Source organism: Brassica napus, chromosome C1, assembly GCF_020379485.1.
Source record: "Brassica napus cultivar Da-Ae chromosome C1, Da-Ae, whole genome shotgun sequence".
NCBI classification, from domain to species: Eukaryota; Viridiplantae; Streptophyta; class Magnoliopsida; order Brassicales; family Brassicaceae; genus Brassica; species Brassica napus.
In genome coordinates, this window is record NC_063444.1 from 10,387,685 (window position 1) to 10,529,319 (window position 141,635).

The 141,635-nt window shown below is 36.2% G+C and overlaps 13 protein-coding genes, 3 long non-coding RNA genes, 2 other non-coding genes and 2 pseudogenes across 32 annotated transcripts; 9 read left to right on the forward strand and 11 right to left on the reverse strand.

Annotated features, from left to right (window-relative positions):
* Positions 1-2,680: 2,680 nt before the first annotated feature.
* LOC106437626 lies at positions 2,681-4,914 on the forward strand. The gene is made up of 6 exons (XR_007318417.1): positions 2,681-3,274; positions 3,363-3,431; positions 3,518-3,586; positions 4,005-4,165; positions 4,377-4,429; positions 4,553-4,914. It is a non-coding gene; the product is annotated as an uncharacterized LOC106437626 (transcript).
* A 4,226-nt stretch (positions 4,915-9,140) lies between these two features.
* Positions 9,141-12,492, reverse strand: LOC106437625 (U4/U6.U5 tri-snRNP-associated protein 2-like). The gene is made up of 10 exons (XM_013878543.3): positions 12,288-12,492; positions 11,858-12,163; positions 11,532-11,776; positions 11,192-11,276; positions 10,936-11,121; positions 10,673-10,840; positions 10,441-10,578; positions 9,867-10,038; positions 9,615-9,789; positions 9,141-9,429 (listed from the first exon to the last, which is right to left on the reverse strand). The coding sequence occupies exons 2-10, from the start codon at positions 12,125-12,127 to the stop codon at positions 9,333-9,335; spliced, it is 1,536 nt and encodes a 511-aa protein (XP_013733997.1). The 5' UTR covers positions 12,128-12,163; positions 12,288-12,492; the 3' UTR covers positions 9,141-9,332.
* A 292-nt stretch (positions 12,493-12,784) lies between these two features.
* Positions 12,785-14,983, forward strand: LOC106437623. Of its 2 annotated transcripts, XM_013878540.3 has the most exons (6): positions 12,789-13,394; positions 13,584-13,683; positions 13,793-13,964; positions 14,051-14,238; positions 14,383-14,546; positions 14,663-14,983. In XM_013878540.3, exons 1-5 carry the CDS (start codon positions 12,916-12,918, stop codon positions 14,503-14,505), a joined length of 1,062 nt encoding a protein of 353 aa, XP_013733994.2. In that variant the 5' UTR covers positions 12,789-12,915; the 3' UTR covers positions 14,506-14,546; positions 14,663-14,983. The 2 variants fall into 2 exon arrangements, 1 of the variants encoding a protein (XP_013733994.2); XR_001287298.3 differs by lacking the exon at positions 14,663-14,983 and having other exon boundaries at positions 12,785-13,394; positions 13,793-13,987; positions 14,383-14,547.
* A 21-nt stretch (positions 14,984-15,004) lies between these two features.
* On the reverse strand, positions 15,005-16,458 carry BNAC01G13860D. Its single transcript, XM_013878541.3, has 5 exons — positions 15,983-16,458; positions 15,788-15,899; positions 15,519-15,600; positions 15,387-15,438; positions 15,005-15,301 (listed from the first exon to the last, which is right to left on the reverse strand). The coding sequence occupies exons 1-5, from the start codon at positions 16,418-16,420 to the stop codon at positions 15,149-15,151; spliced, it is 837 nt and encodes a 278-aa protein (XP_013733995.1). The 5' UTR covers positions 16,421-16,458; the 3' UTR covers positions 15,005-15,148.
* Positions 16,459-16,672: 214 nt separating this feature from the next.
* LOC106437622 (NHP2-like protein 1) lies at positions 16,673-17,504 on the reverse strand. Its single transcript, XM_013878539.3, has 2 exons — positions 17,205-17,504; positions 16,673-16,978 (listed from the first exon to the last, which is right to left on the reverse strand). Exons 1-2 carry the CDS (start codon positions 17,430-17,432, stop codon positions 16,820-16,822), a joined length of 387 nt encoding a protein of 128 aa, XP_013733993.1. The 5' UTR covers positions 17,433-17,504; the 3' UTR covers positions 16,673-16,819.
* Positions 17,505-21,079: 3,575 nt separating this feature from the next.
* LOC106437620 (ER membrane protein complex subunit 3) lies at positions 21,080-23,037 on the forward strand. 2 transcript variants are annotated; one of them, XM_022694671.2, is made up of 8 exons: positions 21,080-21,326; positions 21,409-21,502; positions 21,868-21,987; positions 22,072-22,120; positions 22,224-22,323; positions 22,411-22,472; positions 22,588-22,663; positions 22,782-23,037. In XM_022694671.2, the coding sequence occupies exons 1-7, from the start codon at positions 21,175-21,177 to the stop codon at positions 22,626-22,628; spliced, it is 618 nt and encodes a 205-aa protein (XP_022550392.1). In that variant the 5' UTR covers positions 21,080-21,174; the 3' UTR covers positions 22,629-22,663; positions 22,782-23,037. The 2 variants fall into 2 exon arrangements, with proteins under 2 accessions (XP_022550392.1, XP_013733992.1); XM_013878538.3 differs by having other exon boundaries at positions 21,081-21,326; positions 22,605-22,663.
* On the reverse strand, positions 22,832-24,903 carry LOC106441722 (annotated as a pseudogene).
* A 14,815-nt stretch (positions 24,904-39,718) lies between these two features.
* Positions 39,719-41,595, reverse strand: LOC106443420 (annotated as a pseudogene).
* Positions 41,596-47,101: 5,506 nt separating this feature from the next.
* On the reverse strand, positions 47,102-47,815 carry LOC106443419 (pEARLI1-like lipid transfer protein 1). The gene has a single exon (XM_013884986.3). The coding sequence runs from the start codon at positions 47,740-47,742 to the stop codon at positions 47,332-47,334; it is 411 nt and encodes a 136-aa protein (XP_013740440.1). The 5' UTR covers positions 47,743-47,815; the 3' UTR covers positions 47,102-47,331.
* Positions 47,816-51,347: 3,532 nt separating this feature from the next.
* Positions 51,348-52,102, forward strand: LOC125579788 (glycine-rich protein 23-like). Its single transcript, XM_048743635.1, has 2 exons — positions 51,348-51,687; positions 51,750-52,102. Exons 1-2 carry the CDS (start codon positions 51,348-51,350, stop codon positions 52,100-52,102), a joined length of 693 nt encoding a protein of 230 aa, XP_048599592.1.
* Positions 52,103-71,107: 19,005 nt separating this feature from the next.
* On the forward strand, positions 71,108-73,073 carry LOC106437619 (protein pleiotropic regulatory locus 1). Of its 7 annotated transcripts, none has more exons than XR_007318419.1 (6): positions 71,138-71,697; positions 71,823-71,847; positions 72,173-72,263; positions 72,401-72,486; positions 72,554-72,626; positions 72,732-73,073. XR_007318419.1 is itself a non-coding variant. In XM_013878537.3 (5 exons), the coding sequence occupies exons 1-4, from the start codon at positions 71,695-71,697 to the stop codon at positions 72,590-72,592; spliced, it is 369 nt and encodes a 122-aa protein (XP_013733991.1). In that variant the 5' UTR covers positions 71,108-71,694; the 3' UTR covers positions 72,593-72,626; positions 72,732-73,073. The 7 variants fall into 7 exon arrangements, 3 of the variants coding, with proteins under 3 accessions (XP_013733991.1, XP_013733990.1, XP_013733989.1); XR_007318418.1 differs by having other exon boundaries at positions 71,142-71,461; positions 71,577-71,697; positions 72,401-72,626; XM_013878537.3 differs by having other exon boundaries at positions 71,108-71,847.
* Positions 73,074-77,091: 4,018 nt separating this feature from the next.
* LOC106437618 lies at positions 77,092-78,702 on the forward strand. The gene is made up of 3 exons (XR_001287295.3): positions 77,092-77,953; positions 78,157-78,364; positions 78,553-78,702. It is a non-coding gene; the product is annotated as an uncharacterized LOC106437618 (long non-coding RNA).
* A 1,238-nt stretch (positions 78,703-79,940) lies between these two features.
* On the forward strand, positions 79,941-81,318 carry LOC106443418. The gene is made up of 2 exons (XR_001288017.3): positions 79,941-80,719; positions 80,799-81,318. It is a non-coding gene; the product is annotated as an uncharacterized LOC106443418 (long non-coding RNA).
* A 448-nt stretch (positions 81,319-81,766) lies between these two features.
* Positions 81,767-84,961, forward strand: LOC111201675. Its single transcript, XM_048743636.1, has 3 exons — positions 81,767-81,949; positions 82,077-82,214; positions 82,304-84,961. The coding sequence occupies exons 1-3, from the start codon at positions 81,767-81,769 to the stop codon at positions 84,959-84,961; spliced, it is 2,979 nt and encodes a 992-aa protein (XP_048599593.1).
* Positions 84,962-85,473: 512 nt separating this feature from the next.
* On the reverse strand, positions 85,474-89,172 carry LOC125579789 (proline-rich extensin-like protein EPR1). Its single transcript, XM_048743637.1, has 3 exons — positions 89,130-89,172; positions 87,170-87,498; positions 85,474-87,054 (listed from the first exon to the last, which is right to left on the reverse strand). The coding sequence occupies exons 1-3, from the start codon at positions 89,170-89,172 to the stop codon at positions 85,474-85,476; spliced, it is 1,953 nt and encodes a 650-aa protein (XP_048599594.1).
* Positions 89,173-93,271: 4,099 nt separating this feature from the next.
* Positions 93,272-93,378, reverse strand: LOC125581065. The gene has a single exon (XR_007318776.1). It is a non-coding gene; the product is annotated as a small nucleolar RNA R71 (small nucleolar RNA).
* Positions 93,379-114,907: 21,529 nt separating this feature from the next.
* LOC106443417 lies at positions 114,908-116,359 on the reverse strand. Its single transcript, XR_001288016.3, has 5 exons — positions 116,181-116,359; positions 115,939-115,982; positions 115,444-115,521; positions 115,245-115,332; positions 114,908-115,151 (listed from the first exon to the last, which is right to left on the reverse strand). It is a non-coding gene; the product is annotated as an uncharacterized LOC106443417 (long non-coding RNA).
* A 274-nt stretch (positions 116,360-116,633) lies between these two features.
* LOC106443416 (putative lipid-binding protein AIR1) lies at positions 116,634-117,837 on the forward strand. Its single transcript, XM_013884985.3, has one exon. It carries the CDS (start codon positions 117,306-117,308, stop codon positions 117,648-117,650), a length of 345 nt encoding a protein of 114 aa, XP_013740439.1. The 5' UTR covers positions 116,634-117,305; the 3' UTR covers positions 117,651-117,837.
* Positions 117,838-118,355: 518 nt separating this feature from the next.
* Positions 118,356-119,427, reverse strand: LOC106437617 (putative methyltransferase DDB_G0268948). The gene is made up of 2 exons (XM_013878534.3): positions 119,184-119,427; positions 118,356-119,114 (listed from the first exon to the last, which is right to left on the reverse strand). The coding sequence occupies exons 1-2, from the start codon at positions 119,328-119,330 to the stop codon at positions 118,476-118,478; spliced, it is 786 nt and encodes a 261-aa protein (XP_013733988.1). The 5' UTR covers positions 119,331-119,427; the 3' UTR covers positions 118,356-118,475.
* A 125-nt stretch (positions 119,428-119,552) lies between these two features.
* LOC106437616 (oxysterol-binding protein-related protein 2A) lies at positions 119,553-124,753 on the reverse strand. 7 transcript variants are annotated; one of them, XM_013878527.3, is made up of 12 exons: positions 124,625-124,753; positions 124,015-124,518; positions 122,243-122,608; positions 122,030-122,093; positions 121,591-121,949; positions 121,366-121,521; positions 121,113-121,280; positions 120,884-121,024; positions 120,583-120,813; positions 120,347-120,460; positions 120,066-120,266; positions 119,553-119,928 (listed from the first exon to the last, which is right to left on the reverse strand). In XM_013878527.3, the coding sequence occupies exons 2-11, from the start codon at positions 124,426-124,428 to the stop codon at positions 120,093-120,095; spliced, it is 2,187 nt and encodes a 728-aa protein (XP_013733981.2). In that variant the 5' UTR covers positions 124,429-124,518; positions 124,625-124,753; the 3' UTR covers positions 119,553-119,928; positions 120,066-120,092. The 7 variants fall into 7 exon arrangements, with proteins under 7 accessions (XP_013733981.2, XP_048601582.1, XP_013733982.2 ...); XM_048745625.1 differs by having other exon boundaries at positions 122,243-122,605; positions 124,625-124,752; XM_013878528.3 differs by having other exon boundaries at positions 122,243-122,605; positions 124,015-124,698.
* Between the last annotated feature and the right edge of the window lie 16,882 nt (positions 124,754-141,635).

Consider the following 141,635-nt stretch of genomic DNA (forward strand, 5'->3'; position numbering starts at 1 on the left):
GTATTGAACAAAACGACACCTCCTATAGATCATTTGCGTGTGTTTGGGTGTGTGTGATATGTGTTGATACCAGGTCAACAAAGGAACAAGCTTGAACCTAAGAGTATTAAGGCCATGTTCATTGGATACTCACACACGCAGAAGGGATACAAGTGTTATCTACCAGATTCAAGAAGGGTGATGGTGTCAAGGGATGTAAAGTTTGTGGAATCAAAGGGGTACTATGATGAGAAGAATTGGCAAAACCTTAGAGATCTATCACATGGTCCATCAGATAGGGCTAACAACCTGAGAACCATTATGGAGAGCTTAGGAATCACTCAGCCTATGAGTAGTGAGGTCCTTAGAACCTCTCCATCCCCACCAGAAGATGTTCACAATGAAGCAGCAGCACCAAATTCTGAGCAAGTCCAGCTTGATCCTGAGGGGGCAGAGAAAATGACTCAGGGACATCCCATGATCAAGATAGACCAAACAAAAAGGATACAAATCAGGCGTGTGAGGAACAACATCAAGAAGATCAGGCTAGTGAGGAACAACCCCAAGAAGAGCATGGGGAGCCAGTGGTACAAGACCCAATGGCAGAAGACCAACAAATACAACCATTAAGAAGAAGCACAAGGGTGAGAACTCCATCTCATTGGATCGACACGAAGGTGTACTTTAACAGCAATGCGGTCGTACATCCCATATAAGCAACCTGCTCAATGGCAACCTTTCCTCCACAACACCAAGTCTTCTTAACCAATCTCGACCAAAACTTCATCCCAAAGACCTATGAAGAAGCAATGGAAGATGATGAATGGAGAGAATCAGTGGGAGATGAGATGGGTGCTATGGAAAGGAATGATACATGGTTTGAATCTGAGCTACCTAAAGGCAAGAAAGCTGTGACCAGCATGCTACTCTTCACCATCAAATACATTGCTAATGGAAAACCAGAAAGGAAGAAGACAAGGTTGGTTGCAAGAGGGTACACTCAGGTCTATGGAGAAGACTACCTAGACACCTTTGCACAAGTGGACAAACTGCATACTATAAGAATCCTACTCTCTCTGGCCGTGAACTTGGAATGGGACTTATGGCAGATGGATGTCAAGAATGCTTTTCTACAAGGAGAGCTGGAGGATGAGGTGTACATGAAACCACCTCCTGGTATGGAAGACATGGTCAAGCCAGGAAATGTTCTAAGGTTGAAGAAGGCAATCTATGGATTAAAACAGTCACCAAGAGCCTGGTATCACAAGCTGAGTACAACTCTCAATGGAAGAGGATTTGTAAAGTCAGAAGCTGATCATACTCTATTCACTCTCACAAGCAAGCAAGGAATTGTGATGATATTGATCTATGTGGATGATATCATCATCACAGGAAGCAACAAAGAAGGTATCATCTTTACGAAAGCTTTCCTCAAATCTAGCTTTGATATTAAGGATTTAGGTGAGCTAAAGTACTTTCTAGGGATAGAAATATGCCGCTCTAAAGAGGGGCTTTTCTTATCTCAAAGAAAGTACACACTTGATCTTTTAAATGAGGCAGGAAAGCTTGGAGGAAGAGTAGCTAAGACACCACTTGAAGAAGGGTACAAAGTCTTGCGTAAGGGGGAGTTTGAGGATACTCCATTTGGCGACTTCAAGCTCTATAGAAGGATGGTTGGGAAGCTAATCTATCTCACCATTACAAGACCAGACATCTGTTTTGCTGTGAATCAAGCCAGTCAACATATGCAAGCACCAAAGGTTCATCATTGGAATATGGTGGAAAGGATCATGAGATATCTAAGAGAGGCTCCTGGTCAAGGTGTTTGGATGGGTTGCAATAAGAGTACAAAGATAGTGGGATATTGTGATGCTGATTGGGATGGTGATAGAGTAGACAGGAGGTCAACATTAGGCTATTGTACTTTCATTGGAGACAACCTAGTCACATGGAAGAGCAAGAAGCAAAAGGTGGTATCATGTTCAAGTGCAGAGGCAGAGTATAGGGCAATGAGGAAGCTAACTAGTGAACTCATTTGGATCAGGAAACTGCTAAGAGACTTGGGCATAGAAGCAACAACACCAATCACAATGCATTGTGATAACCAGACAGCTATCCACATAGCATCAAACTCAGTATTCCATGAAAGGGCTAAACACATTGAAGTTGACGGTCACAAGGTGAGACAAGCTGTGGAGCAGAAGATTATTTTACCCTGCTATACTAGAAGTGAAGATCAGTTATTCAGTTAGCTGATATATTCACCAAGGCAGCAAGCACTAAAGTTTGTGAGTTCATTCATTTAAAATTGGGACTCATAGACCTCTCATGTCACTGATATCTCCTTCATGAAGTGTTCTACTCTTTTTTCTTGACTTGGGTTTTCTCCCAAAGGGTTTTACCTAGTTGAAGTTTTAATGAGGGAATACTTCATGGCTTCCAAGCTTGACTTGTTCCATATGGTCAAGCTTGAGGGGGAGTGTTGACATAAAACAGAAGTAAGCTACCAGACTTGAGAATTAAGCTAGAGACTTATAAGGTTTTATAAGGTTTTATAAGCTCGAATATTTTATTGAAGAGAAGAAGAAGAGAGAAGAAGACCGTTGAAGATATTTTAAAACAATGAATATTTTATTATATTGTGTACTGAGGCAACTTGCTTTTAAATACTTGTACATAGATACACAATTAAATCAATGAAATTATTTTCCTCATTATCTCTCTCTCTTCTCTCTCTCTCTCTCTCTCTCTCTCTCTCACAGATTCAAACATTAATCTCTCTTGTTCATCCTGTTCTTCATTTTCTTTCAGAAAGAACGCATAATTTACTGCTACTATTACTCCTTTTCAGAGGCAAAAATCCTTGATTTTCGTAGTTATCTCAGCATCTCTTTTTTTTTTTGGAGAAAATCTCAGTAGTTCCACCATTTCCTCGCTGGATTTTTCTCCTTTTTAGCAAGAACAATTGTTTATGTCGTTCTAATTAAAATAGCAACTTCTATAGATTTCATTGCGTAGCTGCAAGTCTAATTTAAGTTTTTCTCCTTGAGATCTCTCCTTTTTTTTTGAGAAAATCTCAGTCCATCTCCTTTATTCATATTTTAAAACCAAACCTCTAATTTAAGTTTTTTGTGTATTCAATTTTATAGTAGTTCAGAGAGATTTCTACAAACATCGAAAGTGAGGAGAAAAGAAGATATGGGATCAATGGAGAATGTTCACTCCTCTGCTAGCGATTCTTTAATATGGGGGTTTCAGCATAATAAGTATCGTCATGACCAAACTAATCTTCCACGTAATATAAATCTCAGCATTCAACAGATGACATTTTGTATGTTTAATTCTTTCTTTTGGTACGAGGAATTTGTTACTGTACTTTTTAGGTTTATATGGTGGAGATTATTGACCAAGAGGAAGCTAGAATTTTGATTCAATGGCATGTATTGTATAAGGTACGAAAGTTTCAGATCTATCTGATATTTTCACTCTCTGGACTCTGTGGCATTACTCATTGCATATATAAAATATGTGGAATCAGGCATATGTGGAAGAGGAGGCCAAATTAAAAGTTGGTGCAGCTGCGAACCAACAAGAAAAACAAACAAAGGTACGTATACAAATTTCGCTATAATAAATGACTATCTATCTTCTATCTTCCCTTTGTTGTAGTCACTTGGAGTCAGAGAATCTAATGAACCCAGCTTAGTGTTTCAGTGTATACAATGGGATCTTAATATATGTTTCAGTATATTTCAGTCTGATTAATATATAAGTTTGGGGTTGGTTAATATATAAGAGGAAGAAGTTGGTTTGGAAGTTTCTGTTACACCTAAGTGGCTCGACAATGTATGTGGCTTCCATTATATCTGTGGACCTGGCCACATCAACTAACATGAGGCACGTTTGATAAGTTCTTTAAAAACATAAAAGAAATGCACATGAGTTGTGGGTTAGTTTATTATATGTTGGTAGTTTGATCTTATGTTGAATATGAAGAATGGTAAGCTTGATTGGTTATTTTTCAGGTTCCTTATTAGGTTCCTTACTTTAGTCCTAGAGACTAAGAAAATGGCGCCCGCCGCGAGCAGTTTGTCTACTAAGGAGAGGAGAGAGCAAGAAGCTGCAGCTAGAGGTACGACATCGTCTAATTCCGGGTCATCGAAAAAATCTCAGCTTGGTTCTATGGGTGAGTTTACAACTCTTTCTGGCAAAAATTCTCTTCGTGTTTCTACTAATCTGTTGCTTACTGATATCAAAGTTTCAAACTTTCTATTTTATTCAGCTTTATGTTGTAATCATGTGAACTACATCAGTAGACTAGAGAAATATTGGTAGAAGGGTTTTTGTTTGTACAGTGAGTTAAGAATTTTTGAGTTTTTGTTTTGATTTGGTTGCAGGGAAAATTGGGCAAATCTTTACGCCGTATATAGTTAATATAGCTCCTGGTGAGGTATGTCGTATTAGCTTGATTGTGTTTACAACTAACATTACATTTTTGTTCTCTCACTTTCGATTATATTATTCCCCGATTATGATATAATCCTTCTTTTGTTTTTTTTAATTCCTTGGTTAGGTTATGATCCTAACCAAGACCGATTACTTTCATGATCTGGCTCAGCCGAATATTTTTTCCTTCCCCTTCTTCAAACTCCGATTATTTGCAAGAAGGTTTAAATTGAAGGAATTTTCCGATGCTGAATCTTGCCAAATAGATTTAGTGTTAGAATGAGAGAATTATTGAGAGTTTATTTCTGGGGAATGAAGAACATGAAGAACATGAGAGAAAGAGAAAGTATGAGAGAGATGTAGATTTCAAAATGTAAGAGAGAGAAGGAGAGAATAGTTTCCTTAATTTAATTGTAGATCTGGATACAAGTATTTAAAGGCAAGTTGCCTCAGTACACAATACAATAAAATATTCATTGTTTTAAAATATCTTCAACGGTCTTCTTCTCTCTTCTTCTTCTCTTCAATAAAATATCAGTATAGTAATCCTTATAAAGCCTTATAAATCCTTATAAAACCTTATAAGTCTCTAGCTTAATTCTCAAGTCTGACAGCTTACTTCTCAAGTCTGGCAGCTTTCTTCTCAAGTAGAATCAAAGGTTGTATCTGCTCAGGTTCTGCTTCATTTCCTTCACTTGGCACCTCTACTTGAGTCTCAACATCTGATTCTACTTGAGTCTCAACATCTGATCTGATGGCATCTCATCTTGATCATGAGCTACTGAGTTCTCTTCAGGTTGAGCTTGTGCAGACTGCACAACATTTCTACTGCCCCCCTCATGATCAGGATGAGTGCTCTCAACACTATCAGCTGCAGTAGATGATACATTTTCAGGGACATGTTTCACCCTTGGTAAAGAAGACATACTGATTCCCAGGCTCTCCATTACTCTCCTAAGGTTGTTTGCTCTATCTGAGGCTGATTGAGAAAGATCTTTGAGCTCATCCCAACTCTTTCCATCATAATAGCCTCTAGATTCTACAAACTTCACATCCCTTGAGACAAGAACCCTTCTTGACTCTGCATCATAACACTTATACTCCTTCTGAGTTGGAGAGTAACCAATGAACATAGCTTTTGAGCTTTTAGCATCAAGCTTGTTCCTCAGCTCCCCAGGTATCATCACAAAACTGAGGCATCCAAACACACGCAAGTGGTCCAAAGATGGTTTGGTCTTGTTTAGGACCTCAAAAGGAGACATGTCGTTGAGGACTTTAGTTGGAGTTCTATTGATCAGATAAGTAGCAGACATCACATCATTACTCCAGAATCTTTTTGGAACATTCATGTGGAACATCATTGATCTTGCTACCTTCATCAAATGTATGTTCTTCCTCTCAGCAACTCCATTATGTTGAGGAGTGTAAGGACAACTTGTCTGGTGAGTAATTCCATTTTGAGCAAGATATTGCTTGAATGCATGACTTGTATACTCTCCACCATCATCTGACCTTAGGATTTTCAGCTTGGCATTGAAATGGTTGCAGATATGGGTCTGGAAATTCTTGAAAGCATCCAACACCTTGTCCTTAGACGGAATCAGTGTCACCCAAATGTATTTGGATTTCTCATCAATGAAGGTGACAAAGTATTTGTGATTCTCTCTGGACACACATGGAGCAGTCCATACATCAGAGTGAACTAGGTGAAAACATCTTTTATAGATGGTGCTAGACTGTGGGAAGACTGTTCTACAATGCTTCCCCAATATGCAAGCTTCACAATCATCATTCTTGAAGACCACACCTGGAAGCATCAAGTTTAGGGCTCTTGTATGAGGATGTCCCAACCTAGCATGTCATAGTGTGCTATCAACCCCGCTGGATGTACTAGCCAAACACTGAGAAGTAGATGGTCTAGACATCTCTGTCTTCTGAAGATGATAGAGTTTATTGTGAACGTGCCCCTTTCCAATCACTTGGCATGTCTTTAAGTCTTGAAATTCAACCTCATCTGGTCTGAAGACAACCTGACAACTCAGATCAACAGTAGCCTTTTTCACAGATAGCAAGTTTGATGTAAACTGAGGCATATACAAGGCAGTAGATTCCCTATCAAACAACCTAAGGTTCCCTATCCCTTCTATCGTAATCTTATCACCATTTGCTATTTGAACATTCCCTGAGGCAGGCTGGACATCACTAATCAAGTTCCTATCACTAATCATGTGATGGCTTGCTCCTGAATCTATAATGATAGGTTTAGGGTCAAGAGAGTGTGTACCAGCCTTCTTGGATGAGATAAAGGCTTGGATAAGAAAATGTAGGTCACTCATGGTTGCTGGACCATCAGTGTTGGCTGCACTATCAGTACTTCTCCATGTTCCTTCTTCATTTGAACCACCAATGACAGATGAATACATGGTTTGACCTTGAATCGATGGATGCTCAAACTCCTTGATTACATTCTTGGCTTGATTCAAGTCACTTCTTCTTGGCATATTGCGCTTCTTATGTTGTTCCTTAGCCTTCTTGTACTCTGGAAACAACACCATGTTGGAGTTTTCCCTCATGGAGAGATATGGACCAGTGGACAATAGATTGTTCCTACTGATCTTGAGATAAATTGGACTTTGATGAAGCTTTTCCTGATATGGCTGAAGCTTTCTTGAGTTCCAGAGAATAGGGTACTCCTCTATCTTAAGTTCTGGTGAGGTTCTTCTCGTTTGAAAGACCTTTGGACCAGTGGATAAAAGGATGTATCCAACAGATTTTGAAGATAATCTGAGAAAGAAAGAAATTTGCGGAAGCTTTTGTGAGGTTCAGAAGCTTAATGCTCTGATACCATGTTAGAATGAGAGAATTATTGAGAGTTTATTTCTGGGGAATGAAGAACATGAAGAACATGAGAGAAAAAGAAAGTATGAGAAAGATGTAGATTTCAAAATGTAAGAGAGAGAAGGAGATAATAGTTTCCTTAATTTAATTGTAGATCTGGATACAAGTATTTAAAGGCAAGTTGCCTCAGTACACAATACAATAAAATATTCATTGTTTTAAAATATCTTCAACGGTCTTCTTCTCTCTTCTTCTTCTCTTCAATAAAATACTTCAGTATAGTAATCTTTTTAAAGTCTTATAAATCCTTATAAAACCTTATAAGTCTCTAGCTTAATTCTCAAGTCTGACAGCTTTCTTCTCAATTCTTGCAGCTTACTTCTGCTTCATGTCAACATTTAGTTCTTTAGCTTTTCTATCAACATGTATATTTTTTCGTCCAGCTTATGTTATATATGTTACTGTAAAGAAAAGAAGAACCTTGGGGGGTGCATTCTTGACTTTATTTGTAATACAACATGCGAACAAATATTTGTAAGTTTCTGATCCTAGCTCAGTCTGTGTGATTGATGCTTTGTGTCTACATGATTTCCTTGAAGATAATGTTTACAATACCAAGACTTGAGAATGTTGAAAAAATCCGTTTGCAAACGCAGTCGTAAGTGAATGTTGAATTTTTCTATCATGTGTTTTTGTTGTTTGAAACATGGTTGTGTTTTTATTTATCCTGCAAACTAAGGCTCACTGGGAAAGAGTTTCTAATTTGATTTTCTACTATTCCTATGACATGATTCTTTCAGATCAAAATGTTGTTATCTCATTACATTAAGTCACGATCACATCGAAACATTAGAAAAATAGTATCACTATGGTGTCCTGAATACCACAATTTTCAAAGCTTATTTGGACTCTTTTTCATGATTATTGTTAACTAAAAATACAAATCTTGCCAGATCAAAAACCACAACATAACACAGCATCACCTACAGATTTTTTGTATAGAGCAACAATAACATCAAAGGCCCGCGCAAGCCCCTAGTATGTATAATAATTATATTCTTTTTCTTTGTCTAGTGTTCAACAGTAATTTCCTTTTTTTGTAATAATACATTGGGCAAATCTCCAAAATAGCATTTTTCTAAGTTTATATCACAAAAATAGCACTCAAAAACTAAAATGACCAAAATAGCACCTTTCTAAGTTTATCCTTTGAAAATTTTAATTTTTTTATTTTTCAAAATTTGAAATCTTATCCCCAAAACCTCATTTCTCAACTCTAAACCCTAAACACTAAACTCTAAACTCTAAACCTTAAACCATAAACCCTAAACCCTAAACTCTAAACTCTAAACCCTAAACCCTAAAATCTAAACCCTAAACCCTAAACCCTAAATCCTAAACCCCACCCTTTAACTCTAAACCCTAAGTTTGTGACTTTTGATAAAACATTAAGTGCTATTTTTGTGATTTTTGACCTTGAGTGCTAGTTTGGGAACAAAAACTTGATTTAGTGCTATTTTTGTCTTTTTCTCGGGTACATTTTAGTGAAAACTATTTTCCATATTCAACATCAGATTTTTAAAGAGAATTTATCACAAAATTACAAACAAGACGTATATTATCATATTATTAGCGTTAGGCCGACTAATAAGTACTGGAATCATGATCAATTTGGCTAATATTGAAATAACATCCTTTTAACCAATCTGTGTTAGCGCCTCCTCTATTGGATTGAACTTCTTAATCATTATTTGACTTTTTACCTATCAATCATTCACTGATCCCATTTACGTTTAACCATCTGAAAAGGTTAAACGTAAAATCATCAATAGATTTATGTATATTTTAGAGATATTCTTTCAAAATGATGCATAAGATGTTCCCAAAACTCAAGTTTTCGTTTTCCTTTGGGTCTTTCCATATGAGTAAGCCTTCAAGAGGTTCAATATTATCTATATCCAAAAAGGGTTGTGGAAGAACACGTCTTTAATCTCTATCCTCAATACAAGAAATAAAAGCTGGAAACTAACTCTTTAAAGCGATGATGAGTAAGCTTTGTTTACTGCGCTCTATTCCTCCTGCAGCTCATATATCTGCATGTATGCTTCCGATAGTTCCACCATCTGTGGAAGCGTCTCTGCAACATGCAAATCCTGCATCTCGTACCTGAAATATAGATAGACACATTAATATCCTCAAATTTTGTAGGTTTTATGCAAATATCTACATCGCAGTCATATACCCAACACTATCTGTTTGAGTCACTTCTAAGAACATTAACACACGAAACAATTGACATCCCAATTTCAAGTTTTAAAGTCACACATTCCTATAGAAGAAAGAAACGTTACCAGAGTTCTTGCGACTTCCGCTGCACAAACACTCTGAAATACCCATCCTCTGGTTTACCATCATGTACGATGTTGGCGATTAAGTTATACTTTGTACACGTCTTCTCCCCTTCTGCGGCAGTAGGCAATGATGGTATGTAATCCCTCAGCTCCATGTCTTTCACTGGGAAGTTAACTGTCACATCAACAACGAATATTTGAGTCAAAGGAATTAGGGATCTTTGTAAAACAATGTTGTCTAAATAAACTCACCCAAGGTAGGGTTCTTCTCCTTGAAGAAGTTGTTCTTCTTGAACCGAACCATATGGAACATCAAGTACGGAGGAGATCTGGTTACTCGATATCTCATTCTGGCTAGCCTTGGGCGAACCACCTCTGTCACAGTTTCTCCATCAAACTTCTTCAACAGATCGAATAGAGCAACCTGACCCAAACACATCAAAGAAGTTAGCCTCTACTTACCTCGCTTTGCTAACTAAAAACTCAAAGACGCAATTGGCTACTCCAGGTCCAAACCAAAAAAGGAGTAAGAGAACTCTTCCCTTCCTAACTCATAAAATGGATTCCAAAAATACAGTATGCTCAAGTCTCTAGGACAGCTACAAATCACGAAATCACTAAGTAGGTATCCGTGTTATTGTGTCTCGACCAAATGTGACATTTTCATAAAGTGAAAAACTTATAATTTTCAAACATAGCTCCTCACATATCTTAATTCATAAAATGTCTCTCTTTCTGGAATGCATTATTTATAAGTAAGAGAGCAGAATCAATCGCAGGGTTTGAAGTAGGCATAACTTAACAGTCTAAATTAAGATGTGTGTACCTGCGGAATAATGTTTTTCTCCATGACATCTTTGAAAAGAGGAGGTGGTGGCAAATCTAGCCCCAGCATCAGAAAAGGCATCCTGGAGATTTCTTTGTTTTCATTGCCTTGATACTCTCTCACAACTTCTAACTCACCCTGTAATGGTTATCAGATAACATTAACATTCAGCTTTTTGCAACCAATTATATCAAACTACATTATGCTAACGTGTCAAAGGACAGACACATACCTGGAAGCACTGGTGGATGATACTGCTGGCGTCCTTTGAAGTTCGAAGATCCATGTGCAGAGTGTTAAGGAGCCACGACATAAACTCTACTGGATCTGATTGCTGGCCTATTCTAAATCGCTTCTTACTGGCTTTCATGACAGCCTGCAAGAACTCATGTGGACTCACCTGTTGACGCAAAGGTAAGTTGAATTAGCAAGGTCCTCATTAAGTGAGGGCATTAAACAAAACTAAAAACGTGAATGGCATCATTTGAGTCAGACCTGTCCTTTGAAATTCCGAGCATGCCAAATCTTTCGAGTGAGTTCCCCAAAGCGGTGAACAAGAGTAGACTTGCAATGCTGATAGTTCTCGGGGATAAGGAAAAAATTCCTTAGAGGAGTAACTCTCATCAACGATTGTATCGTAACGTTTACAAACTCTGTCTTTTGTATGTTGTTCAATCCCACCTGTTGTATACAAGGTAATTAGAAGATAAACTTTGTCAAAGATAAACTGTGTCAACAGAGAGAAGATTACCATTCCGGGAAGATAGTCAGAGCCATCAAGAGCCCTAGACCACTGCTTATTCCTATCAAGCTCTTCTACTTGTGCCCTACTGAACCTGCAAACGAATAGCACCAACGCCTTGATAAGAAGGAACTGAAAATAAAATTGGTATAAAGAAAGAAACTTTGAGAAACCATGAAAGACAAAGGCATAAAAACATATTAATGGTGGCTGGTATACAGAGAACAAGCAAGAATAAACTGATTGAGGCAATAGTCAAAGACAATTCATTTGTTAATCACTTCCAAAGCCTTAGACGTTAACAAGCAATGCAAGCAGAAATAGTCTGAACACAAGGCAGTCAACATACCTTGGGTTTAAGACATGACGAATGTCATCCAAAGAAGGGTCATTGATCTCGTAACTATCAGGAAGACAATACACCTTCTCCGTGAGAAGATTGATGTAAACGTGGTGCCCTGCTTCCAAGCTATGTGTATAAGCATGAGACTTCTGGCTTCTTCCTTGGAAGTACTTCCCGCATACGAGACACGCATACACATTCAAATTCGACAATGAGACTGAGCAAAACCTCTCGAAATCAAAATCCAAGACCTGAATGAAACTCAACATCAAGAAACTTGTTAAAGATGCTAATCCCCAAAACAATAACATATGATTAGATAGATACATTACCTGACGATTAACAGTATCAAGATAGGGGCAATCACGACGAACTTCAACACGGCGTGAATGTTTGCCCCGAAGCTTAGAGGCATCGGCATCATCGTCTTCTTCATCATCGAGCTCCACCTTCTTCTCCACTTTCGCAACTCCGTTATCCTTCTTCTGCTCGTTCTCCGCTTCGTCGACATCGTGATCATTAGATCGCTCTACTACTCTCTTCCGCTTCACCGCTCTCTCTTCCTCAACACCACCGTTCGTAACTTCTCTCTCAGTCTTCATCCTCGAGATTAACTTTACGCAAGTTGATTCAAAACCCTAGAACACAGAAGATCAGCGATTAGCGAGATCCTCTACAGAAAAACGGCAATGATTATTCAATAGAAAGACGTTAGACTTCAATCAGAGAGCTAGATTGTCGTGTATCTGCTCGAGGATATACCTTGCTGACAAAATTTTCCCGAGAAAATTCGAAATTTCGCGAGAAGGCAAACTTCAATAGACGACGCAAGAACCTTTACTCGCTTCGGAGGACGGACGGTTTGGGATCTTATAACAAACAATCATAAATCAGGCTTGGTATTTTATCGTTGGCCCAGGCCCAATAGCAAGATTAAGATTTTTTTCACCAATATTTTCTGCTGTCATAAATCAAGGATTATCCGATGCTGATCGAAATACCATTTATATCCTCAAGCTTTTCGAAACCAACAACAGTAAAGGCGTCAAAATCTCCGGTGACATGTACGACATTCAAAGTTACAGCCAGCTGGCCAGGAAGTAAAAGCAACGATGTTAACCAAAAGACTGATACACCCTTTATATAAAAAGCCTATACGATGACGACACAAGGGTAATTACCGACACAGTTGATCAAAATCGACCGTAAAGGGCATATTCGTCATTCCATAAGTTATAAAGAGAGAGATAGAGAGAGAGGTAACAGAGACAACGAAGAAGAGAGAGAGAGAGAGAGAGAGAGAGAGAGATTTTGTTTTTTCCGTGTGGGGTAATTTGTTTTTTTGTTTCTCTCTGGTAATAAAAGCTTTGAGTTCTGTCGTCCTTTGTCAATGGTGTCGGACCAGGATCTAGCGAAAGGAGTCGAGACTCTGCTCCGGCAATCCGACCCCACCTCTCTCACTTCGTTAACCAGTGTTGTTCACCAGCTCGAGGCTAAGCTAGGTCTAGACCTCACGGAGAAGACGAGTTTCATCAGAGACCAGATCAGTCACCTCCTCCGTGCAGCTCACCCACCAGCCTCCTCTGCTTCCGCATCAACCCTACAACCTCCGCCGTCGCAGCATTTCGGCGGCAATGCTCCGGCGAAAGGGAATTTCACACATAACCATCCGTCTCAATTCTCTGCTTCCCATTCTCAGCATTTCGCTCTTCAGCCTCCTTACTACTCTTATGACCTCAATTTCCAGCAGCCGTATCCGGCTTACACGCCGCAGCTGCACCAGCAACAGTCTCCGCGACAAGGATTCTCTTTGCTGGTTTCACAAGGCGCCAGCGCTTCTCTATCTGTTAATCAAGCCCCCAAAGAAAGGTCTGTATTTGAAGGTTTCCTTTTTGGGAAAGTCTAGATCTTTTAGGTCAAGTTTGTTCCTTTGCTTGTTTCTAGGTTTACATGTTCAAGTTTAGAATGATCATCCACTGATATAATTTAGCAAATTGAATTGAAATTTCCCCATAATAGTTTTGTGACTTGGGATTTGTCAATGTTTCTCTATGGCAGAACTAAAAGAAAAGGTGGTCCTGGAGGGTTAACCAAAGTCTGTAGGGTTTCTCCAGAGCTTCAAGTCGTTGTTGGTGAACCTGCTCTTCCCAGAACTGAGGTTTAATGTCACCGTCTTACATTCATCATTATGACAAATGTGTGTATAAGCAGTTGTTTTGTTATTAAAAGTGTTGATTTTTTTTTTTTTTTTGGCTTTTGGGTTTCAGATTGTGAGGCAATTGTGGGCTTACATAAGGAAGAACAACCTCCAAGACCCGAGTAACAAGCGGAAGATCATATGTGATGATGCGTTGCGTGTGGTTTTCGAGACTGATTGCACTGACATGTTCAAGATGAATAAGTTGCTTGCTAAGCATATTCTCCCGCTTGATCCATCCAGTAATGGTTTCATTAACAAACTGGTATTAGTTCTACTTGGAATGTTCTTTGTTTACTGAGTTTTTGAAATCACCTTTTTTTGGCAGAGGACTCTGGTCAAGCAAAACGGGCAAAAGCTGAGGTGGAGACTCAGACCACAGACCCTGTTAGTTCAACTTCAACTGTTGCGTTATCCGAGCCACTTGCTAAGTTCTTTGGCACTGATGAGACGGAGATGAAGGACGAAGAGGTTATTAGCCGTGTTTGGGAATACATAAAACTCAACAATTTAGAGGTAGGGTGTTGAAACACTCTGGTTGTTCCTTTTATTGCTTCCCAATGACAAAACCTTGTTTTTTGTGGGAAGATACTGCTATTTTTAATGTTCATAAATAAAAGAAACTAAGCACTGTTAGTTCTGCTTTTAATATGTTATCAGGACCCGGTAAATACAATGGCTATTCAGTGCGATGAAAAGCTCAGAGATCTTCTTGGATGTGAAAGCATTTCAGCTATAGGGGTTAATGAGATGCTTAGAGGCCATATGCACAAACCGTCTTGATATCTCCTGCTTCTGACTTAAATTAACTAGGAACTACTAGTGTAAGTGAAGTTTGATTTCACACACTATGATATTTATATATATATATATATATATATATATCAGCAATGTTCGAGAAACAAAGCGAACTTACTTCTGTTTTTTATTTTCCTTGCAGGACTGCATCTAGTGAACCTACTTATGACTCGCTGGTGTAGAAATCTTAATAGGAGGAAAATAACATTATGACTTAACTTCCTTTAGTGCTATCTTCATTTTCCTTAGCTCTCTCTTTGTTTCTTAGTTGGCTGTGTATCAAAATGGTTTAGGCTGATATCGTATTTAAGTATTGAAAACTCTATGGCGTCGATGTTTTGTATTTAACGCCATATTTACCCATGAATGTTTTAGGAAGAAAAAAAAAGGGTAAAAGACCCATGTGTTTAATTATGTTTTACCGTGTAAAAGTATTTGCATCTTAATAAATGTGTTTAAACTATGACTCTGATTGGTAATATTGTGCATCCGCAAAATGTCTGGTTTGATGCCTTAAAAATGATGTGAACTGATACACTGAAGCATCATTTGATAGAAAAAAAAACTCAATACTCTTATGGTTTTCTCTCTCCGGTATCTTCCATGGTATTTGCTGTCTGTTTTAGCCTTATAGTCTTGGTTGGGTGAAGTAGAAAACGACTGCAGCAAGCAACAGAAGAGCAAGAAGGAAAAGTGTCATTGCTTGTCTCCTTATGTTTTCTACTGGTCTTAGGAAAATGAACATCTTCTCAGCCAAGCTCACTGCAAACGCCATAGTTCTCTGCAACAACACATGTAAGTATTTCACATTAATCTTATGAACATGTACAAGATGTGCTAATAACACTAATCTTGATCAGGCTCACTAGTCTAAGAGGCTCAATGTGAAAGATTGGCTCCATGAACATCTCCACATTCCTGCGTTGTTTTTGGTCATGAATCAGAGGCTATATAATCGAAACGATAACCGGCTATAGACCGGACTAATGATGACTAACTTTATCAACAGTTTTCCCTGGTAGATATGGAACATGTGGAAACTGACTCCCTTCCCCAATTGGATGTTTGACTTCTCCCATTCTGTGCATTGCACGTAAACCATCGTCAGAGCAATCATTTCAATCGGATTGGTTAGTTTCGGTATAGAAGATATGAAGACTTGTGGCAGTTTGGTATGAGCTTTTGAAAGGGTTGAAGATTCCATAACCGAGCCAAATAGGATCAGCTTGGATATAAAGGTTAACTGGATTGTGGAGGAGAGACTAACCGAGTTGCCATTGAACACCAACGGTCATGCCATCTTTGGAGGTTGGTCTAACAATAATCTTGATATCTTTCCCCAGGTTCATCATCAACCAGTAGAAGAAAGCCACCACTTGCTGCAATTAACAAGACCATTTACAAAATGAGAAAGCTTTATAAAAGATAATTGCTGCAAAATTTAATATGTTTTTTTTTGTACCTTCTTGCCTTGCAAGAGGCGGTAAGAAGATAAGAAGTTGCAAAAGCATTGGCATTCATCTCCAATAACTTCTGATACTCCATTGATGTTTCGGTCTTTGATGTCGGTGTATAGTTTTAGAACTGCCTCCTCTGCTCGACAGTCGTCTTTGTCCTCCTCTTCCACTGGATAGACTTCTTTGTCATCCTCCTCTGCTGCATAGTACTCATTGTCCTCGTCCTCTTCTTTCTCATCTTCCTCTTCTAGTTTTCTTGCTCTTGTGAGATGTTTCAAACTCTTTTGATTCGAGTGTAATCGAAAAATTGGATTGACATAACCCTTGCAACTCAGCGTTACCAGATGAGATCTGTTGTAATTTGAGCATGAGCTAAAACTATTTATCCCTGCATACAGTTTAGAAGAAACCGTGTGTTTAATAGACATAAGCGAGGATGCCATTGGCTTATAAATTGGATTGGTTTTGCTAATTACAATAACATTACAAATACTTTATAATAGTTAGGGAAAGTAGAAAGATTTGATTTATGTTATACAAGTCAAGTGTATGCAAGAAACGAATGTTTTATGTTTGTTGGACAGACAAAGCAAAAGCGATTAAACATCATGCAAGTATGCAACCAATGTCGGAAGGTAAGAATCTTTTCTGACAGTCTTAACGGGCCTTATACAGATCGTTAAAATACCTAAATGGACCATAGAAAAGCTCTTTGACATTAATGTTTCAACACAAACCAAGCACCAAGATCCAAAACTTGAAGAAAAACGTTCAACATAGAGACGAAATTACAACAAAGAGATTACACAAATGGAACTCTTCATACCAAGACACCCCATCACTTAGATTAGGAGCTTCTCAATTGCATCCTTGAGCTGTTGAATCTGTGACTTCAACTGGCTTGCCTCGTTTGATGTAACTGAACAAGCGATCACAGGTCTTGTCACTCCGCATGCTCTTCCCAACGCTTGTTTCGATGGTACAAACACATAAGGCACATTCTGCAGAGAGAAATATAAGAGTTTAGTCACAAATCAGACCACATAACAATCCGAGATAACTAGTTCATAAGAGTAAATGAAAACATACAGCTAAGCTAATGATGCCATGTGTTATAAAAAAAAGCAAGACATAAACTTTCATGTCTTTCCTAAAGACATGATTTAAAGCCACATACTTGATATATAAGATGCATAGAGACGTGAGAGAGAGAGAAGAGATAGTAACCTTGTCTTCGGCAAGAAGAGGAAGGTGGAGAAGAATCTCAAGCGGCTCGGCATCGGCAGCCATAACGACGAACTCAGAGATCCCACGGTTCAACGTCTTGGTAGCTTCATTAGCTCCCTTCTTGAGCTGCTTGTAGTTCGTAGCCTGTTGAACGAGATCCAGGATCGTTATCGCTAACTGAGAATCAGCTAACGGATACGCCTTAGGGTTCACTGCTTCCACCGTCATCTTCGTCCTTAGAGCTCAGAGAGAGAAAAGCGACGACGAGGAGAAAGAGGGATTAGGGTTTTAACAGTTTTTGTTAGGAATCTCTATATATACCAATGATTCGGGTCGGTCCGAACGTAAACCGAGTTGAAAAAATCGAATTCGAAATCGAAATGACACGCCGGTTCGTTTTTATTAATTCGGTTTAATAAATATCCGGTTCAATATGGTTAAAGCAGTTCCTCATCGATCTCATTAGGCCTGGGCATATTATCCATAATCCGGAACCGAACCCGAACCCGAACCGAAAAACCCGAACCCAACCGGTTATGGATCCATGAAAATACCCGATCGGTTTTGATATGCTGGTACTTTGGTTATCGGGTACGGTTCGGTTTAATCCGAAATCCGAACATAAACCCGAAATAACCGAAATAAATGTATATGTATACCAATGTGTATGTAATGTACTCAAGACACAAAGACACAAGTTGTAACACGCGTTGTTATTTCCAAAGTTTCTTTCTTCATATCTTGTTCACTTCTCGAAAAACCTTTCACGGTGAGGCGATCCCTCTTCTTCCACTTCTCGAAAACCCTATTAAATTGAAAGAGTCTCTCATGATTGAATACCAAAACCTACAATTCTCTCTATCTCCACCATCTGCGATTTCCCGAAATCGATCTCAAGTACGAGTTGATATCATCTTTCAATTGTCTTCATCTCAATACTCTGTTTAGGCTCTGTTACAGGTTCTGTGTATATGAATGGATATTAGGATTTGGTTTATTTAGAATCGTTTTAGGCTATCATTTATTAGCTTTGTTCAATTGATAAACGATTTTCTGGTTTTCTTTTGTCTCAGATGGATTCATCATCAACTCCTCACCGAGTTCAACTTGACCACGAAGAAGAAGAAGAAGAATTTGCTACTCCTGATAGTGGAGGAAAACGTAAAAAATCCTCTGGAGCTAGTGGAGCAGCGGAAGATCGAAATAAAGTTGCGAGAGTTCTTCCTCTGAGGTCTAAAATCTGGAGCCATTACACAAGGACAAAGGAAAATCGGGACAGATGCCTTTGCCATTACTGCAAAAAGATGTTCTTTTGCAAATCAAAGTCAGGAACATCAAACTTATTGAAGCATCTCACTGTATGTAAGCAATACTTTGCGCATTCAGATGGCCAAAGCTCTACTCAACAAGTCATTGATGAAGAAGGCAATCTGGCGGATGCGAAGGTCAGTGAAGAAACTTTCAGAGAAGCAACCAATGAGATGATGGTGATAGGGGAGTTACCATTAGCTTGGATAGAAGGTGTGGCTTGGAAACACTTTTGTAAGAAGGTATGAGAGTCTACTGTTATAAAAATATCCACCTTATACATAGAGAAGTTAACTAGTATCTAACATTATATGTCATTTATGTAGATGAAATTGTGGAAGCCTGTGTCAAGGTGCAAGCTACATGGTGGTGACTGCTCATTACATTGATTCTTCTTGGCGCCTGAAGAAGCTCATCATTGGGTTCAAACATGTCATCGATCACAAAGGTCAGACAATCTCTAGAGTTCTTTTAGAGGTCTTAGCTGATTGGGGAATCAATAAATTGTTCTGCGCAACTGTTGACAACGCTACTGCGAATTCATCTGCATTGAGAAGGTTTCAGGCTGAATTCTCTTCACAGTCTCCAGATGCTTTAGTTTTAGATGGAGAGTTCATGCATTTGAGATGTAGTGCACACATCATTAACTTGATTGTGAAGGATGGGATGGCTGATGCAGATGAGAATGTGACCGCGGTTCGTAATGCTATAGTCTATGTTAGAGCTTCAGGGAATAGGATAACATCGTTTGAGCAGAAAGTTGATTCGGGTAGACTGACTAGAGGAAGCTTGCCTTTAGATGTTACTACTAGGTGGAACTCTACTTATCTGATGTTGAATACGGCATTGAAGTTCAGAGTTGCGTTTGATAAGATGGAGGCAGAAGATAAGCTCTACAACGATCATTTTTTGGAGCTGACCGACAAAGGAAAAAAGAGAGAAGGACCTCCACGTTACCATGACTGGAGATCAATAGAAAGATTATGCAGGTTTCTAGTGATCTTCTACAACTCGACCTTAGTTGTCTCTGCGTCTACATCTCTCAATGCTTACCGGTGTTATGAAGAGATTGTGACCATAGCAACTAACCTGATGGCGCTGAGCGAAAGCATGGATCATGAACTGAAGGATAAGGCAGTGGAGATGTTCAAGAAGTTTGACAAGTATTGGGATGGATTGAAGAACATCAACAAGATGTTAATTGTGGCAACAATTTTTGATCCAACAAAGAAGATGGTGCTTGCGACGATGTGTTTTGATGAGCTTTATGGGGAGGACAGCTTGGAAGGGAAAGAGATGTACGAGTCTGTGATGAGTGTGTTGCGGAGTTTGTTTAAGGAGTACAGTGAAAGACATATGAGGTCATCAAGTGGGCAGACCGATCAAGCAACTACCAGCAACACTCAAGCATCTCAGAGTTCTCGAGAACTCTCCATGATAACACCTGATTTAGTTGATGATGGTATAGGTTATAAGAGGATTGACAGAAGGTACAAGTCCATGCTAAAGGAGATTGGAGTGAAAGAGAAGCGGGATGAACTGGATGTGTACTTGAAAAAAGGAGTTGAGAATCCAGAGTTGATTGTTGGTGTAGAGTACGATGTTCTTTCTTTCTGGAGGAGAAACTGTACCAAGTTTCCAATACTGTCACAGATTGCAAAGGATGTCCTTGCAATGCAGGTTTCTTCTGTCGCATCCGAGAGTGCGTTCAGTACTGGTGGAAGGATCATAGACCCATTTAGGAGCTGCCTTACTCACTTCATGGTTGAAGTATTGATGTGTACCGAGCAATGGTTGAAGCAAGACATTCATTGTGAGTCAAGGGTGCTTACAAATGAAGAAATTCTTGAGGACATTGAAGAGTAAGAAAAAATTGAAAGAGGTATGTGATCTAACATTATAACTTGTAATATATTTGCTTAAATTTGGTTTGTATATTGATCTGCCTATCTTTGTCTTTGGATCAGAGGAATTGATGGCTTATCAGGAGTAAGCTCTTCCCAAATATGACCAAGTTCTTTCGCCACAAGCTGGCTGCAGTTTATGTTGCAGTCTATGTTGCTGTTTTCTGTTTTCTGTTTTCCTCTGTTTCTTTTCGGTTTGAGACTTTGTTGCAGTTTTCATTTTAAAAATTTGTGTTGCTATTTTTGGTTTGAGACTTATGTTGCAGTCTATTGGTGTGTTGTTGCAAACATTTTTACTAAATTTGAGTGGCATGTTTCTTAGTTCTTAACTTGATCAATTTACTTTATGTTGCTAATATTTGCTATAATGTCCAAACGTGATCACTTTTCATGTTTCACTTGTCAATGTGATCAATTTGCAAACATTTGTACTAACTACTAAGCTTAAGTTACAAAAAATTTTTGTTTAGTTTGTCTTCTTTTGAATTTTACTTCAGTTAAATCCGAAACCGATACAGAACAACCCGAACCCAGTTGATATATGGTTACTTCAGTATAATCCGAACCCAAACCGAAACTGAAGTGTTATATCCGATCCCGATCCGAATTTAAAAATTTCTTAAAATGGGCCCTAGTAGGTGTTATAAAAAAGAACCGATATCCGATTTACCCGATCCGAACCCGAACGGGTACCCGAACGCCCAGGCCTACATCTCATCTTCTTCTTCATTCACCCGATCGAGAGAAGAGAATCATCAATGGCGGAAGATCTGGTTCTCGACACGGCGATCAGAGACTGGGTTTTGATCCCTCTCTCAGTCGTGATGGTTCTCATTGGTGTTCTCCGCTACTTCGTCTCCAAGCTCATGCGTTCGTCTCCGACTCCCGATGCGAAGATGGTCAAAGAAGGGTTAGTCATCCTCTCCTGATCTCTCACCTAATATGTAAATTGGATTAGCTGATTGAATCATCGATATGTGTTGGATTTGCAGACAAGTTGTGATTAGGGCTCGGAATCTCAAGGCCGGTGCCAATTTCATCCCGCCTAAGTCGTTCCGAGCTCGGAGATTCTACTTCAGCAACGAGGTATGCTTTCGTGACTCCTACTAAGTTTCATTGTAACTTGAATGCTTCTCTGGCTTTAGGAGCAACTAGTTTAGTGTATTCACTGTGTGATCTGATTTGTAATGACGATTGAGAACATGTCAAATGCACTAAAGTTTCTAGCTTCTTGGATTTGGTAGATTATCCTTGAGGAACGGTTACTCGCGAGAGTGATGACTGTGTAGAATCTGCTCTCTTCCGTTTCCTGACATTATGTTCCTTATTACTTGCTTTTTTCTGTTTCCTTGTTTTGTATGAGACAAGCAATATCGTTTCTCCCGCTAGTGTATAGTTTCTGTGCCATTTGAATAAGGAAGAGTTAGAAAATAAGTGTTGCTTTGATGTAGGAAAATGGATTGTTGCATGTTCCAAAGGACCAAGCTCAGAACCCACAAGCTCAGATGTTTTCTGATCCTAACATGGCCATGGATATGATGAAGAAAAATTTGTCAATGATTATACCGCAGGTCAAGTAGATTTGGATTCATCTCTCTTGGTGTTGTCAGTAAATTTGAAAAAAAATAATACTGATGAATTTTGTTTTCTTCCAGACGCTCACTTTTGCATGGGTCAACTTCTTCTTCTCTGGATTTGTTGCAGGTTTGTTTCACAGACGCATTATTGTTTTGTGTTTATCACCTCCTTTACTCTTAACACTCTACAATGCCAGTAGTATCTGACACTTCCTGATATTATCTTACAGCCAAAATACCATTTCCCCTGACTCAAAGATTCAGGTCAATGTTACAGAACGGTATTGACTTGAGCACTGTCGATGTTAGCTATGTGAGCAGCCGTTCATGGTATGTATCTAGTTACATAAAGAATGTCACATGTCTGTTTTTATGCGTTTTTGTTTACATTCATGAGCTTATTCGTCCATGTCTCAGGTACTTCTTGAACTTGTTTGGATTAAGAGGTTTATTCAGCCTCATTCTTGGAGATGAAAATGGTTAGTGTTCACGCCCTACTACTTCACAGTTCACAACTTCACATCAGTTTCCTCTGAAAATCTCACATTTTGAGCTTACTCAATGTTGTGGTGGATACTCTTTTGTCATTGCAAGTATTCTTTCTTATGCAGCAATTGATGATACACAAAGAATGATGCAAATGGGTGGATTTGGTTTTGATGCATCAAAGGTATCTATAGTAAAAACCTTCTAGACTTTCTTGAATCATCCATCTTAACATTGTTTGTTCTGATCTTGGTCCAAACCTGATTAATTATACCCTTCCATTTGCAAATTGGTGGCCACAGAGCTTGAGCGCAGAAAAGGATGGTCTCGACATTATTCAACATGAATGGGCCTTACCACGATTCGAGCACCGTGCAGAATCCGTTTTGAGAAAAATCGTGCAGTAGAAACATCCTCTTGCTCTTTATCCCCTGGTTCTCTACTGGTAGCTAGATTGTGTGTTTAATGTCCTCCATTGCTGTCATAAACATCGATATATCTAGCATATTTTCTTCAGTGACACCATTTGGTTTAAATCTCAAATATTATTCACAGATATCTGGTGGTTCCAAATTACTTCGGTCCAGAGCTGATCTGGTCATATCTGGTGCTTATAAGACTTGCTTTAAGTTTAAAATGGATCATTACGAGATTGTGGAAGTTATAGATTGAACATATGGGATTTTGATCAATTATCAACAGTCTATAAATTGACATTTTCTACAATCAATCGTCCATGTGCTTGATGCCATTGCTAAAACGTGTAACTCAATCAAACAATAATTTGGAGGAGATAGAGATCGAGAAAGTAATTAATAAAGAAAAATACGATAAAGTTCAAAATCCAAACAGCCTTGAATAACAGAAAGAGTTGAAATCCAAAGTAATAATAATAATAATATATGAAAGAGCATTTGGACAGTGCTACATAAGCCACTTCACATCCTCCACATAGTCTAGACAGGTCTGAATCGATGTAAAACGATGCTGAAATCCCTGAATATTGACTTTTCGAAAAGTTCCACTTTCCAAATTGTAGAAGGTAAGGTAGAGTGAATGTGGTGGTCCGTTGTATGACGACGACCACACAAATTCACCTGTACCAGTCATTCCAACAAACATGGTATATCTGATCATGTCTTTCTCCAAAGCAGACAGTTCGTAGATATGCTTGGACCATTCATGAGTTTCAGCATCTTCTAGAACCCAAAACATAAGCCCATCTTGAGAACTATCCTCCTGTAGAGCTAATTTACCTTTGTAGTTGAACAAAGTCAAATTACCCGGAATAAAATAACTATCCTCATGGTCTTCGTTTGTGTAGATAAATCTGAACTTCTCAGAGCCCACGTCGAAGCAAACTATCGTAGAATATTGTTCGAACCAAGCTCCGAAATATAAAACACCATTTATGCATATATCTCCAATTATATTCCTTTTTTTCACTAAACTGAATTTGGGTTCGACCGGTCTCCAAAAACGCTTTCCAGGCCCCAGTGTCAAAACCCGATGAGTATTGTCTCTAACTCCATAACGAAGTGAGGCGGTCATACACAACACTTTGAACTCTTTTCCCTTCGGATCATAGCCTAAATACATTCCCACAATCTTCTCTTTCGGTATTGTGTCCCGGTAATTACTCTTAGCAAGTAAATTCTTTTCTTTTAGAAACACTCTGGGCAAGGTTCTGAACTCTCCCGTGGCAGGGTTACAAATCACCTGTTTTCTCCATCCATGAAGCAAGACCACTCCACAAACAGGTGTACTTGCGTAAGACGCAACTTGTTTGGGAAAAGACTTACAAGAGGTGGCTACAAGGGAAGAGTTATCGTCTGGATTATGAGGCTGAAGTGTAGAGTAGAGACACAACTTACCATCAACTTTGAAGGTGAACAGGAGAAGTGGACGAGTGCTAGACTTTGTCAGAAACAGCTAAGTGAAATCTTGACGGCGAAATATGATTGCCCAGGATTTAGATACGCAACGAAACCTAGCTATGGATTTTGTCGGGACCAGAGAGAGAATATCCATGAGCAGATCAACTGGGATCGGGTTCGATGATTGTGCTTCATGTCGGAAGAACTGCAGTTTCAACATTTTTTTACGGGGGATGGATTTTGCAACCCTAGAAAATATTGTACGTAGGGTTTGTGAACTTTATAAGTTAATAGATTTTGAGGATTCTGCCCAGCTTTTTGGAGTTACTTACACTCCAATGCGACTACCCTTTTATTTTAATTTAAAGTTATAAACTACCAATCAAATATTAAATATTGATATTTACCTTAAATGAATATATGGTCACTTAGGGGTGGTATTCGATCTAGGAATTTAATAGAATTTGATTGAATTAATAAGGGCTTTTTGCAAAAGTAACTCAAAACTTGAAGTCAAACAGAAAACTAACCTTTTCTTTTGACTCCTTTTTTTTGAGATTTTAACCCCACACCTGCATTTTATCTACGAAAATGCCATTAACATTTTGTTTTTTTTTTCTTTTCGAAAATGGCTTTTTTACTGTCTCAACCTCATCTTCTTCAAGTATTTACAATATTGTCACTGCAATGAATAGTGGCAACAACCTTGTACGAACTGTTTGGAGCTTTTAATGCCCTTTAATGCACGTAAATCTCTTTACACTCTCCCTGTTTCAATTGTTATGAACTAAAAACAACATTTCTTTCACTTTCTCTCTATATTCATCCAAAAAACTCAAGCTTTTGATTCAAAATATGGGCTATGGTTGACAGAGCCATATTTCTTTCGTTTTTACTTACGGTTGCTTTCGTTTGAGGTTCTGGGTGGTTGGAGAAGACCCTGTGTGCAAACGAAGTCATCTCACCTAGTTTAAGGTACGAATTTGAATTTTTTTTCAAGATCTGTTCGCGTAGAAGACTTACTAGTAAGTCATCTGTATGTAGAAGACTTACTGATGAGTCTGCTGGTCAAACGGACGACTTAAATTAAGTCGTCCAGCTTTGTTTGTTAAAAAAAACACTCCAGACGACTTATATATACGTCGTCTACGAGAAACGGGCTAGTTTTGCATTTGACCGAATCGTGTCAGATCTTTGACTATTTCTGGACGACTTATAATTCAGTCGTCTCTGGGAAAGTTAAAATTTTAATATTTTATGAAAACTTGACGACTTACGTGTAAGTCGTCCTAGGTTAGTTTTGTAATTGAAAAATAAAACTTCATAATTTAACTTTAACCAGACGACTTAATATAAAGTCGTCCCTCCAGAAGACTTAATTTAAAGTCGTCCGGGGAAAGCAAAGTCGTCCAGAATTTTTCCCAATTTTCTGGTCAAACCTTGCTTATCCCGGACGACCTTAAATTAAGTCGTTTAGCTGGACGACTTTCATCTAAGTCGTCTGGAGAAAGTTAAATTTCAAGTTTTATTTTTCAATTACAAAACTAACCTTAGGACGACTTACACGTAAGTCGTCAAGTTTTCATAAAATATTGAAATTTTAACTTTCCCAGAGACGACTGAATTATAAGTCGTCCAGAAATAGTCAAAGATCTGACACGATTCGGTCAAATGCAAAACTAGCCCGTTTCTCGTAGACGACTTATATATAAGTCGTCTGAAGTTTTTTTTTTAACAAACAAAGCCGGACGACTTAGAATTAAGTCGTCCCTTTTAATTTTCAATTGCAAAAGTGACCTCTTTAGACGACTTACCTTTAAGTCTTCTGGACGACTTAATGCTAAGTCGTCTGCGGCAATGTTTATTGAACTTCTTCATTTTCTCTATGTTTACTAATGTGTTTTATTTTGAATATTTGCAGATGATTTTTCAGTTACATGCAGTGTATGGAGAATGGTTGTTGAGAGATTTCCGTTGGGATTTTGTGGTTGATGATCTCAAAGGAGCAAGATTGTTTTTATTGAATGAAGATTCAACACATGCTGAACTTGTTGCAATGGCTCAAGAAGATTATAACCTGGACATGAGAACAGTGAGTGTGGAGATTAGCTACTCATTACCAGCAGAAATGATGATGGCTCCAGGCAGTCTTCCCATTCATGTTACAAGTGATAGACAAGTTCGAAACTTGCTGGAGATACTCAAAACCCATAGAGTATGTCTTTGTGTATCAAGCCGCAGCAAGGTCGAAACGGTTTCAGAGAAAAGGGATATTGATGAAGCTGGTGAATGGGAAAAAGATGTTGGTGATAATGATGAAGCTGGTGAATGGGAAGAAGATGTTGGTGGTGATGATGAAGATGTTGGTGATAATGAGTTTGTTGAAGATGAAAATCAAGATGGGGAGGAGGAAAATGGGGAGGAGGATGCTGATAATTCTATTGTTGGTGAAACGGATCAGAATGGTGGGGATTACAGTCTTTATGGAAAGGTTCCAGATGAGGACGAGGAAGATGATGATAATATTTGTTTTGAAGAAATCCAAAAGGCATATGCTAAGACAAATGCTATTGAAGGAGGAAAATCGAATGGTACCATCTATGTCAACCAGAGTTTTGTTAGCAAGGGTGCACTGCTTTCAGAGCTGCGGTTGGCAGCAGTGAGGGGTAAGTTTTCTTTCAGATTATACAAATCAACGAAAACTCTCGTTGTGGCAACATGTCCGGTTAGCTATTGTGGATGGAAGGTCAGAGCGAGTGTCAAACATGGGACAAACACGTTTTGGGTAACAAAGTATGTGGAAAAACATTTATGCTCAGCGGGAGACCGAATCGCTCAGCGGAGACACTGTACTCCGAAGTATGTAGGTAGTCTTTTCATTGATCGTGTTGGAATCATTGATGGGATAACTCCGCAGCATATCACTGATGCAATGAGGAACATGTTTGGCATGGCGCTTGATTACACCACTTCATACAGAGCACTGTTATATGCACAAAGATTGGTGAGAGGATCAGCAGAAGAAGGGTATTCGCGTCTGGCATCATATCTCGAGCAAATCTCCATTGCAAATCCTGATTCTATCACGGCGATAGAACTTGATTCTATGAAAAGATTTAAGTATCTATTTCTCTCTTTTGGAGCTTCTATCAAAGGTTTTAAGTATCAGAGAAGGGTCATTGTGGTGGATGGAACTCACCTAAGTGGAAAGTATGGAGGAACTATGTTAGTTGCAGCCGCACAAGATGGCAATTTTCAGATATTCCCATTGGCTTTTGGGATCGTGGATGAGGAAGATATACCTTCTTGGGAATGGTTTTTCACAAAATTGGCTAGTTGTATATCTCATGACAAGCCTCTGGTGATAGTCTCCGACCGGCACAAGGCCATTAAAAGTGCGTGTGATAAGGTGTTTCCTTGGGCAACCCGAGGAATATGTTATTATCACCTTCAAGATAACATTGTCAAAAAGTTTAAAGGGAAACATCTCATGTACTTGGTGAAAGGGGCTGCTTATGCTCACACGGTTTACGATTTTGACCGGTACATGGCTGAGATACGGAGTGCAAACCCGGAACTTGCAACGTATTTGGAGAAAGCCGACGTCAGGCTATGGTCAAGGGTTTATTGTAAGGGGAACAGGTTCAACATAAAAACAAGCAACATTGCTGAATCTATTAATTCCGCACTGAAGCGAGCAAGAGGATTTCCGATTACGTTCCTGCTGGAGTTCATAAGGCAGAAGTTAGGAAAATGGTATTGGAAAAGGAGACAAGATGCTTTGAGTCTCACAACTGAACATAGCCGGGCTGTTGAATACTTGCTTGCTGTTCGAGAAGAGATAGCGGGTATGATGACGGTCGAACCAATTGATGGATGGCATTTCTTTGTCAAAGGTGGCAAAATGGACTGTGTGGTTGATTTGGAACATGCAAAGTGTGATTGTGGTGTCTATGGAGTGGAGAAAATACCTTGCTCTCATGCTATAGCTGCTGGAATACATGCTGGTTTGCATATCTCCACACTTGTATGTCCACTGTACTCAAAGAATTATCTGTATGCAGGATACTCAGAGAATATATATCCTATCGTGTCACAACATATTGAGGAACGAGAATGCTTTCCTCCAGAACTAAAGCGTGGTCGGGGGAGACCGAAGAAATCAAGATGGCAATCTTGGTTGGAGCTATCTAGGATGAGAGGACACAAACCCAGGAAGAAACACAGGGCACGGAGATGCTCAAACTGCAAGGAAACTGGCCATACAAAACCACAATGTACACAACCAGTTGACTAGTTGTCCAGACGACCTAAATTTAAGTCGTCCCGTCTTGATTACCCGTCTAGACGACTAAATATTTAGTCGTCCAGTGTATTTTATTTTTAGACGACCTTCTACTATCCCTTCAAGTGTATTTTATTTTTAGACTACCTTCTACTATCCCTTCAAGTCGTCCAAACCTTCTAGACGACTTATTTGTAAGTCGTCCAGTTGGAAAACCTTCCAGACGACTTATAATAAGTCGTCCAAACCTTCTAGACGACTTATTTGTAAGTCGTCCAGTTGGAAAACCTTCCAGACGACTTATTTGTAAGTCATCCAGTTGGAAAACCTTCCAGACGACTTATAATAAGTCGTCCAAACCTTCTAGACGACTTATTTGTAAGTCGTCCAGTTGGAAAACCTTCCAGACGACTTATTTGTAAGTCGTCCAGTTGGAAAACCTTCCAGACGACTTATTTCTTCCAGACAACTTATATCATGTTCAAATACAAAAATCATGTTAAAAAATCATGTTCAAATACAAAAATCATGTTCAAAAATCATGTTCAAATACAAAAATCATGTTAAAAAATCATGTTCAAATACAAAAATCATGTTAAAAAATCATGTTCAAATACAAATCTAATCATACATGCCCACGAACTTATCACCATCCACATTTTCTTTCAGATGCTGATCAACAAGCTCCTTCCATATATCCACCGCCATATTATCCCTCATTTTCTTCGCGTTGCACCTAGCAAAGTCTTTAGGGTCAAAGGAGCCCCCGAGCGCATGACATTCAATGTACTTTACAGTGTACACGCCACAATCACCATTGTTGGCCGTGGGTACACCTTTCAGCGGTCTCTCATATGTGTATGGCTCCAACCCGTATTTGACCCGCATTTCGTCGGTGGCTGCGCACTCAACAAGCAGATAAGGGACCATCTGGAGAAAAGGCTCCATTATCGCATCCCATGCGTCTGGTACACTAGATGAAGGTATGCTGTCCCAGACGACTATGTGCCTCTTAGGGATCGATATCCAAATAGCAACCCAATGCTTGTCGTCCAAGTTCACTGGCGCATAGATATCATCAATGTCCTCCCCCCACTTCTTGTTTGATTGGCAAAATGAAGGTATTGATCCGTCATAAAAATACGACGCCCCACCAGGTAGAACTCTTCCTAAACCTTTGTGATCAGGTTCCGATGTTTTGAAGAGCTGATACTGCTCTCTCCAAGACTGAGAAAAGTTGTGATCCAGGAAGCACATTCGCTCGCTCCTGAAAGCTTGTGGGTTCTCCTGATACCTCTGCCTTAGCACATTAATCCAAGCATCTATATGCTGCATATTAAATATAACAAGTTAGAAGTTACCAGACGAAGACGACTTAATTATAAGTCGTCTACGTGGTCGTCCAAGTAGACGACTTTCCAGACGATTTATCTTTAAGTCGTCTGGAAAGTAGTCTACTTGGACGACTTTGTAGACGACTTAAATCGTGTGCAGAAGACTTACGCAGTCTTCCAGCCATCCTCTGGCTGTCCGGAGGAAGTGGTACCACCTTGTTGGTGATGTACGTGGTTTGTCCTCGATCTTAGTTAAATAATGACTGCAAACAAAAAAGCAATCAGTTTTGGACGACTAAATCAAGCTATTATGGGTAAAGCAATCACTTACGGATCAGTTTTCAACCAATCAGCGAGTTCCTTCAACTTTTCTTTGTTTACTGGCGGAAATGGATTATAGGCTGCCACTTTATCTTTTTTTTTCTCTGCCATATAAGGAGATCTCACAGTAGGAGCAGGTTTCTTCGCTCGTTTACTCTTTGCACGCTTGTCCAATACAACCAGGCTCGGTTGTGAAACTGGATCGCTTGGCTCGGTGGAAGCGAGGCTCGGTTGTTGATCTGTGGAAGCGAGGCTCGGTTGGTGATCGGTGGAAGTGACAGCAACAATCTCTTTGGAGGTGACACCATCTGCTTTATTTACCGAGTTCGCCTCGGTTGCTGTATCCTCCGGCAACCATCTCTGCAATAAAAGTTGCACACAAGTTAACCCTGGACGACTTAAATAAAAGTTGTCTGGACGACTAGTTGACCCTGGACGACTTAAATAAAAGTTGTCTGGACGACTAGTTGACCCTGGACGACTTAAAATTAAGTCTTCCGTGGTCAACTAGTCGTCCAGACAACTTACGTTTAAGTCGTCCAGGGTCAACTAGTCGTCCAGACAACTTTTACAGTCGTCTGGACAACTAGTTAACCCTGGATTTGATACTAACATATTTGATTTGAGGAGGCTGTTTCTTTTGAGGAGGAGGCTGTTTCTTTTGAAGAGGAGGAGGCTGCTGCTGTTTCTTTTGAGGAGGAGGAGGCTGCTGTTTGGTTTGATGAGGAGGAGGCTGGTTACTAACCACGGTTTCATTGGCATGAGGGGTAGCCTGTTTGTTTCTACCCCCGGTTTCTTTGGCAAGAGGGGTAGGCTGTTTATCTTGAGGGGTAGCCTGATTGGTTAGAGGTGGAGGGGTAGCCTGATTGGTGACACCAACCTTCTTCTCCACAGCTTCCAATCTATCAGACAACTTCCTAAACTCCCTCATGCACTTATTAAACCCTTTTTTCATAGCCTCAGCTACGCCCTTGAACATAATTTCCAACTCCTCTCTGGTCACCCCTCTAGCCTCTTCTCTAGCCTCTTCTCTAGCCTCTTCAGGAGCCTCTTTACGAGCTTTCTTCCGAGGTCTTGGATTGTCTTCCTCCTCCTCCTCCTCCTCCAACACAACCATCTCTTTGGCCTTCTTCGATGGAGTCACAACCTTAGGTTTTGTATTGACCTTAGTACCAGTGACTTCCCAGCAATCCATGGTCCACTTCCACGGTCTCCGCTCATACATGACTTTAATGATGTTCTCCGCGGGCAGGTCCTCAACCTCAGAGTCCCATTTTGGCCACATTTCACTAATGTCCTTCTCAACAAAGTTGATCACGCGGGTCTGCAGTAAATAGAAGAATCGAGTTAGATATTTGAAAAAAAATACTAAATAGACGACTTAATTATAAGTCGTCTACTAAGTCGTCCAGCTGGAAGACCTTCCAGACGACTTATAATAAGTCGTCTAATAAGTCGTCCAGATGGAAGACTTTCCAGACGACTTAATTAAGTCGTCCGATAAGTCGTCCAGCTGGGAAGACTTTCCAGACGCCTTATTATAAGTCGTCTAATAAGTCGTCCAGATGGAAGACCTTCCAGACGACTTATAATAAGTCGTCTAATAAGTCGTCCAGATGGAAGACTTTCCAGACGACTTATAATAAGTCGTCTAATAAGTCGTCCAGCTGGGAAGACTTTCCAGACGACTTATTATAAGTCGTCCGATAAGTCGTCAAGCTGGACGACCTTCCAGACGACTTATAATAAGTCGTCTGCGCAGTCTTTTGGATTGAAGTAAATACCTGACTCAAGATAGCAGCTTTCATTGATCTGCGGCCTCTGCTGCCCTCGTAAGCCAGTATCGGTGGAGACGGACTGTCTGCTCTGGGACCACCAATACTAGCACCCAATTCCGGCATAGCTGTGTACGTCCAGACTTGAAGAACTTGTATAAACCCATCCACGGTGTAACAGCCAGCAATTTCTTTGTTCCACAAAGAGTCCATCAGCACCTTAAACGCGACTCTCCCCCATGGATAATTCTCAAACCGTTCTAAATCCATCACTAGCCTTGCCAGAGTAGATCGTGTAGCGGTTGAAAACTTTCTCCCTTCAATGAATCCAGTGAAGATGGAGAGGTACGCGAGCCGCTTGCGATCTTCCCTGGACCAATCCCCGCATCTCTTCAGTGCTGCTATTATCTGATCAGTAGTTGGCCCAGCTTCCAGATGAACTCCCAGCATCCCCCAGAAAGAAACCATCTCTGGGGTAACGTCACATTTTGGTGTCTCAAGGTCCTCGATGTACTCGCAGTTTAGACCAGTGAGGTTTTCAAACTCTAACAGTGAAAACCTCAAAGGTTCTGGACCAACGAGAGACCACATCTCATACTTCTTCTTAATGTCCAGCTTGAAACTGAGCATGTAGTGAACCAGCCTTGAAGCCCAACCAAATCCCTGCTCCTTGAACTTGATGAAAACTCCCAAACTCGACTCCTTGAGCTCTTCAAATTCGTCATCAGTAAGAGCTTTCCTAAGAGCAGTATGCAACTTGCTGTTATCCGTATGATACGAAATGCTATTGTGGGCTTCTGGCTCTTCCCCTGATGTGTATAACCTACGGGGGAGTTCTGGAATATCCATCCTTTTTGTCTGCAAAATAATCAAAGACAACAATATAAGTCCAGACGACTTAGTAGACGACTTAATTTAAGTCGTCTGGAAAGTCTTCCAACTGGACGACTTAGTAGACGACTTAAATTTAAGTCATCTACTAAGTCGTCCAGGTGGAAGACTTTCCAGACGACTTAAATTACTTACAAGTCTTCCAGTCGCAGAAGGAGTTGGAGTACTCGTCATTGCGGTTATTGATCTGAAAAAATAAACGTGAAACGGTGAGAATGAGTAAATTGATAGAGACAACGTTTTATGTTCATCTTTTCCTCGAGATTGATGACTTAGCGGCGTTAGGGTTTACAGAGAAACGGCGCTAAGGTTTACAGAGAAGAAGCGGCGGCGCTAGGGTTTAGAAGAAGCGGCGGCGCTAGTGTTTAGAGGAAGCGGCGGTGAGAACGTTGGTGACCACGGTGGCGAGGGCGACGGTTTGTTCAGAAATAGTGGAAGCGGCGGCGCTAGGGTTTAGAGGAATCGGCGGCGCTAGGGTTTAGAGGAATCGGCGGCGCTAGGGTTAGAAGAAGCTGCGGCGACAACGGTGAGAATGAAGTGAGATAGATAGCTGACGTTGAGAACGATGGTTTGTTCGGAAATCGTGGGAATTCGAAATCGCCTTTGAGAGAGAACTGTTAGGGTTTCTGAATTTCGTGAAAAATGAAACAAAAAAATAAAAATCACCTTATATATTGGGTAAATAATCCGGTTAGCTTTAAAAGTACATTGGTAAACTTTAAGGTTTGGTCCGGTTTAGACGACTTATTCTGGCTGATAATGTACAACAGACGACTTAATATTTAGTCGTCTGTTTTCAGACGACAAAATATTAAGTCGTCCTAGACCCTAAAATGAACCCCTAAACTAAAATGACTAGATTAACTAACTAACCACGTTATAAAATCAAATTATACTTAAATAGTGTTTACTATACATAGAAATGAACACGCATAAGTAATTTTAAAAATTTTCAAAAACGGTTTTAATGCTTTCCAAAATCTAACCCTAAGAACACATACAATACTACAACATATGTTGATGAAACATAAACTAAAGAATATCATGACTCACTACTTTCACTCATCTATGCTGAAAACAATTGAAATTTGTTATATCTTAATTTATACCTCCTAAGACATATGTTAATTACATAATTCCCATTTTTCACTTATCAAAATATTTTTTACAAAATTTTTAAATTATGTTTAAGACTAACTGTCCAGACGACTTTCAGTTAAGTCGTCTGGACGACTTATTTTCAAGTCGTCTAAACAGACGACTTGCGAGGGGTAGAAACGTAAAAAAAATTCCGTTTTTTTGTTTGGTCGCAAGGGGATAGTTGTAATTTCAATAGCCTTTTAAGTTACTTTTGCCTTTGACCCAAGTTGGGGTATTGTTTTGGTTTGACTCCAAGTTTTGAGTCACACTTGGCAATTCTCCCAATTAATAAATAAGAATTTTTGCAGTAGTTTAAAAGATTTGATGAGACTTTAATGCATTTATAATTTTCTTTTGTTTTCTTTTCTTATGGATTTTAATGGAATGTACATAAATTTAATAGAATATCACTTTCTCTAAAATATGTGAAACTTTTGAATCTTTGTATATTGAAAAGATAAAGAACATTATTTTAATCATAAAACTGAAAGGAAAATAACAATTACGATTACTATATATAGGTGAAGCAATCTAAAAACTTTATAAAAAAAAATACGAACTATTTTATATGGATTTGAGATTTTTTAATATAGGGTTGACTATAATATATAGAAGATGATCTAACAAAAACTCATTCAGAAAAACGATAGGTACTACTTTGTTAAGATTTTATGATATATTATTTATTAAAATATATTATCAACAACAATTTGAAATTTTGTAATTAGAATTTTTGATAATTACTATTTTGTAGAGATTTCAAAATACGGGTATATTATTTGTAGACGTTGCATAAAACTTTACATATTAAAATACTAGCACTTTGACGATGGGAAACATTTTTGTTATTTCAATTTTTTTCACTTTGTTCTCATTACGTAAGAAAAAAAAAGAAGCATTAACGAATGTGAATATTTTGTTACTTTGATCGTCAACTACTTCATATCCAACAATATTTTGTGTTTTCTTACAATGATGACAAATCTCATCATAAAAGTAGGGAATTGGTTCTTCACATTTTTACTATATATTTTCCATTAAATTCCTTTGAAATGCCATTACTACAAAATCTACTGAATATTGAATAACACTAGAATTTAAAGTAATTAGAAAGGTGGTTACAAATTTTTAATCCAATAACACAAAAATTTGAAAGAATTAATGAAATCCGTAATTGAATAACAATATAATTTAATGGAAACTATAATTCATTCAAATTCCATCGAACTTCTGAATCCAATACCCCCACCTTAATGAAAAAGAAAAAAAAACGCTCCTACGGCGATGATGAAGGCGACGCTGACAAAGACCTAAGAATGCTCAAAATTGTGGTTTTTGGGTGATTTACTTTACAAACTATGGGATTAGGGTTCTTCGTGCGGTCATGCATGGAAAGAGTGATTTTTTTGGTGGTTCACTTATGCGGGGTCGTTGGGGAGATTCGAGGTTCCAGATGTACGATCTATTGCGGTTCGGAGATATGTTCTTATAGAGGAGGATCTCATTGATGAAAGAGGTTGGTGGATTATGAAGGTGAAGAGGAGGTTAGACGAAGATTGCTTAGATCCACTTCGGCTCTGCATTTTTGATGGTCAAAATTTTGATAGTTGGAAAAGGAATGATGCGGGATACAAGGCTCAAAGATATTCCTGGAGGAGTGCAGTGGTTACAAGGGATTTTGGAGAGATTCAATCGAATCCGTTCAGTGCAAAGCTTATTCTTGGAGGAGTGCAGTGGTTACAAGAGATTTCTGGAAACTGTGATTATTCTCCATTAATAAAGTCCATGAGACTTGAGTCCTGTCCTCGATCATCAGTTATGATGAACTTTGTTTTTTCAGTTCGTGGTTTACGGTTGGTTACCTTTGCTGTTCTTCATTTACTAGGTTCAGATCGTTTTCAAATTTTATTTATATTGTAGTACTGGCGGTGATAGTAACAGAGCTAATGAAATTATGTTACGAAAACATTCGGCTAACAAGTAGTAGTTACACCTTATACTGTATATATCCTCTTGGCTTATATACCGGAAATAGGGATTTGGCCCAAAGATTTATATTGTGTTATGGTAAAGGCAAGCTGAGGTTATATAATAAAGGAAAGAGCAGTGACTCTGTGGTGTTTTGGTATCACTTGGCATCATATAGTTTGATGTATCTCTAAACTTACGAGAGTTTGTATAATCATGGACATGGCTATACGTTTGACCTGTACATGTTCGTCTCCCTTGGTATATACTATTATTTAGCAGAACAGAGGTGCAAAGGTGGGTATCTGCTACGTAATGCTATTTGTACGAGTGTTTTTTGGTTAGCGGTGGATTTTCTTCTTTATATGGGAGATATGGCCTCTGTTTTTGTATACAGTATATTTATATTAGGTCAAGGGGAAGGTCCAAGATGGATAAAAGAAATGGAGCATAGTCTTTACGGTCCCACGTATATGTTTGGTTTCGAAGACCAAGCACAATGTGTTTCCTCCTCATACACTCGATATAGAGAAAAAATAAAGAAAGGAACGAATGATTACAGGTTATGTCGAATTGTTTTTTTTTTTTTTTTTTTTTTTTTTTGGATTAACCTGGAGGGATTTCCACCCCCAGGGGCCAACCCCTCGGCGCGAGGCGGACCATTTGGTACTATGGGGAATTAGATACCCCAATTGCCTGGCCAGCACATCGAACCCGCGTGTTCCGTATTGGGGTTTTTTATTTCCCCTCAAGACCATCTGGGCCAGCTACGCTGGTTATTATGTCCAATTGTTACAAGGCAAGGACGACTTACAGATCTTTGACTGCAGTAAGACTGTAAGAGTGTGGATAAATTGCATGTTATAAGCTCAGCCAATATTTGGGCACTTTTTATATTTGAGATCTCATTAAATTTCATAAAACCTACTACCTTGGGAAGACATCCCTTCCTCTCATAGATCTGTAAGCTCTCTCGCCCTTATACTAATTTTATTTAAGAGCAGTTTTATAACAACAAAGTTACAAAAATGTGGTTTTAGAATAAACATATTCGTCATGAGGTTAACAAAATTAATTTTAATAAAAGTATTATTTTGTACAATTTAACATAGTTTTCTTTAAAACTGCATATTATTCCAAAGTAACCAACATCTAAATAAAGTTATGAAAATAATGACTTATCCATTGTATATTAATCGAGAAACATTACAACATTGTTTTGTAGCCACGTGTCACCATGAGAATGAAATTCAGATTTTTTTAGAGAAATAGTTTGGTCCATCTTAACTTATATTATACATTTTATTAAACTAACTATTAAATTGATAAATAGTGTGAAAAATAATATTCTCGCACTTTTCTTAAATAAAAGCTACGGAATTGCCTAATATGGTTAACGGAATTGCCTAATATGGTTAACATATATATGACAATTAATGATTATAAATGATAAATATTTGATAATAATTTTTTTATCTTAGCTATTTTTTGTTTAATTTTATATTATTAAAAGATATTAAACAACCGCATTAACCATATAGTAAAAAATAATTTTTTTTCTTATATGTTATATTTTGAATTTTTAAAACGACTATAAATTATTTAAAACGTTAATGTCTCACACTAAAATTTTGTGAACAATGGTTTAATTTTTTTAGTAATAACAAAATAGAAATAATCATAAATCGTATGAATATGAAGTCTCATTTACTAGACATTCAAATTATATATTAATATAGTCTAAAATTAAACTATATAACATAAAAAATACTTAAATATGAGCTACAAAATTGTCTAATATGATTAACGTATATATGACAATTAATGATTATGAATGATAAATATTTGATAATAATTTTTTATCTTAGATATTTTTTGTTTAATTTTATATTATTAAAAGATACTAAACAACCACATTAACCATATAATAAAAAAATAAATTTTTTCTTATATGTTATATTTTAAATTTTTAAAACGACTATAAATTATTAAAAACGTAGATGTCTCACACTAAATTTTGTGAACAATAGTTTAATTTTTTTGGTAATAACAAGATACAAATAATCATAAATAGTATGAATATGAAGTCTCATTTACTGGACATTCATATTATATATATATTAATATAGTTTAAAATTAAACAATATAACATAGAAAAATACTTAAATATGATAATTTCTAAATTTGTATTGAAAAAGTATTGAAACCTTAATATTTTAATTTTAAAATTTGCATTAAAATAGCACATTAGAAATTGTGTGTTTATCATATGACTATGAATTCTCAATAATAAATATTTATATTAAAATATACTATATATCTATGTCCATGTAATTGAAATTTAGTTATATACCATATAAAATAAATAAAATGATTGTTTTGATTTATTTACCAAAAAATATCGTAAATAAAAAAGATGTATTATTTTGATTTATGTATTTACTCTAATTTAATTATATACATAATACGTAAATGAATATAAATAGATAATAATAGATTAAAATTAGTTATATATATAACATTCATTCCGCGCAATTGCGCGGGTCTTAAGCTAGTTAATAAGATTAGATAGGTCTAAGTAGTAATAACTTACTAAGAAAAAACATTATACTAATAACTTACAACGTAATTAAAATGTTTAAATAAATAATTTTAATATAAAACATAATTCTCCTACCATATAAATATATAAAATTGGACTAACATACGCCATATATTACATTCTTAGCCATAGATTCCACCGAAATATAATACAACTCAATTATTTTTAACCAAAAAAACATTTCACCCTTTAATGTTACTTTCTTTTTAATCCCCGACTTGATGAAATTATATACTATTTCAAAATTCAAAATTATTACTTTTATATCTCAATAATGATCATCCTAAACATATAAAACAATTACTATAGATATACAAAAAGCACATTATATAATTTTTTTACATTTTTAAAATATAATATTTCAAAAAGAGATAATCTCGTGTTTTCAAAGCGCGGGTCAAAATCTAGTATTAACACTCTACAACACCAATAATATCCGAAACTTCCTAATCTTATCTTACAGCCAAAATACCATTTCCACTGACTTAGAGATTCAGGTCAATGTTACAGAACGGTACTGACTTGAGCACTGTCGATGTTAGTTAGCTATGTGAGTATCTGTTCATGGTATGTGTCTAGTAACATAAAGAATGACACATGTTTGTTTTCTATGCGGGGTTTGCTTACACTCGTGAGCTTATTCGTTCATGTCTCAGGTACTTCTTGAACTTGTTTGGACTAAGAGGTTTATTCAGCCTCATTCTTGGAGATGAAAATGGTTAGTGTTCACGCACTGCTACTTCACACCAGTTTCTTGGAAAATCTCTCGTTTTGAGAATACTCAACGCCGAGGTGAAAACTCTTTAGTCATTGCAAGTTTTCTTTTTCTTATGCAGCAATTGATGACACACAACGAATGATGCAAATGGGTGGATTTGGTTTTGACGCATCGAAGGTATCTGTAATACGAACCTTTCTTTCTTGAATCATCATCCTACATAGTTCGTTCTGATCTTGGTCCAAACCTGATTATTGTGCCGTTGCATTTGCAAATTGGCTATACAGAGCTTGAGCGCTGAGAAGGATGGTCTCGACATTATTCAACATGAATGGAACATATGGAATTTTGATCAATTATCAACGTAATCTAATTGACATTTTCTACGACAACTACCATTAATTCGTCCATGTGTTTGATGCCATTTGCTAAAACGTGCAATCCAGTCAAACAATTATGAGATTTTGAGGAGGTAGAGATAGATATAATAAGTGATAAATGAAAGTTGAAGCTCTGAAGAAGATGAAAATGTATTTTCTTATAAATTTCACTCTTACATGACCATGTGGCATCATCATCCTGCATCCTCTAGTGAATCAAGGGCTGCAAACCGGTTGTACAATGCAGGAACACCACGCGTTTCCATACTTGACGCTATTCTCCTCTTTCCTCTGCTCTTCTCCTCACATGCTCTGTTTTTGTCGTTGACTGATAGAACCGTTGGAGAAGGTTTCTGAATAGAATTGGGCTTTCTGACAAGATGGGCTTGAGTAGACTTGGGCTTCTTGGATTTGCTTCCTGAAGCTGCGTCGTTTTGAGGTGCTCTGGGCAATGACTTGTCTGAACTGATAATACGGAAGACAGAAACTATAAAAGTTGAAACCCCAAACAACCTTAAATAACATACAGAGTTGAAATTTCAAAGTCACAAATAAGAAGAATAAAATGAAAGCATTGAACACTTACATTCTCCACTTCACATTCTCCACATAGTCTAGATAGGTCGATATAAAACGATGATGCTGCTTAAACTCGTCAAATCCCTGAATTTTGACTTTTCTAAAAGTTTCACTTTCCAAACTGTAGAAACTAAGGTAGAAAGAGTTTGGTGAATCGTTGTATGACGACGACCACACAAATTCACCTGTACGAGCCATTCCAACAAACCTGCTATATCTGATCAAGTTCCCCTCCAAAGGACACAGTTCGTAGATATGCTTGGACCATTTATGGTTTTCAGCATCTTCTAGAACCCAAAACACAATCCTACGAATTTGATACGAATCCTCCTTATGATATATACCTAATCTACCTTTGTAGTTGAACAAAGTCAAAGAATACACACGATAATTAATAATGCCCTTGTTCCACGTCTTTGTTTGTGTTGATAAAGCTGAACTTCTCAGACCCAATGTCAAAGCATACTATCATAGAAGATTGTCCCAACGCAGCTCCGAAATACAAAACACCGTTTATGCATATATCACAACTTATTCTATGGTTTACCTCAAAATGGAATTTGCATTCGATTGTTCTCCATACACGTTTTTTTCCAGACTCCAGTGTCAAAACCTGATGAGTATTGTCTCTAACTTCGTAAGGTGAAGAGGTCGTAGTCATACACAACACTTTGAACTGTTTGCCCATGGGATCATAGCCTAAATACATTCTCGCAATCTTCTCTTTCCTTTTTTGTGCTGTGATCAGTTTGGTCTTTTCTTTCAGAAGCACTTTGGGCAAGGTTAGGAACTCTCCCGTGGCAGGGTTACAGACCACCCGCACCTTTCTTTCCCATCCCTGAAGCAGGACCAATCCACAGACCGGTGAATAAATATCACATGGATGGAAAATATTCGGGAAAAGACGTATGATAAGGGGTGGCTACAAGGGAAGAGTCATTATCATCATCATCATCTGGATTATGAGGCTGATGTGTAGAGTAGAGGAACAACTTGTTGCCATCATATCTTATGGGGAAAAGAGCCGTGGACGAGTCAAAGACATAGTCAGAAACAAGTCAGTGAAATCACGACGATGGAGTATGGATGATGCCCAGAATTTAGATACGCAACGAAACCTAGCTATAGACTTTGCCGGAACACGAGTAAGTATATCGATGAGTAGATCAACTGGGATTAGGTTCGAAGATTGTGATGTTTCATGTCTGGAAAACTCATGTTTCAACCTTTTCACGGCGGATGGATTTTACAACCCTAACGGGGCTCTTGTTGGAAATTGTGCATAAAAGCTCAATACTACTAAATGGGCTCTTTGTTACAAGTCTTAATTTAAAATTATGAAACCTCGTATTGATCTTTGTGATTTGTTCTCGTAAATAGCCCAACTGATGAACCGAGTATATTTTCAACAAATGTAAAAAGAAACCAAGTCGTTGCAGAAACCCTGGGCTGCAAGTGAGATTCAATATGGCCAGAACAAAGAGAAGCTTTACAATGAAGAGTGCGACGAATTCATGGTCTATGTTTTCATCATTCACTTTCACTATTTTTTTTTTCATTTTTACTATTGTGGCGTTTGATTTTGGGGTAAATTTTGTTGGTTTAAACAGATGTGACTGAGCAAAAAACTTGGGTGTGGGAACTGGGATGACCTAAAGGCAGCGTTCACAACGTCACCTTTGTTCATGTTTAACTGGTTAGTGAAATCCCGCACGAGTCAGGAACTGGCTAGAAGATGCAACACTTTGATTCGGCTGATTAAAAAGGAGATTCAAGAGTTAGATGAGAGAGAGAGAGAGAGAGGTAACCTCATAACATATAGTTAGGTGTCTATTTGTTAGATTTTCCTTTGGATGCTTATAGCTTCTGTTTTTTTTTTTAATATTTGGTTGATGAACACAGATGTGTGTAAAAAGATGTCGGCTTTTATCACACTGGAATGAGCATTACTATTCTGGGTTTTGGTCCATTGCCATAGATGGACTCAGCTACAATCAGCTGAACTATGTGTATTTGTAATGATATTGATTCTAATTCATGGATAAGCCCGTCAAAGTCTCTTGATGAAATCAAATAATCTGAATGCATGGTGAGCTAGCTCGATGACGATGAACATGATTTATAATCTCGAACTGAAAACCAATTTTGTTTGAACTCTTATATACAGTTTTGGAGTGGGTTCCAAAGCTAGACAGGAGCTCCTCAAGGATTGTCAAGCATGCTCTGTTTGAGCAAGCTTGCAAGAACATGTGCAGTTCCAGATACAACAGCCTACTGCTTGAAAGCTTCTCGCAGATTGTTTCATATGGGAAGTCCTTCCAACGAAAAGGATCCACAAGAAGTCTTGCATGCAACAGATAAGTAGCCTAAAAAAGATTAAAGTAACTGTAACTTGTAACTCAGTTGTTAGTAACAGATATATAGGTGAGTTTCAGGACCCCGCTGTTCTTCAGTGGGGAGGTCTCACAACAACCCACGATGGATCACTCTGATACGTCCATAGTATCAGCGAGCTAAAGAAAGAGAAGAGTGATAGAGGAAGTAAATACTTTTTGACTAATGCTGTCATGGCAAGGGAAGGCAGATACTGGATTGGGGACATAGGCTTTGCTGTTAATCTCATCTTCTTTAAGTACGATAGTTATATTGTTCTACGGTTTTATACATTTTCTGTTGTCGAACCTTGGGATTGTTGAGCTGGGATCTTCAATGGCGTTTCCTGATATCAAGTTGTCGTGATTGATTGCTTGATTCTCAGTGTAACCGGACCTCTGGTGCTTTTCGTTTACAATCTCTATCAAAGTATCTCAGTTTGGTGTTTATATCATAACACACTCACACTTTTTGATTGCAATTTGTTTGCAATTTTTTTTTAAAGGCTTCAAAATGTCAATTCATCCAAGGTTTCAATATTCTTGGTCATGTTGCTGCAGTTTCCTTGCTAATTATTTGGCTCCTGCAGAGGGAACATGAGTTTAGGATGCAAACTGTTCTTACTTCAAGCTTCATGAAAGCTTCGTCGAAGAAAGACAAAAGTATAATAATTCCATTATTCTTTTGCTATCAAATTATTCTACGACTAATGTGGAAACCGCTGGAATACAGTTCTCAACGAGAGTCGAAGTGATCTGATTATCTATGTGGTGATGATAAAAGTTGAGCTTGATTTGGTTTTGCTGTCATCGACTTGATTTGAATTTGTGTTATATTTATAAAAGTAAATATGTTATAGGTTTAAAGCTGAGCTTTAAAACGGTGGGCCTAATTTGCCAAAGCAGCACAACTTTTGTTTCTCTAGCATTTCCTATTTTTTTCTTTATGCTCTTTGAATATGGACCAACAAAATTTACAGCTATAAAACGTGAGTTTATCTTCAAGAGTCTATAAAAACTGAAGATTGTAAAATACTAAATAAATGTAACAATATTGTTTTTAAACATATATAGTATTAGCTATAACATATCACATAAATATTTGTCGGATAAAAAAACTGACACGAAAAGTGTATACAAAAAAATTCAAAATGATACGAAACTAAAACTCAAAATAATAAAATCCAAACCAAATCCAATTCATAAATAACTGAACTATTATTATTTTTTGAATCAAAATCAAAACCCACAACCGAACCAGTGCCAAACTAAAAAAATACAATTTGGACGTGAATCAAAATTTATAAAATATAAAAACATAATTATAAATATAAATAATTCTGCGCAGTTGCGCGGGTCAGAATCTAGTTGTGTAATTAAATTTACAGGATAATTAAATACACTGCTTTTTCTTTAAATTAATGCATCAACATTTAACCCATACAGAGCCGATCCTAAGATTTAAAACCAACTCGGGGGCCCTATTCAAATTTTTTTTTTCTTTTAATTTGAAATTAATAATAATTTTCTTATAGTGAAAAATTTATTGGAATTATATATTTTATTTAAATAAAAAGTTATTAGTTTCAGTTACCATAAAAATAATATTCTTTTTATTGTAGTTTTGATCATTTTAAATTATAATAACCCAAAATCTAATATTTTCTATTAAATTTATGCATAATAAAAATATATTTTACTTTTTATTTTACATTTGCATTATATATAAATATATGAATATATATATTGAAATAAATATATATATATATAGAAATAAATATGGAAACCAATATTTTTTGTAAAAAAAAATTGTTAACCGGAGGCTCCACAAAGTGGGAGTCCCAGTCAAATGTTTCATAATCATGTGCTCAAGCCCGGGTCTGAACCCTTAATTAAAGTTCTGAAATCTATTAGGCCTAGAATGCCAAAACAAGTTCACCACTACAAGAATTTATCAAAATAGCTGCGGACTGGCGAAGGTATTTCCGTAGCCAAATAATTTAGCCACAGAAATAGCGAAAGATAGCAACGGAACACAAAATTGTATTTTTGTAGCTAAATCCGTAGTAATTCGTAGCAATCCGTAGCTATATAGCTAGAGATGGATTCTGTTGCTGATCCGTAGCTAAATAGCCACACTTTAGCTACAAAAAAGTCGTAACCAAAATTATTCTATTCAGCAACGATTAGTTACAAATACTAATATCGCTAAACAGCAACAACAGGTTAGAATCATTTTTGAGTTTCGCTCAAAACCAACCTTCATACAAAAACATAGGAGATCAATTGTGTCCATGTTCGAGGTGATTAAATAAACGCAGATATGGTCGGAAATCCTTAACAAAATTCACACATTTAATCATGGACAACATAAGAAAACGATGAATTATGGATTTTGTGTTCAAGGATCAGTAGATTCAGAGTTCTATGGTATTATAAATGAGATATTTATGATCGAGTATCATGGTGCTGTCGGTCTTAAGACAATGGTTTTTCGGTGTAAATGGTTTGATTAAACCATTGGACAAGGAATGCAGAGACACCCTTTTGACATTGTTGATATATGTTCGAAGAAACACTACCAAAAGTATGATCCTTATTATAACTAATCAAGCAGATCAAGTATGTTATATTCTTTACCCTAGTATTAAATGAAGAATGGTGGGTATGTTTAAAGGTCATTCCACTTGGTGTTAGATCAGTCTCTCAAATGATGATAGAACAATAGCTGAAGAGTCTACACTAGAAAATCACCATGAAAGTTCAAGTGATGATGGTTCTTACGTTGGATCTGAATAATTACAGGAACACGCCATGCGTGTATGTATATAATTTACGTGATAAAGGAAGTAAGTAACATGTCAAATCTCTATAAGTGATGTGATATAATTGTTAAAAGTCATAAGTCTCTGAAAATCATATTATTGTAATTGGATTTATCTCAATTTGGGCTATAAAATAAGGTTGAACATGCCAAAGATGGTTCACGGGCATCGTCTTCTGGTTTCGGGAGAGATCTGAAATCGAATTATGTCTCCCACATGATCATTATTCGTTTAGCAGTTTGTCAAAAGTGAAAACTGAAAACATTCTCCTTTGCTGGCATGTGGCAGATGCGTCAACAGTGGTTGGAGTATCAACCCGGATTGATTGTACATATCAACCCGGATTGATTGTACATAAGTAATTAAGGTGACAATGACTCGATGAGCTAAGGACTATGTCTATGTGACTAAACTAAGACCAGGATTGTTTCTTGCCAGTTCTAGGTTATAATTTAGCATTAGATGATCTAAGAAATCAGAATATCAGACCTAAAATATTTCTGTTAACAGTAGAATTTAGATTATATTCAACCAAATTATATTGCCACTTACTCTATAGATTTAGCCTTGGTTCGGTCATTGAGTTTTGAAAGGCTATTATAACAACTTACTTTTTTTTTTTTTTGAAACTTATAACAACTTACTTTTGTGACCTCGGAGCAAACCAAAACCATAAACACATCATATCGATGATTTGGTCGCTCAATTTAAGGTTATCACAATTTTTCCAGAATAATTTATAATTTTCACTGGAGTACTTAATTATCCTCTATTTTAAGCATCGACAAAATCTTGGACGATGATACCAGTGTTCTACTTCTGTATTTCATACTGTTATGGATCTTGAGAAACTTTTTCATATTACACTACTCTTCCATATATTTAATGACATAATTCAAACTTAACCTATAAATCAATTAGATTATTTATAGTACGTACTATAGCTAGTGGTTATTATTAATAATAACAATACTGATCTTGTGATATCCACTCGTTTGCCCAAACTTTAGTAGAGGTTATTGGTTGTTGTATTTTAATGGATTTGAAAATCCGAACTAAATCTAGTGTTATTGGTTCTATGATTTTCAAATCTGTATTAAAATCATGTGTTATTGGTTTAATGATTCATAAATTCTGTATCAAATCAAGTGTTATTCAATCGTACGGATTTACTAATATATTTGATTTTATAATGGATTTGAATGGATTTGTTTGGATTTTTTAGTTAAAAATACAAATACTCAAATCCGAGGGAAAACCTCCGGATTTGCATATTTTACTTGGATTTATAAATATTATATGGATTTCTAAATCAATCAAAATATATAAACCAATACCAAGTGGAATTTAAACATATGGAATGATTGTTCTTTGATAATTTGATTCTTCTTGCATCTCAACTATATCCCGATCAGATACACGTGTGTTGTGTTCAGTAACAATACCTCACCCACGGGAACATAAATTAATTAGTTATTTTATCTTGTATTCACTACCGAGGATAGTTATAAATTTATAACAAACACTGAAAATTAAAAAGAAAAGAGAAACCGTGTTAACTAAAAAAACAATCACTGATATTTTATTCAATACGACAGATAAACAAATTACAATAGATGGGAGTAACACTCAAGCAAGGCGCTCTCGCGATATAACAAAAGTAAACAACACAAACTCATTGATGTTCATCATGAACTTCACCACTTCAAATAAAAGAGTACAAAAGAAAACATTCCAATAAAAGATTTAAAGCTTTAATTTATCCGATTGATGTACGCATTGAGTTTAAGGGCATTGGAAGCCAGGTGGGGACTTTCTTTTGCACACATTGAGAAGCAAGCTTAGGTTGATGGGAAGGTTAAGGTTAATGCCAAGAACGCTAGCCTTGAGGGCAGTGCAAAGACAAACCGCAGCTTCAAGATCGACCAAACCCTTTATGAGGCTACAACATGGAGTCACAGGAGGAGTTCCGAGAGTCACATCGTTCAACAAGTTTAGGGCGTTAACACAAACACCAAGCTTTAAGGTATCTTTAGGGCAAGTTCCCGTGGTGGTTGGTGTAGTTGGTGGGCTAGGTTTGTGTTTGTTGTGTTTGCGTGGTGGAGGAGGACAATTGGTACTTCTGGTGGCTGTAGTGAGGGTGAAGAAAAGGACGTTAAAGAGAAGGAAGAGAGCAAGAGAGTCTTTAACAGCCATTGGTTACTGAGGGAGGGGGTAAAAAAGCCCTAAAACTTTCAAGTTGAGAAGTGGTGGAGAAAGTGAAGAGTGTTTAATGTGTATTTATAGGGGAAGTGAATGGCTTGATAAGAGGACTAAATGCTATATATTATAAGCTAAATGATTTGATTCGTAATTGGGTATTTTAAAATATTTGTTTGGACCGAGCACGTTATACCCTTACGGAATTTAGCTGGCGATAGGCATAATTAATATGAGTTTGGAAGTAAGTATATGGTGCTGTGCTATATTAAAATGGTTCTCTATATGTCTTGCGTTGCTTATAAGGCCTTGATTGGTAGATCATTATTATTAACATTATGCTATACATTATCCAATCAACAATTGTTAGAAAATTATTTAAATAATCATTTACTAAATGCTAATGCTCTACAAATGTTCTTTAGCCAATGCTCTCATATGGAGCTTTTAGAAAAGCATTTATAATTTATAATTTTAAGGAAAATATATAATAAATTCATTTATTTTATTTAATAATATCATAAAATTATTTTTATATCCAAAAAATAAAATTTTGAATTCTAAAATTAAATTACAATAAAAATATATTTTTTAAAAATAGTATTTCACTTTTAAAATATAATTTAATTTATATAATTTATTTTATATAATTTAATTTATTTTAAATGTGAAAAAGTATTTTAAAAATAGATATTTTAATTATAAAGTTTATTTTAAAATAATATTTTTCGATATAAACATAATTTTTAAATTATTAAATAAAATAAATCAATTATATATCATTTTAATTTTATATGTTAATATATTTATATATATATTAGAAATATATTAATTAAAAAGAAATATATTATATATTAAATACTAATTTTTATAATAATTTTAAATAGCATACTCATACTGCTCTATCAATCATCTAATTACACAGTTTAGCAAAAACATACAGCTCCTGCAGCATACTGCTTCTATAGCATACTGCTACTGCTAATGTTAATGCTCTACCAATCAAGGCCTAATTCTGTATACATTTTTGTAACAAAAATTATAATTCAAAATTTGTAAATAAAAATAATTAAAAAGTTGGATTCTCCTAGAGGAAAAAAAATGTAATGGTCACGTGGAGGTAGGGCCATTAAAGTCTTCCTCGAAGACAACCAAGACTTGTGATTTGGTGGTGATTAACTTGAGTATAAAAAGCCCAATACGGTGAAGTCATTCGGATTCGAGTTTCAGTTACTGGGAAATTAACATTTCGGTATCGCCAGAGATAAGGAACCGATACGTGGTAACACGTGACTAGTTTAGATTACTTTTGTAGGGTCAAGAAACCATGTATAATTAAAAAAAAGCCTTCACAAAGACAGAAAGACATGGAATGGTTCACAGTTTCAGTCAAAAGGTAGGAGGTAAAGCTTAATGATTAACTTCACAACAATATCTTGTTAAGTTGTTAAGTGTCGACTTTACACTATTGGGTTGCTTCCTTGTTTCTCAAGACTTAAACGATGGTTTTATTTTGAACTCTAAAGTCCCTAAGACTTTATATATGTAATTTTTTATCATCTAATATATTAAAACAGAAGTACAAATATAAATTAACCCTTAATTTTTCAAATTATTTACAATCATGTGCCATTGAAATAATAAATTTACCTACCTTTTAATATTCTTGTCTTTTACAATTTAATTAATACATTTTCCTAAAATGAAGTACAACAAATTATGTATTACTTATTTAAAAATATTTCTTTTAATCTAGCTAAACAATAAATTATACTTAATCAATGTCAAAAATGTAACAAAATTTTATTATTACGGGTTGGGTATCTTTTTTATTTTGGTATGCTAACTATGTCTACAACAACATAAAAGTGTTATAAAAATACAAAATATAAAACAAAAAATTGTAAATAATATTTTGAATTATTTGATCGTACAAACCAAATATAACAACAAATAACAATTTTATTTTACATTTAATTTTTGATCCATAAAAAATACATTTGCACGGACACACATGTTATATTTTAAAAATATGGTTTTAATAGTTAACGGATCAAAAAATAAAATAAAATTCTTCATTATAAATTGTAAAATTATTGTGCTTAAAAATATATTAAATAATTATTTAATATATATAAAATTTAAAAATATATATTACCATTTATATAAGATAAATATTTTTTTACAAAACAAAAACGAATACCCGCGTGGATGTGCAGATCAAGTTCTAGTTTTAATTGAAAGCCTTTCATAAAAAAAATAATGCAATGTCTTTTGAGCAAATACGCAAGAATTCATCTAACATTTTTCTTAGTTTACTTTTTATAATTTATAATTAAATTATATCCCTTATATATTAATTGAGAAACATTACAACATTGTTTTGTAACCACGTGTCACCATGAGAATGAAATTCAGAATTCTTAAAGAAATAGGTTGGTCCATCTTAACTTATATTATACTTTTTATCAAACTAACTATTAAATTGATAAATAGTGTACAAAAGATTATTCTCGCACTTTTCTTAAATAAAAGCTACGGAATTGCCTAATATGATTAACGTATATATGACAATCAATGATTATGAATAATAAATATTTGAGAATAGTTTTTGTATCTTAGCTCTTTTTTGTTTAATTTTATATTATTAAAAGATATTAAACAGCCACATTAATCATATAATTAAAAAATAATTTTTTCTTATATGTTATATTTTGAATTTTTAAAACGACTATAAATTACTGAAAACGTTAAATGTCTCACACTAAAATTTTGTTATCAATGGTTTAACTTTTCTTTTGGTAATAAGAAGATACAAATGATCATAAATCACTTGAATATGAAGTCTCATTTACTAGAAATTCATATTATATATTAATATAGTTTAAAATTAAACTATATAACATAGAAAAATACTTAAATATGATAATTTCTAAATTTGTATTGAAAAAGTGTTGAAACCTTAATATTTTAATTTTGAAATTTGCATTAAAAAAATCACACATTAGAAATTTTGTTTTTATCATATGAGTATGAATTTTCAATAATAAATATTAATATTAAAATATACTATATATCTATGTCGATGTCATTGAAATTTAGTTATATACCATATAAAATAAATAAAACGATTGTTTTGATTTATTTACCAAAAAATATCGTAAATAAACAAGATGTATTATTTTGATTTATGTTTTTACTGTAATTTTATTATACACATAATACGTAAATGAATACAAATAAATAACAATAGATAAAAATTAGTTTTATATATAACATTCATGCCGCGCAATTGCGCGGGTCTTAAACTAGTTCTATTATTAAACTATATGAAAAATACTAATATTAAGTTAATAATAAACTTTTCCAAATATCTCAAATGTTCTAAAGTCCAATAATCTAACAGAATTAGGAAAACAGTAATAAAATAACACAGAATGGAAAAGTAATTAAACAGTTCTTTATTGATTTTCGTTACATTATTATTAGAACGGAAAAGGCCAAATGCTTTAGTTGTGGCGCAAGTGGTGAGTATGTTTTAGTATTTAGGCGGTTAGGATTGGACATGAAAAACTGGTCATGGGCAGGCGAAACCTCGGGGAATGTTGCGGCCACAAGTCCTACAAAGGATAGTGATATTGGGAGAAAGAGTGTGGGGTCGTGCATTCACCAAATTGCATATGCAAGCAGCTGCCTCCGCATCAGAAAGATCACGGATGAGTGAACAACATGGCTGCGCATTTTCAAAGTCTAGGAAATTTCCGGAACGTCTTAGGACATTGGAACATGCCCTTATTTGGCCAGCATTCCTCGGACATGTGCTAGGCGGGGGTGGTGGTGGTTGGACATTCGGTGGAGGTCGTGGTGGAATTTGGGAAGGGGGCAGTGTTGGTTGGGAGTTTGGAGGAGGTGGTGGTGGAGTCTCTGGTGGAGGAGTCTTTGGTGGGGGGGGGGTGGTGGTGGAGTCTGCGGTGGAGGCATTGGTGGTTGGGAGTTTGGAGCAGGTGGTGGTCGTTGGGAGTTTGGAGGAGGTGGTGGTGGTTGGACATTAGGTGGAGGTGGTGGTGGTGGTGGAGTTTGGGAAGGGGGCAGTGTTGGTTGGGAGTTTGGAGGAGGTGGTGGTGGAGTCTCTGGTGGAGGAGTCTTTGGTGGAGGGGGTGGTGGTGAAGTCTGCGGTGGAGGCATTGGTGGTTCTGAATTTGGAGGAGGTGGTGGTGGAGTCTCCGGTGGGAGAGTCTTTGGAGGAGGTGGTGGAGGAGGTGGTGGTGGAGTCTTTAATGGAGGCTGTGATGGTTGGGAGTTTGGAGTTGGCGGTGGTGTGTTTGGAGGAGGTGGTGGTTGTGATGTTGGTGGCTGAGAACACGGTGGAGGCGGTGGGAGTCGTGGACAGGGTGGAGGAGGCATTGGTGCTGGACACGGTGGAGGCGGAATCGTCGCTGGTGCAGGACATGGTGGAGGCGGAATTTTTGGACATGGTGGAGGCGGCAGTGGTAGTGGACACGGTGGACACACCCGTGGCGGTGGATAATGGCAGTGAAGGGGTAAGCTGTGGGCTTCGGTTTGGCTGGGGAAGACGATGCTGATCACTGCTAGGAAGAGAGCTAACGTTTTTGTTGAACCATGTGGGGCCATTTTGTCAAATTGTACGGGAATTGGTGAACTTAGATGTAGGAGGCTGTGAGTATTTATACATGATACTGGAGCTTCATTCTGCCACTTGTTTCATTGCCAAACCTACTTATTGCTCAGAGGTGGTTTCATTGCTCAAATGCATAAGCTAGTTGGAGGTTTTCCGGTTATGAATGCTTCTATTAGCTTATCGATGTATGCAGTATAATAAATAGGTTAGGCATCCAAATCGGTCGTAGTCGTTAGATGAAGGCTATTTGCATGGAGATGCATTACTTCTTATCCAGTTGAGGCTATAATATTCTGGAGATGGGACTGAAGCACTATGCATGCATTAGAAATATATTTGTAGCGGCGATTAATTCTATTGCAGAGTAGTGATTGGTTATATATTTGTGGGAGTTTTTATTTAAGCTGGACTAGATTGGTGGACATGTTCCGCCCTGTTCGTTCATCTTGGTGAAGATGCAAATCGATGTTCGTTTTGTGCATTATAATGCTACATCCAGATGGATCACCCAGCTGAATTTTTAAAAACCCATCTCAAATCCTCACCCAAATGAAGGTGAGTCTTGATGGTGCATCTGGATGCAGATGCATTTAGTTCAGTCAAAAATGATAAATAACAAAAATGACCTTTTAAAATCAAAATATTATTTTCAAACCTTAAATTCTATTTTTTTACATATACATTTTTCTGATATAACCAAAAAATGCATTTTTTCGCAAAAACTGAAAAACACACTTTCCCGCCAAAACCGCAAAATGCGTTTTTCCGCAAAAAACGTAAAACACACATTTCCATTAAAACATATTTTTTGGCCAAACCAGTAAAACCGCACTTTTCGACCAAAACCGAAAAATTGCATTTTCCCGTCAAAACAAAAAAAAATGCATTTTCCCGCCAAAACAAAAAAAACGCATTTTTCCGCCAAACTCCAAAAAGCATTTTCCGGTCAAAACCGGAAAAATACATTTTCTCGCCAAAACCGGAAAACACAATTTTCCTGCCAAAACCGGAAAACGGAATTTTTCCCGCCAAAACCGGAAAAAACGCATTTACCGCCAAAACTGGAAAACACAATTTTCCCGCCAAAACCGAAAAATGCATTTTCCCACCAAAATCGGAAAACAGAATTTTCCCGCCAAAACCAGAAAATGTCAAATCTAGAAGTACGTTATAAAGTGCAATTCAGTTATCTTAAAAATATATATAGAGTAAGCGCAATTAAAAATATATATAGAGTAAGCGCTTTTTTTTGGTAGAAATTTCATTTTTTTTTTTGGTCAAAAAAAAAAATGAAATTTCTACCAAAAAAAAAATGCTTACTCTATATATATTTTTAATTAAAACTAAAAAATAAAGAATGAGTCCAAAGATGACCCAACTCTTGAAGTACATTGCAAAGATAAGAAGGTTTGAAGAGCTTTTTTTGCTAAAACATCAGCTAAAACGATTACCGAACTAGAGAAGGAGATTGATGCAAAACCAGAGGAGATCGAACGGATGTCTTTCACAAAACCGATGATTTCTTTAGACTGGAAGTTGCCGAAGATAGCTCTGATGAGCGTTGAATTGTTGGAGAAAACCTTGAGTCTCGGGAACTCTAGGGTTAGCGCCATGTGAAGGGCCGATGGCATCGCAATAGCCTCTTCAATTAGGGGAGATCTGATGTAACTTTGATCCAAGGATCCATGGATCGGAGCTTCGAGATCGTGGCCTGAGAGACTCTCCTTTACTTCATCTAATAAGTATATAACTGATAGGACCATTGGAGGATGAGATCGTCTCGGGTTTTCGATGGAACTTTGTCGGAAGCTGTTGGTCGGCAAGAGCAGCTGAGTGTCTCTAGAACCATAGCTACGAGCAGTTGGGAAAGGCCTTCTTTGCCTGGATATAACTCTAATATTCATGAGAAATGGATCGGAGACTGTGAAGACTCGGATGGCCTGTGATAGTTGACACAACAGTGGAACAAATTCAAGCACAACATCACGGCTCTGGGCTATGTGAACCCTGTAGACTGAAGCTAGACGATGGACAGACACCATTAACGAACCATTGAAGACATCATATCAGACAAGAGAAATAAGCTTAACGGGACTTAATGATAGAACATAGACTTTGGTTAAGTCAAAGCTTTGAACATCCGCATTACCGTGCTGGATCCAATACGCTTTGGCAGAACTGGGTCTGAGTTGCTTGTCATCGAATCCCATCAAGCTGGAGCTGATGTGTGGGTTGTCTGGACTGAGAACAGAGGCTTCTAGGTTCAGCGAGAGAGCCCTTAATTTCTTGGATTTAGAGTTGAAATTTCATATAGCTGAGGTGTTCTCAAGGAGTAGAAGACCTTTCTGTTCACTGTGATGGAGAGAAGCGGAGCAAAGTGACGAGATCTGGCAGTGAAAAGCATTGGCCCAGAGAATCGGTGGAGGGTCGGGGGGGGGGGGGGGGGGGAGGGCACTGGAGGGTCTGGCGGATCCACCTGAAGCCTAACATAAAGCTCTGCATCTGGTGGTTCAGGGGGCAAACAAGGAGAAAGAGATGAACCAGCTACAGGGAGATCCATCGGAGGAGATGAAGAAGAAACCTTGAGATGGTGTGGACATCGACGGCAGCAGAAGAGATGCTCGAGATTAGGAGGAGCTGTGCCGGAGTGAGATCTTCATTCTGGTGGAGGAAGCTTGTTGAGCGGCTGCCTAGGTCTCCGTGCCTGGGAGAGAAACACTATTCTTTTAAACTTTTTTTTTTTAAAATCGTTTTAGGTTCAATATAGAGTAAGCGCTTAAATAGTGAAGTATAATTATTTAATGTGGCGTATTTGTTATAAAAGTAATGGAAAAGTCTATCTTTATTCATAACATAGAGGTTCTTTATATAGGAAATTACACTGTCATAGATAAATGAAAAGATTACAAATCATAATCTCTTGGTTATGAGCCATCCACAATCTGGTTCATAACACTCCCCCTTGGATGCCATAACCATTTAGCGCTTGTAATGTGCTTTAATGTTGCCTCATTAAAACCTTACCAGGAAAACCCAATTGAGACAAAACCATGGTGAAGAAAAAAGAGTACAACACACATTACTCCCTCTGATTTGGACATTACTGAAGGTCCCTTGGACCTCTCCAATTTTCTGCAATGGACCTCTCCAATTTTCTGCAATCCGTGGGTGATGAAGATCTTGGACAGAATATGCTTCGTCCTCGAACATGATAGTTGGTTCTTCTTTACCATCGGCCATGCCACAATCTGATCGAACATACTGAGTCATCGACCTCAAATACACACACACGAAATCTTGGATGATGTTGCTGTGATATGCGTGTGCCACCATGTGTAAAACATAACCTGTCTGAAAACAAATCAACAAAACCAAATAACCCCTCTTTGGGCTGGTTAGTATAAAATAAACCAAAATCAAAGGCTTCTTCATCGTCCTTCTTATGGACCAATCAGATCGGTGTCTAAAGCAAGACTTCTGCATCATCCATCTCATGACTAAATAGACTTCTTTATCGTCCACTTTTGGACTGAATGGATCAGTGTCCAAAACAAGTGATCTCACGCTCATGTACTAGATTATGGGTGAGACTGGTTCATATTAAATCTCTTGAGTACCCTTTTCTGTATATACTATTTGATGCACAAGGATTTCATTGTCAATGTACTCAAGCTGTAATCCCAAACAAAACTTTGTTTTCCAAGATCTTTCATCTCAAACTCTTTCTTGAGATATTCAACTGTTTAGAAAATTGTATCCAGAGGTTCCTAGGATATTCAGATCATATACTTTGATGATTATGAATATTGTTCTCGAGAACTTGCTGTACTTTCAGCTCAATACCCTCTAGTACTTTCATTATCCAGTGGACCATATAAATATGCAGTCACTACATCAACTTGCTGCAAGTCTAATTTTCTCTCTTATATAGCCAGACTTATGAGAAATCTAAAGGTAGTTGCATCCACCACATGGGAGTATGTCTCCTCATAATCTATTACTGGTCTTTGTGAGAATCCTTGTGCAACATCAGCTTTATATCTCACGATTTCTATTCCTCACAAGACCCATTTATATCCACTGGTTTAAACATCATATGGCGTCTTAATCATATGGCCAAATACGTCTTTCTTCCTTAAACTATTTAACCCCACATTTCCATTCAATCCAATATGTTCTACGAGTGCGCACTCTTATATTGACGTGGGTTCATGATCCTCGCTTATATTCATAAATTCAAGTGCTACCTTGTTTGCAAATAAATCATCTTGTGTCGACATTCCTTATTGGCTCCATTATATTCCAGACATGATATAATCGATTGAGATTCATTATTATCAGGACCTTTAATACTTTGCAGCTTGGCGTCCCAAGCTACATTGTTTGGTACATGTACCTTAGAGCCGACCGACCTTATCTCCATGTCTGGGATGGTTTCCCTAGTAACCTCGGATTTGGATTTTGATTATCATTTTCTGCACCTTTCTTTTGTTTCCGAGGATTCTTATCTTTTGGAACCTATTTGGTCTACCACGTTTCATACGTTGTTTAGACTCTGTAGCAACTTGACTGTGTCTCTTCTTGGACATCAAATTCGTTGGTGCTTTACAAGCTGGTTTATATATGACTTAGTCATTCTTTTTCGGGTCAGCAAATGTGTCTGGCATTTGATTAGCTAGATTTGTAAATGTATAATCTTTGGACGTCTATTTCACATTCTTAGTCCGAGGATCTTGCCAAGACATTGATGGTTGATTTCATTCTATTTCTTTTACCATTATTTTGCCAGCTTTATTATTTTTTTTCCTCCTGGTCTTAAGATAATCCGTGTACCTGGCCTCAAATATAATCACCCATAGTTGGCTCAAAGTACTTTATTATTGTGGGAGAATCATATCCAACATATATCCCCATCCTCCTTTTGAGGTCCCATCTTAGTTCTCTGTGGTGGAGCAATTAGTACATAGACAACACATCCAAATGTCTTATGATGGGGTATGTCTGGCTCTTGACCCGTTAATAATTGTGATAGGGGATATCTATGCTCACTAAATAGCCTGATGTGTATTAACTTAGGTGCATGTAAATTTCGTGTGGCCCAAGCTGTGAATGGGAGTTTTGACCTCATAAGTTATGTCTATCAATAAGCTATTTGCGTTTTAAAAAATTTTGGCCAAACCGTTCTTGGTATGAACATGTATCACAAAATTGTCCACACTTACCCCCATGGACATACCATAATCATTTAAATGCTTGGGACATGTATTCACCAGTATTATCTAGACATATAGTCTTTATTTATGAAAAAGGGGCTCGTAGTCGTTTTACTGGTGATAGCGTAATGAGTTTCCTTTGTGTACATGCTACACACGTGAGATTCTTTGGGATAACTCTTCTTATCTTTTAATGTGTGCCTTTTGAATATCAATTTTTGCATCACATTTGGACCAGGATGGCCAATCTGGTCATGCCATAAAGTGTATATTTTCGCAGGTTTTTAGCCTCTATCATACTGATCTATGCATAGTCTAGGTCAATAGAGAATGCATGTATAGTGTTTAGGACTTATTATGGTCTTGGGCGATTTTATACATATATCTGAAGGAACTCTTTGTTTCATTCGTCCATTATTTCAATATGGAAACCATTCATTCTTATATCTTTAAAACTCAATAGGCTGCTCTTGGTCTTAGAGCTGAGTGAATATAAGGCATCATTAACTTCTAGATGCATACCCTTAGGCAATAATATATTAGCCTAGCTATAGTCTTCTTTCAGACTGGCGATACCTGCTCTAGTACTTATATTGGCGTTTTTCAGTGTACTCATATAGAAAAATCATTCATTCATTTAATCTAAGCAGACAATGTAATAGAAATAAATTCAAGGAGATAAAAATCAGAGAAAGCATACAATCAAAGCAATCACACAAGTTTGATGTCGAAATCAGATTATCAACTTGATTCTTTTAGACAATCATAAGTCTCATATTCCATAAGATCATCTTGATCATGTTCGAAATTATTTTCACCATCTTTATAGACCAAGTGGGTTTCAGGATTCTTCCCTTTCAGACTCTCTTTGATAAAGGTCACAAAAATGTTTGTCAGTCCTTCATATCTTAGCCCAATGGTTCCCCATTCCACATCTATGGCACACTGATTTGGTCGAGCTTTATGGTTTAAAGGATATACCACGGCCACTGCCTTGACCATGGCTCAAATTGGGTTGATACCCACGGCCTTTGCCATAGTGATTGTCACGGCCAAATGTGTTATAGTGGCCATGGCCATGTCCTTTTCACCCTCCACGGTCATGACCGTGTGGTCTATCATTCTGGACGTGATTACCTTTTTTTTTTCTTATGCGGCCTTATTGGTATCAGGTAATGGGGTTAATCCAGGAGGTCTCAATTCACTGTTTCTCATCAGTAATTCATTTTTTTTCCCAGCTAGCAATAGACTCATCTACGGACTTATAGTCCTGGATTCTGGGATTTTTCCAATCAAATAGGGCATTTGGTAATAACATCGTTCTTTGGTGATCATATCTCGATTTTTAACTCTGTCCAAAGGTCTAGAGGATTCTCTATAGTCAGATACTGATCTTTGAGACTCTTAATAAGATGATGGCTAATAATTAATATTGCCATGTATCAATCTTTTTCATTGGCATTATTGCCTTCTATGATACATTCACCAGGTCTTTTGACTTTAGGATAATCTTTTTATCCAATGCCCACTGTAAATAATTATCTCCAGAGAGATTTAGGGCAGCAAAATCCAGGTTGATTTTTGACATCTCAAATCATATATCACTCAATATTTAGGTATAATTTTCATGCGGCCTTACTCTTAAAAACAATCAATTCGGATTTCAATCTTGTGAGGACAATGAGCCTATCAATCTTAAAGGCATTTAATCAATCAGTCAATTTTTAGCAAGTCTCAACAATACTATTTCTATGTGCTCATAATATTATAGTTTATCAAGACTAGCAAAAACGGATTCAATTAATCATGCAATTAGGGCTTAACAATCAATGGATTTTAGCAAGACTAGTAAAAAGATTTATTAATCACTCAATTAGTTTCAAGGCTGATTTTAGCAATACTAGAATATAGATTTCAAGCATGAATTTCAATGAATCAGTTTCAAGGCTGATTTTAGCAATACTAGAATATAGATTTCAAGCATGAATTTCAATGAATCAGTTTCAAAGTTGATTGGTATTCAGCATAAACCATGTGTAACTAATTTATCTAGTATCCGAATTTATCAAACCTCAAAAACATACAATCAGATCAATTAATTTAATCGAACTTAGCATACAATCTTAAACCTCAAGACATTAGATTTTATCATGAATCTATCAACCTATCATACATATTCTCAATTCTCAAACACATCCAAATCAGATCAATATAACCTATCATACGGATTATTTAGGGTTTCTATTTAAAACAAATCAGATTACAAAACTATCAATCCTAGCAGATAATATTAAACCTCAAGAATCATGCAATCAGATCATTCGGATTTTAAACAAGTAAACCTCAATCAATCTATCAACCTATCGGATTATATAAGCAAAGCAAGCTAGCAACCTATCAGATTCAATCAATGTTTTAACAGGCTGGTCGGTTTAAACAATTTTAAATCAGTTGAACAATTAACCAAGCATGATGAGAAAATAAATCTATCAATTTAACGGTCAAACAATTCTAGCAACATAGCATCAGATTTAAAACCTCAATGATCAAAACCGAAAACAGTTTTGATTTCAAAATATTCAATTAGGGTTTTAATATGTGATTTGATAATTATAGTATAATTAATTCTGATACTTATATTATTTAGGGTTTATAGATATATGGTTAGGGTTTATCGGATTTTAACTTGTAAAAACCGATTTGGGGTTTTAATCATGTAGGAACATGATTTAGGGTTTGGGGTATCGAACTTTTAGAGCTTCGATTTACTCAATTAGGATTTTTAATCTATCACCCTATGGTTTTGATTCATAAAGATTAGGGTTTTAGGGTTTCATTCTTTATCAATCAATCCATGTTCGATTATGAGTTCTTAGGTTTTGAATTACCTTTTAACCTTAGATGATTGTTGAATCGGACCACCAAAGGAGTTGAGCCGCGAGCTGGACACGAACGGGACGCGAGCTGGAATGGATCGAGTCGCTTCTATCGGGTCGCAGACGTCCTTTGTTGCTTGATCAGGAACGCCTTGATCGTCGGACGCGAGCTGTCTGATGCTGTCGCGAACGAGAAAGAGGTCGCGTGTTGGAGCTGCTCTCCGGTCGCGAACGTCTGAGCTAGGATCAGGAACGCCTTGGGCTGAAACTGATCGGGGACGCGAGCTGGAACAGATGCGGGGATAAGAGACGCGATCTGGGTTTAGGGTTCGTCGGATCGCCGGTTAGGATTAGGGTTTTAGGGTTTTTCGATGTGGGTATTAGCTTAGGGATTTAGAGTTTCTTGCTGATAAGGTGTTATAAAAGTAATGAAAAACTCTACCTTTATTCATAACACAGAGGTTCCTTATATAGGAGATTCCACCGTCGTAGATCAATGGAAAGATTACAAATCATAATCTCTTGGTTATGAGTCATCCACGATCTGGTTCATAACACTCTTGTTATTATGAGATGTCAACTTTCCTATAGTGTTTTGGGGACTAACCAAAGATACGTACTATCATTATTCTCTTTCCTAAAGCACTTTTTCTTGCCGAGGCTTAGATATCGTGAGTGTATATATCTTTGGGAAGCTGCAACACGAGCTACACGTAGAGGGACCAAGAAGTTAACAAGTATTAGGTGATTAATCAAACATTAGAGGTTAGCGAGTTCTCAAAACATTTTAAGAAAAAGACTCATGAACACATTATATGTATGGTAATCAGCGAAGCATACAACTAAAGATTCACCTAACACTACAAGAAAAGTATGTATCCTCCGACGAAACTTTCCGAGAATCTTTGTCACTGGAAAAATGGCGATGAATTTCTGATAATTTACCGAAAATTTATATTCAGGGTCGACCCTGAGAGTTTAGGGACATGTAGATGTGTCTACGTAAAATTCTTTTTTTTTACAAATTTGGAGGTTTACAAATTTTTTTTTGAACTATTTGTATATAATTTTTTTCAAAAACTTTGTGAACCGGTTGCGAATGTTTCACCTAGTATTGTCCAGGATCGTCTCTGTTTACATTATTTGTTGAAAATTTATAGGAAAAGTTCCGATACACGTATTTTATCGGGATTTCATATAAAACAACTCTCGGAATTTTCTCGGGAAATTATATTTACCGACAAAGGCGTTGTTTTCTCGGTAACACATTGGTAAAAGTAGATGCCATTCTGTGGAACCAGTTGTTATTTTATTTTTTATTAACTTTTATCAGTTTTTATTAACTTTACCGATTCATTGTTTATCTTAACTTTTTCTCTTTTTACTTTATCCTCTCCAGCAATTTCTTCCTTAATTTTTCTCTTCTCCTCATTTAATTCAACTTCTCCGATTTTCTCTTTTGTTTCTTTTTCCCCTTCTTCTCACACTCTCTTTTTTTAGATCTTTCTTTCAGATTTGTCTTTCTTCCTGGAAAATACAACTCTTTTACACGACATCTTTGCTGACACAGTCCTCCACTTCCATTAACACTACCGTTTGTTCTCGACCATCGCCGCCGGCGGAGTTTCTTCTACAACCACCGCCGTCGCAGTTTCTTCCGCAACCACTGCCGTCAGTGTCTCTACAACCACCGCCGTCGCAGTTTCTTTCAGGACCACCGCCGTCGCAGTTTCTTTCAGGACCACCGCCATCGCAGTTTCTTCCACGCCGTCGCCGTTCCTTCCACGCCGTCGCCGTTCCTTCCACGCCGTCGCCGTTCCTTCCATTACCACTTCAACCATAGATCTTTCCACAGCGTAGAAATTAGTTTTATTATACTCCCTCCAGATTTTTATATTCGACGCTGTGCACTTAAATTAAAAAACATTTAATTTTTTTAAGTAAAAACATCATTAATTATTTATCTAACTACAATTTAACTAATAATAAAATAGAAATTATAATATTATCGGTCTTCTAACGTTAATTAGTAATAAATTTTACATAGAAAATTGAAAACGTCAAATAATTCGGAACAAAAAAATTCTTCTAAAACTTCAAATATAAAAAAAGGAGGGAGTAATTTTATGTTTATTTTTCATTTTTCATTTTTCAGTTGTAAATATTTAATGATTTCCAGATTAATTCATATTGTTTTCTATTTTATAATTATCTTTTGTTATTTTGCATTTTTTTTTAATAAATTTTTTAAAAGTCGTCGGAATGGTCTCTCTAACTACCCATGACAATTATCGACAACTTTTCCGAGAACGTGTTTTCTCGGTACCAACATCGTATTATTTCCGACCGTCAAACTCCGAGGTATTGGCATTTCTCGGAAAACCCTCGGTATGGACATATTCCGACAACATTCCAATAAATTGGAGCGTCGGTGTTAGGGTCTGTTTCTTGTAGTGGAAACTGTATAAATGGTGATAAGAAGAAACACATCTCTTTTCCTATAATTTTCGTTACCCCTCCTTTTTTTTTCTGTAAATATTCTTCGTTACCCCTCCTTACTTCAATGTTCTCCTCACCATAATCTGTAATCCAAATAAGATGTGACCCACACATAATCAAATCCCAAATATATTTGTATGATTTAATATATCAAATCAGGATCCGTCAAAAAAAAACAAAATTGGGATATGATTGGTACATATATGGAACTATTTTCATGGAGGTTTGAAATATATTTATTTAAATTAGAGCTTTTACCGCGCTACGTGCGGTTTATTTGTTTATAAAATTAATATTAAAAATATATATTATAAAATTTTATATTTATTTTTTTGGTATTTATTATTTTGTAAATAAGTACTTATTATAAAAATGTGAAATCTGTAGGAGATTTCGTTCTGTTTAGATAATTCAAAAATTACTTTGGATGGATTATGTGCAATATCATATGCATATATATTTGTGATTGATATATTGTATAAATATGTAACCTTGCAATATTGTTGGTATAGCAAGAAGCAAAATTCATCAATTGGTGATGTCAGACATAAATTGACATTTATACAAACTTATTTGGTATAACAATGTAAATAAAGATGAAAAAGTCTAAAAGTATATATATAATAAACTGGAGGTAACAACTAAAAAAAATCTTTGTAATGTAATTTTTTTGATTCAAAAGTTTCCTTTCTATTCAATTTTGTTTTTAATAATTGTTAATTTTATTTATCCTAATTGTTAAACAAAGCCCTAATTTGATAAAAATAAGTTAGTTAAATAACTTGTTTTTAATGGAAAGTAAACACTGATATTAAAAATAAAATTTATAATTATATTTTAAAACTAAAACATGATTTTGATATTTGCTTATATTTTAGACGATTTATATTATTATATCAATATATACATATTTAATAAAATTTATTGATCTATGGTTTAACAACAGTGATCTGGTGACTATGAAAATAATCTGGTTTAGTGCCCAAGTTGAGTTTAAATTATTGACAGGATCCATAAATTATTTTCCTATTTTTCTGTATTTTAATAGTGTTTTAGTTTCTTATATTTATTAATTTTTGTATAAATATATTCTTATAATTATTAGTTGTCAAAAAAAAAATAATAAATATATATATACATCTTCTGATTTTAGCAATCTTTTACATGATATGCTACACCGTTTGATTATGTGATTTCTATTATTTGAGTGAGGAGAAAAACTTGTGTTGTTATTGCTTGTAAACGAATAAACCAGATCATTAGAAACCCATTCTAATATATTTAAAATTATTCAAAATATTTTTTTATTGATGGATCATATGAACAACCAATTTTTAAGGCTTATTTTTTTTAGTTCAGAGGGGTTTATTGGTGTCATATAAACAACCAACTTTTTATGTTCTTTTTTATTTTTTAGCTTAATCTGAAAATTTCAGACTCTTTCAATGATTTATTATTTTATTTTGTGGTTATCTAGAGTTGATTAATTAATAGAGGTCAGGTTACACAAAGAATGAAGATCCCATAGATGAGTTTTAAATCAAAAGATGATATTAGTATTACCCATATCCTAAATAGAGAACTCTTTTCACCAAAATGGAAAGCCCGAAGGCATATATGTTTGCAGCTGACCCTGATTATAAACAAAGTGATATATTTCCAGTTTTCTTTAACACTGGCGTATTTGCTATAAGGAAAAATAACGTGATTACAGGAATGATAAACAAAGCTTTAGTACGTGTGCGAGAGTTAAGAACTTCGTAAGTTATTTCTTACTACATCATATATGGTAATATCTGGCTCTTGATATAATCTTCTGGAAATTTATCTTGCCTAGCAAGAAAAGATGAATACAAAACTTTGAGACTTAAGTAAGAAAGCTACAAATGATAAAAAAAACAGATCATATACCTCATTAGTTTCCTATGCTAGCTACTACAGATACAATATCTTCCTACATAAATTCCAATTCCTTTTCTCTAAAACTACATTAGACAATATATACCTCTCCTCTGAAATTAATACAATGTATGAACAATATATAAAGTCTCATCTATAAATGTCAAGCTCACATCATCCTCCCTGAATCTTCCAGCGCTACATATATGCTCAAATGGTTCACCTCCCGTAGCATATTCCATTACAATAGCGATATTCATTGGTGTCCAAAACCACCTGAAAAATTCGAGTGAGGTGTGGCTATTGGTTAATAATCTCTGTTGCCACGTTTTCAAATGTGTTTCTTGCATTGCCTTCCTCTTCTTCTTGTTTCTTGGAGCTCATGGCCTGAGAAATGGATTGACCATGTATACAGCAAAGCTCCATAGAAAAAGGACACGCTGAGACAACCCTATTGAGTTATAAGATTGTGAGTTTCAAATCAAATGACAGACTAATAATAAACGTAACACTTAATGGGCAATGGATGCAAAGTTGATGAGCAAGTGATGAAGTAATTTGATATTGATTGAAGCAATTGACTGTAATAGTTAAAGTAAAGTGTATAAACCTTCAGAATTATGCTTTATATCCGCCATGACATGATTTCGCACAGAAGCATCAATTGCTTCAAATTCCATATCATCCGCCCACTGAAGAATCTGATGTTATCTTGAACATGAAGCTGATGCACATGAGTCAGCCACCATTCCTGTCATATGTCGCCACCTTAAGCATTTAAGTACTTTGTTTAAAAGAAACGTATTGTTAGATCAGGGAAGACAATCTTAATCGAAGCTTATTATGATGGAAACTGAGATTTAAGACAAAAAATAGAAGAAATCTCAAAACCATTTAGAAAATAAACATGTCCTAAGTTCAAGCTTTGAGATCGAAACCAAGATATTAATAGATACATTCTTAAGAGATCGTACGGGTGGTGTAAATATAAGTGTTTGGAAATGAGAAAGTAAAAAGCTGTATGGTGCGATCAGACAGCATGTCTCATCACAGAGGTCATGAATATCGGTACATGAAATCCAAAGTATGAAACCTTGATTACTACTCTTCCACCAGAGATGTCTTCGCCTTTTACAAAATATTTTATAAAAAAATTTGATACTTAATTCTACGTGTTAGAACAATAAAGTAGAAACTTTATGGAAAAGAAGAAGCAGGAAGGTGATATAAGGGAAGTTACATGCATGTCGAACCTGAGATTTTAAATATTGCGTCTTTACCACTCACAACAGGTTCAGGAGAGATCTTTACACCTTCTACCTTAACCGGAACCAACCTGATCCATCATGGTTTTGAAAAATTAAAATGCAGTATAGTATGAGAAGATTGATTCCAGTCAAATTTAAATATATCATCAGAGTGTCGTTAAACTTGATACAAAGAGGACAACAAAATCATACCCCTTTCGGAAATACACTTTTGCCAATGTCAAAAGGAAGTAAACTCTGAAAAGCATCTTGATCCTCAGTTTTTACGCTCCGAGTAACAGCTCGCTAATAGATAATTCTTAAGAGGAGCAATCTACAAAATTGGTCGATCCAAATCATCTATGCAGCAGAACAAACAATTGCAGCAAGAGCTTCATAGTTCATAGTAAGATCTGAAGTTATATTGAAAGCCTTGTTCAAGACAATCCCAAACTAGAATATATATTTTAAAGTTTCTTGAAATATTTTGCCACAAGAGTCAAGACCCATTAACGGTTCTGTAAAAAGAAATATACTTACATGTGTTGGTCATATTGATCCAATAGATGTAGTACAGTCTCTTCCTTGCTCTTGTAATCACGCATGCACTTCATGATCCTTCCGTGAACCTGAAACAGAGCAACGAAAGAAGAGCGTAAGAGATTATATAATGTAACTTCTAACGGATTGATGATATGATGGATTCTTACGTAAGGCATCACCAGCATTAGAAGTAGTAGGTTCTTGAGGTGTTTGTGATGTTACAGCATCATCATCTCTTTGGATATTACATAGACGTTGTTGCTCTTTCTCTCTTTTATCCCTGAACCACATCGGTATGTGTTTGTGGCTGTATATTCTTGAAGCTTTACGTATCTTCCGATAAGTGTCGCAAGACTGATAGTAGGATCTGAAATATTTTGTGTACATTGCTTAACAACGATCCCAAACTACAAAATAAAAGTTTATAATCACTGAAACTATCAGTTCAAGTGGTCCAGAGACATATCCATATAGTCATACAAACCAAAGAAGAAGAAAAACTGACACAATTCATCGGGTCTTGTAGAACAATTAAGTACATAAACTTGACACATAATGTATAGAGCCAATAAGTGAAACTTACCTGCAAGAGTCAATCATTCTGTGTTATCAAACCATCGAAAGCCACAAAGTATAGCCATGTGTGTGATTGTCGAATGTAAATTAGGAAGAGAAAATCGAGGTGAGCCATGACAGAAAAGAAGAGTAGAAAAGTACGAACTACAGAGAACTTGGTTTGGGGGTAGTGAGGGTTCGTGTGTATGGCCCTAAATTTATACCAAGTGGTTGATAAATTCATGAAATATCTGGATTTGAAAGATGAAGAATCATCAGAGGTAAAACGAAACATTGAAAAAGATTTTAAAGATCATTGATTGATCAAAATCCATTTCTAATCCATCTATGTTGACGTGGCAAAATCGAACTCACCCATTGGTTGATTTTTCATGCCTACGTGCATAGACTCAATGGAACTCATATCCTCTTTTTAGTATTGTAAGATAAGATTTCATGATGTGTTCAAAAAAATAAAATAAGATTTCATGGATTTTGTTTTTGGATTTCTGGATCTTGGTTTGATATGGAAACTGAAGATTCATGGTGTTGACAGAAATGAAATTAGATGCAGAAACAGTTTAGCTTTTACTCTTTAATTTTCGCATTTGTTAGCTCTCTTTTTTGGAGGGGCATTATTCAAAACAGTGTCACATGATTATTTAAGAATATAAAAGATATAGACTAATACGTTCATAGTCAATTGGTTTTGAGTTGAAATATATCTAATTTGATATAAGTATCAGAGCATGATTCATGCATTGCAACATAAGCCATAACCGATATAACCCAAAAGTTGGTCCATTACTTACCAAAATATTCTATGACTAATAGTTAAAAAGCCGTTCTCTCAAAACGTATTATGGACAAAAAATCCCAAGTTAAAAATTGTTAATCAATACTATTAAAATACTATTAAAAGAGAAGTAGTCTTCAAAAATCTACCTATGAAAGTTGTTTGGACCCTTTCATTTATCTCATTATTTTTTTGTCTTACCTTAAATTTAAACTAACAATATGTTACCATATATTTCTCTAACAATAATTTATTCAATTCTTTTATTTATTCAAATCTCACTCCTATATCCTAATCACTATTATTACTATATTTACCATTTTGATTTTTAATCGTAAAAGCATTAAAACTAATGTTTTATATTATCACTTTTATCATGTAATCTTCGATGAAAATGTAAGTTAATCTTCAATTTATCACACTTATTTAATATTGTTTTTAATTGATTTTCTGATTCTTTGTTGAATAATATTATTTGCAGATTCTGTGACTCATGGGTTTATTTCCGCCGAACGTGCTAATCATTACATGTCATTTTTGAAAGTCGGTTCCATTGTGAAAGTCGATCGTTTTGAGGTTGCTAGGTGGTCAAGCATGTACAAAGATAACTGATCATCTATTCCTCATTCGTTTCATCTCACCAACTATTATTGATGAAGTCATCACGGATGCTCCTAAGATCAATCTCCAGTCATAATTAGACTGTTCGACAATTTCCAAGTGATTGCGAATACAAACCTAGAACTCCCAGGTATATTATTATATTGCATATGGATTTATATTATATTTCGGTATCATAACTGATATTTAAACTCGCAGATGTGGTTGGAAAAATCCGTTCTGTCCAGGGCTCTGACCTTACCAAAGAAACAACTCGAGTCTTTATCCTCCTCATTGATCCGTAAGAAACAATCAACACACAATTCTTTTTATATTATTATCTATATTGTGCTAACATCAATAATCAAAAATAATTCCTACCCAAAATATGTGATCGTCTATTTATCTCACTTACTTATCAAACTAATTTTACACAAACATTTATTTTACGGCTTAAAAGAAATCACAACAACTCAAACAATCAAAACACCAAAAACTAGATTTCCAAAAAAGACGAATCATTAATGATCACCTCTCTTTTTTGTCTAATCTTAGAAATAAACTTCAAAACAAATATATCAAATCAATCACCTCAACTAAAACTCAACGACACATACATCAAGTCAGCTAAACAAATACAAACAACACAGCCAACTATTTAACAATTTACAAACTTACTTTCGCAACGAAAACGACAACCAAGATCAGTGAAATTACCTAAACAAAAAAGCAGAGTAAGTTACGAACTCTGATAAATACAACTAACAATGATTTTTTTTTACATATTACCCATCAAATAAAGGAGAAACAAACACAGCCACACCAGAAGATACAAGAGACAATCCTGACAGACACAAAGGCGACAACAACATCTCCACATGCTCACTCCTCTTGTCTTATAAAAATAGCTTACATGTCCAATGTCAACATGCGAGTGCTATTGTCTTCTTATGAGAAATACATAAATTCGTTTAAAACTCATTAAGGCTCAAATACTCAGAACTGTCACTCATTTTATAGTTATTTCCACAAGTTTTAGTGTATTTGTTTTAAAGGTCCGGTAAGAGCAATAAGTTTAAAAATAAAAAAGAAACATATAACAAACATAATAAGGATAATGAAAATTATTACTTAATACACACAACTTACACAACTAAACTGGAGAAAAATATTCAGAAACAAAAGTTACTGTCAACAACTTTAATATAATTTATGTACTCTCAACACTACAAGAAACAAATTAAAAAGACAAACAAACAATTAGTCTCAGTGACACAACAAACGACACCACGAACTATATAAATCACATTACTAACACAGTTTAGTACTTCATAAACAATACATACATAGTTCATCATCACAACTTTAACCCTATAACAATAAAAAAAACTTGAAAAACAACTCAAAACGTAAAATTCACAACTACAATAACCCAAGCAAATATTGAGATGAAACAAAAACTCTGTCCACAACTCCGCGCTTGCGCGGGGGTAATGCTCCTAGTATATAAAATATATGGGTTAATGTACTCATAGTTAATTGGTTTTGAACTCGTGTTGTGTGTTGATGAACTAAAAAGTTGAGTATCACTACAAAGGGATGAGGTCAAGATAGCATAAGAAGATGACTTATTCTTGGGTTCACCTCCTAGGGTGAACCTCTAGGTTCACCAACCAATATGATTATGTTATTTAATATTTGATATCTTTTAAAAAATGAAACAAAATATTGTCAAATTATATTATCTTTTTAAAATTAAAAAGTAAAAAGAAATAAATAAAAAATAGTAGTAATTACAAAAAAAAAAAAATTTAAAGTCGTCAGCAAAACATTAAACCCTAAATTCTAATCCCTAAACCCTAAATCCTAAACCCTAAACCATTGGGTAAACCCTAAACTCTAGGATAAATTTTAAACTCTAGGATAAATCTTAAACTCTAAATCAAAATCACTAAACACTAAAACACTCAAGGGTTTAGGGTTTAGGATTTAGGGTTTAGAGTATTAGGGTTTAGTGTTTTTATTTAGAGTTTAGGATTTATCGAAGGGTTTAGGGTTTACCCAAGGGTTTAGAGTTTACCCAATGGTTTAGGTTTACCCAAGGGTTTAGGGTTTAGGATTTAGGGTTTAGGAATTAGGATTTAGGGTTTAGGGATTAGGATTTAGGGTTTAGTGTTTTGCTGACGACGTTAAAAATATTTTTTTAATTCTTTTTTCTGTAGCTGCTATTTTTTTTTACTTTTTTTTTTTTAAAAACATAATATAAATTGATAATATTTTGTTTTCTTTTTTAAAAGATATCGAATTTGAAATAATGAAATCCTATTGGCTGGTGAACCTTTAGATTCACCCAAGAATAACTCTAAGAAGATAGCGTTTTGGTCAATGCTATCTTTGACATAATCTTTACTTTACGATAGCGTTTTATAATATGCACGCTATGTTTTATTTTTCGGACTCTAAGGCATGTAACGCTTTTTAAGGAAATGTATTTTTATATAGCTTTTGTAATCTTGAAACCCTACGTATAGTTTAGGCGGAAAATTATTTTATTATTTTAGCAAAACCCGGCAAAGACTTAGCAAAAAAAATTTAACTCTCCCCCTCAAACTCTCAAAATTCACTCTCAATTTTTTTCTCCCTTTGTTTCAAATCTGTCGAGGTTCTCTCTCAATACAAAACCCTTATTTCAATCTCTCGACGCTAATCTCAAAATCTCCATACTCTTCCGTTCTCTTCTTTCTCCCTCCTCTTCCTTTCTCTATGGCCATTTAATCCCGACCTTCCACCAGATCTACTCGCTGTGCTCCGCCTCAAATCGACTAAGGTCCTCTCTCCGTGACGGAATCGTAGGCTCTGCTCTTATCAATTATCATTTTTCAGTGTTAATCTGAGATTGGTGCTGGTCGCTACATATTGTGATGGCTTCTAACGATGGTAAGCCCTTCTGGATGAAACACGCAGAAGACGCCCAAATCAAGGACCAAGGAGAGAAAGATGCCGCCACCAAAGCAGCATTCGAAGCCACATTCCAAGGCGTCGATAGTGATAGCCTCATTATTGTTTTCTCGTGTGGTGTTTGATGGTAAAGGTCATGTCTTTTATGTCTGTAACATGCTTTTCTTCTTCTGCTGCTGGACTCATTGGCTCTCAAATCGTCATTTTTTTTGAACTAATCATAGAAATTCTTCACTATTTTCTTTCTTGCAGCAAGAAGATTTGTCTCAGCCATAAGGTAAATAGAAACCCATATTCCCTTTTGCTTAAAGCTTCCAACTTTAAGTTTCGATCTTGACATTAGCTTTCCTTCCTACCACAATCGTTACGATTGCAAGTTTATCCAAACTAATTAAGATGTTTGATTTGCTAATCTCTCTTCCTGTGTTTCACTTACTAAACCGAGGGCTTATGCAAATCAAACTTGTCAATTAGCTTCGAACTTCAAGTTTCAGTTTTATAGTTACCCTTTAATTTTGCATAAACTCTCTGTGTTTCACTGATTGCTATGAGTACTGAGTTGTGTATATAAATATTTGATTTTTACAAGTTTTATTGTACAGAGAAAAGTTGTTTTTGGAGGTGTAGAGCCTGTGAGTCAACCTCCATGGCGATCTGAGCAGACAGGAACATCAACTGCTTTTGCTCTCACTGGTACTATTTCCTGTCACCTATTTGGCTTATTTTTATGAATTATTAATTAATAAAAAAAACTAGCTTCCTCTCCTATTTGTATTTCTATTAAGCATTGTTTGGAAGTCTAACAATCATGTGCCCAATGAATTCTATAGGTCCTGAAGGTTCCAAGAGTGTTCAAAAGGGTGTGACAGAGAATGCTCTTGTTGTTGGTCCAACTCTACAGCCAAAACTCTTTCAGGTGTTGTTAACCTTTGCTGTTTATTCGAGTAGTGTTTTTGACTCGTGCTTAATTATTATTTTCACAGCTCATCCAGGTGCACTTGGGTTGGGTTACTGGAGCATAAATTGTGCTTTAGCTCTTGAGAAAGAAAGTATGAGGTTAGTCTCTTAAAATTTAGTTGGCAGACATCTCTATGACCCAACTTTGGACGTTTTATTAACCGGAGGTAATAATCTGAGACAAGTTTTGATGTATTGTTGCAGCTGCAAAGAGACAGTAGGTTTAGATGCTTGAGAAAGTGGTGATGGAATCATCGAAGGACTTGGAAGTGCAAAGCCAAGAGAAACAAGAAGCTCCTGAGGCGAGTTCATGGCGGCCTTGCCTTTATCACTGCAGAGACTGATTCTGCTTCCAGTCCGACAACATAGCTTGCTTACCAGAGGAGGAGAAGAAGAAGCTCATGTGTTGCAATTTTGATATCAACTAAAATTTTGGTTTAGTTTTTGTATAGGTTTGGTTATTTTGTAAACAATTCGATATCAAATAATATTTTTCAAAATATTTTTATTTTGTAAATAATTTTGATATATAATTTTTTTTCTATTTTTTTAATAACGCTATAATAGCAATTATTATTTGCTATTATAAGTTATACAATTGCATAACTAAAAAACGCTATCGAACTAATACTTTAACATAGCATACGCAAAAACGCTATCTAAAGTGCCCGAGAAAAAATTGCGGGGAAGATACAGCGTTCGCCGCGAACGCTGCACTATCTTGCAATATCGTTTTCTTCAGCTATATATGAGACGTTTTCTTGTATATTAGTTTACATATAGTTACCTAATTAGTACATAACATACATATAGGTTGACCGTTAAAGAACACTTAATCACATTCAAAGGTAGCATGCATATCCAACTAAATTTTGATATAATAGAAGATTGATTACTGGTTTCATCTGTTTCTAGTTTCTACGATTTGAGAAAACTTCATTATAGATTCTACGATTTTCTTCATATTATATTTGAAATCTACATTCGTGACCAAAACGAAACGAATGAACGAAATGATGAAAATCTGAAGCGATTCGTCCGTGAGAGTTAGGTTCTTATTATATATAAAGAGAATGACCCATTTCCCTGATATTATTGGTGACAACGTTGACAAGATTCCCGGCCAGATGTAGGTGGTGTCGTACGGACATCGATGAACTTGTATAAACTCATGAGCATATCTCTCTTTCTCATTTTCTTTTATTCTAGCTCTAGCTAGCTATTGCTCTGTTACTCAACCATGAGTTCTTCCAATCAAGTTACTTCTTTTGTTACCATGGAAACTTAAACGAAGTGATATCAAGGTTTACGTTTATGTCTTCAGAACCAAATATCTTGGTGCGAATCTAATAATCGGTTCGGAAATCGAAAATTACATAAAATTTTGAAGCAAGGGTAAAGAGAAAAACATAAGATTTTGCACCCACGCACTTTGTCTGTGTTTTAATTTTAACACTATGTAATAATCCGCGCCATGCACAGACTGAAATAATTAATTAGATTATTTATTTTACGCTGTAATAAGATATTTGTTGTATACTTTTTTCAAGGGAATGACATTCAGATATCCGTTCGGATTCATTTGATCTATTCGGATTTTCATTTTTAGAGTTATAAATTTAAATATGATTAGGATATTTACAAATTTATGTTTGAATTTGGATTAGATTTGATTCGAATCATTGCAGGTTCGTTTCGGGTTCGAATTCGGGTACCTATTTTAATTATGTAATTTTTTAACAAAAAATAAAATATATTTAATCCTCAAAATCCGAAAATAAAAATAATATAAAACATAAAAATTGAATAATTTAAGACTAAATACTTAAATTTACATAAAAATAGTTCAGTTTATTTATTTAGATGGAGAAAAATATATATTTTTAGTATTTTGAACATATTTTGTTATTTTAGATATTTTCGTATTAATGAATATCTAATAGACATAAAATTTAAAATAACTAATATATTTAAGTATATAATTGTGTGTTTAGATATTTTCGGTATCTAAAATATTTCAGTCTAGATCGGATTCGGGTCTGGTTATTCGAATATTAAACTTTTAGATCCATATGAATACTTAATCAGTTTTAGTTTGTGTTTAGTATTAATTTCAAATTAAGTTTTGTTTGGTTCTTCGGATCCAAATATCTTACTCAGACTTACTTTCTTCTACAAATATAAAGAAAAATAAATAAATGTAAAACTAATATGTTAGGCTTATTTTACATATATAATTATTGGACCATACTTTAAGAATATCAATAAAAATGGTTGGGCGTCGTGCCAATATTGTTGGACATGTTAAAAAATTGACGTAGTCTATAACCAATAATGTGTACTTGCTTATAAAAGCCCTTGGCAAATATGATAAAAACACGATACAATCGAGTGAAATATGTTAGAATTGCGTCAAAAATAATGTGATCTTTTCACTCGGTACATGAATTTTGTTTTTCAATTGATTTCGCGAATTTTCTTTTTCTTAAAGTTTTTATGATTTCTGATTTTTTTCTAACAATATGATTATGTTTCTAATTCTTGATCTGATATGAAAACTATGTAAAGAAAAACAATACTTGAATAACCTAAAGATCCAACTTTGTGTGTAGGGTTTTTCACCTCAGTTTCTTTAATTCATAACCAATCACAATTATTTGTTGCTTTCATATGCATAAACTTCAACCATGGCCAAGTTCGGCAAAATACCAAACTATTAATTTCTAAAATCATTCTCATTCCGGCATTTTAGTTGATGTGAATCTTAATAATTTTGTAATTTACTTCTTTCAACAATGATATTATTGAGTACTTGTCCGAAGAGAACTTCAATTCACTAATACAAAGGTTAAAAATACGAAAGCTAAAAATGAACTGATTAAAAAAATTAGCGTGTGAACACATTAAATTGTTTGATAAATGAATGTGAGACTGACACGTAAGCATTCTAAAGTTGAAATGATTGTGAGACTGATACGTGTCAATGTGTGTTTGAACACATTTATTGTAAATGCTTATCTTTTAAAATATAAGAGCATGTTTAATGAATGCTCTTAAGTGGGTCTCTTAGTCTAATTACGAATTAAAAGAAAAGAAAATTTGATGAAAAGCTAAGGAATGTCACTTAATTAAGAGAGTTAAGGCACATGTCAAAAAATTATTGGGTAGAGGATAGATGTGAGTTTCGTCTGTTTCGTTCTTTCTTTTCCTTCTCTCTCTCGGTTCCTCTTCTTTTTGATCGAGCACAAGAAGACGATGAAGGAGTTTATAGATTTGGATTGGGGAAACCAGATCAAGAAGAACAACGACTTCGCGTCGATTAAATGCTTCTCTTTTAAAATATGAGCATATTTAATGCATGCTCTTAAGTGGGTCTCTTAGTCTAATTATGAATTAAAAGAAAAGAAAATTTGATGAAAACTTAAGGAACGTCTCTTAATTAAGAGAGTTAAGGCACATCTCTTAGGAGGCACGTGTCAAAAAATTATTGGATAGATGATAAATGTGAGTTTCGTCCGTTTCGCTCTTTCTATTCCTTCTCTCTCTCTCGGTTCCTTTTCCTTTTGACCGAGCACAAGAAGACGATGAAAAAGTTTATAGATTTGGATTGGGGAAACCAGATCAAGAAGAACAACGACTTCACGTCGATTTGGAGCAGGAAGATGAAGAGATTCTCACTGAGTCATCATCACAAGGAGATGAGAGAAGAGGAGAAACTCACCGGCCGTCGCTCTTGCGATGTAGAAGCTTTGATCGATCGGTTCTCGTCGAAGAAGAAGCTTTGATCGAGAAATCATATAGCAAGCCGACGCCATTGTCCACTCTGATTCTAGTCGAAGAAGAAGCTTTGATCGATCGGCTTCGATCAAGAGACAAGGATTGCTTGAGGTTGATGAACTGAAAGCTATCTCCAACGCAAAGGTATCAAATTGGTATTCTATTAAAAATCACAAACCAGAGAGTAGTGAGAGGAAGCAGGAAAGATTTGTGTAGCTAGTTGTGAGAGGAAGCAGGATAGTGTAGAGTTAAAGAGTTTCTCTTTTAGTGTTGTATCAGCTATCTCTGTATATCTTCTTGTTTGATTCGATTTTAGCGGTATTTCTTGACTCTTGATCTCGGCGGATATCTTTGTTATGTTTCCTATGTAGCCCTTATGTTCTCTTCTTTTGGTCTCAGTTGCAATCTTTTTTAGAGTGTTAAGATAGATTTCCTTGTTGTAATGATCTGAGTTGCTAGCTTTTTGCTTCTCTTTTGGTCTGAGATGGTAATATAATCTGAAGTGCAAGCTTTTCGCACTACAGGAAATGTGAGTATTAATAGCATCAGATTATAGCGTTCATGACAGTTTTGCTATTGTATACTAACACTTATATTTTTTTATAGCGTTTGTCAATTCAAAACGCTATATTTGTTATCGCGGGAAAATAAAATGTTTTAGCCACATTCGTTTTATCATTGCAGATCCAAAATTAAAAGCTATTGTAATTGTAAAATATCTAAAATTTTAGTCAAAATAAAGTTAACATCTTTGACCAGGCTTGATACATACCTGTCGACCTTCTTCACTTTTTTATTTTCTGAAACTTTTCTTCGCTGTTTCTGAAACCCTATTTTTCTTCGTTGTTTCTCAAAAAAAAATATTATAAAAGCAATCGTTCATCGGAAGAGACGCAGACCAGAAGAACGCTCGCTCGCTAGCCTTTTACTATTCTGTAAATCATAATCTTTTTCGCAAGCGATTCTCTGGTACTGTTCTTAGGTTTCGAAATCAATTTTTTCTTCTGGCGTTTTCATCCGGAGAAAGCGCCGGAGGTTTTGGAATCAGCTCCTCACCGTCTCCAATCGTCATCTGCTATCCCTCGCCGTCGCAGTCAGCTTCTCACCGTCTCGGAGCATCACCGTGACCAAGCCTCTTCGTCTTGCTCTGCCGTCATCGTTGGGCTCCAGATCCGGCGAAGGGAAAGCTTCGCTGTGACCGAAGGCAGAGCAGACCAACTAAGGAATTAGTTACATCAACAGCCCAAAAGCCATGGAGTCATCAGCTCGTCTCCAATATCCTCCTCTCCTTACCCAGATTCTTCTTCACTTCCCCACGTTCCATTGGTGCGCAAAAGGGTATATGTTTGATTATGTTCTTGTTTCTATTGGGGGTATTGAACAATTCCTCTCACTTCCTCGGCTCGCCGTCAGATCTGCCCTCACCTCCGTTGGTTACAGAGAAGCAGCAGTTCCAGGAGCGTTTCGACTTTGCCAACTCATCCTCTCGGGAGCAATCGAGTTTTGACGAGTTTTGGTGAAGGCTGGAGCTTGTTTACAGAAGATCCAGAATTCATCAAGAACATCTCCTGTTCGTCTTTAAGTTTCAGATTACACAGAATTCACCAAGAACAGGTTGCTAGTTTCTAAGTCTTCCGGCATTGATCATGGTTTGTTTTCTCATCTTCCATATCTCAATTCGATAATTTAATCCTTTTCCAAGTCGAGTCTCTGTATTTGCTCTGTTCTTGGCTAAAGTTTGGCTGTTGGAATCAAAAATACCTCCTTTGTTTGATAGATTAAAGTCTCGATTTTTATCTATATTAAAGGTGAATTTTGTTTGATAAGTTTTGTCCCTAATGTTTGTCTATAGATGGAAGTATCGAAGAAGAACACAGTTGTATTCACTAACTGATTATGCTGGTGGTTTGAAAGCTGGAAGTAGGATTGAATTCAAGGAAAGCTAGTTTTAGGAAAATCAGTTGTAACAGTTGTACCAAACGCAGTGAATAAGTCCTCATCGAAGGAAGACACTTTGGAAAAGAAGAAGGCTTTCTTCTGGCACCTCTTCTAGCAATAAGGTAATACATCTTTTTGTTTTATTTTCTTCTTCTGTTGCAGAACAACGACATTGAGGGATCAAGTTGACTGATTCTTTTTTTTTTTTTTTTTTTTTTTTTTTTGGGGTCAAGTCTGATTCTTAAAACTTTAATCTTTCAACTTAAAAGTCCGTGTGTGTTCTAAAAGATGTGTGTGTGTGTGTATCCAGGGAGACGAGGAGGATGTAAACGTCGATTTGACAGAACAGAAGAAAGCCAATGACGTTTATTCTATTTGAATTTACGTTCTTTTTTTTTTTTTTGAATAAAAATTTAGAATGTGCATGTTTCTTTAAATATATATTGAATCTTCGTTTATAGATTAAGCTCAAGGAGAACTAGGGTTCTTAAATATCAAAACGAAAACAGCCATTACAAAGCCAAAAAACAGAAAATAAAGTAATGCAACATTGAATATTTCTTAAACTAAGGTTATTTTTTTGTCATAACCCTAAACCCCAAAACAAAACATATTTTTAAACTCTACACATAAACATAAAAACTTCAATCTTTTCATAATAATATTAAACTTAAACTAAATTTTTTTCTAAGAAAATCTAATCTTAAATTTAAATCTAAACCTCAAACACAAAATCCTAAATCTACACCCTATATCTAATACCCTAAACCCCAAACTTAAACCCTACTTACAAAATCATAAATCTAATCTTTTCAAACCTATGATATATACTTATTATTTAACTTCAAGTATATTCTAAAACTCAAGCCATATATTTTAATTCTAAATCTTAACCCTAAACCTTAAACAACATACCTCATATTAACATATATCATAAAACAATAAGTCTTAGCTTTAAATAAATTATAATTCCTTTAAGACATCTATGCTATTCTGAACTATATACAACTTTTATATCTTAATTCCTATAAGATACACTAGATCTGGATCCGCGCAACCGCGCGGATTTTTGTTTTCATTTATTTTTATATAAATATTTTTTTTTTCAATTCTAAATTGATATATATTATAATATATATGTGTCTATCAATTTTTAAAACATAATAAGTTTACGGTATATTTTTTCATTGAATAGATTGTTTCAAACTTTCACATGTATTTGTATCTTCTTCTATATATATATTTTCGGATTATTATTTTATTATTAAAATCGTAACTATATATATATAAAGATTAGTAAAATATTGTTTTATTGTCATATTCAAAGATATTGTAGCATTTCACAAATTTAGAAAGTTTTTAAAAAATTAAACTTTTCGCTTCATAGATTTATATTATCGAGTAAATAATTAAACATTTAGTTTTTGTTTAATTTTAAAATAAACTATATAGTTTAAAATTTGTTTTCATTGGTTTAAGGTAGTAAAGATTAATCATTGTTAGATAATATGATTTTTGTTATTTAAATTTTTTTTTTTATAATTTTAAAAGTTAACATCGATAAATATTTAAATATTTAACATAAAGAGGTATACTATTACAACATTAAATTAAATCTATTTAATTTATACTATTTATAAATCCAATGGATCATTTATTGTTTAAATCCAATTATTGATAGCACAATAAAAATTGCTAGTAGGCCCAAAATTTAAATGATAAGATTAGAGATTAAATGTAACATGACTTTCTAGGAATATGTCCATTTTTAAAAAAAAAATCACACATGAATCAAAGTTGTGACTTCTGTTTTAATATATAAGATATATTACTCCAAACTATATACTCTAAATTTTAACACTACTTATCTTAACCCTAAATAATATTTTAAACTACACATAAAACTTAATCTTAATACCCTAAAACGAAAACTCAAACCCTGCATACACGACCATACATTCATCTTTTTTATTTAATTGGTTATATTTTTAAAATATTTAAACACTGAATTTTAAATATAATGTAAAAACTAAATTATTTCATTGGTTTCTCTTAAAAATATTCCCACCAACACTCACCAAATTCCCTTTCTCCTTCCCGCCGCACATCTTGACCAAAACTAAGACACTAAATAAAAATATTTAAGCTAAAACTAAAACATTTATATGTGTCCTTATTGGTCAACCATTGATGCAATTGCATCCAATGGTTACAGTTTTTTTCAGTATCTTTTTGTTTTTCTGTTTTAATTCTCTTTCTCATCTCTTTCGTTTTCTCTTCTCTCTTCCTTCAATGGCAGATCTCCATCTTCTCTTCTTGTATCATACTCTTTGTTTTTCTCTTTTCCTTATTTGTTTTTCCCGAAAATCTCATCTCTTCTCTTTCTCTTTGATCTGTTCAATCTTCTCTTGGATCTATGAACCGCCTCCGATCAAATACATACCAAGATCTATCGCGGCTTAAGTTTGCATTACCAGGTTTGTGTTTCTTCTTGACCATTAACATTAGTTATGTATGGTGTATATTAGTTGTTTAGATATATGTTAAGTTATGCAGGTTAAAGTGTCAGAGGTGAATCACGGTATGGCTCCACCAAGTCACCTCCTAGATTCTGAGATACCCCAAAAGCCTAAATCAGAAACATGTCTTTATATCTCCTACGCATCATCCTCTCATCTCTATTGGTTGTTGTATGAAGCTTATTGATTCCACATTGATTAAAAGGATATTGAAATAGGGTGAATATACATTGAAACAGGCTTGAGAGACGATGGAGAAACTCCGTTATCAAGCAGACGAGGCGACAGAGAAACTATGATGTCTGTAGCAGACGGCACGATAGAAGTCAACTTCGGTGACTAGGTGATGCGACGACAACACTCTGAAGGCGGATGCTCTGGAGGCTGGAGGTAGAGACGGAGGATTAGGGTTGCAGGCGGAGGCTTAGTTTAGGTTTAGGTTAATTATGTTTTGGCTAATTATGTTTTGTTTAAATGTTTTAATCTGTTTTTTTTGTCTAATGTGTTCTTTAATTATTTGTATACTGATTTTAATTAATAGATAAAATTAATTTTAATTACGAATTATATTTTTAATAAATTTTTGGATAATTAAAAAAATTAATTAATAACACAAAACATTTGCCATATTTGTATAACAAGCTACATGTAAAATCAAATAAACGAGTTTTAATAACATTTGTATTACGTTATTATAAATATTAACAATTGCATAGACATTAAAGCTATCGTTGTTTATTTAACTATATCATACGACATATCCGCTATCGAAAAGGTCGGACCTACGATAACGGGCGCTGTGAGAGCGTTTTAGGGAACGCTATTAAAACGAACTAATAGCGTTTAACACCCGCTATTAATACCCACATTTCCTGTAGTGTCGTTCTTGTTTTGGTCTAAAGTTGTTAACTTGTAATGATCTGCTCTCTGTTGGGATTTGAGCTGTGAGTGTCTTTTGATCTATGTTGTTGCTGGTGAGGTTTCAATCTATAACCTTTTTTGATAATGTATTTTGGGATCATTGGTGCTAAAATTATAGAATCTTTGGTTACAGATACGAGGTTTATGAGTTACATCCCTTCTGTGTTTGCAACTGCGATAATGATTCATGTCATCAAGGACTTGAAACCACGTGAACAAGTTGAATACCAATCTCATCAGCTCATGACTCTACTCAAAGTTAATCAGGTATGTACTTTGTAATAAGTCCTTAAATGCTTATGTTATATACCGTGGAGATCAGAGCCTGACTCAGAAATGACTTCACAGGGAAAGTTAATGAATGCTATGAACTATTGTTGGAGCACAATCCAAGCAAGAAGAGGATGATGAATTGGCTCGATCAGGACAGTCCAAGCGGTGTTTCGACCTTGATGACAGCTCAAATGGTTCCTGGAATGTCTCTGCTGCTTCAGTATCATCCTCTGAAGAGCCTCCGCTCAAGAGGAGAAGAGTACATGAGCAGCAAATGAGGTTGCCTTCAATAAACCATAGGCTTTCTTCATTACTGGTGTCTTTCCACTGGAGTGGAACTTTACGCAGATTTGTCTAATTCCGAAGATCACAAATCCTACTACAATGGTTGATCTGAGACCCATTAGTTTGTGTTCCGTGTTATCCAAGATAGTGGCTAAGATTCTGGTAGCCAGGCTCAAACCGATGCTGGAGCACATTGTGTCGCCCACACAATCTGCATTTATACCTGAGAGATTGATATCGGATAATATTATCATTGCTCATGAGATGGTACATGGATTAAGAACTCATGAAAGGATCGCAAAAGAGTTTATGGCGATCAAAACTGACATGTCTAAAGCATATGATCGCATTGAATGGAATTATCTGGAGGGTTTAATGACGGCGCTTGGCTTCCATGCTAAGTTCCGAGAGTGGATCATGTTTTGCGTCCGTTCTGTTTCCTATACGGTGCTTATAAATGGCGAGGAACAGGGGAAGGTGTTACCAAGTAGAGGTCTGAGACAAGGGGATCCCCTGTCCACTTTTCTCTTTGATTTATGTACAGAAGGACTGTCCCACCAGTTGAATGAGGCGGAGAGAAGAGGTGAGATCACGGGTATTCAGTTCTCAGAGGACGGGCCCTCGATAAATCATTTGTTTTTCGCTGATGACTCACTTCTGTTGTTAAAAGCAAATGAAGTAGAGTGTAATGTGGTCTGCAAGATCCTGAAGGAGTATGAAGAGGTCTCTGACCAGATGATCAATTTCTCGAAATCGGCTATTACCTTTGGCAAGAAGGTTGAGGGAGAAACGAAAGTGAAGATTAAAGAGATCACCGGTATTACAAATGAAGGAGGAATGGGGAAATATTTGGGTTTGCCAGAGTGTTTCAGTGGCTCCAAGGTTGACATGCTTCAGTACATTCATGACAAAATGACGTTGCGCTTCCACGGCTGGTATGCTCTCTTCTTATCTACGGGTGGAAAGGAAGTTTTGCTCAAGTCAGTCGCAATGGCCATGCCGGTTTTTGCTATGTCAGTCTTTAAACTCCCGAAGATGACATGTAAAAATCTCACTAGTGCAATGGCTAATTTCTGGTGGAATGCCCAAGACGGAATAAATAAGATGCATTGGGTCTCTTGGGAGAGGATGTGTCTTGATAAACAGGATGGTGGCATGGGTTTTAAGAATTTAGAAAATTTCAACCAGGCTCTGTTGGCAAAACAGGGGTGGCGGCTGCTTATGGAGCCAGAATCTTTGTGTGCAAGGGTGTTAAGAAGCAGATACTACCCGTCTGGAGTCTTTCTGGATGCAAGGCTCGGATCTAGGCCTTCTTATGCGTGGAGAAGTATATTATTTGGACGTGAGTTGCTGGTGAAAGGACTACGAAGGAATATTGGATCGAGGGAGAGTATAAATGTATGGATGGACAAATGGCTCTTTGTTACGGAACCAAAGGCCCCAATGAGGAAACAAATTTTATTTAACCTTGATCTTAAGGTTTGTGATCTTATTAATCCACAAACAAGAGGATGGGATCGAGGAAAGCTGGAGGAAGTTTTCTTCCCGAGTGATATTGAGCTGGTTCTCAAAATGAAGCCTGCTGTTGGTAAGGAGGATTCGTATGAGTGGGTCCATAACAGATGGGGAGCTTACTCTGTGAAATCGGGGTACTGGTTGGCATGTTCTCTGGATCAGTCTGAAGTGAGAGTGGCGGCTCGGAGTAAACCATCACTAAATGACTTGCGTAGCCAAGTGTGGAAGGTGAACACTGCTCCCAAAATCAAAATCTTTTTGTGGAGGGATCTGTCAAATGCTCTAGCGGTTTCAGAGGAGTGTATAGCTCGAGGGATGAAGGTGGATTCCCGATGTCAAAGATGTGGGGAAGAAGGAGAGTCCATTAATCACGTCTTATTCACATGTCCTGCTGCTCGACTGGTGTGGGCGACGTCGGGTTTTCCATTTCCGCAACGAGGTTTTGAATATAGATCTTTATATGAAAATTTTAGTCATTTGCTGGATACTGGAAAAGATTTTAGAGTGCCAAAGGATGTGAATTGTAGTTTCCCGTGGATCTTATGGATGTTGTGGAAGAACAAGAATACATTTAACTTCGAAGGAAAAGAGTATGAGGCAGAGGATACGGTCACAAAATGTCGTGAGGAGTCCAGGCGCTGGACTGAGGTTGTGGCAGCAGCAAAATCGGAAACGGGTAATAGGAATAAGAGGCCTCGGGATGGTAACGTATGGACAGTACCAGAGAGTGAAAGAGTGAAGTGCAATATTGGAATCTCATGGTCTAAAGCGACGTGTATGGCGGGTTTGGGCTGGATTGTAAGGAATAGTGAAGGTGAAACTTTGCTCCATAGCAGAAGAGCTATAAATGGTGTGTCGTCGCTTTTGGAGGCTAGACGTTTGGGTTTAATCTGGGCAGCGGAGAGTATGAATTCTCACAGATTGCAGAAAGTGTGTTTTGAGTTGGAGGACTATGAGTTGGTGGGCTCTGTGAACAAACCTAAAGCGTGGCCAGCGTTTCGGGCGTACGGTGAGGAGTTAAGGGATGCCTTGAATAAAGTTACAGATTGGAAGGTAAGCTCAGTAAAGAGAGTGGCTAACAAAGCTGCTTTTATGGCTCGGAGTGTGACAAAGGAAAGGAGATATCAATCATATGTAGCTCAAGGTAGTCCATCTTGGTTAAGGAGCTTGCTTACGGAGGAAGATACGAGGTCAATAAGAGTATAAGGTGATGTCAACTGGAGTTTTTCATTGGAGTGGAAGAGTATTGGGTGGGAGAACGTGTTAGGCTGTGATCCTTTTCTTTATTTGATTTGGTTTGGTTTGCTTGATCGATTTGTTTTAGAGAAGTGGTTGTGTTTCTTTCTTTCTCAAACATGTTTTTTTTCAGAGTTCAAAAAAAAGAGATTCCATTGGAGCACAAAAATGTTGGTGTCTCTTAACTAGGTCTCTTAAATAACATTTAATACTTAAAAATCATTAAGAGACCCAAAGTGGGTTTTTGAGTTAATGATGCTCTAATAAGCATTTGTTGGGGATAATATTTGTGCTAAAGACGTCTTGAGAATTTTTCATGATTGTCGTGCTAATTGTCTGTATCTATAAACTCCAATGTTTAGTGAAATCAAGAAAACAGCAATAATGAAACAGTGCAAATTAGTCTAATAGAGACTTTATTGATGTTTTATTACATTATTATTAGTAGAAAGTAAAAAAAGCCACAACCATTTTAGTTCTCGTTAAAGGTGGCAAGTGTGTATTATTGTGTATGGAGGTAATTCGAAGGGTACGTGGAAAAGGTTATGGGCACATGAAGCCTCCCTGCGACCACAAGCCCTACAGAGAACAAAAATATTGCGAGGAGGGGAACGTCGTTGACCTGGAGGTTGCACAAAACCACATAGGCAAGCTGCTGCTTCGCGATCAGACAAATGGCGAATAAGAGAGCAACATGGTTGTGCCCTTCCAAAGTCTAGGAAATTCCCATAACGTCTTACAACATTGGCACATGCCCTTTGTTGAGCAGCATTCCTGGGACATGTAGGGAGTGGGGGCGGTGGTGGTTGGAAGTTCGGAGGAGGAAGTGGTGGACTTTGTTTTGGTGGAGTCCCGGATGGTGGTGGTGTATCAGGTGGTGAAATTTTTGGTGGCGGAATCTCAGGTGGCGTAATCTCGGGTGGTTCGATTTGTCGTGGTGTACTTTCTGGTGGTGTAATTTCTGGTGACGTAATCTCGGGTGGTTCGATTTGTGGTGGTGAAATCTTTGGTGGTCGACTTTCTGGTGGTGTAATTTCTGGTGGTTGAATTTTAGGTGGTTGGATCTCCGGAGGAGTAATCTCAGGTGGTGGAACTTGTGATGGTGTAATCTCGGGTGGTGGAGTCTTTGGTTCAATTTCGGGTGGTGATATCTCGGGTGGTGTAATCTCCGGTGGTGGAGTCTTTGGTTCATTTCCGGGTGGTGAAATCTCGGGTGGTGGAATTTTTAGTTCAATATCTATTGGTGAAATCTCGGGTGGTGGAATTTCTGGTGGCGTAATCTCGGGTAGTGGAATCTCTGGTAGTGGACTTATTGGTTCATTTTCGGGTGGTGGAGTTACTGGTTCAGTTTCGGGTGGTGTAATCTCGGGTGGTTGAATTTCTGGTGGTGAAATCTCGGGTACTGGAATCTCTGGTAATGGAGTTATTGGTTCAGTTTCTGGTGGTGTAACCCCGGGTGGTGGAATTTTGGGATTAATATCTATTGGTGAAATCTCGGGTGGTGGAATTTTTGGATTAATATCTATTGGTGAAATCTCGGGTGGTGGAATCTCTGGTGGCGTAATCTCGGGTAGTGGAATCTCTGGTAGTGGACTTATTGGTTCATTTTCGGGTGGTGGAGTTACTGGTTCAGTTTCTGGTGGTGTAATCTCGGGTGGTTGAATTTCTGGTGGTGAAATCTCGGGTACTGGAATCTCTGGTAATGGAGTTATTGGTTCAGTTTCTGGTGGTGTAACCCCGGGTGGTGGAATTTTGGGATTAATATCTATTGGTGAAATCTCGGGTGGTGGAATTTTTGGATTAATATCTATTGGTGAAATCTCGGGTGGTGGAATCTCTGGTGGCGTAATCTCGGGTAGTGGAATCTCTGGTAGTGGACTTATTGGTTCATTTTCGGGTGGTGGAGTTACTGGTTCAGTTTCTGGTGGTGTAATCTCGGGTGGTTGTATTTCTGGTGGTGAAATCTCGGGTACTGGAATCTCTGGTAATGGAGTTATTGGTTCAGTTTCTGGTGGTGTAACCCCGGGTGGTAGAATTTTGGGATTAATATCTATTGGTGAAATCTCGGGGTGGAATTTTTGGATTAATATCTATTGGTGAAATTTCGGGTGGTGGAATCTCTGGTAGGGGAGTTATTGGTTCAATTTCTGGTGGTGTAATCCCGGGTGGTGGAGTTACTGGTTCAGTTTCTGGTGGCGTAATCTCGGGTGGTTGAATTTCTGGTGGCGTAATCTCGGGTGGTGTAGTCCCGGGTGGTGGAGCTTTCGTTGGTGAAATCTCAGGTTCTGGTGTGGGTGGTGTAATCTCTGGTGGTGTAATCACGGGTGGTGGGATATTTGGTGGAAATACTGGTGGTGGACAAACACATGGTGGACAAACAAATGGTGGTGGGGGTGGAGGACGGCGTGGAGGTGGAGGACGACGTGGAGTTGGAGGATGGCGTGGAGCCGGAGGCTGACGGGGAGGAGACCTACCCCTGAGCTTCCGTTTCGCTGAGGAAGAAGATGCTGATCAGTGCCAGTACAAAAACTATGGTTTTAGTTGAACATTGTGGAGCCATTTTGTCCTCAGAAAAGGATTATTGTACGGAAACTGGTGGGTTGAAGTGTAGTGAGGCTGTGGGTATTTATAGCAGCTTTTGGAGGGTCAGATACGTTAGCATTCAGCCATTTATTCTATTGCCAAACCCTATTCTTCTGATTAAGACACATAAGTAGTGGCTTCAGTTCAAGTAATTTTATTATAAGAAAAAAGGCTGAGTTGGGTTGCACTGCAGTAGTCTGTTTTTACACTAAGATTACAAGCGGCAGCCGGCAGTAACCAGTTTCCCGAAACGATGTATAATCGGTCGGGCACTCGAACTGACCTTAGTCGTTAGATGAAAAATTTCTGTATGAAGAATTGAAGATACATTTCTTCTCATTTCTCTTACATTACTATATTTATATTAGTGATATACATTGATACGACTTTTAATTAAAGATTCAGGTCTTAAACAACTCATGTTTTGTAACTTATCGTCATATTTTATTTACGTTCTATGTTTAGACTTCCTGTACATGCACCTTTCTGTGATATAAGATGATTTCTTTGTTGTTTTCCCATTTTAGAAAAAAGGTATATAGAAATATGTGAAATCCTTTACCAAGATTCGTCGTAATCTGGATATATTGGGTCATGCAATTAACAAACGTCCAAAAGTGGATTGCAAGAAAATCTTTGACAAAGTTTTGGCGTTTTGTATATTGAATGGGATTGAAGTCCAGGCTTTTTCTATCTACTGATAACTTCTGAGACGGAAGTGAGTATTAATTTTAAGAAAATTGACAATCTAGCTACAGATTTGTAACGTTCAACAATATCGCAAAGTTTGTTATCAGTTAAGAAAGATGTCGGTTTTGCTACTTGGGTAAATGGGCATGCTCCATGAGTTTCATTTTCCTATATTTTTCATATAGATGGGGTTTAGGGTTAGGAATGTGAATATGCTAAGTTCCCTTGGCTGCTAAGTCTCTACAGTTAGGCAACACATAATTGGTCATTTAGGTTGTCCAAACATATTTATTAGATCGATCGACGAATTTACCCCCCCCCCCCCCCCCCACACTTTTTTTTTGCTTAGTATTCTATTAAAATAACACTGTATGCAAATAATCTTGGTGTTCTTTGATATATTACACTAAAAATTTGTAACATTTTCATTAAGTTTATCTTTGTCATGACCACAAAATATAGTATTTTAAAAAATATTTCCAGAACAAACTAAGTAAAATATACTCCTAAATGTTCATTATGTTTGTAAGATTACATTACAATATCTTTTTATAGAATTATTTATTTTATTATATTATAAAAAACATTAATTTTCATAAAGGAAAATGCAGATTAGCACTAGACCAAGCTTTTCTTCTAAATATAGACCCCGAGGTCCAAAGTCACAAAAATGTTTCATTTAATGATGACCAATTACTATATTATCCCTAATGTTAATTTAACATAAATTATATAATAACAAAATTAAAACATTTTGAAAACTTAATAAAGATTTCCACGACGAAAAAGTTGTGCCGTCGTCTCCGCATCGCCTCCATCGTCATCTCCGTTGTGTCTCCGTCGTCGTCTCCGCATCGTCTCCAACGTTGTCTCTGCATCGCGCCACCATCGTCTCCGCATTGCGCCATCATCGTCTTCGATCCGTCACCATCTCCTCATCATCTCTGATCCGCCGTCGTCTCCATATCTCATTATTTTGTGTCTCTGCATCTGATCAAGGTATCATCATTTCATGTTCATTATAAATTGATGATATGTTACTGCAATTGGCTTTTCTAGTTGTTTTGAAATTTAAAATTGGAGTGTCGTCATCTTCACATTCTAGACTCACAATTTTTTTTTGAGTTGTCTTAGAATATTTAGTTAAATTTCTCTGTGGTTGATCATTTTGAGATTTGGTTTTGATATTTTTAACAGATTTTCGAAATATGGTTGAAGTTTTTTGTGTTTGTGGAGAATGGAGTTCAAATGAATCTTTCCACTGGGAGTTCTATGTTGATAAGAATATGAGTACATCTTTTATTCACTTAGAAGAAGATCTTCAATATTTAATTTGGAATATTTAGTTAAATGTCTCTCTGGTTGATCCTTTTGAGATTTGGTTTTGATATCTTTAACAGATTTTCAAAATATGATTGAAGTTTTTTGTGTTTGTGGAGAATGGAGTTCAAATGAATTTTTCCAATAAGAGTTCTATGTTGATAAGAATATGATTACATCGTTTGTTCGCTTAGAAGAAGATCTTCAGTATGAAGATTTGCTTAAGATGGTTTCCGAAGATTTCCGTATTCAAGAGGAAGATATAACTTTGAGCTATGGGATTTCTTTACAGTTGAAAAGTATTGTTGAAGATTTTACCCCAATCTCCGTAGCAAATACTCGTAAACTCAGAAGTTTCATCGGCAAGATTAGAGCTTTTCATGGAATATGTTGGTTGTATATCAACTAAGCACTATTCAGGATAGTTGTCTTGACTATAAATTAAACCTTCCAAAACAATTTGAATCATGCATGTTATTATTTTTGGAAGCCTATCCAAAAATTGTCAAATATTTTACAACTTTATAATATATAATTAAGGTTTAAATAAATTTACGTGTTTGACTATAATAAATGATTCTTCTCAGCATAGCGTCTAAACCATTATTCTTACTAAACCCGGAAGTCACTAAGTTTTCGATCTAATTTCATTTTTAAGTTTAAACGTTGCTAGATAGAAATACACTAAAATATTATTTCTGGAAGCCCATCCAAAAATTATCGAATGCTTTCCAATCGTCTGTAACATGTTTTCTATTTTTTTTTTAATTTGGTAAAGTCATCCAGAATATGTAAAATGCTTTCTTGTTACATTCGAAATCTAAAAAATTTCAATAAGCAACATGAATCTCCAACTTTTTTGTCTTGGCTCTGAACCAATCTGATATTTCAACTCAGACAATGTTAGTCTAAAAGGTAATGAATTTCCCAGTGTGTTACTATCCTGCATAACCAAGTAAAAAAAAATCAAATTTGTTAACATCGAATTTTTTGGAAAGCTTTTTTGAAACTATACAAATCCTTCCTGACAATTAAACAAAAATCACACAGTTTCACAGGCACAAGAAATCGTCTAAAAATGTCATAAGCAAATTCACGAGCCTGCCAAAGATATCAATATGCGTAAGCCAAACAAGTAACAAAGCAAAACGTTTCTCAAATTTGTTAATACTGGATTTTCTGGAAAGCTTTTCTGAAACTAAACAAATCCTTCCTAAAATTAACAAAACCACACAGTTTCACAACCACAAGCAAGCGATTAACAATGTCATAAGCAAATTCACGAGCCTACCAAAGATATCAATATGCGTAATCCAAACAAGTAACCAAACAAAATGTTTCTCAAATTTGTTAATATTGGATTTTCTGGAAAGATTTCCTGAAACTAAACAAATCATTCCTAAAATTAACAAAACCACATAGTTTCACAAGCATAAGCAAGCGATTAACAATGACATAAGAAAATTCACGAGCTGACATCTTGCACATTTTCATTGTTTTAACTCTTCATTCTTGCATGTTTTGATCATTTAGATTAGGGATTATGCATTTTAGTTTCCTTTTTGCATTGCATAAGTCTTTATCAAGTGTTGGAGTGTCCATTGGAGTTCTTGGAGTTACTTGTAAACATTTGGGATCAAAAAGGGAGTGGAAATTGTTATTTGAGCGAGTAGATCACCGGAGCGGGCAATGGGAGCGACCTACGACACCCGCTCCAGACGAAACGAAGCCAGCGCGACCTCTTGCACCTGGGTTCGGCACCCGCTCCGAACCAACACCCCGTCGACAACTCTTGAGAGTCGGAGCGACCAAGATGGAGCGAGGTCTGCAGCCCGTGCGCAAAAAGAAGAAGTGAAGTCGGCATCTGGAGCGACGTCCCGCAGTGGGGTGGGCACCCGCTCCGAGCTCAACCTCTCGTCGACAACTTTCGAGAAGTGGAGCGCCCATAGGGAGCGAGGTCCGCAACCCGCGCGCAAAACGAAGGAACAAAGCTGACATCTGGAGCGACGTCCCGCAGCGGAGTGAAGCACCCGCTCTGGAAGCAGAGCGACCTGGCGGAGCGACCTGACCTACCCGCGCGCGTTTCTCTTCTTCTAATCGAAAATTTATGTTTTATTTGGGCCTTTCAGGTTGTTGACTGAGCCCATTAGGTTTTAGAAGTCATATAAATACTCTCTAAACCTAATGTTAGGATCTTATCTTGTTTTCTATATAATCAAAAAGCCACATTAGGTGAAAGATCTAGTCTTGATCAATTTCTCTTGTGTTTACTTGATTGTTTTGATCATTAATCATGTTTAGACTTAGATCAACTAATGATCTAGTGTTTACCATGATAATGAGTGAGTAGTCATCTTTGGATTCATGGGTTAGGATGATTAGGATGATTAAGTGATGATCTAGAATGTTTAGAGTAAATTAATATGTTTCGTTGTTTGATTGAGTGATCTTAATGCTAAGCTAGAGTTGGCCATTCTGGTTTAGAACTCTAGACATTTCATTACCCGGAAGGTGTTCGATGAAATGTCTGAGCCAACTCAACATGCTTTTAGCTTACCCTACCAAAGGGATTTGATGTTAGGGGAGTTAGGAAAGTTGAATGATTCATTCTTAATGATTGTTTGATTGACACAAACCAAAAGAATTTGATGTTTGATCATGAGAGTAAATGAGCTTTTATCTTGGAAGAGAACTTGCTTAGAATTGATATCTAGACTTAGGGGAATGTGTTGATTGAAACCTTGCCATTTTAGAGTAAATCTTAGTCATCTGAAATCAAAATCCTATGCCCATGATTCCTCCTTTATCTATTTGATTAAAAATTGCTTGTTAGTTGTTCTTGAAACTTGTTAGTTTGATTGAATCACCTCATCTTATTGATTGCATTTAGCTTAATTGAAAACCTGAATTCTCTTTGATTCAAAACTCTTAGAAATGGATTGACATCTTAATTACTATAATGATTTGATTATTGGACCCTTGAAAAGCCCATTTCAAATTTGGCGTTGTTGTCAATTTTAAGTTGATTTTGACATTGAGATTTGGTTCTTGCTTGAGACTAAATCTTATTTTCTTATATCTAGTTATTGATTCTCTTTCCTAGCCTTTTCTATCTCAGGTGCATGAACTTGCGTAGCAGAGGCCCAACAGACCTAGTTCCAAGAGTTGAAGACATTAGAGCACTTGAAAGAGAAATTGCAAAGAGGAGAAGAGAAGAAGAGCAACAGGCTCACCTAGACAGATTGGGGTTTGTGATGGATCAACATCAGAATCAGCCTCAAGATGGAGTGGGCAATGGCCAAGGAGATGACAACCTTAGGCCACATCACCCACAGCGCCAAGCTAGAGCTATTGGCATACATGATGAACCCAATATCCATGGGCATAGAGCTGGCATCAGAGCACCAGCTGTGGAAAACAACAACTTTGAGATCAAGTCAAGCTTGATAAACATGATCCACAGCAACAAGTACCATGGTCTTGCCTTGGAGGATCCACTAGACCACTTGGATAACTTTGATAAGCTGTGTGGAACTACAAAGATCAATGGTGTCTCTGAAGATGCATTCAAGCTAAGGTTGTTTCCATTCTCTTTGGGAGAAGAGTCTTTCAAGAGATTCAATCACAACATGGGATGAGTGCAAGAAAGCCTTCCTCACCAAGTTCTTCACTACTTCAAGAACTGCTAAGCTAAGGAATGAGATCTCTGGATTTCATCAAAGGAATCTTGAAGGCTTTGGAGAAGCATGGGAAAGGTTCAACAACTACATCTCTCAATGTCCTTATCATGGCTTCAATATGGAGAGTTTGCTTAGTACTTTCTACAAAGGTGCTTTGCCCAAGGTTAGAAATCAGCTTGATACTGCTAGCAATGATTTCTTCTTGGGAAGAAGTGAAACAGATGCTTTGAAGATTGTAGAGAACATGGCCAAGAGTGATTCAGTCTACAGTGATGAGCATGATAAAAGCAACAGAGGCAGTTGAGGTGATGATACAAATACCAAGAGAGAGTTAAAGGCTCTACAAGAAAAGATGGATATGCTTCTCTTGGATAGAGCTAAACAAGAGAAGGTGAACTTTGTTGGTGAGAAGAAACAAGAAGGGACTGTTGTGCTTAATGAAGTTGATGGTCTAGAAGGTCAAGAAGAGTTCCGCTTTGTGAATGCTAATGGGACATGGTACAAGAAGGAGCCTAACTTTCAGTACAACAACTACCAACAAAAGCCTTTCTACAACAACAACCAACAAGGTGGTTACCAAGCTAGACAAAACTGCTCTCAAGGCTTCCCCTCCAAGGGAAATCAGTCTACATAAGCTCAAGCCAGCTCTTCTACCTCTACTGCACAAGAGAGTAGCACTGATACAATGCTGAAACAAATCTTGGAGTCTCAAACTAGAAGTGAGAAGCACATTGGATATGAGCTGAAGAACCTTCACACCAAAGTTGATGGAAGCTACAATGATCTCAACAACAAGTTCTCAAACCTTGCTTCCAACTTCAAAGCTTTGGAGAACCTGTTTGCTTCAATGAGTAGTAACTCGAAACGTCCTATGGGATCAATTCCCGGAACTTCTGAGCAAAACTCCAAGGAGACAATGAAATCCATCACCCTAAGGAGTGGTGAACAATTGCCTCCTAGAACTCTTATTAGGGATAATGAGAAGCAAGATGGGGAGGTGGTCATCAATGTGGATGATGATGTGGTTATTGTGAATGAGAAAACCAATGAAGAAATCTTGGAGAAGATAGTTGAAGCTAAAGGGAAAGGAAAGGTTGGAGAAGAGAAGAAGGTTGTGAACAAGAATGAAGCTGCTACTTCATCAAAATGAGCTCCATTCATTCCTCCTCCATATGAAGCAAAACTTCCCTTCCCTGGTAGATTCAAGAGACAGCTTTTGGAGTAATACAAAGCCTTGTTTGAGAAGCAAATGAGTGAGGTTCAGATCACCATGTCCATTATTGATGCCTTCATGCTAATGCCTCAATACAACAAGTTCCTCAAGGATGCTGTAACCAAGAAGAAGAAAGAGATGGAAGGGATGGTAGTTCTCACCCATGAATGCAATGCCATTATACAGCGGCTAACCATCCCCAAGAAGCTTGAAGATCCAGGAAGTTTCACACTACCTTGTGCCATTGGGCAATTGGCTTTGGAGAAGTGTCTATGTGATTTGGGAGCAAGTGTGAGCCTTATGCCTCTCTCCATTGCTAAAAGGCTTGGGTTTACACAATACAAGAAGTGTAAACTCTCTATTGTGCTAGCTGATCCCTCAGTGAAGATTCCCATTGGTATCCTAGAAAATCTCCCTGTTATGGTTAGAAATTGTGAGATTCCTACAGATTTTGTGGTGTTGGAGATGGATGAAGAACCAACAGATCCTTTGATATTAGGGAGAGCTTTCTTTGCTACAGCAGGAGCTGTTGGGGTCAAAAACGGTTACGACGGAATTACCACCCGAAAATCCTCGAAGATCGTATTTCCGAAAGAGATAGTAAAAAGGAAGATGTAACTTTCGTAAAATATAACCAAACACGAAGTTTTTACGAAGAAGTATCCTTAAAGATTCAAACCAAACTAACCAAGCTCGACCGTTGCGCAATTACCACGCATACACGCTGTCCGGTCGCTGCGTAGCAACCAAGTCCGAGCCAAAGCTCGGTCGCTACGTAGCGACCGAGCTCGGCCAAGCTTGATCGCTACGTAGCAACCGAGCTCGAGCCAAAGCTCGGTCGCTACGTAGCGACCGAGCTCGAGCCGAAGCTCGGTCGCTACGTAGTGACCGAGCGCTCGTCCCACTCGGTCGCTACGTAGCAACCGAGCGATCGTCCCGCTCGGTCGCTATTTAGCGACCAAGCTCGAGCCAAAGCTCGGTCGCTACGTAGCGACCGAGCACTCGTCCCGCTCGGTCGCTACGTAGCGACCAAGCTCGAGCCAAAGCTCGGTCGCTACGTAGCGACCGAGCACTCGTCCCGCTCGGTCGCTACGTAGCGACCAAGCTTGAACCAAAGCTCGGTCGCTACGTAGCGACCGAGCTCGAGCCGAAGCTCGGTCGCTACGTAGCGACCAAGCTCGAGCCAAAGCTCGGTCGCTACGTAGCGACCGAGCACTCGTCCCGCTCGGTCGCTACGTAGCGACAGAGCGCTCGTCCCGCTCAGTCGCCACGTAGCGACCGAGCGTTCGTCCCGCTCGGTCGCTACGTAGCAACCGGGCTCGAGCCGAAGTTCAGTCGCTGTGTAGCGATTGAACCCTTCCGAACATCGATATGACATCAATCCATGCATTCTCGTCAAACCTTCGAATGCTATCTCCCGAAGACCGTAGCAAGCTCAGTCCATGTTTTCCGCTATTCAAATTCATCGATCAAACTTCGCGGATTAGAAACCGCGGAAAGTTCGTTCTTTATCAAAAGAATTCGTAGTAAACGTGTCGTGTCGAAAGACGGTCCAAAGGGATCTAAAACACGACTCGAGACCCATCCTACGATTTCTTAACCAAAAGCCCGTAAACCGCAGCACGGTTTACGCTTGGTCCACAAGGAAGGATAAATGTCAAGTTTCCGCGGATAAATACGGAAGTTTTGAAGATAATTGGAAGATCGGGAAAAATGGAATATCTCCATTTTTATGCTATGACGGCTTAAGGGCAGAAGAGTAAAAGCGTAAACCAACCTTGGAGCTAGTATATAAGGAGTCCTAGGCGAGGAGCATGGCAGAAGACTTTTTAGAGCAAACTTAGCACTTAGAGCAATTTAGGTAATTTTCCGTTTTTGTTATTTCGAGCTGCGACTCAATTAGGTTTAGACGTCTTAGGGTTGCTAGAACTAGGAATCTTGCCAACAGCTCTCGAGCCCAGGCTTATACCTTGTTGTAAACGCTCATACGCAGATTCGGAATAAGATCTACTTTGCTCTCTTTTTCGATTTCTTATTCTTATTGTTGTTATTCTCGTGTTCTGATTGCTTAACGTGTGGTAATTAGCAGATATCCGGGTCCTCTGGGAAATTAGGGTTTTCCTAGTTTCCTTATTTAAACGGAAATCGACAGTGCGAATTTCGGTTCCCACAGGAGCTGTTGTGAATGTTAAGGAAGGGAAGATTGATCTTCATCTTGGCAAAGGGAACATCCTGCATTTTGACATCAAGGAGGTGATGAAGAAAGCCCACTACCCAAAGCCAAGAATTCTACATTGAAGAGATGGAAGCTTTGGCTGAAGAGTATTTGGAAGAATTAGCTATTGAGGACTCTCTTCAACATGCCCTAAAAGTTGATAGAGTGACTCAATTGATAGAAGATGAGGAGAGTGCAAGGCATGTGAGGATGCTAGACTGCCACAAGGAGAAAAGTGGAGAAGACAACTTCATAGAGCTTTCACAAGAAGTTCATCATGCTGCCTCAGTTGATAAACAAGAGAACCTCCAAGAAGATGATTGGAGTGAACTCAAAGCACCAAAAGTGGAGCTTAAACCTCTTCCCCTTGGTGTAAGGTATGCATTTCTTGGACCTAATGAAACATATCCTGTCATTGTGAGTAGTGAACTGAATGAAAACGAATTGTCTAAACTTTTGAATGAACTTAAAAAGTATAGAAAGGCAATAGGCTATTCATTAGATGATATTAAAGGGACATCACCTTCTTTATGCATGCATAGGATACATCTAGTGGATGAATCTATGACTTCTATAGAACATCAAAGAAGGTTGAACCCAACTTGAAAGATGTTGTTAAGAAAGAGATTCTAAAACTCCTAGATGCAGGTGTAATCTATCCTATTTCAGATTGCAATTGGGTGTCTCCCGTGCATGTAGTTCCAAAGAAGGGTGGAATAACTGTGGTTAAAAATGATAAGAATGAACTAATTCCAACAAGAACAATAACGGGACATAGGATGTGCATAGATTATAGAAAACTTAACTCAACATCTAGAAAGGATCATTTTCCATTGCCATTCATTGATCAAATGCTAGATAGACTTGCCAATCATCCCTATTATAGTTTTCTTGATGGGTATTCAGGGTTCTTCCAAATCCCCATACATCCAAATGATCAAGAGAAAACGACTTTCACATGCCCTTATGGTACCTTTGCTTATCGAAGGATGTCATTTGGGCTATGTAATGCTCCAGCCACTTTCCAAAGATGCATGATGTCTATTTTATCTAATCTTATAGAGGATGTTTTGGAGGTGTTAATGGATGACTTCTCTGTCTACGGATCTTCGTTTTCTGCTTGTTTGTCCAATCGTTGCAGGGTCCTAAAGAGATGTGAGGACACCAACCTTGTGCTGAACTGGGAGAAGTGTCATTTCATGGTTAAGGAAGGGATTGTGCTTGGACACAAGATTTCAAAGAAGGGGATTGAGGTGGACAAGGCCAAGATTGATGTGATGATTGGGTTAGCTCCTCCAAAGACAGTGAAAGACATTAAAAGCTTCCTTGGTCATGCCGGATTCTATAGAAGATTCATCAAAGACTTCTCCTTTATATCTAGACCATTGACTAAGCTCTATGCAAGGAGGCTGCTTTCAACTTTTATGTGGAGTGTCTTGGAGCACTCAAGACATTGAAGGATAAGCTGGTTAGTGCCCCCATTGTGCAGCCACCAGATTGGGATCTTCCCTTTGAGATCATGTGTGATGCTAGTGACTATGCTGTGGGAGCTGTCCTTGGTCAGAAGAAAGACAAGAAGACTCATGTAATCTACTATGCAAGTAGAACTCTCGATGAAGCCCAAATGAAGTATGCTACAACTGAGAAGGAGCTGTTAGTCATTGTCTATGCCTTTGAGAATTTCAGAAGCTATTTGGTTGGGTCAAAAGTCATAGTCTACACTGATCATGCTGCATTGAGACACCTTTTGGCCAAGAAGGATGCTAAGCCAAGACTGTTGAGCTGCTACAAGAGTTTGATCTTGAGATCAAAGACAAGCCAGAAGTTGAGAATGGTGTAGCTGACCACTTGTCTAGACTGAAGATTGAGTGTGGGATCCCCATTGATGAAGGGCTTCCAGAAGAACAGATCATGGCTATTAGAGCAGTAGTAGCAGTTTGTGAAACTGGAAAGAAGCATGAAGAAGTGAAGGCAACTGAAGAGAAAGATCCTTGGTATGCTGATTTGGTGAACTACTTAGCTTGTGGAAGAGAGTCATTGGGTCTTGAGGGATATGCCAAGAAGAAGTTCTACAAAGATGTGTAGAGATACAATTGGGATGAGCCTTACCTCTACATACTTTGTAGAGATCAACTCTATAGAAGAGTAGTAGCTAAAGAAGAAGTTGATGGGATCCTTACACACTGTCATGGATCATCCTATGGAGGTCATTTTTCTACTTTCAAGACTGTTTCAAAGGTGTTACAAGCTGGGTTTTGATGGCCTCATATGTTCAAAGACACTCAAGACTTTGTCTCTAAATGTGATTCATGCCAAAGGAGAGGGAACATCACCAAAAGGAATGAGATGCCTCAAAACCCAATTCTAGAAGTGGAAGTGTTTGATGTGTGGGGTATTGATTTCATGGGACCATTCCCATCTTCTTTTGGCAACAAGTACATCCTTGTAGCTGTTGACTATGTCTCCAAATGGGTGGAAGCTGTAGCAAGCCCCACCAATGATTCTAGAGTGGTGATCAAGATGTTCAAGATCATTATCTTTCCAAGGTTTGGAATTCCAAGAGTTGTGATCAGTGATGGAGGCTCTCACTTCATCAACAAGATGTTTAAAGGTCTTCTCAAGAAGAAATGTATGAAGCACAAGGTAGAAACACCTTACCATCCTCAGACAAGTGGGCAAGTTGAGATCTCCAACAGGGAAATCAAATCTACCCTAGAGAAGATTGTGGGAACTAAAAGGAAAGATTGGTCTGACAAGCTTGATGATGCGCTTTAGGCTTATAGAACAGCTTACAAGACTCCTTTGAGTACCATACCTTTCAACCTTGTGTATGGAAAAGCTTGTCATCTACCAGTTGAGCTTGAGTACAAGGCATTGTGGGCTGTTAAGTTTCTGAATTTTGACATCAAGAGTGCCAAGGAGAAAAGAATTTTCCAACTCAATGAGCTAGATGAGATTAGACTGGATGCTTTTGAGAACTCAAGGCTCTACAAGGAGAAAACCAAAGCTTTTCATGACAAGAAGATCTTGAAGAAAGAGTTCAGTGCTGGAGATCAAATGCTTCTCTACAACTCTAGACTGAAGTTGTTTCCCGGAAAGCTCAAGTCTAGATGGTCCGGTCCTTTCAAGATCAAGGAAGTTATGTCATATGGAGCAATTGTGTTATGGAACAAAAATGGTGGAGACTTTACAGTGAATGGGCAGAGAATTAAGCTCTAGATGGGAACCACAACAGAGGAGTAAGGAATCTCAGTTCCACTCTCCGACCCCATCTCCGCCTAGCCAAAAGGGAACAAAGTCAAGCTAGAGACTTAAAACAAGCTCACTTGGGAGGAAATCCCATGACTATCCTTGTACATATTTATTTTTAGGACTTTTTGATAAGTGAGACGAGTTCACATCAAGTTTGGTGGGTAAAACCGGTCTCCAGCAGTTTGAAAGATCAGTTTTCAGTTAAATTGCACTAGAGCGAGGTGTGGCAGCGGGGTGAGCACGTCGCGCCGTAAACTAGTTGACTCGAAGCATCTCAGCGCGGGGTGACGCAGCAAGGTCTAGAGGTCGCTCTGCGTGTCGATAGCTCGAGCTTACCTGGAGCGAGCTAGTGTTGCGAGGTGATGAAACCGCGAGTCAAAACTAAAAAATGGAAGCCAAAGTTGGTGTGGGGTGATGGCAGCGGGGTCTGGTACTCGCGCGTCAAAACAGAGTTTATAATCAAGTTCGGAGCGAGGTGATGGCAGCGGGGCCTTGACGTCGCGCCACGACTCGAAGGTTCAGACGATGATTCGGCACGGGGAGACGCAGCGGGGGGCGGGAGTCACGCGTTAAAATCCAAAAATATAAACGGAGTTGGAGCGGGGCATGGCAGCGAGGTACCGAAGCCGCTCCACGACAGCCGATTTCTTGACCCGAAACCCGATGACCCGACCCATACCCGACGACTCGACCCGACTTCTCCCTAACCCTACTCCGCTCCCGTCTCTCTCTCTCTCCCGTTTTCCTCTCTTTTTCCCTAAATACAAACACACTCTCTCAAATTTCCCAACTCCAAAAACCCCATAACTCACTCAAATCTTAACCAAATCCGCCTATTCTTGTTTCTAAATCCAAGCTTTCGCCCCTATAATCTATTTTCTTGAATCAATTCATCTTTTCATTCTAATCCAAGCAAGGTATGGAGATTCAAAGATGAATTTCGTAGGTTCATGAACCCTAGAAATTAAAACTCAAATTTAACTTAATTTCTTGCTTGATTCTTGTGAATTTGACTAGGGAAAGCTTATGTATCATCTTGGGTTGCTAATTTTATGGTAGAATTGAATTGAATCCGAAATTGAAAAATTAGGGTTCTTGAGATTTGGGAATTTTCGAAACTGCCCACGTTGAGTTTAAATGTTGTTTGGATTGAGGTATTTGGATGTTTTAGAGTTTTCTTAGGAATTCCTCTCAATTTCGAGCACAATTTTCAATGAAAACACACTTAATTGTCATTTTCATGCTTGAGAACATTGAGGAACTAGATTCTTTGTTTAAAACTCTATGACTTAGACCTAGTTCTCTATTGATGTTGCAATGTGATAGTTTTGACTAAGGCTGATTGTTCAGTTGATTGAATTCACATTAGCAACTTCACTTTTACTCTTCTTTTGCACCTCTTGCTAATACTCTACCAAGGTTTGAATGTTACAGGTACAATGACAAAGACAAACAAAACAGATATGGAGGCTGAGAAGGCAGCAGCTACAAAGAGAGAAACTGCACTTAGGGGAAAGCCCCTAGATCCTTCTGAGCCAAGTCAACGAGGAGTAGAGAGAACATCTAGGCAACAAGTTCTGGCTGAGAAGAAGGCAAAAGAAAGAGAGAAGAGAGAGGGTAAAGCTGTGACATCTTCTGCTAGGGATGAAGGAGGAGAAGAGCCAGCTCCTTCAAAGAAAGCCAAGATGTCTAAAGGAAAGGGGATTGCTCTTGATAAGGACAAGAGCAAGACACCAACAGCTGATAAGCTCTATCATCACTTGTTTAATGGTGTTTCGTGGGTTCCAACGCGCTCCGCTAACACCAAGATGATGGAAGAGCTAGGAATCGAAGTAGATATTAGGACAATGCTTCAACACATGAAGATGGAGAGCTTCTATTTCATGGTGTATCCTACTTATAAGGAAGTTTCATGTCAGTTCCTTGCAACTCTTGAAGCTACTTTCCATGAAGTTGAGCACGTGAGACAAGGGTGGGGCAAGATCAAGTTTAAGGTCAATGGAAAGACTCATTACATGAGCTTCAAAGACATATGAGCAATGATGGGGCTTGAAGACAATGAGGACCAAACTCTCCCAAGATTCAACAAACTCCCTAATGGTGTTTGGAGAGTGATAAGTGGAAATCCGCGTGCTACTGGTCATGACAAGAACTCGGCCATCAGACATCCAGCAGTGCGCTATCTTCACAGGATACTCGTCCACACACTCTACCCTCGAAAGGAGCCGGGGACAGTCAATGAAGAAGAGTTGAGGTTACTCTACCGAGCTGTTAGAGATAATGTCACACCTGAACAGCTAGAAGAGTTTGAGGAGATTGATGAGATGACGTTTCCCACAACTATCATCTTCGAAGACTTCGGAATGGTTGGTCTCTTTGTGGAGCGCCTCATGTACTACAAGGATTGGGTTTGGACTACAAGTGATTCATCTCCTCAGCTTGGAATTGGTGGTTTGATAACTCCACTGCTGATAGCTCAAGGTGTGAACTTGGGGAATGATTCCAAAGGACCATCGTTCATTGATGCTCGTTATTTGAGGATTGCTACTTACATTAATGGGAGGTACCATGAGAAAGTTATCTACACATACTTCCTCAAGGGAAAGATGGCTGAATTGCTGCTTCCAAATAGTGAGCTCACATGCATAGAGAAGCTGGGGATCATCCACTTCAACATAGCTGAATCAGAATTCTTTGGATCACATGGCCCCATTGATCATGTGACTGCTCCTAGAAGAAAGAAGGGTGGAGTAAGAGCAGAACCAAGTGCTGCTACACAAAGGGAATCTGCTACCCCCATCTATGGCCCTCCTCGCTACAACTTTACTCAGCGCTCGACAGCTCTACCCCACGGCCCTCTCCGTGAAGCTCATGAGCACATTGGCAATCTTTAAAGATGGAACTAGGCTCAGGACAGGACAATCTTCAAGCTAAAGACCAAGTACAAGGAGCTTAAAAAGACAGTGAAGAGGCAAGCTGAAGCTTCAGCTCAATTCATGAAGAAAGTGGCTGATCTTTTGGTTAGAGGAGGAATAGGAGGATGTAGTTCTGAAGACTTTGTCACTAGAGACACCTCAGTTCCTCAACCCCAACCCTTTCACCCTGTCACAAACCCTTCTTTGGCCCTTGGACCTCCCCTAACTGCCCACCAGCTCTTACGTCTGGCACGAAACCCCGAAGTTCCTGAATCCAACTCCGGGAATAAGTCTCAACCGATGACGAAACCAACAATGAGAAGGTTGCCAGCGAGCCTCAAGCATACTTCACTACCTTCCCCGATGACACCAGAGACGAGGCCACAGCCTTTTTCCCGGACGCTTAGACAGGTACTCCATCACCTCACCATTGTATATACCAGTTTAGTTTTCATTTAACTTTCTTTTCGGTATCTCTTCCTCTCTTGGACACACAGAGACTGTGTTATTCAAGTGTGGGGGAGGTACGAAGTATTTAATCATCTTAAAGTGTTTTATGACATGCATTGTAGATACATATTTGCATAGAAAATCCAAAACAAATTTGAAAAATTTAAAAAAACAACAAAAAGAAGCATGTAGTTGCATTTTTAAGATTGAGTCTAGAGCATACATCTATTTGCATAGAAAATCCAAAAAAATTAGATGTCTAGGATCATATAGGTTGCACTCATTTGCATAGGGAACTAGGATTGAAATACCTTTTAAAGTACACATGTCTATAACTCAATCTAACATCCTAGCCAAACATATCAAGTAGGTTAAGCATCTCTTGAAAAAGCTTGTAAGCTTCGAGCCTTGAAAATTCTTCTTGAAACTTGTTGCTTGTTTGATGATTGACATTGTTCTTGAAACCAACTCCAAATGAACTAAGGCTTAATGAACTTAATCTCTCTTGCATATGGGCATTTGCATACTTGATCATGGATATTATACACATTTGGGTTATCTTTCTCATTTGTACCAATCTTTGTTAACCCAAATGGCACTCCATACCCATTAACCATCACCATTCTTTGAAGCCAACATTAATTTGCTTGAGTGAGGCCTTTTATTGATAGCATGTAATGTGCAAAATCTTGAGAGTATTAGGAGCGACAATGGGGTTGTTCTCATCTTTAGCTAGCATTAGGACCTCATTTGAGTTAGCCTCTAGGATGGTTGTTGGGTTTGTGTGCTTAAATTCTTTTGATCTTGGGAATGAGAGAGATTGAGTGAAAGTGATGAACCAAAAAAAGTGTTTAAAGTAAGAAACCCCTAGGGACAAAGAAAGTTAGAAATGAAAAGCTCTAGATTATCAATAAGAACCCCCTCCTAAAAAAAAAAAAAATACAAGAAAAAGAGGTTTTTATAGCGGAGTAGGATAGCGTTTTTTTCGTTTCTGCTATGGTTGATATGTAATTGGGTTTACATAGCGGTTATAAAATTGTAAACGCTATCTTTAGTTGGGTTGAATTTTAATAGTCATTTTACATAGCACTTTAGTGCGGAAGCGCTACGAATAAGTTAGGCGGACAAAATTTTCATTTGCCCGGGCTTACCAATTTCACTTAATTCATTTTTTCTTTTTCGGTTCTTCCCTCTCTCTATATCCCCTGAGTTCTCATCTCCCCTCTATCTCTTCGTCTCAATTATTTTCCCGATTGGTCTGGCTCTAAAAAATTAATCTCTTCTAATAACACATTAATCTCCTATTTCTATCTCGTCGTAATGGTTTTCCAGAATCTCTAAAACCCAACAACTGTTCTTCGATTCTGAATCGTAGGTACAATCTCGTCTTATATCTGTATTTTTTTTTTGTTTCTGATAAACCAATCATTTATTCCTATTTAACTGGTGGCTGATTTAGGGTTGCATGTCCAATTGATTCGATCTTTTACTCTTTTGCAGGGAGCTTTAGATTCAGATCTTCCAAGAAAGGTATCTGTCGTGTATTTTTCTAGGTTTGGCTATAGCTTTTGATTTTGTTTCAATTGAATTATATCATTGCTTTTATTTTCCAGGTCGTTTAAATCAAAAGAGAAGACATTTTTATCAGGTAAAACCAAACCGATTTATACTGATTCTTCTATAAGTTGTCTTTGTGTGTTCTTGAGGCATAATAAAGTTAGTGTTTTTATATACATTTAGTCGGAGCTGTTGTTCGATGGATAAAGCTTGGGTCTGGTTACCAAGGTATAAATATTACTGTGTTTAGCTTATCTTTTTTTATTTCATTCACGAAATTGTGCTTCTGAATTAATTTTCATTTGTGTGCATCTGACAGGAATAGTCTCGAGTATAGGCAAGGTGCAACTGAGTTTGTTTCTTCGTCATCAAGACGATTGGGTGATCTAGTTGAAATGTTCTGCCCTTGCGTTGATTGCCGCAATGTCCGCCATCAATCAAGAGAGACAGTTTTTGAGCATCTCTTCATCAGAGGGATGGATCAGAAGTACAAGAGATGTAAATATTGGAGTAACAGGGGGATATAAGGCCAGATAAGACAGCTGATGTTCAGACGTCTGAAAATGAGGCTTATGAGTTGATGAGGACAGCTTTTATAGCGAGCGATGTCAAGACACCATTTGAGAAGCAGAATTCAGAGGATTTTGATGGTATTGAGAGGCCAGAAGAGGACAGGTTTAGGAAGAAGTTAGATGATGCCGAGACTCCACTGTACCCGACATGTCAGAAATACACCAATGTTGCTGCTATCATGGGTCTTTACCATATAAAGGTCAAGAGTGGGATGTCAGAGAGCTATTTTGACCAGCTAATGACATTAGTTCATGACATGCTACCTCTAGATAATGTTCTGCCTAAGTTTACGTATGAGATGAAGAAGTTCTTAAAGGTGTTTGGTTTTGGTTATGATGTCATCCATGCCTGCAAAAATGATTGTATCCTTTATAGGAAACAGTATGCGGAGTTAGTTTGCTGTCCAAGATGTAGTGAATCAAGATGGGAAAGAGATAAGCACACTGGTGAGGAGAAGAAAGGAGTTCCATGTAAGGTGCTTAGGTATTTTCCCATAAAAGAGAGATTCAAGAGGATGTTTAGATCGAAATGGTTGGCTGAGGATTTGTGTTGGCACTTAAACAATGCAACTGAAGATGGATCTATGCGGCATCCTATGGATTCTTTGACTTGGGTTCAGGCAAACGATAAGTGGCCGGAATTTGCTGCTGAAGCAAGAAACCTAAGACTAGGTCTTTCTACTGATGGGATGAATCCATTCTCGATCCAAAACACCAAGTACAGCACGTGGCCGGTTCTCCTAGTTAACTACAATATGGCGCCAACTCAGTGCATGAAAGCGGAGAACATTATGTTGACGATGTTGATACCTGGACCAACAGCACCTAGCAACAACATTGACGTGTATCTACAGTCCCTGATAGAGGACCTCAAGGACTTGTGGACCGAAGGTATTGAAGTTTATGATGCCTTTAAGAAGGAGAGTTTTAATTTAAGAGCTATGTTGTTGTGGAGTATCACAGACTACCCAGCTTTAGGGACATTAGCTGGATGCAAAGTTAAGGGGAAGCAAGCATGTATTGTATGTGGGAAGGAGACACCGCATAGATGGCTTAAGTTTAGTAGGAAACATGTGTATATGGGCAACAGGAAGCGACTGATGCCTGGTCATCCCTACAGACGTAGAAAGGGTTGGTTTGACAACACAGTGGAGTCTGGTGTTTCAAAGAGGATTCAGAGTGGGAAAGAAATATTTGACAGCCTTAGAGGATTTAGAAATGATTTTGGAAGACCATTAGCTAAAAAGGGGAAGCGTAAAAGGGCAGAAGCAGAAGATGACGATGATGAAGCTGCAACAGCTGAAGAAATCGAAGAAGATGATGATTTATGGAGGTGGAAAAAAAAGTCTATCTTCTTTGACTTACCATATTGGAAGGTATACGTTCTGCTTTACAATTAATTTTAACTTTCTGAATTTATGTAAGCTAATTAAATTGTTTCTGATAATTAACTCTACATAATGTTTGCAGGAAATGTCTGTGAGGCATAACATAGATGTTATGCACGTCGTGAAGAACGTCTCAGACGCACTACTATCTATTCTTATGAATAATGCAAAATCAAAGGATGGGTTGAAAGCAAGAAAAGATTTAGAAGACATGGGAATCAGGAGCAACTTACATCCAGAAAAGCGTGGGAAGAGAACTTATTTGCCTCCAGCTGCATTCTGGCTTTCCAGGGGAGAGAAAAAAAAAATTCTTTAGGCGGCTATCCAAGTTTAGAGGCCCCGATGTATATTGTGCAAATATATCCAATTGTGTCTCGTTGGATCCTCCCAATATCGGCAGCATGAAGTCACATGACCATCACGTTCTTCTGCAGAACCTTTTTTCTGTGGCATTGAGAGGTTTATTGCCTAAAGGACCTCGGATAGCTGTCAATCGTATCTGCAACTACTTCAACAGACTTTGCAAACGAGTTATTGATCCAGAGAAGCTACTGACTCTAGAATCTGAGATTGTGGAAACAATGTGCCAGTTGGAGAGATTCTTTCCACCATCACTCTTCGACATTATGTTTCACCTTCCTCTCCATCTAGCTAAAGAAGCACACTTGGGTGGCCCTGTGCACTTCAGATTGATGTATCCGTTTGAGAGGTAAATTTTTTTTTTGTCTTTGTCGTATACTTTCAATAAATAGACTAACTTATATGTTCTGGTATGTAGATATATGAAGACTCTAAAAGCTTATGTCAAGAATTTTGCACGACCCGAAGCTTGTATGGCTGAGGGATATTTTTCTAGTGAATGCATTGCGTTTTGTATGGAGTTCCTTCGAAAATCTGTTCCAGTCCAAGAAGCAATTAATAGAAAGGAAGATATTGAGGCAACTCAGAATGTCCTTGAAGGAAGACCATTACAGAAAGCTACAGAAGTAACCCTCACAGATAAGGAGAGAGATATAGCTCATCGTTATATCCTCATGAATACAGCAGTCATGGATCCGTATATTGGGTAAGTAAAACAGCAGTTAGATATATAAAGTTGTTCTATTTTATACATCGTCTAACTTAAAGAAAGCAAGTTGCATTTGGAAGAACTGCAAGCTACTGATGAAAGATGCGCACAAAATGAAACTCTACTGTGGAAATATCACACAGAAAGGTTCCCCCAGTGGATAAAAGATAAGGTAAATGAGCTTATTATATGCTTTAATCTTTACATTTTTGTATGATTATTAACTCTGCTACACGTTTCATGTTAATTAGATACCTAATAACTCGAAGGAACATTCGAAAAGGCTGAGATGGCTTGCTTTTGGACCAAGGAATATTGCTCACACATACAAGGGATACGTGGTGAATGGACATCGATACCATTCTGATGATGTAAAGCGCAATACACAGAATAGTGGGGTTGCATATGACGCATTTTCGATGTGTCGAGCTAGTGCTAAAGATTCTAAGCAAATGGCGGACATGGTAGCTTACTATGGAGTGATAAAGGAGATCATATTGGTGGACTACCACATGTTCCAGTTCCCCTGTTTAAGTGTAGTTGGGCTCACAAAGGGAAAGGAGTTAAAGAGGAAGAAGGGTTCACACTTGTCAATCTTCATATGAACCAGTCATCATTTGCAAACGATCCATACATTCTGCCATCGCAAGCTAAACAGGTCTTCTAATCTAGAGAAGATGAAAGCTCACCTTTGTATGTTGTTATGCGGGCACCACCAAGAGGATACCATGAATTAGAGACAGAAGAGAAGATCGATTTTGAACCATCAGTCCAGCCAATTGAAGATATAGGATATCAATCTGATGATGAGAGTTTCTGTGTTAGGGAAGACTGTGAAGGTGTCCTTGTTGATGTTTAGATACTAAAAATTCTAGTTTTGTTTCAGGTTCTCTGCAATGATGAAATCTCAAGCTGTTAATGAGCAAAACCGTCGCAGTAAGCGTCAAGCAGGTGGTGATGCAAGTCATGTCGGGTCAGAGGTTCATAAGAAACATAAGAAGAATGCTCCGAAGGTTAATGAAAGAGAAGAGAGTGCTGCTAAAGAATCGACTGAGGAAGAGGCGCAAGACGTAGAAGTGGATCAACATTCACCAACTGAAGTTGAAGAACCCATCCCTGCTTCTAGCAATGGAGTGTTCAACACCTATGACACTCAGACACAGCAATCCGAGATCAAAACGAGGAAGACAAGGGGCTAACTAAAATGCGCAAAGTGGCCAAAAATGCAGAGGACAAGGTAGATGTAGAGTTCAACTCCATAGGTGAGCATGTCGGTAGTGGATCAGTGACACTCTCCTCCTTTCTTGGTCCTCTTGTGAGGGAGCATGTGCCAGTATTGCTAGATGACTGGAGACACATCGAAAAAACAACAAAAGACGCTTTATGGGAAGAGATTGAGGTAATTTTATAAGTTTTTTCGATGGAGTACTAGTTTAAATTATTTTAGTGTTTAACATTTCAATATTTGACAGGGGAGGTTCAACTTGACAGAGGAATGGCAAAAAGATGCAGTCTTTAAGCAGATGGGTTGCTTGTGGAGGGCCTCGAAATCTAGGCTGACTTCTATAGTCCGTTCTATTAAAAACAAGGCTCGGATACAGAAAATGAAGCCTAGCAACATCCAATCTTCTTCTGCTTGGAACAGTTGGGTGAAAGCTAGGTGCACCAAAGATTTTAAGGTTATAGTTAATGATGCTTGATTACGTATACGATTTATTTTAGATAAAAGTTATGGTATCTGATGGTTGTGTTAATAGGTACAAAGTGATAAATACGGAAGACTTAGGAAGATTCAAATTCCGCACACAACAAGCCGAAAAGGCATGAGTCGCCTAGCTCATGAGATGGTATGTTTGTCTAATTTTTTGAATTTAGGAGAAAAGTAATGACTTTATTTGAACCTAAGAAAGTTACTAGAACTTTATTTGATCAAACTTGTAGAAAAGAAACAGCGATGAGCCTAAGAAAGTTACTAGAACTAAGGTTTGGGTAGCAGGACATACGCATTCAGATGGGAGACCCGTGAATGAAACACACGCTGAAACTATTGTAAGCATATTATGAATTCTTATTAGTTAAGGATCAAGACAATTTTGTAATGTCTTCGTTTTTTCTTTGCAGGAAAAGATCAAGACAATTGACAGTGAAATAGATTCTAACTCCTCGGATAACATTGGTGAAGATGCTGTGAGTCAAATTCTCGGAAAAGAGAGACCAGGAAGAGTTAGGGGGATGGGCAGAGGAGCCACTATTACGAAGATGGCTTACTTACAAGCTAGAGACAAACATGTCCAGAAGCTTGAAGCTACTCTCAAGCGGAATTAATTACCAAGCTTGAAAAGTTGCAAAATGTTGTTATTGACTTAGCTGGCGAAAAGGTAACTTTCTTATACACTTGTCCAATTAATTGTACTTGGTGTTTCAATATGATGCTTACTTGTTTTTTTGTTGTTTTAAGACACATAAAGATGATGCTTCTAGTTCTGAAAGAAGCGATGGTAGCAAGAGAGGAATAAGGTGCCAGATACTGGATTGGATTTCGACTGATGATGTGGTTGTAGGTGAAGGAGAATACTACTCAAGTGAACCCACATATAAGATTGGTCGAATTCCTCTGGGTCCTAATGCGGCAGCTGTAATTGTCAACTCCGTAGCAGTCAAAGATGCATGTGTCTGGAGACCAACTACAAGTATTGGAACACTTGCTGAAGCTGTAGGAGTTAAAATTGCATGGCCATCCGACAAGTTAATATTGGACGATGTTATTGACTTCTCAAAACATGCTAACACTGTCGGGTCAGAGGTAAACTGAAATTTCTTGTGTTATTTTCAAATTCACATTGAAAAACGATTACTAATATAGAATACATTTGGGATGATTATTATACTATGGATGCATCAGTAGGAAGGGTACAAATATTTGATTACTGGAATGTAGAAGATGAGTTGATTGCTGAGGGTGTACTGTTGTCAGCTGAACCTAACCAATTGGTGAACGATATTCCGCTTGGACCGAATGTTGCAGTTATAAAAGTTGAAGTAGTTGTTAAAGATTCTGCTTTCCTATGGAGACCAGCGCCTGGAATGTCAAACATGGGTGATGCACTAGATCAGATCATTCCTTGGCCAATTGATAGGGCACGACTATCTGATACAACTGCTGAATCAACCAAGAAACCTAATGTGGTAAGCTTCAGATGCCAGTTAATTTGTCTTCGATATGTTGCAATTCTGTGATGTTATTGTGATTGTGTTGTGTTGGTCTTTTTTTTTTTTGGTCTTTCAGAGTACTAGTAACAGCACTGGTAGTAGCAACAAAGTTGGTAAACAGAAGTGTGCTCTTTTGGACTGTCATAACTCTGGACAGACAGTAGCTTGGGGTCGTGTGTTTTCAACAGATCCAGCAGACAAGGTTCATTTCATCCATTTAGGTCCCAATGCTTCTAAGGTCTTGGTAGAGGTTTCCAAGATGGATGATGCACGAGTGTGGAGACCAAACTCTGAAATTGAAGTCATAGGTGATGCAGTAGGGAGCACAGTGGCGTGGCCTACTGATAAGGTTGTTTTCATATGAGTGATGAGTTGTGAAACTGAAAACTTTCAATTGTCTTAGTACTTTGTCATAATTATGAGTTTCATGTAATGTTGAACTTAAAAATAAGTGTATCTTTATTATAATAAAATTTCTATTTCTAAATCCGAAATTTATATTTCTAAAAATAGTTAAAAATATTTATATATATAAAATATATATAATTATAAATACTGAAACGAAGCTACTTTAAAAGAGTATAGAAACAGTAGAACTTATATAACTGCTATGGTAATATTAACTATGGCTATTAAATAATATTTGATCGCGTTAATAAAGCGCTATTATATAATATATAATAGCATTAATAAACCGCTATTGTATATCGGAATACGATAGCAGCGCGAAAAAGCGCTATCTAAAGTCTTCGACCTATTATAACGGGCGATGACATAGCGCTTGCAATAACGCTATGGTATCTATAGATAGCGGTTTTCAGCCGCTAAGAAAACCCTTTTTTCTTGTAGTGAAAAAAAAGGAAAAGAGAATCAAAGAAACAATAAGTGAGTGGGGAAAAGAAAAGAAGAGAGCTAAGTCTAAGGTTTAATTTCAGAAGAACAAGTCCCTAGTTGGTTAAATCAAATGAAAGAAAGGAGAGTTTATTGGGTGAGGGATGAAAGTGAGAGTATTTTGGGTTTGGGAAAGAAAGAAAAGAATGGTAGAACTTAAAGCTACTTAGAAAAAGGGTAGAATGATGAGAACAAGCATTGTATGCATGAATTGCTCTTTTTCTTAGATAAATTTTGCATAATGATCTTGTTTCTATTCTTGAGTGTGAGCCACTATAAATGATGCAATTGAAACCCATTTTTCTTCACACTAGACCATTTTTTCTCACCAAACCAAATGATTGAGATCAAATATCCATTTGCAAGAATTCACCTTGTGTGTGTGTGTGTGTGTGAATGAATGTGAGAGTTGGCTAAGGAACTTGTTGGTTGGATGACAATGTGCCTTGTGTAGAGATAAAAGAGTCTTGATAGGCCTTGAGAAACTAGAGTGCAATAAGAAAGTTGCTCATGCTATTTGCTATGTTTTCCTTAGGATGATAGGTTGATGGCTAGAAAGTGTCCTTTTGGTTATGAGTTCCCATTTCCAAACCTCTCTCCCTTTTGCTCTTGAAAGTATACTTGTGGACAAGTAAATGACTAGTGTGGGGGAGTTGATATCTTGCACATTTTCATTGTTTTAACTCTTTATTCTTGCATGTTTTGATCATTTAGATTGGGGATTATGCATTTTAGTTTCCTTTTTGCATTGCATAAGTCTTTATCAGGTGTTGGAGTGTCCATTGGAGTTCTTGGAGTTGCTTGTAAGAATTTGGGATCAAAAAGGGTTGTTTGAGCGAGTAGAGCACCGGAGCGGGCAATGGGAGCGACCTACAATACCCGCTCCAGATGAAACAAAGCCAGCGCGACCTCTTGCACCGGGGTTCGGCACCCGCTCTGAACCAACACCCCATTGACAACTCATGAGAGTCGGAGCGACCAAGATGGAGCGAGGTCTGCAGTCCGCGCGCAAAAAGAAGAAGTGAAGTCGGCATCTGGAGCGACGTCCCGCAGCGGGGTGAGGCACCCGCTCCGAGCTCAACCTCTCGTCGATAACTTTCGAGAAGTGGAGCGACCATAGGGAGCGAGGTCCACAACCCGCGCGCAAAACGAAGGAACGAAGCTGACATCTGGAGCGACGTCCTGCAGCGGGGTGAAGCACCCGCTCTAGAAGCAGAGCGACCTGGCGGAGCGACATGACCTACCCGCGCGCGTTTCTCTTCTTCTGATCGAAAATTTATGTTTTATTTGGGCCTTTCAGGTTGTTGACTGAGCCCATTAGGTTTTAGAAGTCATATAAATACTCTCTAAACCTAATGTTAGGATCTTATCTTGTTTTCTATATAATCAAAAAGCCACATTAGGTGAAAGATCTAGTCTTGATCAATTTCTCTTGTGTTTACTTGATTGTTTTGATCATTAATCATGTTTAGACTTAGATCAACTAATGATCTAGTGTTTACCATGATAATGAGTGAGTAGTCATCTTTGGATTCATGGGTTATGATGATTAGGATGATTAAGTGATGATCTAGAATGTTTAGAGTAGATTAATATGTTTCCTTGCTTGATTGAGTGATCTTAATGCTAAACTAGAGTTGGCCATTCTGGTTTAGAACTCTAGACATTTCATTACCCGGAATGTGTTCGATGAAATGTCTGAGTCAACTCAACATGCTTTTAGCTTACCCTACCAAAGGGATTTGATGTTAGGGGAGTTAGGAAAGTTGAATGATCCATTCTTAATGATTGCTTGATTGACACAAACCAAAGGAATTTGATGTTTGATCATGAGAGTAAATGAGCTTTTATCTTGGAAGAGAACTTACTTAGAATTGATATCTAGACTTAGGGGAATGTGTTGATTGAAACCTTGCTATTTTAGATTAAATCTTAGTCATCTGAAATCAAAATCCTATGCCCATGATTCCTCCTTTATCTATTTGATTGAAAGTTGCTTGTTAGTTATTCTTGAAACTTGTTAGTTTGATTGAATCACCTCATCTTATTGATTGCATTTAGCTTAATTGAAAACCTGAATTCTTTTTGATTCAAAACTCTTAGAAATGGATGACATCTTAATTACTATAATGATTTGATTATTGGACCCTTCAAAAGTCCATTTCATGAGCCTACCACAAATTTCAGTATGCATAAGCCAAACAAGTAACCAAGCAAAAAGTTTCTCAAATTTGTTAATATTGAATTTTCTCGAAAGCTTTCTGAAACTAAACAAATTCTTCCTAAAATTAACAAAACCACACAGTTTCACAAGCACAAGCAAGTGATTAACAATGTCATAAGCAAAGTAACGAGCCTACCAAAGATATCAATATGCGTAAGTTTCAAGTGACTTAGGAGAATGTGTTGATTGAAATCTTGCTATTTTAGATTAAATCTTAGTCATCTGAAATCAAAATTCTATGCCCATGATTCCTCCTTTATCTATTTGATTGAAAGTTGCTTGTTAGTTATTCTTGAAACTTGTTAGTTTGATTGAATCACCTCATCTTATTGATTGCATTTAGCTTAATTGAAAACCTGAATTCTTTTTGATTCAAAACTCTTAGAAATGGTTTGACATCTTAATTACTATAATGATTTGATTATTGGACCCTTGAAAAGTCCATTTCACGAGCCTACCACAAATTTCAATATGCATAAGCCAAACAAGTAACCAAGCAAAAAGTTTCTCAAATTTGTTAATATTGAATTTTCTGGAAAGCTTTCTGAAACTAAACAAATTCTTCCTAAAATTAACAAAACCACACAGTTTCACAAGCACAAGCAAGTGATTAACAATGTCATAAGCAAAGTCACGAGCCTACCAAAGATATCAATATGCGTAAGCCAAACAAGTAACCAAGCAAAAAGTTTCTCAAATTTGTTAATATTGGATTTTCTGAAAAGCTTTCCAGAACTGAAACTAAACAAATCCTTCCTACAATTAACAAAACCACAGAGTTTCACAAGCACAAGCAAGCGATTAACAATGTCATAAGAAAATTCACGAGCCTACATAAGAGTCTTTTCAGAATAAATCTTACATCATTGTCAAGTTATTGTTCTACTGGTTTTGGATTGGATGGGGCCTCATTCGATGACTCAGTCTCATTCTGCAAAAATTAGGAAAGGATATCATGATTATGTACAAAAGCTTCCAAAACTACTTGAAAACTCCAAGTGTAAAACAAGATTTGAGCATATACGTGTTGTGTCATATTAGGGAGAAAAACTTGAGTCTGAGTCTGTGGAGACAATGGAGAGGCAAGTGTCGCATTCGATGGCTCTGTCTTTCTACAAAAAAAAAAAAATCAGGAAGACGATCATGATTATGTACAAAAGCTTAAAAACTACTTGAAAACTCCAAATGTAAAACAAGATTTGAGCATATATGTGTTGTGTCACATTAGGAGAAAAATTTTGAGTCCCAGTCTGTGGAGACAATGGAAAGGCAAGTGTTTCATTTGGTGGCTCTGTCTCATTCTGCAAAAAATCAGGAAAGTTATCATGATAATGTATCAATGCTTCCAAAACGTTTTGTTCTGACGAAATCAAGGTTTTGAGTTTAACAAATTGTATTGAGTTTTTGTTTCTATGTTCAGATAGTACCAGAGAAGTGCAAATATGAAATTTTAAGCCTTATCGACTAATTCTCTACACAACTCAGCTTAAGATACTATGATCTGAATGCTAACTTATTTTTATGTGTGCTCATAACAAGAAAAAACTATAAATTTTAGAGGAACAAAAGAATTACAACATCGACACACACATGTTTGAAACAATATCATATCACCCAATCTACATGCATGACATAAACAGACTAAAAATTTTGAATCTGAACGAATAAAGCATTAGTCAAAGAAGAACTAGGAACATCAAAGATTCAAAATAGCTTACCAAAAAGCAAGGTCACGAACTCTTCTTCTTCCATAAGCCAAGTTCTGTAAATGAAAGTTCATGAGATTCCTTCTTTGTAATTCTGATGATTATGTTATCTTAGTTTGATTTGAACAACAAAACAAGCTCAAATCTATTATATGAAGAACTACAAAATGAAATCCCCAAATTTCAATTCGAAAACCCTAATTGAGATTGAATTTTTTCTTTGTAAACCACTGTCAATAAAGATTAAAACATACCGATACACAGCTCATTTCGTCGACATGGATAATCACCACTTCGTTTCTCGTCGGACTTCAAGAGCTCGTCGCCGGAGGTGACTCGTCGCTGGAGATTACTTCACCATATTTTTTTTTGTTGAGATAATATCACAGTTGAAAAAAAGGCATTATAGTCTTTAGCTCTGTTAATGAAGGCTATTATTCTGATTTCTAACTTGAGAGGCTACTTTTGAGACAATAGGTTAAAAATGGTTAATCAGAAGAAATGCCCTTAAAGTTTTATATTATGAAATGTCAACTTTCTTAAGAGAGTTTTAGACCTTTTACTAGAGATTTTTGTTCGCATAACTAAACTAACAATCAACGCCCTATACTACTATTACTATATATATACACATGAAAATCCATATATATGTTGTCATGATTAATTTATATACTAAATTTTCATTATGAAACACTCTTTCTCTTCATCGGAAGCTCTTACGTCGATCGATGTTCACACTAATCCACAAATCAAAATATCTAATTCTCTATGGCCGATATCTTAAATTAACAGTAATAATCAATAAAATGTCTCCAGCTGGACAACAACTTTGTTAGGATTTTGTAGGATTTTGATTCTTAATTAAATGCTCTTTGCCAAACCTCCTCTATAGATAACTAGATGAGGTTTAGATACATCTGACGTTTATATCTTTGGGAAGATGCAACTCATGCTCCATGTAGGACTAAATTTTACTCTGTTCAATTAAACTACATGCATGTATAATTATTTCAGTTGCCTTTTAATTTGCGTTGGCAAATTCTGAAATTAAATCCTAAGAGCACGATTAATGCGGGTCTCCTATGGTAAAGTTTTTAGCGTAATATAAAACACTTCTCTTAGTTTTTAACTAAAAAAAACTAAAAGACATCTTTTATATTTCTTATTTAAGAGACGTTTCTTAGTTTTTCTTAGTTAAAAGCTAAGATACGTATTAGGCTAACAACTTCACCCTAAGCACATGCTTTAAGCAACCAAACCTACACAAAAATCTATAAATAGGAACCCTCACCTCCCAAACGATTCACCCAACACTCATCTCCAATCACACACCAAAAAAAAAAGTAAAGAAAGAGAAGCTTAATTAGCATTTTCAAAACATGGCTTCAAAGAACATCACCATAGCTCTCTTCCTCACCATCAACCTCGTCTTCTTCGGCTTTACCATGGCCCAAGCTCCCGGGCCTCAAGCTCCGATATGTCCCAGAAGCTCAACCCAGGTCCAAGCTTGTGTCAACAGGCTTACCTCTATCGTGGGTCTTAACGTTCTACCGCTGACGCAATGCTGTTCTCTAGTGGCTGGACTTGCCCCCTCTGTGGCCTCTGTCTGCATCTGCAATGCCTTAAAACTGTCAGTTCTCGACATTCTGGGTATCACTGTGACACTTGGTCAGGTTCTTGGGTCCTGCGGTGTTTCTCCCCCAGCTAGTTTCATATGCGCCTAATTTTCTCTTACAAGACACCTGTTCCGTCGGATAATAGTGGTGCAAGTATGCTTCTCTAATAATTATTTGCGTGTTAGCAATATCTATATGTTGTTGAAAATAAAGTGAAACATGTGTACTGTTTTTACATGTTTCGTTGTTAACTATATATGTTCTTCAATTTATATTTCCGGCCGTATGTTGTATCTCTTGGTTCAGATGAAAAAAAAAAATATATATATATATATATATATATATAATCCTTTTATGTTTATTTTATTTTGGTTATCTAATGGCAGTTAAATTTCAAGTATTATTAACCAGGTCAGATCGTTGCTCAAGAAAAAAAAAAGAAGAAAAAACCAGGTCAGATCGGAACCGAAATAATCCACTATAGATCAGTCTTTTCCCAAAAGGTTTTGGGCCTAAACTATAATATCTTTGTCAGAGTTTTGGCTCATTGATACATATTCTAGGCCCTTCAGGCCCGACAAATCTGGGTATTCCTCTTTTCTCCCTCGTGAAGGATACTTTCACGTCTGAATTGGCGAGATAACAAATACTGCAAGATCAGGGAAACAGCTTCAGGTATTAACCTACACTTCTTCCATTAGCCGGTTATATGTGTGTGACCAACCTACTTGGCAAGTGGAGGACCGTAACTGGAAGACGTTTTGTTCATAGGACATATGGGATGCGACTCGTGACTCGTGAGGTGCCATGATATTCTCAAATTTAATCTGGGACAAGGCTAGTATCATAATATGCATACACATAGTTTCCTTTCATTACAAACTTTTACAAATTATTGTTCAACTGTTCATATACCAGTTTAAACAGTTAAAACTATTTTCTAACGGTTCCTGCGAGCATAAACGTCTTGTAGACGATGGTTCGAACCAGCTCGGATCCACCCCAGGCCATCTCGAGCTCTTTCACTACATCTTCCGACAACAACTCAACTCCTTTTTCCTTAGCCGCGCCAATAGCAGACCACGACCGCACCATCCGCAAGAATCCTTCAAACGACACCGTCCTCTTAATCTCCAGCTCCATGGGCTTACCCTCAGAGCCCAGGCCCACGCTCTCGAACGGAAACGGCAACGATTTGTAACCGTCCACAACATACTGACACTCAGGGAACTTAAAATACGGCAACGCTTTCTCGGTAAACCGAGCCATCACCGGGTCGAACTCGGGACTCACCGCCATTTCCGTGGTGTAGCTCCACACGGCGATGATCCCTCCCGGTTTACGGAGGAGACGTTTCGCGATCGCGTAGAATCTCGGGAGATCGAACCAGTGTACGGCGGTGGCCACCGTTATTAGATCCACGGAGTTCTCTCCTCCGATCAGATCCACCATCTCGTCTTCCGTCATCGACGACGGCGTGTGGTGGTAAGTTACTTTCCGATGCGGTTTCCCCAGATTTATCATCGTCTCGCTCACGTCCGTCGCGATGACTCTGTCGTAGTGCTCCGCGATCTGGCGAAAACCGTTATAAAATCAGAGATTGGAAATAAAAAAATGTGAGATAGGGAAGGTGATACATACGCCGGTTGCGGCTTGGCCGTTTCCGGTTCCGGCGTCCCAGGCGAGGTGGTGATGGTGAGAGAGAGCGGCGAGCTTGGAGTACCAATCGGCGGGGTAAGTGGGGCGTGCGTCTAGGTAGATATCTGCTTCATACTCAACGACTGACATTTTTTTTTGGTTTCTTCTTCGCCTTCTATTATTACTGGTTCATTGTTTCAGACTCTTGCTTTTATAGATGAGATGATTGCGAAGTTCGATTTTGCTACTTCCTCGTTTCAAAGTGTTGACTTTGACGGGGATGGTTTGATTGGTTAATTTGTTTCCGGTTTGCTATTGGTTTTCCATCCCTTTTTGGTTAAGTATATAATTGAAGCAACTCTGGATTCTGGATTTGAAGGAAAGGGTCTTTGCCTGAATTTATTTAAACCCTCATATTTTTTTTTTTAATTAAATACAAATGAACCAACAACCTAACATTAATCTCAACTATTTAACGAGAGAGATGCGGAAAGAAAGAGACAGAGAGATAAGACTCTACAGAGACACTCTACCAAAAGGAGATGAGACATTACACATCCTCACCCAAAAAAAAAAAGTATTATAACCAAAAGCATTTCTGATATCCTCTTGTTCTCTGCCCTTCCTTTCAAACAGAAAACTAAGCCAAGAAGTTGGCTTTTGATACTACTTCCCATGTCGAGAAAACGTTTCTTCTGTGTAAAATAACTCCAATGTTGTCCGATGCAAATCTTCTCTTAACCAGAGACTTCAAAGCAATAAAAAAAAATTAATCAAAAAAAAACTTACCTTCTTGTTTCGGGTTCTCTATTAAAAAACTACAAGGGATTATATTATGTTTAGCTGGTTACAACTTACAAGATTTTGTAGGGTGAGTAATGTTACCTGAAAATGGAACTTAAAGGGCTCTTTTTAAGCAGAATCAGCTAGCTGCTCTTCCGTGAACTCGCCGAAGATGTTTGGGCAATCATCCCACTTCCTGTGTCCTCTTGCTTCCCAGTAACCGCCCGTGTACTTGAACGTTTCATTTTCTCCTTGTTTCTCGAACCATCTCGGTCTCCACCCGCTTTCCTGAAGTTGCCTCGACTGCATAGAAACCAGAGACCTTAAAACATAACTTTCAAAACGACAATTCATGGACCAGTGAAATGTTAAAGGTGACGTACCATTCTTTGCCTTCTTTCTAACCGTTGTTTCTCTAAGTTGGCCTTCTCATATTCACCATTCTCCAGATGCCTTTGGTCTGGTCTTAGCCTTGAGTCTGTGGGAGGAAGCATCTCCTAAATTCATGGATCAAATTTACACAAGATTAGCAAATGCTATAAGAAGAAAAAAAAGAAAAAGAATAGACATAGCATGTGTAGAAGAAACAAGAATCAAGATTATATCATTTTAACAATACCTTCAAACCAGGTGTTAGCTCGTTCAGTGTAATAGCAAATGAAGTTAAGTTGTATCTAGTCACATTAGGCGGTGGCTTGGTCCTTCTCCACAGCAACGAGGCATTTGATGCAGGATCGCTGACTTTCGTCTTACTGACTCCATCGCCAGCAACATAGTAAAGACTATCATCCCATTTACCAAATACTGTTGCAGCTTTTTTCCCAGCCACGTCTTCTACAAAACCATTTACCTACACAACGTACACTTGTTCACATAAGTGTTGTTTCAAGTACATTAGATTATATATCATTGTAACTCACCTGGTGTGGATTTCTCTCAAGAATGGATTGTTCCTTAAACTTGAGAGTACAAGAATACTGGCGGTTCCCACGGATTTGCATCACTCCATGATGGTCACAGTAGAGTTTACCTAATATTATATTGTATATAGTCGATGTTACCTAATAACAAAAACCATTATAAAGTTATTTCAGAGCCAGAAGACAGCAAAAGTGACTCAAACGTAGTAGTTTATATCTTTATATATACCTTGCTCCATTGAAATACTTCTCCATCATCAAACTCCAGAGTCAAAACTCCAACAGGTTCCACTTGAATAGATCTCCCCCAAAACTTTGACCTGAGGTTAGTGTCACCCCAGAACCTCCACCCTTTACCTTCACAGTGGTTGGCGATAACAGTTGGATGGTGACTCACCTAAAAAAAAAAGAATGATATTCCCATAGTCTTGAGTAAAAATTCTTACATTTACACATTCTAACTTTAGTGTTGAAAGAAGTACCTTCTCAGAGAAGAAACGTATTCCCTTTTCAGGAAAGTCAGCTTCATATGTTTCTCCAAGCAAAGGGTTGAAGGGCTTACAGTGTCTGCCTTCAGTGGAAGCATAGCCAGAGACCGCAAAGGCAGCAACGTTCAAGGCTCTTAGCAGACCGTTCCCCTAGTAATCCAACAACATAAGAGAGTGTAGTGTAGCAATTACAAGTAAAGAGAGTTTGTTTTCACTTACAGATTTGCCATGTTCATATGCTCGGTCCAGAAGATAAGAGTACTCCAAGTCTTCAAAGCATTTCTGGAGGGATGATATTGGTTCGTTGAAATAGACAGGGAGGCAAACTCGGGTGAGATCTTTTCCAACGTTGTCTTTGATCATAGACCAAAGACTTACAGCTTTCTCTTTTTCAGCTGGATCAGGAAGTTTTGTTCTTCTCTTGATATCCGCGTATCCAGAGTTATTAGGTAGATTGGATCCAGAACCAATGTTGGGTTCGTTGAAGTACTCCTTTGTGTCGTGGAAGGAAGGCTCGTCTTCTTCAGACACATCCTCAAACTCTTGTTTATCATCAGATGAAGCAGTTGTGCTGCATTCTAGAAACCAAATAATGTCAAGCCAAACACACAAAGGAAGCCTAACCAATTGTACAAGATCAATGCTTTAGAGCATGTACCACTATACTTTCCACGTCCAAGGCTTGAATGGATCCCTGGTGCTCCAGCTTCGAGATTAGCTTCCTACACAAAACAAAACTCACATTACTTAGTAGCTAACATGATTAAAATACTGATAAGAAGCATGGTAGATGCCAGTCTAATTGCAAATCAGACCATAGAACATTCAAGATATGGATAAAATTAAGTTTTTATATATATTAAGTATATACCTCAAGCTGCCTCAGTGCGTCAAACAAATTCGTTCGTTCGTCATGAAGTAGTTTGATTTGTCCATGCATTTCAGAAAACTCTGATAGCATGATCTGCTCGCAGTCTTTAACGAGATTCTCGTTCATTCCAGCTTCTTGCAACCGTTTCTTTAACCTCTCCGTTGATATAGACAAATCCTTTGGTGAGGTGAAGGAGAAATCCCCATTAAGTGACCGGAGAGGAAAAATGCATTTTGCAGATGCTAAAGCTTGTAACCAAGCTGCTCTATCACTTATAGAGTCAGTCCTCAGATGAAGAGTCTTGGTCGCTGTGAATATATAGAACTTCCTCTCATCAGACTTGCTTTCTCTGAAAGATGAAACCTGCTGGAGGAAAACATAGAAAATATATAAATCTAGTTACAAGCTCAAGTACTTAATCAAACCAATAAGAAGACAAAACAAAGTAGAGACCACAAATTCGTCCAACAACAAATCTGTTTCTGGATCAAAAATCTCAAAGATCCATCTTGTAAAAAGCAAAAAGGACCCTAAAATTTCAAAAACTATATGCTCAACTTTGAAAAAAAGCTTGAAGTTGCAGATTGGAGATACAGGAACAAATCAAGCTGGGCCCATGAAGAGATCATTTTAGACTGGATAAGGCACGTTAGATTTTATATAGGTTGAGAAAGACAAAAGGTATTATTACCTATAAGCAAAAAATATCATAAGGTTATGTGGATAAGAGTATTTGGATTAAGCTAAATATTTAAAATTTGAAAGTTCAACAAAGAATATGCCTGTAGAAAAATTCAGAACAAGCCATCGTTTTCTCATTGTCAAGCAAGAAGCATGTCAAAACAGGTCTTTTTTATAATTGGCTAGACCCCACCCTCCATTATTTCCAACAGACTTGTTCTAAGCACCAAAACATGTCTAACATCCAAGAAATAAACTCTATAATTAAACATATAGTAGAATAAAATATACACATAAGCCCATCACAATGAAATAATTTATGGTTAGAAGTCTTTTTATATAGTCAATGGGAATTCACAAGTAAAAGATGTTAATGAAAAGTTAAAATGGTTATTATACCCTTTAAGGCTTTTAACTCAAGTACCATTGCAAGACAAATCAAATCAAATCACATGCAAGTGCAAATTGTCCAAAATTCAATAGACTTGTTTTAGTTATGCAACTGAAGAAAAATATCATAGTTCCAGTGACTAAAATTGACATATATCTTTAATCTTCTTGGCCTCTTCTCAAAAAGAAAGAATCCAAATCTTTATTGACGGATGGCAAATGGGTTATAACTTATAATCTTGAAAAACCAATAGAAACAAAAAAAAAAGAAGAAGTTAGAAACTGAACCTAACACATAAAAACACTAATAAGAAACCAATTTGACCACTGAACAAAACCCTAAAGGTACAGAACACCAGATTGTAGCAACCAACAAAAGTGTTTAAAGTTTTGAAAACCAAACAAGCACCTGTTGATGTGACCCACTAAGAGATTAACAGCAAGTTCAAAGCTGGCATAAAAATTTAATACCAAACAGATTAAATATTAATAAAAAAAAAAAAAAAAAAAAAAAATCAAATTTAGGGTTTTTATTATTTTCCGTCAAAAGAACATAAATGAACAACTCTATAAACCGCTGGTTATTTTTCTCAAACTATGAGTGGTAAAAAGGCTTCTCCTTTTCCCAGAAAGAGATGTAAAAAAAACAAACACTTCAATCAATAAAATAAAATCTGGAGTTCTTCTCAATGTATATATACCTTAAGATGAACAATGCCGACGCTTTTCTCCTGTTTCCGGCGACCACTGCAACTATCCATCCTCGAGAGACGATCAGCGGAGATATTTCCAATGAGCCTCACGTCGTCTGAGGAAGAGAGTAGATTCAGATTCTCCGGTCGCCGGATCTTGGAGTAAGACAAGATTCCGTCGCGGAGGAGGAAGTATCTAGATCTCCATCCTTTGCTGAAGTTTGTCCACTTGTATAAGATCCCAGCCACCGATCCAGCCGAGGCCAGGCTCCTCCGGTTGGATCCACCGGTTAGCGACGTCGCCGGAAGACTCCTCGACCTAGTTAGATTCGTGACCGGCTGCGGCGGCGGTTTGTTATCATCAAGCGCGTGTGGACTCTCCAGAGTGATGCAGCAGAGAGGATGCAGCTCCTTCACCCGCATTTTTGTTTTTTTTCAATCGCCGATCACTCCGAGGAGGTGACTCCGATCACAGACTTAGAAGCACATTCATCTCTGAGTGTTTTTTTTTATCTGAATTAAAAAAAAATTAATAAAGAGATCGAAGAGAGTGGTAGATGGAAGCATGCATATTTGGGGGATAAGATCGACTTGAAGAAGAAGAAGAAGAATAAAGAACCTGAAGCTCTGAAACTCAGATTTCTCAGACAAGAGAATCAGAGAGAGAGAGAGAGGTTGTTGCTTTAATGTGAGACTGCGTAAGCTTTCAACCCAACTATAAAGGCTTTATGTAATACATTTACATATATAGGTCTCTGGTGGATATGTATATAATGTATGTTATGTGTATATATGATGATGATGATGGTGAATGAGAAAGATGTTGGGGGTGGTTTTAGATTGTAATTTCCAAATATTGAAAAGGATATGAAAGGAAATAAACATGACTTCTTTTTCATTAATTTGTATCCTTAATTAGATAATTTGTCCTTAATTAGATACTCTTACAAAGTGTTTTTTTTTTTAATTTAAATCAGAAGATAGGTCCACAACATTAATCACATAGTTTGATTTCAAGCAATCAAGGTCGCTGACAGTTACACCATGATTACAGTTCAACAAACTATTTGGTAAAATGTGGTAAAAAACACTTTGTAATATTTAATTTACCTTTTTATCTTATTTTATACGTTATATCACATATTATATCGTTAATAAAACATCATATATAATATAAACTAGTCAAAATATTAAGTTACCAAACCTTACTAATCAGATTTACTGTTATTTTGTTCTCTTATCAACAACAACAAATTTAAGTATCATTGAGGACAAACACGGGCATATATGGCCATGGTTAAAACTGTTGTTAGTAATCCAAATCAGGCAATGATAACTTTATAAAAAGGAAGATTCCATTAGTTTATTTTTAATAAATTTATATGATATTGGGAATGTGGGATGATAGGCTGTCACTTGTGAAAAAAAATGGATAAAATGTAAAATGGAAATTGACAATAGCAAACATAACTATGATATATTCATTCTGACGTGTAGATAATTTTTCATTTTAGAACTCACCCAGAAGAAAATAGTAACGTTAATATTTTTTGGCAAATAAATGTATAATCTAATCTGAATATGTTTATGCAATCATTACTATATAGTACAATATTGAATTTTATTTACCAAAAATAGTATAATATTATGAAGTGACATTCTAAATACTGTAATTTATATTATCTACTCCAATGTAATATATATAACTCTTACAGGAAATTAGTAAGTCCGTAGGGTAAACGAAAATAGGTTTTTTCAAGAAAAGAAAAAAGAAGAACATTATAATCATTCATTTCCTCGTATTTTGTTTGCCGAAAGTGACTTATCAGCGAGGGGAAATAAATTACTAAGTTAAATTACAAAACCGTACATCAAGGCAAAACCCACTTTAGTTTTGGAATAAGGTAAATTACCAAGTTACCGAGAGTTTCATCTTAGATTTTTGGTCGGTAAAAAAGGTAATGACAAATTGACAAGGCTCTCTTCGCAAAAAAAAATTAATAACTCATAGGATTTTTTTTGTTGAACAAAGACTCATAGAATTTAAGAAAATTGGGCTGGATAACCATGAAATAAAACATAATTAAATATCTAACTAAAAAACACTTTCCATTATTACTATAATATATACTATATTACTTTTACTTGCCGGTTAATAAGTGTATACATTTCTTCTTTTACATCTATCTACCATCATTACTATTTCTTTCAATCTACTATCACTTTCCGTAAAAACCAATTTAATTATTTGGGTCTCTATCTGTCACCGTAACTATTGTCATCATTTCTTTTACTTATTAACCAAATTTATTATCTTCGTTTTCATATTTTTGTCATTACATCTTTCAGAACAGCCACCATCTTTTTGATATCAGTCACCACTTCTTCCGCCATAATCACCACCACTCGTATATACTCTAAGTTCTCAATTGTACTATGATATTTGAAACAAAATGTATTATACTACTTGGTTGTTACTATTCTATTTTAATAATAATTCATATTATATTATGTATTGTGTGTATATTTTGATATTTAGGTTATGATTTATATTTCTATTTAGTGATAGTGTTTTGGGTTTAGTCTATGGAAATTTTGGGTTGATATTGGTATAATCATTACATTTTTTCTTGTAATCAGACATTTTAAAATTTGACCAATATGTACTATGTTATTTTGTTTCTTCCTATTATATTTTGATAATGCTTCATATTATGTGTTATGTGCATATTTTTGATATTTGTATTAGGGTTTATATTTCCTTTTAGGGTTTAATGATTAGTGTTTTGGGTTTAGTTTAATGAAAAGTTTGGGTCGACACTGAGGTAAGCACTATCTTATTTTCTGCAATCATAGACCTTTCAAAATTTAAACTATATGTACTATACAATTTGTTTGTTACTATTCTAATTTAATAATATTTTATATTATATATTATTTGCATATTTTGATATTTAGATTATGATTTATATTTTCTTTTATAGTTTAGTGATTAGTATTTTAAGTTTACTTTATGAAAGGTTTGGATGTTCATCAAACTATTTAATAATTTCATTAATATGAACTATACCAGTTAACATATTCTATTCTATTTATATAATATCATTTTATATAATATCATCACTATCATCATGCTATAACCACCACCATTCTAATAACACTTTTTCATTTAAATAACAGGATATCATCGTCAACAGACTTTGAAAAAAGAAAAAACCAAAAAAAAAAGAAAAAAATGCTAGGAGATCCAATTATGTCAACATCAATGTTATATTCTTAATTTTGTTCTCAAAATTAGCTATTACACAAATTAACTCTAGAATTTATATCGTCTGATTTCAGAAGTATTTTAATCGTTCTTTACGTGTATATAACTGGTGATACCCAATGACAATAAAAGAAATTAACTAAAGAATATGATTTTCTTGGTTATGCTTATTGATTCGGATTTTTTTCTGTGACTTTTATTCTTTTACGGTAGATGTTTTGTATTACTCTTTTTTATGTTTAGCTTTTTAACGGTTACAGTTTCCTTCATGTGCTTTATCAACAAAAAAAAAAAGTTTCCTTCATGTGAATGTTTCTCCATGTTTAAGTTTAAAAAAAAAAAATCTTGGTGACGTGGCGATTGAGAAAAAAGCAACCTAGTGGTTTCAGAAATAAAGAGCCTACAGTATATGATATATGATTTGTGTCTCTACGCAAATACCATTGTATAAAATAAATCATTCGAGACAATATCCTTTGCTATCACGTTTACACCATATCAAATACCGAAACTATATCATTCAAAGTGCATAAGCATTCACCCACCAAGAGGATCAACTACTTAGTTTCAAAAAAAAAAGGGAGGATCAACTACACTAAGGCCTAAGCACAATGTTAAAAGCTCTATGGTTATGTAATATACTTTTTGTATCATCTATAAAAAGAGTCCATAAGTAGAAAAAGCTGTTGAGATGAAATACAAGAAAACAGTAATCTATAATTTTGATGTCAGATGTATTATGTATATATAATAGCACAGTGTTTATGATTCTCATTTATTACAAAAATAGCATCGACCGTGGGATGTTTGAGGCAGTGGGCCGGCGTGGCGTGGAGGACCCGGTACTGGCTTGTTGTCCCATTGTTTCACACGCGTGAGAGTTCAGTTTTTTTTTTTTTTTGGAAAAAAGGCTTTCTAAAAAAAAATTTTGTTTGCTTAAAAGCTTTCTAAAATTTCAGTTTTTACTTTTTATATGCTTTTTCTTTTGGCAGCTAATATAAATTAGATACCTCTGTAATGTTGTATAACATAAGTAAGAATTTTCTTTCTCTCTTTCAATGATATGTTATATACAGGTTTCTAAAATCTCTTATATATTAGTTGAGAAACATTACATCGTTGTTTTGTAGCCACGTGTCACCATGAGAATAAAATTCAGATTTCTTAGAGAAATCGGTTGGTCCATCTTAACTTATATTATACTTTTATTAAACTAACTATTAAATTGATAAATAGTGTACAAAAGAATATTCTCGCACTTTCCTTAAATAAAAGCTACGAAATTGCGTAATATGATTAAAGTATATATGACAATTAATGATTATGAATGATAAATATTTGATAAGAATTTTTGTATCTTAGATATTTTTTGTTTAATTTTATATTATTAAAAGATATTAAACAACCACTTTAACCATATAATTAAAAATACATTTTTTTCTTATATGTTATATTTTGAATTTTTTAAAACAATTATAAATTATTAAAAACGTTAAATGTCTCACACTAAAATTTTGTGGTCAATGATTTAATTTTTTTGGTAATAACAAGATACAAATGATCATAAATCATATGATATGAAGTCTCATTTACTAGACATTAATATTATATATTAGTAGAGTTTAAAATTAAACTATATAACATAGAAAAATACTTGAATATGATAATTTCTAAATTTGTATTGAAAAAATATCGAAACCTTAATATTTTAATTTTGAAATTTGCAATAAAAAAATCGCACATTAGAAATTGTGTGTTTATCGTATGAGTATGAATTCTCAATAATAAATATTTATATTAAAATATACTATGTATATATGTCCATGTCTTTGAAATTTAGTTATATACCATATAAAATAAATAAAATAATTGTTTTGATTTATTTATCCAAAAATAATCGTAAATAAAAAGATGTATTGTTTTGATTTATGTATTTACTCTAATTTAATTATATACATAATACGTAAATAAATACAAATATATAATAATAGATTAAAATTAGTTTTATATATAACATTCATCCCGTGCAATTGCGCGGGTCTTAAGCTAATTAATATACTAAAATTATAGAGGCTGTGAATGTAAGTATTCAAAGAACATATGTAAGCCCGTCTATGCGATTCTGTAAGACTCAACCCGAGTTGTACTCAGTCATCTACGGGTAGGTGATTTTGACAAAGAAAACGCTTTTATATAAAACTCAGCTTAAATTATCATTCGAGCTAACTAGTAACTGTCATTGTATTTTCTTCTTGTTTTTAGTAAAAGGTTCACTAATAATTGTCATTGTTGTATTGAAAACGATCGACAAGCATAAAAATTATGCTCGAGTGCATAACCAAAATTATGCGTATAGATAAACAATAAGATTTCATTGAAATATTTAAAATATTTTCCAGGACAGTGACGGCACCTTGATCAAACAACATTTCATTCTCCATATTCTTTGAGTTTGATCTAGTTCGTTTCCGTATTAATTTTTATATCTCGAATTTCTATATATAGTTATTTGAACATCGTATAACTTTTCATCTCCCAATCTACGAAAATTATCATTTATTTTCACCTTCTTATGTTATTTATAGTTATTTACTTATTTAGAAGATTTGTGTTGTTTGTTTGTTAATTTACAAATTCGAAAGTACGTATATGTGTATTGACATATATGTGTATGTGTACTGAATAGGGTCAATTTTTAGTGTAAAGAAGACGACCACGGGACGGTGAACTACTTTTTTATATTTATTTCCCCTGAATGTCGGCTAAACCCCCCTAAGCAATCCACTAATTAACTAATACAGCACTTTACGGTTATATTCAAGAACAGTAAAAGGTGGTGAAAAAGCACTCGTGAGATGTCTATAACAAATACATACTCCCTAAATTTTTTTTTTTTTTGAACATTACATACTCCCTAATTTTATCCACTAACTACAAACTTCTAAACCTGATGCTGACTAGACCATTCGTGAACCTCCTTATATAACCAGCCGAGACACGGTTTTTCACCGAAGCTGAATCAATAGATAATTGATATTAAACAAACATTTTTAAAACTGCAAATTGTTATAATTTTCTATATTGTGTATGAGAAATAATTAATATATTGTAAAGAACGGAGTCACCGGTATTCATATTTGCAGTACTGCAAGATGTACTAAAATATCATATATTGAGAACAAAACTATTAAGATGTGACTTATAAAAATCGTGGCTAAAATTTGAAACTATGTCACTTAATTACAAATATAATAAGAAAACAAAGAAAAATTGTCATCCTAATATGAAACCGAGATGGAACCACGTCGAACCCACTAACTCCCAAAAAATGATCAATAATAGTGGTACATATCGTGTCTTTGTGTTTGTGAGACCAAGATTATCTTTAGATAACATCGTAGAAAGCCACATGTCCCTGATAAGTGGCATTGTTCCCAAATAGTTTGTGCACTCTTTATACATTATTACGATAGTTAGTCTGAATCACATGTCTAATCTGTTTAAGTTTTTAACATAAAAATAACTTTGTTATAAATAAACTCTATGAATGTCTATTGTGGAGATATTTTTTTTCCTTTTTTGGATAGGTGGACCTAGAGCTAGAAATTTTAATCATTGCCCGCGGGCCCCGCTCCGTTTGATCCGCCGCGGGGCGGGTGCGGGTCGAACCATTTGAAATTTTTAAATCGCGGATGCGGGTGCGGGTCGAGATTATTTTGAGCGGGGCGGGTGCGGGTCAGCCGAATTTGAATCGCGGGTACCCGCCAACCCGCAAATTAAAAAAAAAAAAAAAATTGAAAAAAAACATTTTTCGTAAAATATATAAAAAACAATAAATATTTGTATAATTTTAATTATAAATATATTTTTTTAATAGTATTTTTTAAAATAACTATTATATAATTAGAAAATAATTATTTTTAATTAAAATAACTATTTTTAATATAATTAATATTACCCGCGGGTTTGGCGGGTTACCCGCGGGTTTTGGCGGGGCGGGTGCGGATATAAAAGTTTTTGTTTGCGGGTTATGCGGGTCGAGTTTTTGAATCGAAAAAATGATTCGACCCGCGGCGGGGCGGGGCGGGTCGGGGCGGGTTGACCCGCGAACCCAGCACTAGGTGGACCCGTTGCTAAAATCTTAAATAAAAACTAGTTAACATGAATTCAAAGACATTCCACTACATTTTACTTTGTGACCATGCAGATATTAGGTAATGTTTTAAGCTTCATTTGAATATCCGAATTGAGAATTTATTCGTGAGCCGCAACACCACTTTAAGAGATTAGTGTGGATCTCTCCATAGATCTCGGGTATCCCAAAGTTACAAAAAAAAATTATCTACACTTTTTTCAACAATAAAAAAACCGACAATATTAAACTTGTGTAGTGTTTCTTTCTTAGTAGGGGTTATTGGTTGTTGTATTTTAATGCATTTAAAAATCCGAACTAAATCTAGTGTTATTGGTTATATGATTTTCAAATATGTATTAAAATCATGCGTTATTGGTTTAATGATTCATAAATTCTGTATCAAATCAAATGTTATTCAATCGTACAGATTTACTAATATATTTGATTTTATAATGGATTTGAATGAATTTGTTTAGATTTTTTAGTTAAAAATACAAAGACTCAAATCCGAGGGAAAACCTCCGGATTTGCATATTTTACTTGGATTTATACTATATGGATTTCTAAATCAATCAAAATATATAAACCTAACACATTAGTAATAAATTTGTGTAGTTGAAAACTTTATTTTTTAGCTAAAGTTGCTCAATTATATAGTTTTAGTATATCAGCAATAATAATATTTAAACTTTTTAATAGTAAAAATATGATATTGATAATTAATTAATCCAACACAGACAAAAAATTATATGTCATTTTGGTATAATTCGTATATATACATATATATATATATATATATATATATCACATTAATATAATCTTCTACAATTTTAGTAAATATATTTATCGACTAATAACTATTTGTCACTGGTATACTATTAATATATGAATAATATCACTTCTAATTTGAGAGAGAGAGAGATTCTTTAAAGGATTCTCTTTATTTTTCCATAACCTTCTAAAATGGATGGCTGTTATCTTAGATATACTGGACTTCGTCGGTAGGTTTGTATACAGATTACAGAATATCTTTGAACCTTATTTCAATAGTATAATTTTTTTCTTCTGAATAGTAGAACTTTAAGGTAAAAAAGCTGCATGATGTTTCCTGACTTTAAGATTACGAACCTATATTGAATGAACTTTTAAAGTATATATATCGGTATCTCAGTATCTCATTAAAAATCTAATCATCTTTGCACGTACTCTTCCGCCTCACCTAATTTACAATTATAGATTTGATATGCGTTAGCGTAAGCACAAATGACTGTAGAATTTAACACTAATATATAATGGACGATTGCATGACGAATTTAAGGCTTAGCCCTTGGAATTACACCTGCTATATAATTTGTCTAGTAACAAAGGAAATATTTTTGTATTGTAATGAAAAATATCAGATTTCAGAAGTTGATTAGTCAATTCAATGTATGAGTTACATGTATATACGAATACTAGGATAAGACATGCGTCTTGCGCATGATAAATTTATATGAAAATTATTTAAGAAATATCGTATGGAAAAAAATTTATATTATTGATCAAATTAATATATTTGGCTCTTAAACAATTTTTTAATACTTTTTGTTAATTACATAATTTGTTTACTAATGAACTGATCCCATTTTTAAAAATATTTGAGGTCAAAAAATTATTTATCGCATAAAAACCTAACGTTTAGGTCGAAGAATCTCATGCCTACTATTTGGTTACAATGAAACTATGACATCTCGGTTTTATATCATGATTTAGCAATTTAAAAGTTAATTATGGTTATGAGAAGTTTACATTCACGTGTCAATCCTATTTATCTTCGATATTTTTATCATTTTTGTGTCGTTTTGGTTATTGCTCGATATAAATATTGATTTCTGAGTTTATTCTCATTTCTTTCTTTTATTTTGGCCTGAGAATTAAAAAATGTTTAAGATTCAAAATTATTAAAGAGATACATACTTAGGTTAAGATCTGCGTCTTGTGCAGAATAAATACTTATTTTATATTTTTCTGCATATTATGAAATAATAAAATAATAATTATATATTAAATAACTAAGAAATCAGTTATTATTATGTAATAAAATGACTTGCACATATAAATCAAATGACCGTTCTTGTTTATTCGCAATCATTTTAGAATAAATAAATCAAAACAATCAATCTTATCTATCGTAAATGATATATAATTAAATTTAAACGATATGAAGTATATATATATATTAACATAAACATCTATTAAAATAAAATTATTTATTTATATGATTTTATTATCATTGTATCTTATTATAGAAAAAAATTTAAACATTGATCACAAAAGTTTATGTGAGACTTTTAACAGTTTTAGTAATTTATACCCGTTTTGAAAAATTCAAATACAACATATACAAAAAAATCTAAAATTTTAATATATGATCAATGTAATTGTGTAATTTATTTTAATAGTAAAGAATTAAACAAAAATGATAGAAAACATACATATTATTAGCAAATCTTCATTATTTAAAATCATTAATTAGTATATATATCATAATCACATTAGGTAATTGCGTAGGTTTTATTTAAGGAAATAATATATAAGAAATAGCCACCTTGCTTTAGTTAATATCATATGATATCATATAGTTGATATTAAATGTTTCTAGTGAGATATAAAAATCGAATTGGACCGACACGTTTTTCAATTTCAATGTGAGACTAACACGTATGACTAATTAACTATCTAATTGATTGACACATAAGCAAATAGTTTTTTTTAATTATTACAAAATTGAGGTTACATCTTTTCAAATATTTCTTAATTAATATACAGGAGATAAATAGACAATTAAATAAAAAAATCAACGTCAAAATTCAATAATTGAATTCAAGCTTTTGGGAGAGGTGCTTTTTCCTTGGAAAGTGATGGCCTCTATTTAATGTGGGGATCCACATATATATGTTGCCATGTGCATGAGAACGCTAACAAAAATGATAAAAGGCTATAATTTGATTGCATTAGACTTTACTTTGCGATGTATACATCCATATAACGACATTTAAAAAAAAAAAAGTTTGCTGGCAAGTTGATGAGTTTATTATTCTTAATGTAAAACAATGTGTATTTGTTCTCACTATTTACTAGACAAGATGTTGTAAAAAACTTGAGTGATCCAATTATATAAATTTGCGACCATATGTAATCTTAGATATACTCCCGAGCGCTCACTCTTTCTTTCCTCTCTATTTTTTCTCCACTTCCTCTCCATTTCGTAGCAATGGTAAGCCTCTCTAATTCCTCTATAATTTGGTTAGTTTAGGATATATTAGATGGTTAGTATAGGGAATTTAGATAGGTTTACGGATTTTATGTTATTTAGTGTTGATTAGGTGGATAATGTTGGAAAATATACTGTTGATGTTAATTTTAAAAATTAAATTTTTTCCCAGATTCGAAAAGGAAGACTTACTGCCCATTACAGAGAGATGTTCGGTGAGCCGGGTAGTCGTTTAGACCCGGCCTCTTCTTCAGCTCCCGGTTCTTCGGGTCAGGAGACTGTCCCCGAGACTCAGTACACTCAGAGAGTCTCTGGGTCTGCTTCTTCTAGTGCACCATCGGCTCCTCATGTGCCTTCCCCGATGGCTCATCCGACGATGCCTCCTCCTGTGTCTCCTCCGATGGCCGCCGATATTCATCCCGATTTGATGGTGCTTCCGAGTGCTCCTTACTCGCAGTACACTGTAGAGGACATTCTCCGTCTGCCAGGCAGAGAAGGTTTACCAGTCATCGACCCCCGACCGACCGGACCGAATTTTGTGGTATGTTGCATTAATTTTTTTTTTAATTCGTTTAAAATTCTTTTATAACATTAAAAAATAATTTATATTTTAAATTTGTATTTTCCAGGTGGGGGGTTGACGGAAGTTTTGCATCGGACATAACCGACACGATCAAAGGTTACTTCTCCATGGCACATCCGAACTGGAGTAAGATCTACGTCAGAAAGACGTGGTTCAAAATTTACGTTGTAAGTTTCTATTAATTAATTATATATAGTTTAATTTTTTCATGATTTATATATATACTTTCTAAAAAACTAATTGTTAATTTATTTTTTCCAAAAGCAAAAATATAATTAGGCTTTGGGGATCACTGAGAGGGTGAGGAAGAAGTTTAACGCGAAGGCGAAAGTTCGCTTGTTGGACACGGTCTCCAACTGGAAGGGTGACTGGATCGTGAAGGGGTATGAGCGTGGCAAACCCGCTGAGCTCACCACGGATGTGTGGGATGGCCTCATCCGTTATTGGCGTCTTCCTGATTCCATTAGAATCGCCCAGTCTTGCTCTAACTCCCGTAACACGGTCGATGAGCACGGAAACGAGCCGATGCTTCACACTACGTGCCAAAACCCCCACGCCGGTGTCCGTTTGGAAATGGTAATTAAATATTTTATTAAATAAAAATTTTAATACATATATTTTTATTCTAACTTTCTTAAATGTTTTTTAGGCCAAAGAGACGGGACATTTCCCGTCTCTTATGGAACTTTACGAGAGGACCCACAAGAACAAGGCGGACGTATTTGTAGATGGCAAGCCCGAGCAAATCTACAACGACCTGGTTGCTCGGGTTGAAGACCGCCAGACCCAGCTGACCCAGCAGTCTACCGACAGATTACCCGTCACCTTATCCACACTTGAAGTGGATAAGATTTACGAGGAGGTAAATTTTCAAAAATTTTAATTTTTATTATTCATTTAATTTAACTTTAAATTTTTACTAACAATATTTATTTTTTGTTTTTAAGATTGTCCCTAAAAAAAAAGGGACGGACGTTGGGGATTGGTTCCGTCAACGATGTTCCAAGAGCGACATCGTCTTATGGTCAGCGACGGGAAGATGAACTCACAGAGCTATGTAACGAGTTGGCCGCGAAAAAATCTCGTATGGGTGGAGTCGAGGGCTTCTTGGACGTTATAGCGGCCACAAATCCGGAATGGGAGTCCATGTTGAGGAACATGCGACAACAACATCTCATTCGAGGCGAGTCATCCGGCATACATAACGAGGCGGATGTTGAGAGGAGGAGTGATGAATTCTACCAGGCGATGAACGACCCTTAGTTCTTTTTTTTTCCGGTTGTTGTATTATAAATTCAAAACTTATTTAAATATAAAATATTTTCGTATTGATTTATTTTTATTTTAAATTATAATTTTATTAATAAATTAAATAATTTTAATTATTTTTTAATTATATTTTTAAATTTTGTAAAATAATAAAAACGAAGTAAATTTGTAGCTAATGTACGATATATTTACGTGAAAACCTTACGAGGAAATGACGAGAAATAATAAACGAGTATTTTACGAGAAAACATTTACGAGGAAATGACGAGGAAAGATTAACGAGTATTTTACGAGGAAACACTTCCGTGGTAATTACGTATATTTTGCGAGGAAACACTTTCAAGATATTTACGTGTAGTTTACGAGGAACTCGTTTCGAGGAATTTACGAGGAAATATAGCGACCTCCTTACGTGGAATATTTATGTGGTCTTTACGACGAAATGATGTACTTCTTCTTTACGACGAAATATTTTCCTCGCTAAGTTACGACGAATTGGCGAGAAAATATGTGTTACGACGGATGAGTAACGAGCAAACGTGTTTCCTCGCTAATTCGTCGTAAATCCTCTTTTACGACGAACTCACGAGGAAAACCGCCCTCGTTAAGCTTATGTTTTCTTGTTATACTTAGCAAAATTATAACTCTTTTGAGCAAAGCTACCAAAACGAAAAAAAACATGAAATTTTTCTATCCTCTTCTTTTGGATGTGAAAGTTAAGATATTTTTTAATTACGTACTATCCAACTTTACATTAGAAATTTAGAAGAAAAAATTTCAAGTAGAGAGATATTATTGATTGTTAACAATAATTGTATCCATAAAGGTCTTTGACTAAATGTCCAACCAAACTTACACTTAATTGCCAAACAATGTTGGAAAATCTAGCCTTACATAAGAAAAAGCTTGTCACCTATAAGAATTAGGACCCATATATATGACTTAAATAAAAATAAAATGTACAAATCATCACCTTAAATTTATATATTTCAGATAAAAGAAACTGAAGGCAAATCGATTACCTAAATGTTGCTACTAAATACTAATCCAACACACGAAAGAAATTAATAATCTAACACAATTAATAATTTTTGTAAAGATATATTGTTTTGATAAATTTCCGGTTATAAATAAAATATGAAGAAATTTGACAGGGCTCGAATATATATGTATAAAACTTAATGTGAACATGTGTACATATACATTTTTTACATATACCTTTTTTGTTTAAGCTTTGCAAAGACAAAAAAATCTTGTTTTTACTGATTTTATGATAGTGAATTATGTATTTAAGTTTTTTAATACAAAATTGGATAACTAAAAAGTCAATATTTTGTGGTACATATCGATAATTTGATATCATAGACAATGTGAATTATGTTCTTGTACCTAGAAGGATTCAGTTATCACATCGTCATTGTTAACTCTCAATCAAAGGTTTTCTTGGAATTTGGTTATTTTTGGTGTTCGGTCGTCTCACTCTTTTCTGATTTTAGTCGTCTTAAATTGTTGCTGGTTAGTTTCATTTGCTAAGGTTCGTGTTGTCCAGGAAAACTTTTATTTTTCACCGGCATGGTTTTTGGAGACATTTCTGAAGTCTGTCGATTTTATCATTTCACCAATGTATTCCACATTATTTATATAAATATCAGTTGGAGGGAAAAAGGTTCAAATCCGTTTTTTTGTACTTGGTTACTCATTTGGTATGAGAATTCGTGGAAACAGTTTGAGCAAACAAAATGTTAATATGATCCTTTTATAAGAACTAGTTGTATAATAACTGTATGAACTAATATGGCGTATGATGTAAATGAAGTCCAATACACGACACTGATTTGGAATTTTAAATATGACAAAGATAAAGGAATCCAATGGGATGAAATTATCAATAAAAATATGAAAAATCACATGATTTTTTTTTGACTAAATCACAAGAATGTTACAATGGGAGGAAGACATTGTTGAGATAAATAATAAGCAAAAACGTGGGTCAAGAGAAGATGAACAACACAAAAAGCTTGCATATCAAATCCATGTTTCATAAGTACTCAACATTACACACTCATCCACCCCCACTCAATTATCCAATTAAAAGTTCAAGAAATTTCCAAGTTGTGAACAGCTTGGTTTTGCAATATTTTGCATCATTCAAAAAGAAACAAAAAAATCACAATGAGTTTTTTTGATTACTCAATTAATGTCACAACGGCAAGCTAGAAAACAAATCGAACATGTTAATGAAAGTTTTAAATTTGAATAAAATCTTTCACATTTATTTTTTATTTTTTAGTATTTAGTATTTATTATTTATGTCAAATATATTTAATTATACATTTCTTATAATCAATATATTTATAATAAATATAATAAATATATACATATTTTTTTTAAAGAGATGATTTTAATGACTAAATATTATCTAATCCAAATGTAGTATAATAATATTTTTAACATTTTTATATATGAAGGTATCAATTTTAAATAGAATATAGAATATCTAATAAATTTAATATAAATAAATATATTTAATTATAATATTTAGATAGTTTTTATATAAAATAAATCAGTTATATATATATATATATAACATATTCAATATAAATATCATATTTTGAAGTCAATCATTATTATCTATTATTATCTATTCTATTAAAACTAAAGTACAAAATCTACTTGCATATTTTTAAGTGGGTTCCAACATATTTTTTTTTTCTTTTTACTTTATTAATTGTATTTGTCATAATAATTCGAAGTCATTTATTTAATGTATTAACCATAATAATTTCATGTGTTTAAATGAAATTACTCAATTAGTGACAAGAATTCAAAATGGTTAACAACATAGTTTTTATCTGTTTACATAATCAGTTAGATATGAACATTCAGATATACATTCGGATACATATTAGTTTTTATGGATATCAAGTTTTTGAACTTTAAAATTAAACTATGTTCGTGTATTATAAATTTTTGGACATGGTTCAAGTTGGATTCTTCCGGTTCCGAGTAAATTTTTAGGAACGTAAAAATATCTAAATAGCTTATATGTCTAAAAATGTCACTAAACAATTTATAAAAAAAAAAGTAAAAACCAAACCCGCACGGGTGCATAGGTCAAGCTCTAGTTTATTTTAAAACTCTAACTATTTATTTAGATAACATGGTTTACTTAGAACATCCGCAAGAGAAACATTCTCTAACAAAAGTACCTCAGCTTATTTTATTAATATCACTAAATAATATAACTGAAATTTAAACACACAAAAAGTGTAACCATTCAAAAGATGACAAATGTCATGAATTATTAAGAGACTCTCCTCTTGAGGAATGTCTCTCCTATTTTCTCTGTCCCTCTCTTCGTTTTCTATTTCTTTTTATTATTTTTATGTTGAAAGATCATGTGAAGTATTCTCATTGCTCATGCTCTTAGTTTCTAAATATATACATTTAAATTTTTTGATGGAATTTTTTCTAAATTATCACATTTCTAATATGAAAATTTTTATGTTTACGTTAACCATATTTACCTTTAATTTTAAAGAGATAGATATAAATTTATAATATTAGAGTTAACTAATCTAGACTTATACTTTATATCTGAGGGGTAGAGTTTTGGAAAATGAAGTGTAAAATTTTAATAAATATATAAATAAATACTTAATTTTAAAAATTAAAAATAGTTTCTAAAAGAATTTTTGAATTTCAAAAAGAAAATTTGACAAAAATTCTGAAATTAAAATAAAAATTGTTTTTTTAAAAAATTCAAATTTGAAAAAATATAATCTGGAAATTTATAATTTAAAAACTTATAGTTCGAGAACTATAAGAAATTTTTTTAATTTTATTATTATTTAAATATTTATTTATATTTATATATATATCTATTATTTGTTAAAATGTTCTTTTAATGAAATAAACATGAATTGTAAGACCAGAAGTGAAAATTTTCCAAATTGATACCACTTTTCAAACTTAACTTTAAATGATAACAATTTTCATAAATACCTTAAATTTATGATAAAATGATTAAATTAACTTCCAAAATCATTTATAAAATTTTAAAAATAATGTATAAAATATTTATAGAAGTTTATAAAATATAGACGAAAAACTTTTGATTGAATGTATTTTTGAAAAGTGATAATCAACTTAGGTTATTTTAGGAACTTTATTTTTCTTTTCAAATATAATAACATATACAAGATTCAAACAAACAAATATATTTATAAAATAATAATTAGTATTTGGTTAGTTTACAAAAAAAAAATTATAAGTATTAGGTTTTCATGATTCATACATAATTTAAGTTATTTTTAATAATGAATCAACCATTCTTTTTGTATCATTCTGTATCATTTAAATTAGTAATTTTTTGAGAAAATGGCTTTAAACTAATAAATTTTAAAATATTTATTAAAAATATGCTATTGAATTGAAGAAGCGAACATATAAAAGAGAGAATGATCTACGTTTTTCGTGTTGATGACTATAAATTTAAAAATCATTTCTACTTATTATAAAATTGAAAGTAGAACAAATATTAACAACAAAGTGAAGCAATTACATTTTAATGCATTTTAGTGTATGATCTCTACAAATAATAAAATAAGCAGTAAACAATAGTTGTAAATGATGAAAATTAATATTATTTTTTAGTTGACAAAAAGATATTTAAAATGTATTTATATTGTTTTGATAATTTGCTTATCTAGACGGACTGAACCTAGTAATAGACATTGTTTGGGATAAATATTGATTTTGATGTCCACGTGTTACTACGCATCAGTGGCGGAGCCACATGTAACGAGACGGGGGCCACTGAACCCAACAACATTTAAAAATTTAGTGTAATTTGTTAAAACCTAAGCTATATGCACCCATTTTAAATATTGTAGGTTAGTATTCATGCCCCCAACAAAATTATTTCATGCATCCGCCACTGCTACGCATGGTTCATGTATTGTTTTACAGTTTAATCTCTTAAAATAGAACTGAAATTTTAGATTTTAATTGTTCAAAACTAGAAAATAGCATTGGATATTATATCTTTTGTTTAGAATCCTAAGTTTATGCTATCGTTTCCAATAATGTAATCGTGATCTTCAATACGGAATGAACTAGA

Bases quoted from the DNA above. Each gene is read 5' to 3' on its own strand.
- LOC106437625 (XM_013878543.3), bottom strand. From the start codon at position 12,127: ATGAAGACTGAGAGAGAAGTTACGAACGGTGGTGTTGAGGAAGAGAGA. The intron at 11,277-11,531 runs GTATGTTGACTG...ATTCGTTTGCAG, and splicing joins CGTCATGTCTTAAACCCAAG to GTTCAGTAGGGCACAAGTAG. The intron at 10,039-10,440 runs GTACACACATCT...TGTTTGGGTCAG, and splicing joins AGAAAAACATTATTCCGCAG to GTTGCTCTATTCGATCTGTT.
- LOC106437623 (XM_013878540.3), top strand. From the start codon at position 12,916: ATGGTGTCGGACCAGGATCTAGCGAAAGGAGTCGAGACTCTGCTCCGG. The intron at 13,395-13,583 runs GTCTGTATTTGA...TCTCTATGGCAG, and splicing joins AATCAAGCCCCCAAAGAAAG to AACTAAAAGAAAAGGTGGTC. The intron at 13,684-13,792 runs GTTTAATGTCAC...TTTGGGTTTCAG, and splicing joins CTGCTCTTCCCAGAACTGAG to ATTGTGAGGCAATTGTGGGC.
- BNAC01G13860D (XM_013878541.3), bottom strand. From the start codon at position 16,420: ATGGCATCCTCGCTTATGTCTATTAAACACACGGTTTCTTCTAAACTG. The intron at 15,601-15,787 runs GTTAGTCTCTCC...TGCAATGCACAG, and splicing joins TGGTGTTCAATGGCAACTCG to AATGGGAGAAGTCAAACATC. The intron at 15,439-15,518 runs GTTAGTCATCAT...AAAACAACGCAG, and splicing joins CAGGGAAAACTGTTGATAAA to GAATGTGGAGATGTTCATGG.
- LOC106437622 (XM_013878539.3), bottom strand. From the start codon at position 17,432: ATGACGGTGGAAGCAGTGAACCCTAAGGCGTATCCGTTAGCTGATTCT. The intron at 16,979-17,204 runs GTTACTATCTCT...TTCTCTCTGCAG, and splicing joins CTCTTCTTGCCGAAGACAAG to AATGTGCCTTATGTGTTTGT.
- LOC106437620 (XM_013878538.3), top strand. From the start codon at position 21,175: ATGGCGGAAGATCTGGTTCTCGACACGGCGATCAGAGACTGGGTTTTG. The intron at 21,503-21,867 runs GTATGCTTTCGT...GCTTTGATGTAG, and splicing joins GATTCTACTTCAGCAACGAG to GAAAATGGATTGTTGCATGT. The intron at 22,324-22,410 runs GTATGTATCTAG...TCCATGTCTCAG, and splicing joins TATGTGAGCAGCCGTTCATG to GTACTTCTTGAACTTGTTTG.
- LOC106443419 (XM_013884986.3), bottom strand. From the start codon at position 47,742: ATGGCTGTTAAAGACTCTCTTGCTCTCTTCCTTCTCTTTAACGTCCTT.
- LOC125579788 (XM_048743635.1), top strand. From the start codon at position 51,348: ATGTTGCGGCCACAAGTCCTACAAAGGATAGTGATATTGGGAGAAAGA. The intron at 51,688-51,749 runs GTGGGGGGGGGG...AGTTTGGAGCAG, and splicing joins CTCTGGTGGAGGAGTCTTTG to GTGGTGGTCGTTGGGAGTTT.
- LOC106437619 (XM_013878535.3), top strand. From the start codon at position 71,695: ATGGTAAAGGTCATGTCTTTTATGTCTGTAACATGCTTTTCTTCTTCT. The intron at 72,264-72,400 runs GTACTATTTCCT...TGAATTCTATAG, and splicing joins AACTGCTTTTGCTCTCACTG to GTCCTGAAGGTTCCAAGAGT. The intron at 72,627-72,731 runs GTTAGTCTCTTA...GTATTGTTGCAG, and splicing joins CTTGAGAAAGAAAGTATGAG to CTGCAAAGAGACAGTAGGTT.
- LOC111201675 (XM_048743636.1), top strand. From the start codon at position 81,767: ATGTATTTTGGGATCATTGGTGCTAAAATTATAGAATCTTTGGTTACA. The intron at 81,950-82,076 runs GTATGTACTTTG...GCACAATCCAAG, and splicing joins CTCTACTCAAAGTTAATCAG to CAAGAAGAGGATGATGAATT. The intron at 82,215-82,303 runs GTACATGAGCAG...AACTTTACGCAG, and splicing joins CTCCGCTCAAGAGGAGAAGA to ATTTGTCTAATTCCGAAGAT.
- LOC125579789 (XM_048743637.1), bottom strand. From the start codon at position 89,172: ATGGCGCAATGCGGAGACGATGGTGGCGCGATGCAGAGACAAC. The intron at 87,499-89,129 runs GTTGGAGACGAT...GGCACTGATCAG, and splicing joins TGGCGCGATGCAGAGACAAC to CATCTTCTTCCTCAGCGAAA. The intron at 87,055-87,169 runs GTAACTCCACCA...TTCCACCCCGAG, and splicing joins CGCCACCAGAAACTGAACCA to ATTTCACCAATAGATATTAA.
- LOC106443416 (XM_013884985.3), top strand. From the start codon at position 117,306: ATGGCTTCAAAGAACATCACCATAGCTCTCTTCCTCACCATCAACCTC.
- LOC106437617 (XM_013878534.3), bottom strand. From the start codon at position 119,330: ATGTCAGTCGTTGAGTATGAAGCAGATATCTACCTAGACGCACGCCCC. The intron at 119,115-119,183 runs GTATGTATCACC...GGTTTTCGCCAG, and splicing joins ACGGCCAAGCCGCAACCGGC to ATCGCGGAGCACTACGACAG.
- LOC106437616 (XM_013878527.3), bottom strand. From the start codon at position 124,428: ATGCGGGTGAAGGAGCTGCATCCTCTCTGCTGCATCACTCTGGAGAGT. The intron at 121,281-121,365 runs GTACTTCTTTCA...TTTTTTTTTTAG, and splicing joins TACGTTTCTTCTCTGAGAAG to GTGAGTCACCATCCAACTGT. The intron at 120,461-120,582 runs GTATTGTTAAAA...CCATGAATTTAG, and splicing joins AGCTAACACCTGGTTTGAAG to GAGATGCTTCCTCCCACAGA.